Genomic DNA, 144,179 nt, shown 5'->3' with positions numbered 1-144,179 from the left:
TTAAAATTCAATATTTTCAGTGTTTTCAATTACATATATTTCCAAAAATCTAAATACATACAAAAATAATATTTCAGAATTATTTTAAACATTTTAAAAAAAACATTTATATTCAAGATTTTTAATTGAAATTCATCAAAAAAATTAATTAGTTTTTTTTAAATTATACAAAAACTCTTTTAAATAATTCAATTATTTTCGAAAAATGACATTAAAATATTTTTAAAAAGTAATAATTATAATTGTTTTATAATGATTACTTAAGATTCAATTATCTTCAAAAACAATTAAAATTGGTAAAAATCTTTTAAAAATAATAGAATTTGTAAAAAATATTAATAAAAATTATCAAATTTTTTGAGAATTTTTATTATACATTATACATTGTTCGAAGATAATTAAATCTTAAATAACTATTATAAAACAATTATACGAATTAGTTTAAAAAAAAATTTAATGCAATTTTTTGAAAATAGGATTGAATTTCTTAATAGATTTTTTGTATAATTTAAATAAACTAATTATTAAAAACTTATTAATTATTTGATGAATTTTAATTAAAAATTTTGAATATAAATGTGTTCTTCAAAATGTTAAAAATAATTCTAAAATATTATTTTCGTATGTATTTGGATTTTTGGAAATATGTAATTATAAATACTGAAAATTTTGCATTTTAAAAAATTAGATGCTAATTTTTATTAATTTGAAAGATTTGTTTATAAGTCGAAAAAAAGTCTCAATTTTCTTACTATGATGTTAATATAACAATATAATAATTAAAAAAAATAAAGTGTTTAATTAAATTATAGTGTTTATTTATTATTTTAACCACTTCACTGGCGGGGCGTTCCAAATGGCGTTCCACGCGCCGAGGCCCAGACTGGCAAAAACACCGAAATGGCGTTCCTAATAAAACTTTATTTTTAAAGAGTGTACACTACTTTTAACTTATACAAAGCAATATTTCTATAGTTTAGACATCAGGGAACAAGATTATCACAATGAAAATTTCAGTTTTTGGGATTTTCAATGTGTTTTCATACGTTGAAATAGTCCATTTTTACCACTTTTCACCAAATGGCGTTCCACTTTTTTTTAATTTTTACACAGTAAAACTAATATTTTTTATTTAAAAAATATATTTACATACAAAACATTATAATATAATAATGTAATAAGTAAAAAATAAATATAAATAATTAATAAATAAAATTTAATAATTATTAATAATAACAAAAGTGGAACGCCATTTGTTAAAAAGTGTTAAAAATCGACTATTTCAACGTTCGAAGAAACATTGAAAATCTCAAAAACTGAAATTTTCATTGTGATAATCTTGTTCCCTGATGTCTAAACTATAGAAATATTGCTTTGTAGTAGTAAAAAGTAGTGTACACTCTTTAAAAATAAAGTTTTATTAGGAACGCCATTTCGGTGTTTTTGCCAGTCTGGGCCTCGGCGCGTGGAACGCCATTTGGAACGCCCCGCCAGTGAAGTGGTTAATCGTTAATCATTTTCGTAATTTCGTGCTTTAAAATATGTTCAAAAATGAGCTTTATTACTTTTTAAAATGCAGGTGTAACATAAAAGAAAATACTTACATATTTTTCAAATGTGCATTGTTCACGTGGACAAGTGTAAAGGGGGAGGGGTTTTCCAAATGTTTACGATTGTCCACAACCGGAGGCGGGGGGGGTCAAAAATTGTCTATTTGGTTTATGGAATACCGATAAAATTTATACCCCTCACTCTTACCACGTTCTGCATCTCCCTCTCTTACACTCCTTAATCTATCTGTGAGTGAGAAAAGGAAAATAATTAGCCAATAAGGAAATAAGACGCCCTTTTCGTATTTTGGCTTGAAAGTGAAATTCCCCACTGTTCCTTCCCCTACCAATTTCTGTTCCTCTCTTTCTACCTAACACTGAGAATGGAGAAAACATTATGCTCTTCTGTAAACCAAAGTTACTATCTAACCTATTCGTCTCTCTTTCCTTCCTACACTAAACTAAAAGGACAGACAATACTGCCGTCCAGTTTAAAAAAGGCACTATCTACATATTTTATAAAAAATGAGTTTTTTATACCGTTGGATTCGTAATGAAAAGACGAATCTAATAGTCGTATTCGTAATTGAAAATTTTAATTAGATTAGAAGATAATTAGCGGTCAATTAAACTATCTACAGAGATTTTTGAGAAATATTTTTTAAAGTGTCACTATCTGCAGAAGGAGACGACCTATCTACAAAATTTTCAGGATTTTCAACCCACTTGACCCCTGAAATCCTGATTCACGAGCACTATGTACATATGTTAGTCAGTAAACTGGTCTCAAAAGTCACAAAAGTAGAGAACTATGTACATAGTGACGTTTTTCGTACATATTTTTTTGGAACTTTGGTTAACTTTCCGCGAGAGAGAGCACTATCTACAAGTTTAATTATGCAAACAAAATAAAAATAATACAATAATTTGCAAATAAAGCTTTTATTTTGTATTAACACATATATTTAATGCAAATTAAAAGCAATTTTAATTATTCTTTTTGTAAAGTTAACATTTAATTTAATAAAAATTTCATGCAGAACATAATAATCAAATAAAATGAAGTTATAACTTATAATGGTAAATAAAATTTATGTATTGAGGGGCTGATAGTAAAAATGGTTTAAAATAATAACGGGAGCAAAAGTAGAATAAGTGACTTAGAAGCAAAAACAGATTAAAATGATTGTGTAATTTCTTGATAAATTAATTATAATAATTACAAAATATTAATTCAAATAAAATAAGTTTTTTTATTATTGACAATATTTTTTAAGCATTAATATAATTAATTTATCAAGAAATTACATAATCATTTTCACCCGTTTTTGCTCTCAAGTCACTTATTCTACTTTTGCTTCCATTATTATTATTATAAACCATTTTTACTATCAGCCCCTCTATTGTTCGTCATTTTTCGTTTCATATTTTCAAAATTAAAAAATATAATATAATTATAAATAAAATAAAATATAAAATAATAATAAAAATATAACAGAAATAAAGGATATGGGTACACTCATTTACATAACACAACACATAATCACCTACACTATTAATTATCACATCCATATCGTTTTGTTTCTTTTTAGTTTTCATGGAAATGTGTGATGCGAAAAACAGTATACCCCAAGCAGGTACCCCGAAAGGGGGTAATCCTGTCGTCGACTCCGATCGAGTGAAAGCCTCGATGGTCGACGCAAGGCCCACGGATTTTGGGGGTGGCCAACAACACACTGGTCCAAGGGACCGTAACGGAGAAAAAAGAATGGAGACGGAGGTTGCAGAAACCTCTGCTCCTGCTAGACAGGAGGAGCCAGCACCTCCATGGTTTGAGGGTCGGAAGATCATGTCTCTACTAATGGATAGGCAGTGTGAAATGATGGTGGAATTGGTTAAGTCCCTCCGAATTATAAAGGAAGGGATCTTGAAAAATACCCCAAAACCAGTTAAGGACAGCGCTGTTGAGGCATTCCACTACGGTGAGAGCCTTCTCAGCATGGCAAACGACCTGAGGGAAGAGGGGGGAGAATTTTTTAAAAAAATTGATCTCCTGTCGACAAGGAAAAGTAGACGTGTAGGCGGAATTCCTGGAGTAACTCCCACTCCTGACAGTAAAAAGACGGGAGCCTCAACTACTCCTAAAGAGAGGAAGTCTAAGAAAGGGAAGGCGTCAGACTCTCCTCAGCAGATTGCTGCAGAGGCTTCTGTTGGGGAGGCAAGGACAGCCACTTAAACAGATGATGAGCCCTGGAATGAGGTCCAGAGCAAAAAGAAGAAAAGGAAAAAAAAGAAGAAAAAGTCGGGGGATGACCCAAAGGGAGAAATAAAAAAATCCTCCCGAAAGAAGAATAAAAGGGAGACAGACGCAATTACAATAAGCGTTGGTGAAGGAAAAGATGACCACAAGATATTGGATGACATGTTCGCGAAGGTCAGTCCTGAGGATAACAAAGTCGAGATCCTGTCGGTTCGTAGATCCAGGAAAAAAGAGATCCTCCTGGTTCTTAAAAAGGGACAGGATCTTACTGCATTTAGCAGTGCGCTGACCACTGCCCTTGATGGAAAAGCGGAGGTCAGGACAGTGGTCTCCACGAGGCCAATAGAGATCGTGGACCTTGACGAGACGGTGGTCGCTGGAAAAGTACAGAAGGCAGTACAGGGTTGCCTGGGCAAGCCAGAGTTGGAAGTGCCCTGCCAACTTGTTCCTCGGTACGGAGGTACGCAGATGGCGATACTGCGTCTGCCAGACGTAGACGCGGAATCGCTGATTAAGACCGGTCATGTTAGGATCGGCTGGGTCAACTGCAGAGTCCGAGCCAGAGTGGAGGTAGACAGATGCTTTAGATGCCTCTGCTACGGTCATCTGGCGCGGGGCTGCAGTGGCCCAGACAGGAGGAACGCTTGCTGGAAGTGTGGCGATCCAGAACACAAGAGCAAGGCATGCAAAGGCTCAGCTCGTTGCGTGACCTGCTTGGATAAGGGGTCACGGGATGTAAGCCACCTCCCAGGAAGCAGGGCTTGCCCAGTTTATTGGGAAATCCTATCGGGGCTAAAGTCCAAAATTCAGGGTGCTCCAGGTTAACCTCGGAAGAGGTAGAGCCGCGCAGGACCTCCTGATGCAGACTGCCAGGCAGAGGAAGGCCGATATACTTATCTTCAGTGAGCAGTATAGAAAGCCACAATTCTCTGTCTGGTTTCAGGACGCATCGGGCAGGTCCGGGATTCAAGTTTGCAACCCGGACATCGCTGTCAGCGATTTCCTCGAGACAAATAAGGGCTTCGTTTGGGTAGAGGTGGCGGGTGTTCGTATTTACAGCTGCTACTTCTCCCCAAACGATCCCCTTAAGAAGTTCGACACCGAGATTCGCTCTCTTGAGGAGAGCGTAAAAGCTTTCCGCGGGGATGTCCTCATTGCGGGAGATTTCAATAGTAAGTCGCCGGAATGGGGAGAGACCCGCCAGGACAGGAGAGGAATCTTGGTCACCGATATGGTCTCGGCGAATGACCTGGTGGTGATGAACCGGGGCAAACAGCTCACTTTTAGGCGAGGAGCGTCAGGGTCAATTCTTGACCTAACATTTGCATCTTCTCGCCTGGCCCGCAGAGTAGAGAATTGGAAGGTGCTGGATCAGGTGACCATGAGCGACCACCAGTACATTGAGTTTTCAGTCTCCGAGGAAGAGCCGGGAGGGTGCAATCGTCCACAAAAGGACAAAAAGAAACCTTCTTGGAACCTCAGGAGACTAGATAGGGAGAAGTTGGTAAAGTCCCTGTCCGAAGCTCGCCTTATCAAGAGGTCCAGCTGGCAGAAGGAGCCAACTTCTGTACAGGGTATAGCGAGAGAGGCGAGGCAGATTATAGCGGATGCTTGCAACTGCTCTATGCCTCGCCGGCGCCAAACAAAAGCAAGGAAGGGTGCTCTGTACTGGTGGAGCGATGAATTAGCCCGCTTAAGGAGAGAATGCAATGCAGCGAGGAGGAAATATACCCACTCGAAGGGAGACCTCACGCTGCAAGAAGATTGGCATAAAGCCAGGCGAATCTTCAAGCGGGCTATAAGGAGTAGCCAACGAAAGTGCTGGAAGGACCTAATCGGGAAGACCGAGAATGATCCATGGGGTTTAGCGTTTAAAGTTGTTACTAAGAAACTAGTTTCAAGACAAAAAACCCCGGGTCTAGGCAATCCGATTTGGGTCCACAAAATCATAAGAGCGCTGTTTCCCCATGTGGAACCGAGCCCCAGGGAGGACTATACTTGCGTAGTACAGATGGAGGAGCTCTTCACGCTTGAAGAACTAAAAAAGGCGGCAAGGGCGTTGAAGAACGGCAAGGCGCCAGGCAATGATGGAATACCAAGCGAGATTTTGAAAGAGGTCGTCGCGGTATACCCAGAGTTGCTTCTGAACGTCTTTAATGCGTGTTTAAAAGCTGGAGAGTTCCTCAGTGACTGGAAAGTGCAAAAGCTGGTCCTCCTTAGGAAAGGCGATAAACCCCTGGATAAAGTCTCATCGTTCAGACCAATTTGTTTATTGGATACTATGGGCAAACTTCTAGAGGGGATGGTTCTAGAAAGACTTCAGGGAATCCTGGTAGGCGATAATAGCCTATCAGAGAAACAGTTTGGCTTCCGGAAAGGCCGGTCAACGGTTGATGCAATACTCTCTGTTGTGAAACTGGCAAAGGAAGTCAATCAGGAGAAGAGGAAGGGTTTCTGTGCTCTTGTTTCCATCGACATCCGGAATGCGTTCAATTCCGCGAGATGGGACATCTGCATTGAGTCGATGAGACGCAAAGGAGTGCCGACTTATTTGTTGCGAATGATAGACAACTATCTTAGTGACAGATGGGTCGTGTACGATGGCAATGTGTTCCATCTCAAGGAAAAGATGACCTGCGGGGCACCACAGGGGTCTAAGGTGGGTCCATTCATATGGAACGTCATGTACGACGATCTCCTGAGACTGGAGCTGCCCGAAGACACAACTCTGAAAGCCTTTGCGGACGACGTACTCCTGGTGTGTAGAGCGCAGGAAGCCAAATTCCTCGAGATAAAACTTAATGAAGGTCTGCGGCGAGTAGAGCGTTGGTTGTCTCGTCATGGCCTGCAAATGGCTTTAGAGAAGACTGAAGCTCTGCTTGTTACAGTCCGGCGAGTTTTTGAAGCCCCAAAGGTGAAAATAGGCGGAACTGAAGTCTCATGGGAAAATCAACTTAAGTACCTGGGAGTGACGTTGGACCGAAGGTTAAGCTTCGGTCCTCACGTGAACATCACAGCACTCAAGGCCGCCGAATGTATGGGCAACCTATCTAGGTTAATGCCCAACATCGGTGGTCCCAGGGAAAAGAAGCGGCGCTTGGTGGCGACCGTGGGTCTAGCAAAGCAGCTTTATGCTGCCCCTGTATGGGCTGATGCCCTTAAGACCCACGCCATCTTGGACAGGTTGCTCTCTGTGCAGACAGGGAGCGCACGGAGAGTAATCTCAGCCTACAGGACGGTGTCTGATTGCGCTGCTCTAGTTCTTGCGAGTACACCGCCAACAGATCTGTTGGCAAGAGAAAGACAGGAAGTCTTTCAGCTCAATAAAGAACGAGTTGTCTCGCAGGAACAACAGAGCGGCGGTAGCCTAAAGATGGCTATCCGCAAATCGGCAAGAATCAGACTAGTCGATAGTTGGCAGGCAAGATGGGATGGGGAATCCAAAGGAAGGTGGACATACCGCCTGATTCCCCACCTCGCCACCTGGTTAGAAAGAAAGCACGGTGAGGTTGGCTATTACCTTACGCAAGCGATGACTGGTCACGGCTGCTTCGGTCAGTACCTTCATAGATTTAAGATCAGAGAAGAGGCGAAATGTGTGTATTGCGGCACTGAAATAGACGACGCGGAACACACTCTCTTCTCCTGCGGGCAATGGAGTGAGCTAAGACGGGCCATGTTTGACGCAGTGAAAACTCAATTCACCGCTGATGACATGGTCTCAACTATGCTCCAAAGCGCGGACTCTTGGCGCCACATCGAGTTCTTCATTACCTCAGTAATGAAGACAAAAGATGTGGACGGTAGAAGAGGTTGACCTGGAGTAATCGCTGGGGACGAGTCGCGGGAGGGGGAGGGGGACTAATTCTCGTCCCCCCTCCCACTCTCGCGGCTCCCCCCCGGTGGTTGATAGAAAGTTTGTTTTTAACAATGGACAGAGAGGAGTAAGAGAGAGGACTTCCACTTGCGAAGTAAAGCCATTAGGTAGTTCCGCAAGTGGAAATAGAGTCCTGGAAATAGGGAGTGGTTTTTAGTGGGTTGACCAGAACAAGAGCGGTCATCCCCACATAACCTGGAATTCATTAACCAGGTATCTGAATTCGCAGATTTTCCACTTCCGACTACAAAAAAAAAAAAAAAAAAAAATAATAATAATAATAATAATAATAATAATAATAATAATAATAATAATAATAGACAGAGGGTAATCCTGCCGTCGATTCCGATCGGGTGAAAGCCCCGGTGGTCGACGCAAGGCCCACGGATTTTGGGGGTGGCCAACAGCACACTGGTCCTTCTGACCATAACGGTGACTCAAAAATGGAGACAGAGGTTGTAGAAACCTTTGCCTCCATTACAAGGCAAACAAATACATCCCTGTTGATTGAGGGATTTAAGAAGATGCTTCTTCTTATGGAGAGGCAATGCAAAGTTTCGGAGGAAATGTCCAGGGCCCTTAAAGTTGTGAAGGAGGGCATCCTGAAGAACAACCCGAAGCCAGTGAAGGACAGTGCCGTGGAGGCCTTTCACCTTAGTGAAAGTGCCGCCGGCATTGCCAGGGATTTAAAAGAGGAGGGGGGAGAGCTTTTTAAAAAACTAGAAGCTGGCCCTCTCCTCCTAAAGGCAAGAAGAAATATCCCGAAGCATGCCAATAGTCCTATGGGGACTCTTCTCTCAAATAAAAAGAAGAGGGAGGCTTCAACGACACCCCAGGATAGGGTTTCGAAGAAAGGAAAGGGGTCCGAGTCACCTCGGCAGATTGATAGAGAGCCATCTGCTGATGAGGTTCGGGAAACCGCTGGGGATGATGGGGATACCTGGATTAAGGCCACAGGGAAAAGGAAAAAGAAAAAAAAGAAAAGTGGGAAAGAAAAAATTGGGGAAGACCCAGAGGGACCCAAAAAAAAGCCCGGGGAAAGAAAAAAAAAAGAGAAGGGACACAGATGCCATAAAAATAAGCGCCAAGAAAGAGGAAGATTATGGCAAGATCATGGATGATATGTTCGCAGGGGTCAGCCCTGTTGAAAACAACGTTGAGATCCTGTCAGTCCGTAGATCCAGAAAGAAGGAAGTTCTTCTGGTTCTTAAGAAGGGGCAGGATCTTACGCGGTTCAGCAGTGAGCTGGCTACTGTCCTCAAAGGTCAGGCGGAAGTCACGACTGTGGTCTCGACGAGGTCGGTAGAAATCGTTGACCTCGACGAAACCGTAGTCGAAGAAGGAGTACAAAAGGCAGTACGGAGTTGTCTGGGCAAGCCCGACTTGGAAGTGCCTTGCCAGCTAGTTGCTCGGTACGGCGGCACGCAGATGGCGATTCTGCGTCTGCCAGATGCGGACGCGGTGTCGCTTTTGAAGACCGGTCGCATTAAGATCGGCTGGGTTAACTGCAGAATCCGGGCTAGAGTGGAAGTAGATAGGTGCTTTAGATGCCTTTGCTACGGCCACTTGGCACGGGGCTGCGGTGGCCCAGATCGAAGGAACGCTTGTTGGAAGTGTGGTGGCCTGGATCACAAGAGCAGGTCCTGCAAGAGCCCAGCTAGTTGCATGACTTGCTCCGACAAGGGGTCCAAGGAGATAAGCCACCTTCCGGGAAGCAGGGCTTGCCCAGTTTATTGGGGAATCCTGTCTGGTTTGAAAGCCAAAGTTCGGGGTCCTCCAGGTTAACCTCGGAAGAGGAAGAGTCGCGCAGGACCTCCTGATGCAGACTGCCAGGCAGAGGAAGGCCGATATACTTATCTTCAGTGAGCAGTATAGAAAGCCACAATTCTCTGTCTGGTTTCAGGACGCATCAGGGAGGTCCGGGATACAAGTTTGCAACCCGGACATCGTTGTAGGCGATTTCCTCGAGACGGATAAGGGCTTCGTTTGGGTGGAGGTGGCGGGTGTTCGTATTTACAGCTGCTACTTCTCCCCAAACGATCCCCTTGAGAAGTTCGACACCGAGATTCGCTCTCTTGAGGAAAGCGTAAAAGCTTTCGGCGGGGATGTCCTCATTGCGGGAGATTTCAATAGTAAGTCGCCGGAATGGGGGGAGACCCGCCAGGACAGGAGAGGAATCTTGGTCACCGATATGGTCTCGGCGAATGACCTGGTGGTGATGAACCGGGGCAAACAGCTCACTTTTAGGCGAGGAGCGTCAGGGTCAATTCTCGACCTGACATTTGCATCTCCTCGCCTGGCCCGCAGAGTAAAGAACTGGAAGGTGCTGGATCAGGTGACCATGAGCGACCACCAGTACATTGAGTTTTCAGTCTCCGAGGAAGAGCCGGGAGGGTGCAATCGTCCACAAAAGAGCAAAAAGAAATCCTCTTGGAACCTCAGGAGACTAGATAGGGAGAAGTTGGTAAAGACCCTGGCCGAAGCTCGCCTCATCAAGAGGTCCGGCTGGCAGAAGGAGCCAACTTCTGCAAAGGGTATAGCGCAAGAGGCGAGGCAGATTATAGCGGATGCTTGCAACTGCTCCATGCCTCGCCGGCGACAAACAAAAGCTAGGAAGGGTGCTCTGTACTGGTGGAGCGATGAATTAGCCCGCTTAAGGAGAGAATGCAATGCAGCGAGGAGGAAATATACCCACTCGAAGGGAGACCTCACGCTGCAAGAAGATTGTCATAAAGCCAGGCGAATCTTCAAGCGGGCTATAAGGAGTAGCCAGCGAAAGTGCTGGAAGGACCTAATCGGGAAGACCGAGAATGATCCATGGGGTTTGGCGTTTAAAATTGTAACTAAGAAATTAGTTTCAAGACAAAAAACCCCTGGTCTAGGCGATCCGATTTGGGTCCAAAAAATCATAAGAGCGCTGTTTCCCCATGTGGAACCGAGCCCCAGGGAGGACTATACTTGCGTAGTACAGATGGAGGAGCTCTTCACGCTTGAAGAACTTAAAAAGGCGGCAAGGGCGTTGAAAAATGGCAAGGCGCCAGGCAGGGATGGAATACCAAGCGAGATCCTAAAAGAGGTCGTCGCGGTATACCCAGAGTTGCTTCTCAACGTCTTTAATGCGTGTTTAAAAGCCGGAGAGTTCCTCAGCGACTGGAAAGCGCAAAAGTTGGTTCTCCTTAGGAAAGGCGATAAACCTCTGGATAAAGTCTCATCGTTCAGACCAATTTGTTTATTGGACACGATGGGCAAACTTCTAGAGGGGATGGTTCTAGAAAGACTTCAGGGAATCCTGGTAGGCGAAAATAGCCTATCAGAGAACCAGTTTGGCTTCCGGAAAGGCCGGTCAACAGTTGATGCAATACTCTCTGTTGTGAAACTGGCAAAGGAAGTCAATCAGGGGAAGAGGAAGGGTTTCTGTGCTATTGTTTCCATCGACATCCGGAATGCGTTCAATTCCGCGAGATGGGACATCTGCATTGAGTCAATGAGACGCAAAGGAGTGCCGACTTATCTGTTGCGAATGATAGACAACTATCTCAGCGACAGATGGGTCGTGTACGAAGGCAATGTGTTCCATCTCAAGGAAGAGATGACCTGCGGGGCACCACAGGGGTCTAAGGTGGGTCCATTCATATGGAACGTCATGTACGACGATCTTCTGGGAATGGAGCTGCCCGAAGACACGATCCTGAAAGCCTTTGCAGATGACGTACTTCTGGTGTGTAGAGCGCAGGAAACCAAATTCCTCGAGATAAAACTCGATGAAAGTCTGCGACGAGTAGAGCGTTGGTTGTCTCTTCATGGCCTGCAAATGGCCTTAGAGAAGACCGAGGCTCTGCTTGTTACAGTCCGGCGAGTTTTTGAAGCTTCAAAGGTGAAAATAGGAGGAACTGAAGTCTCATGGGGAAATCAACTTAAGTACCTGGGAGTGACGTTGGACCGAAGGTTAAGCTTCGGTCCTCACGTGAACATCACAGCACTCAAGGCCGCCGAATGTATGGGTAACCTATCTAGGTTAATGCCCAACATCGGTGGTCCCAGGGAAAAGAAGCGGCGCTTGGTGGCGACCGTGGGTCTAGCAAAGCAGCTTTATGCTGCCCCTGTATGGGCTGATGCCCTTAAGACCCACGCCATCTTGGACAGGTTGCTCTCTGTGCAGACAGGGAGCGCACGGAGAGTAATCTCAGCCTACAGGACGGTGTCTGATTGCGCTGCTCTAGTTCTTGCGAGTACACCGCCAACAGATCTGTTGGCAAGAGAAAGACAGGAAGTCTTTCAGCTCAATAAAGAACGAGTTGTCTCGCAGGAACAACAGAGCGGCGGTAGCCTAAAGATGGCTATCCGCAAATCGGCAAGAATCAGACTAGTCGATAGTTGGCAGGCAAGATGGGATGGGGAATCCAAAGGAAGGTGGACATACCGCCTGATTCCCCACCTCGCCACCTGGTTAGAAAGAAAGCACGGTGAGGTTGGCTATTACCTTACGCAAGCGATGACTGGTCACGGCTGCTTCGGTCAGTACCTTCATAGATTTAAGATCAGAGAAGAGGCGAAATGTGTGTATTGCGGCACTGAAATAGACGACGCGGAACACACTCTCTTCTCCTGCGGGCAATGGAGTGAGCTAAGACGGGCCATGTTTGACGCGGTGAAAACTCAATTCACCGCTGATGACATGGTCTCAACTATGCTCCAAAGCGCAGACTCTTGGCGCCACATCGAGTTCTTCATTACCTCGGTAATGAAGACAAAAGATGTGGACGGAAGAAGAGGTTAACCTGGAGTAATCACTGGGGACGATTCGCGGGAGGGGGAGGAGGAACTAATTCTCGTTCCTCCTCCCACTCCCGCGACTCCCCCCCGGTGGTTAACGGAAAGATTGTTGTTAACAAGGGACAGAGAGGAGTAAGAGAGAGGACTTCCACTTGCGAAGTAAAGCCATTAGGTAGTTCCGCAAGTGGAAATAGAGTCCTGGTAATGGGGAGTTGGTTTTAGTGGGTCGACAGAGAGCCTTAGGCTAACTTGTTTTAGCTGAAGCTACACTTTGTAGTGGCTCGGAGTTCATCCTTACATAACCTCATGGTACGGGCCATGAGGTATCTGATAATGAACAGATTTCCAACTTCCCTCGTAAAACAAAAAAAAATAATAATAATAATAATAATAATAATAATAATAATAATAATTTATTAATTTATTAATTTTTTTTAATTTATTTTTTCTATTTTTTTATTACTTTTCTTCTTTGTCAAAAGATTGACACCGAGATTTATTGATAGTCATAATATAAACCGCGGTATAAGCTTAGGGGCCGTCTATAAACAACGAGGACAATTTTTTATCCCTCCCCTATCCAATATGAAACAAGAATTTTTACTTTATGCAATTGACCTTAATTTTGTCCCTCGGTGGTTTCTAGGGTCGCTGATTACGAATTTGATGTAAGTTTTTATAAATTTAAAATGGTAGAATTTTCTTTTTAATTTATGCAATCGACCTTAATTTTGTTACTCGGGAGTTCAAATACCAGTCAGGTTGGTGTAAATGTCCTAGGAACGCTCAATTGACTTCTGTTTTAACACTTGCGCCGACTCACAACCAGCGAGCGTGAATATGAAAGAAATGAAAAGAGCACACTCAATATATTAAAATATGATCCTTTTTATTCAGAAAAGTATAGGTTGAAATTGCGCAAAGAATTTTCCTTTTTCAGGCTTTAATGAGTTAATCATTAATATAATAAATAAACACTATAATTTGATTAAAATCTTTATTTTTTATAATTATTATAATATTATATTAACACTATAGTCAGGGAAATGTCAGGAAAATATTTTTTTTATGGAAATTAAGAAAATTGAGACAATTAATAAAAAAACCACAATTTTTAGTAAAAAAGTGCAAGTTATTTTGATTTTGATAATGCAAAAAGTAACTATAAACGAATCATTCAAAAATTGTATTTGAATTTTTTTTTAAGACATAATTCAATTTTTGAAATATATCTATAATAAAAATCTTTTTAGATAGTTGAAATTTTGTAAAATTTAATTGAAAAATAATTAATTTATTTGAAGTATTTTGTTACAATTTTTGAAAATCAGTTTTTGAAGAATAAAAAATCATTAAAGGCAAAATTAAAAATAAAAAATAATTGAAAATTAGCTTCTTATTTTTAAAATTCAATATTTTCAGTGTTTTCAATTACATATATTTCCAAAAATCTAAATACATACAAAAATAATATTTCAGAATTATTTTAAACATTTTAAAAAAAACATTTATATTCAAGATTTTTAATTGAAATTCATCAAAAAAATTAATTAGTTTTTTTTAAATTATACAAAAACTCTTTTAAATAATTCAATTATTTTCGAAAAATGACATTAAAATATTTTTAAAAAGTAATAATTATAATTGTTTTATAATGATTACTTAAGATTCAATTATCTTCAAAAACAATTAAAATTGGTAAAAATCTTTTAAAAATAATAGAATTTGTAAAAAATATTAATAAAAATTATCAAATTTTTTGAGAATTTTTATTATACATTATACATTGTTCGAAGATAATTAAATCTTAAATAACTATTATAAAACAATTATACGAATTAGTTTAAAAAAAAATTTAATGCAATTTTTTGAAAATAGGATTGAATTTCTTAATAGATTTTTTGTATAATTTAAATAAACTAATTATTAAAAACTTATTAATTATTTGATGAATTTTAATTAAAAATTTTGAATATAAATGTGTTCTTCAAAATGTTAAAAATAATTCTAAAATATTATTTTCGTATGTATTTGGATTTTTGGAAATATGTAATTATAAATACTGAAAATTTTGCATTTTAAAAAATTAGATGCTAATTTTTATTAATTTGAAAGATTTGTTTATAAGTCGAAAAAAAGTCTCAATTTTCTTACTATGATGTTAATATAACAATATAATAATTAAAAAAAATAAAGTGTTTAATTAAATTATAGTGTTTATTTATTATTTTAACCACTTCACTGGCGGGGCGTTCCAAATGGCGTTCCACGCGCCGAGGCCCAGACTGGCAAAAACACCGAAATGGCGTTCCTAATAAAACTTTATTTTTAAAGAGTGTACACTACTTTTAACTTATACAAAGCAATATTTCTATAGTTTAGACATCAGGGAACAAGATTATCACAATGAAAATTTCAGTTTTTGGGATTTTCAATGTGTTTTCATACGTTGAAATAGTCCATTTTTACCACTTTTCACCAAATGGCGTTCCACTTTTTTTTAATTTTTACACAGTAAAACTAATATTTTTTATTTAAAAAATATATTTACATACAAAACATTATAATATAATAATGTAATAAGTAAAAAATAAATATAAATAATTAATAAATAAAATTTAATAATTATTAATAATAACAAAAGTGGAACGCCATTTGTTAAAAAGTGTTAAAAATCGACTATTTCAACGTTCGAAGAAACATTGAAAATCTCAAAAACTGAAATTTTCATTGTGATAATCTTGTTCCCTGATGTCTAAACTATAGAAATATTGCTTTGTAGTAGTAAAAAGTAGTGTACACTCTTTAAAAATAAAGTTTTATTAGGAACGCCATTTCGGTGTTTTTGCCAGTCTGGGCCTCGGCGCGTGGAACGCCATTTGGAACGCCCCGCCAGTGAAGTGGTTAATCGTTAATCATTTTCGTAATTTCGTGCTTTAAAATATGTTCAAAAATGAGCTTTATTACTTTTTAAAATGCAGGTGTAACATAAAAGAAAATACTTACATATTTTTCAAATGTGCATTGTTCACGTGGACAAGTGTAAAGGGGGAGGGGTTTTCCAAATGTTTACGATTGTCCACAACCGGAGGCGGGGGGGGGTCAAAAATTGTCTATTTGGTTTATGGAATACCGATAAAATTTATACCCCTCACTCTTACCACGTTCTGCATCTCCCTCTCTTTCACTCCTTAATCTATCTGTGAGTGAGAAAAGGAAAATAATTAGCCAATAAGGAAATAAGACGCCCTTTTCGTATTTTGGCTTGAAAGTGAAATTCCCCACTGTTCCTTCCCCTACCAATTTCTGTTCCTCTCTTTCTACCTAACACTGAGAATGGAGAAAACATTATGCTCTTCTGTAAACCAAAGTTACTATCTAACCTATTCGTCTCTCTTTCCTTCCTACACTAAACTAAAAGGACAGACAATACTGCCGTCCAGTTTAAAAAAGGCACTATCTACATATTTTATAAAAAATGAGTTTTTTATACCGTTGGATTCGTAATGAAAAGACGAATCTAATAGTCGTATTCGTAATTGAAAATTTTAATTAGATTAGAAGATAATTAGCGGTCAATTAAACTATCTACAGAGATTTTTGAGAAATATTTTTAAAGTGTCACTATCTGCAGAAGGAGACGACCTATCTACAAAATTTTCAGGATTTTCAACCCACTTGACCCCTGAAATCCTGATTCACGAGCACTATGTACATATGTTAGTCAGTAAACTGGTCTCAAAAGTCACAAAAGTAGAGAACTATGTACATAGTGACGTTTTTCGTACATATTTTTTTGGAACTTTGGTTAACTTTCCGCGAGAGAGAGCACTATCTACAAGTTTAATTATGCAAACAAAATAAAAATAATACAATAATTTGCAAATAAAGCTTTTATTTTGTATTAACACATATATTTAATGCAAATTAAAAGCAATTTTAATTATTCTTTTTGTAAAGTTAACATTTAATTTAATAAAAATTTCATGCAGAACATAATAATCAAATAAAATGAAGTTATAACTTATAATGGTAAATAAAATTTATGTATTGAGGGGCTGATAGTAAAAATGGTTTAAAATAATAACGGGAGCAAAAGTAGAATAAGTGACTTAGAAGCAAAAACAGATTAAAATGATTGTGTAATTTCTTGATAAATTAATTATAATAATTACAAAATATTAATTCAAATAAAATAAGTTTTTTTATTATTGACAATATTTTTTAAGCATTAATATAATTAATTTATCAAGAAATTACATAATCATTTTCACCCGTTTTTGCTCTCAAGTCACTTATTCTACTTTTGCTTCCATTATTATTATTATAAACCATTTTTACTATCAGCCCCTCTATTGTTCGTCATTTTTCGTTTCATATTTTCAAAATTAAAAAATATAATATAATTATAAATAAAATAAAATATAAAATAATAATAAAAATATAACAGAAATAAAGGATTGTGTTAGAAAATAATGTAGATGGTGACGCTTTAAACAGGAAAGTGGACCGACAAAGCAATTTTAAACGTACTATCTACCACATAGTGCACTTTTCATGTATTCTCCATAATTTTTGGATAAAAAATGTGCACTATCTACAGTTTTATTAATAAATAGTTAAAATTAATAATTTTCTTTGCACCAATGAAAAGAGCGTGTCCGAATTAGTCAAGAACATAAGTTTGTTTACAAAATTTTTAATTTTATTAAAAGATCCAGATGCCCTGGTTAGCTCGTCCAGTCTGGACCAACGCGTGGTTCGATCGTCACTGGTCTGATTAGCCCATGGTCAGACAGTCTTTTCAGCGCCCAGTTAGAGAATAGACTGGCTTTCTGGCACCACACTAGAACCCAACAATTTTTCTACACGGGACAAATAAAATAATGTTATCATTATTTACTTTATTTAAAACTCATCTGTTTAAAATAATTCTTTATAAAAATTGATTTGATCAGTGATTAAAGTTATTTATATCTTCAATTAGAGTTTGTGTTTACACGTTGAACCGAACGGACGTGTTTTTGTTTCGCTCCGTCTTCTGGTCTCTTGAAAGTTAGAATTTTTTATTTGATTATTATTTCTTATTGTGTAATAATTGAAGGAATTAACTTTTTCGAATATCCTATTTTTTTCGACGATAATGTTGTGATTGTGAACAGTGCACATTTACGAATGTTTAACAATGGATAACGATCATGATATTAAGGCTTTGTTAATTTCTATACAAAGTGAAGTGAAGCAAACTAATGTGAAACTGGACACAATGGATGCAGATATTAAAGAGCTGAAGCTTTCAATGGATGAACTTAAGAGAGAAGTTAAGCACAACAAGGAAAAAATCATAATTCTTGAAAAAACCAATACATCTCTAAGAGAAAAAATTTTGGAAAACGAGAAGAAGATCGATTACTTGCTAAACAAAGATAGAGCTAACAACATCGTTTTATACAAGGTTCCTGACTCACCGAAAGAAAACAATGATCTACTCTAGAGGTGTGCAAAATTCGAATCGAAAGAAAATTCGAATCGAACTACCAATTCGAAGTTTCGAATTTCGAATGTGCAAAATTCGAATCGAAATACCAATTCGAAGTTTCGAATTTCGAATTGACCGATTCGAATCAAAAGAAAATTCGAATCGAACTACCAATTCGAATCGAAAGTAAATTCGAATCGAACTAGCCAATTCGAAAATTGGAGTTTCGAATTCTACAACTCAACTCAGTTACTTTATTCGCACAATTAATTATTCTATAATTTTAATATATAAATAACATACAAATACCAATAATGGGGCCATCCATAAACCACGTAGCCCCTTTTTTTGGTAATTTTGACCCCCCCCCTCCCCCCATGAAGTACGCTATTACATGTATTAGCGCCATTTTTTCCTCTTGTCGTAGTCAATTGCTTGACCCCCCCCTCCCCCTCAAGAGGCTACGTGGTTTATGGATGGCCCCTAATGTGTTGAAAGTGAAGAAAATATTTCGCTTATTGTTTGTTGTACATAAGGAAAAAAAATTATTTTGCAAATTTTTTGCTCAATTTTTAAAATAAATTTTTATTTATTTTAACAATTTAATAGCTAATATATAATTAAAAACCGCTGCTAAGTTGTATATTTTTTTATAATTTTGGTACTCATTTCATGAACACTGTACTTCCTCATAGAGATAAAAATAATAGAAATATATTAATTACTTTTTATAAATATGGTAAAAGTGATTGGATTTTGGATCAAGATAGTTTTTACAAGATAGTTACAATAATTTAATAGTTAAACAAAAAATTTTAAACACAAAAGTTGAGAAAATGTCATTTTCCAAAATTTTTGGCTTTTAAAATACCAACGATTTCGAAATTTATTATCGAATTAGGTTCAAAAATAGGTCAATAGAATCGTTTTTTAATGCTCTACAATTTGGTAACGATAATTTTAAAGTTACTTCTACGTTTTTCAACAAAATTTTCAAAAAAGTCTCCGGTTAATATGGACGAAAAATGTTCAATTAGGGACCAAAAGATGCATCTAAAAAAACTCTACAAAACTAAAGAAAAACATTTATAGGTGTCCTAACATTTTTTTAAAGTTATGGGCAAACAACGTTTTTTTGCAAAATTAAAAATCCAAAAAAAAAATTAGTTAAACTTTATTAATATATCATAAAGTACTTTCATATGTGGACGTCTACATGAAAAGGGCCCATATTGTCGGTTCTAGTTTTCGAGATAATCGCAATTTAGTAATTTTTGAGCAAAATCTTAATTTTTTTTTATTTTTTGTTATCAATCTACATGCTTTGGCAAGTCGAATCAAGCGGTTTTCATTAATTTATCGATAATTTAACTGTTTAATTTCATTTTTTCTTTAGAAAAATGAAAAGGGCCCATTTTGTCAGTCATTTGCAAAGGTAATCCGTATTTTAAAAATGGAGGTGCGGAAAAATTTAAAACCTCTTGATTTTTCTTCTCTAAGGTGTCCTGAACTGAAAACAATTCTTATCTGAATAACTTCCCAAAAGAACCAGAGATATTGATCTTAGAGTCTTTTTTTCGTAATTGTCGAAATGAAAATTTGGATATTGCGTCAATTTTTTCATAATAGAGACTGTAAAAATTTTTTTAATAAGTTTAATATATATTCTTTTTCTTCAAATGACACAATAAAATTGTACCTAATCATTAATCTTGTAAAGAAATGGTTTTTTAATAGAAAAACTGTCCTTTTTAGAAAAGGGCCCATATTGTCGGTTTTTAAATTAATTAGTTAATTAAGGGGGGGGGGGGTTCTAAAAATTTAAAACCTGTTGGTTTTTATCTTCAAGGTGCCCTGAACTGGAAACAATGCTTATCTGAATAACTTCCAAGAAGAACCAGAGATACAACAATTGGTTGGTATCGCAATCTTTAATTCCGTTTTTCTCGAAATGAGGTTTTTGGCGTTCTAAACTTTGAAATTCCGTAACTCAGCGAATTTTTGACCAAAAAAGTTCTGAGACTACTCAAAATTTAATTTCATTTCATTTAGTAACCAATAGTTACGGTTAATAAATACAATTTCCAATTCTAAGAATTATTTTTTTATATAAAAATTATAATTGAATGTTTCAAGAAAAATTGAAGAATTTTTGTATAATTTGAAAAAATTATTTTCTGTGGAATTTTAATTTATAAATAGGTATGATTATAATTCTTAAAAATTTTAATTGTTTTAATTAAAAGTTTTTAATTAGTTTGTGTATGTATTTGAATTTTCGGAAATATTGAAAATATTAAAAATAATTCAATTCTTTGCAACAATTCAATTATTTTCATAAATAATAACGATCTTCGTAAAAATTAAATTATTTTTAAACAAAATTTTAATAAAATTTTACGAATAAATACAATTATTTTCTAAAATTTTAATAAATACTTCAAAACAATTTAACTATTTTCTTAAATAGAAATAGATTTTAATCTTTGCAAAAATTCAATTCTTTTCAAAAAAATTTCAAGAATGATTTCAATTTTTTTCTCATTTCGTTACAAAATCTTTGCAAAAATTCAATTATTTTTAATACAATTTTAATAAAATTTTAAAAATTTTTAATTAAAATTCTTTAAGAATTAGGATTTCTGTCAAAATAATTGTGCGAATAAAATAACCGAGTTCAGTTGTACAATTCGAAATTCAAAACTTCGAATTGGTATTTCGATTCGAATTTTCTTTCGATTCGAATCAGCCAATTCGAAATTCGAAACTTCGAATTGCTATTTCAATTCGAATTTACTTTCGATTCGAATTTTCTGTTGTCGAGTCAAATTATTTTCGATTCGACTTGATTATATGCACACCTCTAATCTACTCGCTACAGTCAAAGATATATTCTCCAAGGCCAAAGATTATTAATGATAATAATATTCTGTCAGTTTCAAGACTTGGAAAACAGAAGGGAACAAGACCAATTTTAATTTCTTTTTCTGACTTTAAATCAAAGTCCGAAATTTTCAAAAATGCAAAAAATTTTGGAGCACTAAAGTTGGTATTCTCTAATGATTTGTCCAAAATTCAAAGAGAAGAGAAACGAAAGAATTATAAAATTCTTTTAAACTACAAACAAATTGTTAACAAATGTACTAAGGAGGATGGACAAAGTAAAATTAAACACTAAAGAAACGAAGACTTAAATTAAACAATCCTTTATTGTATTTAACAATATTACAAATTCACTTTTAATTTGAAATTTTAAGACAAATCTACTTTCCACGACGTCAAGCAAACAACTGAAGAAATTTCTGCCTCTTTTGTCCCTTTCTTCTTTTTCTTCCTTCTGTTCTCTCCCTCCTCCTTTCTCTTCTTCCTGGTTAAAGGTGTTTTTCCAAAATGTCTAGACTCTGTAACAAAACTGTGGGTGGAGCAAGGAAAAAGGACAATGGTTTTGGACATCAACTAAACGAGTGTTAGTTGGCTTATCTTCAACCATTTTGGCTGGCTATTGTTTTCATCAGCATGAGGCATTTTCCCTCTATTGCTGGCTCACTTCGACCCATTGTATTTGAGTCGGCTTATAATAATAACAACAGGCAATTATTAGAGTTTATTTAACAAGTTTAAACAAGTTTTTAAACTGAAAATTATTATAGAAAATTTCAAATTTTACAACTCTCAAACAATTTATTTGTTTTAAAACACAAAATGAACATTTGTTTTACTCAAACACAAAAACAAAAAATCTGTTAACAATTGTATTTAACAATATCTTCCCCCGTACAAGCCTATGAGCCTTGTACTTCTACAGATCTAGTAAATTTTATTAATTTGATAACGGGCTTTATAAAATTACCTTTTATGGAACGAACTTCCACTACCCGCACTCGGTTATCAGTCCCTGGAAATGTTTTTTCGATTATTCCTTTGAGCCACATATTTCTGGGTGATTGATTGTCGGCAATTAACACTATATCCCCTACTTTTAATGAATCAGACTCTGTTACCCATTTTTTTCTTGGAAGTAAAGAAGGAAGGTATTGTTTTAACCAGCGCTTCCAAAAATGGTCTGCAAAATATTGGGCTAATTCCCATTGTTTTCGTGGGCAATTTATTTGTTGCTCATGTCTGCGATAGGTTAAATTTCCAGAAGATGCACCAATTAGGAAATGATTTGGTGTCAATGCTTCGTCATCGCGGGGATCTAAGGACACATCAATGAGGGGCCTGGAATTAACCGAGTGTTCTACTTCAGTAAGGAGAGTTCGTAGTGTCTCGTCTCGAGGAGCTTGCTCCTTTAGAATCATTTTTAACGATACTTTTACTGAACGTATCAAGCGCTCCCAGGCACCTCCCATGTGAGGTGTTCCTGGTGGAATAAAACACCACTTGATTCCCTTTCTAGTAGCAGCTTCCTTTTGCGCTTCGAAATCAAGCAGGTGAAGGAATTGTCGCAATTCTTTGTCCGCTCCTCTAAAATTCGTACCGTTATCGGAGTGAATTTCAAGAGGTTTACCTCTCCGACTTGACATTCGAGAAAGAGCCATTATAGCAGAGTCCGCGCTTAAGTTATCTACTAATTCTAAATGAATTGCTCTAGTAGTCAGACAAGTGAACAATGCAACCCAACGTTTTTGCTTACTTTTTAAGTTTCTAGTACTTCTTCCTGCGGTAATCATTAGCGGGCCAAAGTAATCTAATCCACAGTAAGAGAACGGACGTATTTTATAAGCTAACCTTGCTGAAAGCAATTTCCCCATTATTGGTACTTTTGGTGTTTCTCTTATTAGTTTACAATATTGACAACGTGTCGTAATTGAGCGCAATGAATTTCTTAAATTCAATATCCAATATTTTTGACGAATCTCATTTATTACGGTATTAACACTTCCGTGTTTTTCTTTTATATGATAGTCATTTAGTATCAGTCTCGTAATCGGGTTTTTACCATCTAGTATTATTGGTTCGTTATTAAAGGTTGCATTGGTAACTTTTTCAATTCGACCTTGCACTTTTAGCAGACCATCAGGGGCAATAGTTGGTGTTAACAAGACTAGACGGCTAGATTTTTTAAAGGGGATTCAGCGTTGAATGTCACGAATTTCGTCTGAAAAACTTAGATTTTGCGATTCTTTTAATATCAACTTTTCTGCCATTTGTAAATGTTGCAGAGACAATGTTTGATTTTTGTGACCTTTCATTTTATCTATAGCTAACAATATCTGCGCAGTACTACCTAATAACCTTTTATAAGACGAAAATCGTAGAGCATCAGGAATACATGTATTATTGTGTCTAACTATTGCTGTAAACTGACAATTTTTCTTTTTGCAATTCACTGAATTAATAATATCGTCCGTGTTTACAACGGCTTGATCAGGCCATTCAAGTTTTTCTTTTTTCAAAAAAGATGGTCCAAAGAACCATCGTTGATTAGAATTTAAAGGGGTGTTGGTATACTTAGTCGCATCATCAGCAGGGTTTTCATTTGTAGGAACCCATCTCCATTCAGAAGGTGAGGTTAATTCAGAAATTTCCCCTAATCTATGGGCCACAAACGTATTGTAAAATCTAGGATTCGATTTTACCCATAATATTACTGTACGCGAATCTGACCACATGATTCGTTCATCAATTTTAAAATTATGCTCCTTTTCTATTGTTTGAGCAAGTCGACTACCTAATAACGCAGCTTGGAGCTCGAGCCTAGGAATTGAAAGTGGTTTTACAGGAGCTACCCTACTTTTGCTAGCGATTATATTTGTATAAATTCCTTCTTGCAATTCCAATCTCCAATAAGCTACAGCTGCGTACGCCCTTTTTCCCGCATCGCAAAACACATGTAGTTCGCATCGTTTTAAATTTTTGTTTGAATTTGTGTAACATCGCGGTACTGAACAAGTGTTTATTTGCATTAATTCTGTTAACCACGAGTTCCAAATTTCTTTTTCCTCTTTACGCAAGGGTGCATCCCAACTTATTCCACTTATCCAAACTTCTTGCATGAGAATTTTTGACTTAATTGTAAAGGGTGACAGGAAACCTAAAGGGTCAAAAATGGACATAATAATTTTTAAAAATTCTCGTTTTGTTGGGGCCTTAGATTCTTTAAGCAACTTTGAGGGAATTTTATCAAGTCCTAAATTGAAGGTGAACGTATCAGACTTCGTATCCCAGTGTAATCCAAGAACTTTTTCAGCCTTACTTTTAAGGTTATTTAAAGTAAGGTTAACGGTTTGTTCAGCGTTATTTTGTTTTATGAAGCTTAAAACTTTCGAACTATTACTAGACCACTCGTGCATTTGAAACCCAGCATTAGAATTAATTTCGGAAACTTGGTTAATTATGTTAATGGCTTCTGTGTCTGAGTCTACACTATGGATAAAGTCATCCATATAAGAATTATCTATTATTGCTGAGGCTGCACTAGGCATGACATCTACAAATTCTGTTGCGTTTTTGTTTTTTATATAAATAGCACTACAAGGTGCTAATTTAGACCCAAAAATCAAGGAAGACATCATATATTCTTTTGGAGGATTTTTCCTATCCATCTCACGCCACAAGAAACGTTGGGCATGCTGATCTTCCTCTCGGACCTTTATTCTAAGAAACATGTCAACAATATCGCCTTTAATACCAATGGGACGCTGTCTAAACCTCATTAAAACTCCCAATAATGATTTTAATAAATCTGGACCGGCTAACATTTGATCATTATAACTGATCCCTTGTGTTTTAGAAGCACAATCAAAAACTATTCTAAGATTTTTATCAGGTTTATTTGGATTTTTAATACCGAAATGTGGGACATACCAAACACGTTTTGCTTTTAACTTTGACGGCACGCTCTTAGCATAATTTGTAATTATTCTTTCCATTTGTTTACAATATTCAAGGGCGTATTGAGGATTGCTGTCTAATTTTCTTTCTAGAGTCTTTAATCGTATTTCAGCTACTATTTTTCCGTCGAAAGGTTGACTGTCATTGTTTTTCCAAAGAAGACCAGTTTCCCAAAAATTTCCGACGCGACGACTGGTCTTTTGCAATATTTGTTTAGCTTTCTCCTCGCCTTTATTTATTTTATTTATTGCAAGTACACCTAACGAATCAATTGAAAAATAATCCTTAATCATTTGCTCTATTACCTCTATTTCGCCAATTATTTTCTTTTCGGGCATGAGTGTGTTGGACTCCATTAAACATAAAGAAGAAGAATTTGGTTTGTTAATACAATTTGTGGGCCCGTGTAATACCCACCCCAATAAAGTACATGACGCTACTGGTAACTTTTGGTGCGAGCCGCGAATTTCACGTGTAATGATCAAATACCAGTAATCTTGACCAATAAGAATGGTCGGTTGGGCTTTATTCATGGCTTTAATATTCAAATCAGTTAAATGTGGACATTTAGAAATAAAAGTTTGTTTTATAGTTTGAGATGGTAAAGCTAAATTTGTTAATGTGTTTATATTTTGTAGTTGATACTGTCCGAACTGTCCTTCTATTTTTAAAGATACTTTTTTACTAATTGGCTCAGCTAACTAAATGTTTTGTACGCCTCCTACTTGTAATAAGCTTTGAGGACCATCCAGTCCTATACGCGATGCGATAGCTGCATCTATAAGCGTTATTGAGGAACCTTCATCGAGCATGGCATAAGTTTCAACATTGTCTTTTGGTCCTATTAATGTAATCGGTAATATTTTTAGTAAGGTTTTTTTTGGTAATAGTCAGGTTGAGTCGTCATTAAGGTCAGTATCGCGTTCTTTTTGTAAGTTTGATTCGTCCATACTTTTACTACTAGATTGAGGGTCTCGATGTAGTTTCGCGTGGTGGTTTCGAGTACAATTCGATTTTCCACAAGGTTTTTCTTTACAAGTCAGGGATCTGTGACCGAAAACTAGACATTTGAAACAGAGGCGATTTACTTTCACAACTTTCCACCTTTCTTGGAGGGACAATTTTTCAAAATTTCTACAGTTATGTAAATGGTGGCCCGCGCGATTGCAAAACAAACAATGCTGCTTTTGTCTGTTTGACTTAGATTTTTTATCTTCCTGATTTGCTGTCACAAATACTGGTCGCGAGTTTGATGTAGGGGGACGTTTTTGAGAAAACTTTTCTTTTGATTGATTACAATCCTTTTGTTTAATTGATACAGTTCCAGCTAAACTAGCTAGTTCAGCTTCCTTATACAAAAAGTCAGATAGAATTACTAAGTTTGGTTTACTACCTTTAGTTGTTTCTACAAATGAATTGTATTTAAATATTAAAGCAGATGGCATTTTTCCAATAATTTCTTTAATTAACTCGGGACTATATAGGTAACCGGTGTGATCTAACGTTTCAATAGCCGCTACACAATTTTTAATTTTTGCCGCAAAGGTGAGCAAATCAGATTTTCCTGAATACAATATTGGTAGTTTTTTAATTTCTGATATTATTTTTTGGATAATTTTATCCTTATTACCAAAACGCATTTCTAATGTGTCCATAATAACTTTGGCATTAGTAGCAGTTATTGTTAGAAATTCGACACTTTCTTTAGCCTCTCCAGTTAGAGCTTCATAGAGTCGCGCAACGTTTTCTTCTTCCGAGTACCCTCCCAATTTCGACGACAGATTATAAGTTTGTTTAAAGCGGAGCCACTCTAGTACGTCACCCGAAAACTTTGGTAAAGTATTAACTGACGTTAATCTGCTCATTAAATGTCTTGAATCATATTGGACATCTTTATCTTTTGTGCAATTTAATCCTGAACCTGAAGCCTGCCCTAAATTAATATTTGATTCTACTATAGATGTATCTTTATTTCCCTCATCATTTAACCACCGCAATATATTTGAATTTTTTGGAAATTCATTTACAGCTTTTCTAGATACCCCAGAAATAAAGGAACGAGTTTCCTCATCGACATCTTTGAGATTAGCAATTCGCTCGTTGCTATATTCAACTTCTAACTGATAGCTTTCGTCTAATAATCGCTCTTTTTCGGCTAAAATACATTTTTTTTGTTCTATATAAGCTATCTTGGCGTTTGTTTGATGCTCTATTTCTTCAAACATTCGCCTTTTTCTAGTTAAAATATTAGAAGCATTACTTGAAGTTGACTTACCCCCACTGCTTACATGAGAAGAGTGATTTGAATCATTCAATGGAATTGTATGGCTGCTTTTTGATCCAGTCCGACCATGTAATGATGATGATGTCGACATTTTCAATCCTTGATATTCACTTTTACTAAACACATAAACAATTCACTGTTCCGGCAAATAATTCCCGGGTTTCGGCACCATTATTGTTAACAAATGTACTAAGGAGGATGGACAAAGTAAAATTAAACACTAAAGAAACGAAGACTTAAATTAAACAATCCTTTATTGTATTTAACAATATTACAAATTCACTTTTAATTTGAAATTTTAAGACAAATCTACTTTCCACGACGTCAAGCAAACAACTGAAGAAATTTCTGCCTCTTTTGTCCCTTTCTTCTTTTTCTTCCTTCTGTTCTCTCCCTCCTCCTTTCTCTTCTTCCTGGTTAAAGGTGTTTTTCCAAAATGTCTAGACTCTGTAACAAAACTGTGGGTGGAGCAAGGAAAAAGGACAATGGTTTTGGACATCAACTAAACGAGTGTTAGTTGGCTTATCTTCAACCATTTTGGCTGGCTATTGTTTTCATCAGCATGAGGCATTTTCCCTCTATTGCTGGCTCACTTCGACCCATTGTATTTGAGTCGGCTTATAATAATAACAACAGGCAATTATTAGAGTTTATTTAACAAGTTTAAACAAGTTTTTAAACTGAAAATTATTATAGAAAATTTCAAATTTTACAACTCTCAAACAATTTATTTGTTTTAAAACACAAAATGAACATTTGTTTTACTCAAACACAAAAACAAAAAATCTGTTAACAATTGTATTTAACACAAATATTACAACAACAAGGAAAATACTCGACTATCAAAGGTTCAAAGATTTTAGTTGATAACACCTAAATCACCTTGGAAGAAGTTAAAATGAATTCAATTTTTATCGAAGTGACTGAGGTTGAAATTGAAACAGTTGATGATTCGGACAGCGATTGTTCTGATGTTTCCAAGGTCTCCACTGGTAGCCGTAAAAGAGGAAGGAAGGAAGGATCAAAGAACAGAATTGACAAAAAACAAGAAGTCCTGAAACAAACTTCATCAAAAAATACCCTGAGGAATTTTTTCATCCCCAAATCAACAGAAGAAGTGAAGAACGATTTTTTACCCCTGGAAACCAATTTTTAACCCCTGAAGAAAACATAGCAACTTAAGGGGTTACACCACTTTGAAATTTTCAAAAAATTGAAAAAAAAATTTTTTTCTTAAAATACTCTTTGTGGACACCAAAATGATATGTCATTAGTTATATATCGATATCTTAAGTAAAAAGACAATTTTCGAATTGTTCAAGCAGGGTCGCGCGCTAACGTTTCCATTGTTATGAAAACTTTAAACTCGTTTTTCTCAAAACTGTATTTTAAAAATCGGTGGACACTAGCTGCTACAATTTTCAATCGATTCTCTTAATTCTTTTTTTATTTTGTTTGTGATATAATTATCTAGCGAAATACGTACGGATTTTTCGAAATATTAATATTTAAATTTTCTAGACAACTTTAAATTATGAAATTTAGGCAAAAATACGGACTTTTTCCTTTAAATCGATGCCATTTTGCGAAAAATAAATTTTTTTTAAAACGGATACGTATTTCGCTAGATTTTGAGCTACCGAAAATAAAACATTTTTTCTTTTTGGTCTAGCTTAATTTTGGACCGAGTTATAGTGTCCACCGTATGGTGATACATTTTTAAAGCACTTTAACATATCATCTGTCAAACCGACAATTTAAAAAAAAGGAATTTATATATATTTTACTGTAATTTAATTTTCCTAAAAAAATTTCTATTCTTCAATAAAAATTGTTGAAAAAGCTTATGTTTTGAACGGGTCAAAGTGGTGTAACCCCTTAACCCCTTCAGTGTGTAGCTAAAATATAACAAAATGGTCCCAAAATGTGTAAGACCTTCTTGTAAATAAATTTTCATGACAATAGGTACTAAGGGGTTTTTGGGGTCGCTGATTACGATTCCGGTGTTAGTTTTCAAAAATTCAAAATGGCGGATCCAAAATGGCGGACATGATTTTGAAAAATTCATTGGATTCGCTTAAAAATCGTTACTCGGGAATTTTCGTGGTCGCTGATTACGAATCTGACATTAGTTTTTTAAAATTCAAAATGGCGGATCCAAAATGGCGGACACGATTTTGAAAACTTCAATGGATTCGCTTAAAATTCGTTACTCGGGGGTTTTCGTGGTCGCTGATTACGAATCTGACATTAGTTTTTTAAAATTCAAAATGGCGAATTCCAAATAGCGGTCACGATTTTGAAAAATTCATTCGATACGCTTAGAATTCGTTAATCGGGGGTTTTTGGGGTCGCTGATTACGAATCTGTTACTAGCTTTTCAAAGTTTAAATGGTAAGAATTATTAAAAGAATTTATCCACTTTTGAAATGTTTCAAAATTTTTGGCGGCCATTTTGGATGAAAAATTATTTGTTTTTAAAATCTTACTTCAGAATCGTGATCAGCGACCCCAAAAACCCCCGAGTAAAAATTTTTAAAAGAATTTATCAACTTTTGAAATTTTTCAAAATTTTTGGCAGCCATTTTGGATGAAAAATTATGTATTCTGAAAATATGACTTCAGAATCGTGATCAGCGACCCCAAAAATCCCCGAGTAAGAATTTTTAAAAGAATTTATCCACTTGTGAAATTTTTCAAAATTTTTGGCGGCCATTTTGGATGAAAAATTATTTATTTTGAAAATCTGACTTCAGAATCGTGATTAGCGACCCTAAAAACCCCCGAGTAAAAATTTTTGCGAATATACGTTAAGATGTTTTCTTGTTCGGGCCATGACGTGTATACACGTCATCCACTGTTTGGGCCAGTTTTTTCATGACGTGTATACACTTCATCCACAGTCAAGGGCAGGGTTGGGCGCGTAAAATACCTCAGGTAAATTACGTGGTTTTTTACGGTAAAATACAAGGTAAATTACTTGACTAGTTTTTGACACGAGGTAAATTACTGGAACATAACCTCCAAACTGTCAAACTAATTATTTAAAATTTAAATAAACCGATGAGCAAAGGTGGCAGGCATCGTTATATATCATTATACCTAACATTCTTTAATATTTTCTTGCAAATTAAGGAAGAATCCGACAAACAATGGGATATAATATAATTTTTTGTCAATAATAAACGATTTAAGTAACATAACCTAAAATTTAACAAATGTTTCTTATTGAGATCTGAAAAATTTGTCTTCTTATTTTAAATTACGAAATTATGACATTGGAATAACTTTTATTTTAACTGTACATCAGATTCTTCCTAAATGTAAGGTGATTCGTGATTTTGTTTAATTTTATGTTTCTGCAACATTGTTGACAACAAAATGTGAGGTTATAAACGATTTCATTTGAACCAGGTAATTTCAATGGAGTTGAAGAAAGCCGGTTTTTCTCAAAAATATCGTTTTTTCTTGCCTTAGACAATGTGTAATAAAACACTTTTTTGTAATAAAAGGTTTTTAAATCTTAAATAATTACAGTGTTATTTATTAAAAACATAAAAAAAATAGGACGTCAAACGGTCAAATTAAAAATAATAATAAGTCCGCCATATTGAACGTGTAATTTACAGTATTTTACAGTTTATTACGTAAAATACCTCGTTTGAGGTATTTTACGTAAAAAATCTAAAGTGACGCGTCACTTCCCATCACTGGTCAAGGGGTTAACACAACTGCAGAGCCCCGAGTATTGTTTTGGAATGTCAAAGGTTGGACGGATATAAAACCTTTATTAAATGATACAGACATTGTGTGCATTTCGGAAACCTGGCTTACTACTACACCGCGCATTGGTTCACCTTTCAACGAGGGTACGATATGCAGCCCTGCAGTAAAAACAGCTACGCGGGGAAGAGCCAGCGGAGGAATCCTTATCTGCTTTGATAATAGTAAATACAAGTCAGAAGTAATTAAAATTTCTATAGAATTTATTTTTGTTAGACTGAAAAATAAAAATTTTGACATTGTTTTGGGAGCTGTTTACATTACTCCAGATAAAAATATAGATATATTTGTAGATGAAATAGATGAAACTTTTACTTTAATTAATAACACTTATCCAAATTTGCCCTTAATTTGTGGAGGCGATTTTAATACTAGAATTGCAAATCTTAACCAAATTGAAAATGAAATGCTCCCAGAAGATGTCAATCTTTTCTGTAATAGGAAAAATAGAGATGAGTTCTTGAAAAGAAAAGGAAGTGTATTGGTTGACTGCATGGAGAAAAATGGATGTTTAGCCCTTAATGGAAGAACTTCTAAAGATTTCCCAGCAAATTACACATACACTAGTAACGATAGGAAAACTGTCATTGACTTAGCATGGGTTAATTAATCTGGAATTAGTGAAATACAAAATTTTGAAGTTTTTCATATAATTACAAAATCAGATCATTTTCCAATTCCTGTAACTTTTACTACTCTTGATAGAATAAATAAATTAACTAATAATAAAAGAAAAATAATTAAATGGAAAGACGAATTCTCAGAACAATTTATTGAAGTAATGAAATCAACTACATGCAGTTTCCCTGACTCTCTCTATCGATCAAATATCTGATAAATTAACTGAAATTATAAGTAATAATGCTGAAAAAATATGTATGATATCGCTTTGCAATTCGAAAAATGAATTGACAAAACCGTGGTTCGATCGGGAATGCTTGGTAATTAAAAAAGATCTTAATTTATTTCTTAGGAATTGTAAAAAGTGTAACTTTGAGGGAGACATGTCTTATAAATATAACGAAAAGAAAAAAACGTATTTTAGCATCTTAAAATCAAAGAAAGAGGCACATAGACTTTTCACGCTAGAAATACTCGCTTCAACTAAAGATACAGGAACATTTTGGAAAATTGTTAATAACTTTAGGCGAAAATATAATCATGTTGATAATATTAGTTTGCAAGAATAGTTTGAATATTTTCAAGATTTTTTTAAGCCGGTAAATGGTACTGCTGAATTAAATATATACGAAATTACAAACAAAGTAATTAATCCTATATTGGATGCTCCAATCAGTTGTCATGAGATTATATCAGTAATAAAAAAGCAAAAAATAATAAAACTCCTGGATCTGACGGAATTTCATATTAATTTTTTAAGAGTTTACCGGCTAATTAGATTGTGTGTGTGCTCCTTTTTTAATAAAATAATGGATAAGGAAACTTTCTCTGATTCCTGGGCCTATATTTATCTTAGAATGATTTATAAGGGAGATGAAAAGCCGGAACCTGGTAACTATCGCCCTATAGCTTTAATTAATAATACAACTAAAATATTCACAATGATTATTAATAGGAGAATGACAGAATGGGCAAATCAAATGAACTTATTACCGGAATTTCAAACGGGATTCAGGAGAAATCGAAGCTGCCTTGACAATATTTTTACGTTAAATGCAATGGCTCAAATTAGATTAAAAGAAAAAAAAGGTAAATTATTCGTTCTCTTTGTGGATTTCCGAAACGCGTTTCCATCAGTCCCTTACCATTTGCTTTGGGAGAAATTACACAAATTTGGTTTCGGTAATAAAGTAATTAATATATTGAGTGATTTTTACTCAAAAGCCAATATTTCTGTCAAGAGCAGCTTAGGAATCTCTGAATCGGTTGAAGTTACTAAGGGAGTGCTACAAGGGGAAGTTACTAGCCCTTACTGTTTTCCTTGTTTTTGGCTGATTTTGAAGATTTTCTAAAGGCCGAAGGTGTCAGGGGCGTTTCTTTAGATCACTTAACGGAAATAATATTATTAGCGTACGCCGACGATATCGCGTTGCTGGCTGACTCACCAATAGAAATGAAAAAAATTTTAATTGCTCTTCACAAGTATTCTAAAGCGAATAAATTAGAAGTGAATGTAAATAAAACAAAAATTTTAATTTTCCGAAAATGTGGTCACCAGCACAATAAAAAATATAAATCTTTCGTATATGGCGATTCTAAAATTAAAATAGAAGTGGTTAAATCTTAAAGTACTTAGGAGTTATCTTCTCACAATCTGCAACTTTTGCCAATGCTTCTGAAGCAGCTATTTCTAAAGCCAATTTTAGCATCTAATTCAACCCGTACTTTAATAAACAAAATTAATACTAACTCATACTATTAATACTCAACTGGTACTACTAGGTCTACTGTCTCTAAAACTTTTAATGCCTTTGCTACCAGCTCATTATTTTATGCCGTGAAAGTATGGGGTTTAAATTATTTAGACGAGATTGAAAAAGTACAAACCGATTTTTATAAAAAAGAATTACATGCACCACCGAATACCCCTAATTACGCTATTAGATTAGAAGTTGGCACTTATAAATTGGAATGTAATGTATTTAAATTAACAATTAATATGATAATTAGATTAATAAAAATGTCTGATAATAGATACACAAAAATGTGTTTTTATCGACTTATGTATTTATATAAAACAACCAAAACTATTGCTAAATTTAATTGGTTCAAACAATTAGAAATATTTTTTGAATTTATAGGTGAGAAAGTTATATTAACTAACTTAACTTGTAATTATGTAGAATTGAATAAAATTAGATTAATTAAAACATATCAAGCATTCTTGTACGCCGAAGACTTAAATAGACTCGAAGATTCACAGTCTCTGCAAATCTTACCTTATCTTAACTTGAGAGATGGTATTTAAAATTACTTAAGTCTGAAAATCCCTTTAATGCATCTTAGATTGATTGTACAAATTAGACTAATAAACAATTATAATTCGAGAATAATAACAAAAAATAAAATATACAAGGTTAATCCATCACAGAGTTGCACAGGCTGTGAGATGAGGTTAAAAGAAATTTTGTATCATATTTTAATCGAATGTCCGTCATATCAAGAAAGTAGAAAAAAATTAATTTGTGTAAATGAGGATCTTATGATTGTTACAAATACTTTACTTGATATCTTAAACTATCCTCAAAAGTGTTCTATCGAAAGAATAGTTAAATTTTTAATTTCCGCCCTCGAAGCTAGAAATCAACGGTAATTTCTCTTTTGTAAAATTAAATTTGTTAAAACACACAAACCTCTTTGTATAAACCGATAGGTTAAAGACAAATAAATAAAAATATCTTAAATTATATAATGATCTTATTCATTGATAGTATTATTAGTTTTACTTTTTACTTGTTTAAAAAATGGTTAATAACAATTAAATTTAATATTAATTGTGTTATTTTGCTTTCCAAAAGTTAATTTCGCTTAATTTTGAAAACTCAATATAGTGTTTTTGTTTTTAATGTCTCCGAAAGTATTAAAATTTTAAAAACTTTCAATATAGACAATTTGTTTTTCATTTAATATTTATAATCGTATTAATATTAATAATTATAAAATCGCTTTCACACTTTTTATTTGCATGTGTTCTGTGACAATTTCTCAAAGCATCATAGAAATCGAAGAACTACGGGACAACTTTGATTTTTTTGTCATGGACCTACCCAGATTAAAATTAAAAGTACGGGACACTGGGGTAAACCTGCTCACAGGTAAACCCGCTCACTAGAGATTTGACGCTTTGAACTCAACTTAAGATGGAGATATTGGTACTGTGAATAGTACTTAACATTCATCTTATATTAACGAACATTCGGTTAGTTTCATGAATTCAGCATAGAATAAAAAAAAATTGATAAAAAAAGTTTTTTGGATTTTTAAGTTTTTAGATAATTATTTTTGAGTCTTAATTTATTTGGCAACTTAAAAATATAAAAAATACAAAAATTTTTTTTTTCTAAAAAGAATTTTGTATATTTTTTATGATTCTACATAAAAAAATAAACAATTTATGTTCTAAAAAAATTTTTTTTTAAACGAACCGTTTTTGAGTTATTAACAATTGAAAAAATGGCTAATTATTTAAACAAATTATCGAAAAAAAAATTTTTTTAAATGCGTTTTAAAGGTGATAAAAGTAGCTCTAAAATGATATAAGTGCTTTACATGCGATAATTTTCTAGACAACTGCATCGCTTTAAAAAAATTGAAAAATTTTATGTTGCAATAACATATTTAAACATTAACAAATTAATTTTTTTAAACTTTGTTTTATACAGTGTTAGTTTAGGAAAAGAGCTTTAAAAAGAGACCGTTTTGAGCTTTCTATCTTTAATAATAAACAAAATACAAAACTTTTTGTAAAGTGTTTAATCGCTGTAGGATGGGCAAAAGTTATTGAGCGGCACTGTATAAACATTTTCTTAAAATCATTAAAATGCAACGTTTCGTGTAAAAATTTAAAATTTATGGTATCAAATGTATTGATATATGTGACTTGGTCTATGAAAAGGGACCTTACGTGTCAAAAAATCATTTTTTACTTTTTTGTTGACTCAAATAGAGTTTAAAACGCTCTTTAGATGGTGAAAACCAAAAAGTCATAAGTTGATTAGAAGTTTTTAAAAAAAATTTTTAATGTCAAAAGAAACAAGAGTAAAAATACGAAAAAACTGATTTTTTGTTATTATACAAATTAATATAACGAAGACGACAGTTTTTTATTATTTAGAAAAGTTGACAGTTTCTTTGACAACTGTCAACAGTTAAAATTCAAATTTGATATCTTATTCGTAATCAGCGACCTCAAAAACCTTATTACTGTCTTTTTTATAAAAAAGGATCACTTTTTAGAAAAGTTGACAGCTGTCAACTGTCAAATTGTCAGTTTAACATCATATTCGTAATCAGCGGCCGCAAAAACTCTTACAAACATGTGTCACTTATTTATACTTATGGTTGCTATTTAGAAAACTTAGATTATTTTTTCTATGTTTGGGGAGTTTGTTATTAATTTATATAAATAATTGTTAAAAAAATTTTTTATCACTTGTATGTTTTTATTTTGATACTGTGATCCACGGTGAAGAAAATATGCCTTACTTGATTGAAAAATATTAATATTTAAAAAAGTTACAATGGTTTTTATAAGTCAAAACTTTAACTGCTGTTTTCTCGAAAACTTGTTTTCGCACGTAAGGTCCAGGTCACATATATTTAGTTTTAAATAATTAATGCGTCAATTTATTGAAATACGCGCTTAACCCATTAAGTCCCATGAAGAAACCAGCCATTGTATTAAAAAACTAACAATAGGATTCATAGGCAAATGGAAAAAAAGATATACCTGTTTTTTTGTTTTTAATTTCTAGTTGTTTAACAACAATTGTTTAAACAAATTAATAAAAATTTTAAATTTTTTGAAAACTGTTAACTCCAGTTAGCAAATGCAATTCTGGTGGTGGTATAATGTCCAATATTTCCTTGTCACCTTTCCAATTTTTCAGTAGAGGTTCTTCAACACAACTTTTGAATAATTTTGCATTTTCTTTCTTACACCCACCACTTTTCTATTTAATATAATTTTTCCGAATACCTGCAATTGTTGGTAGAGGAGCTCGTTCGAATAAATTTTTTAATGGTGCTTCGCACCACGTACACGGATAGGAACTGGAATGTGTGCTTAGACCGAAAATCATATTAGCAACTTTCAAATCAATAGCTAGAAAGGCTTGCAAATTGTCTAATTTTAATAAGGCCCACAACTCTTTCAAACTATCATAATTTTCTTGTGCATTCTGGACCAATCCAATTACAAGTAGGCGTTTAACACTTGAATCTTTAAATTTCTTATCAAATTCGCCATTGCAGAAGCTTTTGTTAGGTGTTTCTAACTCAGGAACCAGATCTTCTTCCGACTGAATACTCAAACAAACTTTTAGAAATTTTCCTCCGCTATCGATGCCTAATTTTAACGTAGCTTCAGATACATCACGATGATCTATCACTTTTTTAATTAATGCTTCTACATCCTTACAATAAATTGCAATTCTTTGACATTCCGTTACCTGATTTTTTAATTTTAAAATTGTATTTATTGTTTTGACATCAAAATAACCATCTAAAACATGATTACCAACAGCAAGTTTTTCTTTTATTCCCGACTCGAAGAGTTTATTACTATTTGTGATTGCTCGAAATGCCCTTACAATACCAGTCATAGTGTTGTTGGAAAAATTAAACGCCATTTTGATCTTTTTTACACCATCTGCTGGAATTTGTACTGATTTTGTTTTGTTGCTTACACTGGGTTTTACAACAATGCCTAAATTTTGTCCACCTTTGGGCTGTTTAAGAGATAATTTGATGTTTTTTTCGTTGGAATCTAAATTTTGTTCAATAATTTTATCCTTTATTAATTCACTCATTATCATTTCTTTCTCTGGAGCTGTAAAATTTGACACAATGTATTTGGTTGCGCTGCTTACTCGTTGTCCACGAGAATTACGTTTAACTGGCATTGTCTTCATTTTCTCCTTGCTTTTTTTGCCTAAATTGTTTTTACTACTGTTAGTAGGGCTAAGAACAGGGGATAGATTCTTGTTAGGCAATGCAGTAGCAATTTGACAAATTTTGCAACAAAATTCTGAATTTTGCGATTTACCATTCGACCGCAAGTTTTTTGATTCGACGATCGCCAAAACATAATTAGGTAGCTTCATTTTATCTACGTTTTTCACCCTGCATGTTTTGGTATCAAATTTTTTTTTATTAAAGAGCTACGCGCGCTAAAGCGCGCGTAATATTTTGCTTTTGTCTTATGATGATACTTAAGACCTTATTTCATTAGTGTATATAAAAATGTGACTAAGACTTTAAGATGTTTTTTTCTTCTTTGGAAATATTAGAAAAAGATTACAAATTTTTTTGAAGAATATTAAAAAACATAAAACACGAAAACCAAAAATTAAATTTAACATACTGAGCAGTTTCACAATATAAATATAATAATATATTTTTATTTTTATAATTATTTCCTTAAATTTTTTAGTTTGCTGGAAAACTGTATTATTTCAAGAATTCGTTATAAGCGAAGAAAATTTGAAAGTCAGTTACAAAACATACTTTTTTAAACTCGTATAAACTATGCTATATTGCACACGGCGGTTTTCAAGCACTATTAGGTTTACCTAAAATGAGTCAAAATTGTGCTAACGCAGTTTTATCTGGAATCGGTCCAAGATTCCAAATTTTCATTTCCGAAAATCGTAGCTAATTCTTTTTTCGAAAAAAAAAACAAAAAACATATATATGGGTGATTTTCACGTAACTAATATTTGGCGGCGTCACAGAAAACACATTCAAAATAAAAAATTTTTACTTGGGTGTGGATACATTTCACAGGTATATATAAAACCTATTCGCAACCACAAATATGTACAAATATATCTTATAATTTTTGATAAATTGCAGAATTCCCTCCAAAATGCCAGCTCCGTGGCGTGTCTGTTTTTTAAAATTTTAAGTTAAAATTCAGAAATTTTACTGAAAACGTCAAAACTGGAAACGAGCATTTTTATAATATGAATTGTGTATATTACAGGTGAACAATTTGTGCATATAATGCATCTTCTAATACTTCTTATAAATTTATTTATTTATTTTAAAGTTATAAAATGTAAAATAGTTTTGTCCACAAATTTTTTCAATTTTGTAATAAGATATTTTTCCCTATAATTTAAGTGTTTATGGCACATTTTAATGTTATTTAAGAATTACAATCTAAAATAAGATCCATTAGCAACAAATATCTGTAAAAAAAGTTCTAAAATTGGAAGTTCTACAGTTAAAAACAATTTTTTTGTAAAAATGTGAAGTTCACAAAAGAAGTGGTCAGTACCGTGGTATTACTATTCTTTTAATCTAAACACTCTCTGTGATAATTATTACGATTTTTTCGAAGATTATATTAGAAACAAATTATCTGCCCAAAGAAAAGATTTATTTTGCAAAATTGTCGGAGTTAGGTTAGTTTAAATGTCAAATGTCAGCTCCGTGGTGTCACATAAAATGTCAGTTCCGTGGCGCCTGTGGCGTACAGTGTGAAGGTGCAAATTCATGGATCAACAGTTGCTACAACAACACATATTATAGAAGAGGACAGACATAGTTGTGTCCTTTTATATTTCAGTGCTTCGGCAACCGTTGACTCATTAAAAAATACCTTAATATTCGAGAAAAAGCCTTTACTTTTGGTGCTTAATTTAAAATGTCTTTATGTCAACCAAGCAGAAGCACACACACAGTATTACTGTTGATCGTAACGCTCTTATTGGTGAATACTTTTCTGAAATTATTTTTATGCGCTAATTTTATAATATTATGTAAATGAAATTCTCTCGTTATGTCAAGCTGATAATAAATATTTTTGCAGGGGCTATTTTGTGCATTAAAATGCTTTTTTAACTCAATGCTTTATTCAAATTCAGAATTAAAAGAAAATCAACTTTTGACATATGTTATGGACTTCCTTCTGAAGGTTTCCTATAAGTGAGGCAATGAAATAAATTTTTTTGTCGGAGTTGTAGTCATTAAAAGTTGTGCACAAAATAGACCCCGGGATGAAGCTACTTTGTGCATCGAACTTTGTCTTTTTATAATGTTACGTAAACATTTTTTTGATCCTATCTCCTTCATTAAATCTTTTGTGTAGATATTTCAGAGTAAATTAAAAAAAGAATGAGATATTAAAAAAATGTTGTAAATATTATACGGCAAAATGTAAAATAAAACACGAAGATTTTGCTAAAATCATGATTTATTAAAAATTAAGAACCTTTCTTCAAATTTTATATTACTCAGAAAATAAATAACACTTTTTCTTTTAAATATACATTTTACAATAATACATTATGATAATTATAAAACTATCATTTAAACACATGTAAATAACTTTGAATCATCATTTCAATAGGAGCTTTTTTAAACGTTTTGAATATTATATTTTTCAAAAACTTGAAATTAATTTTTTAAGGTTAAATGAATAACAATTTAATATCTAATACACTTTTCAAGTTATTAGAAAAACGAGAGAAATAGTTTTAAAACTAATTTGAAAAACTTGTAAATATTAATTTAAGTTAATTTTCTGCCGTTATGTTGCCCACCGGTTGAAGTTTTAAGGATTTTAATTAACTTATTTATGGTTTTTTGACAAAGAGGTTCTTTTTAATAATTTTATTTATTAAATACCTCGCGTACATAAAATAGCCCCAGTTGAGCAGTATGATTCAATGCATAGGGTGGTCAGCTCCGTGGCAGCCAATTTTCGAAAATTTGTTATAATTTTTTTATAATAATAATAATAATAATAATAATAATAATAATAATGGTTCCTGTTTCGATTAGTTTAGTTTAGCGATAGAAAAACTTTATATAAATTCATTACACATTAGAAGAATTATTTTATTGAAGTATTCTTCCTTCTTTGTCAAAAGATTGACACCGAGATTTATTGATAGTCATGATATAAGCCGCAATATAAGCTTAGGGCCCGTCCATAAACCACGAGGACAATTTTTCACCAATCTTTGACCACCCCCATCCAATTTGAAACAAAAATTTTTACTTTATGCAATTGACCTTAATTTTGTCACTTGGTGGTTTCTAGGGTCGCTGATTCTAAATTTGATGTAAGTTTTCATAAATTTAAAAAAGCGGAATTTTCTTTTTAATTTATGCAATTGACCTTAATTTTGTTACTCGGGAGTTCTAATACCAGTCAGGTAGGTGTAAATGTCCAAGGAGCTCTCACTGACAATTGACTTCTGTTTCAGCACTTGCACCGACTCACAACCAGCGAGCGTGCATAGAAATTTTTTTTTAAATTTCTCTTCCCCATATTATATTAGCCATTTTGAATTTTTGAAAGCAAACATCGTATTCGTAATCAGCGACCTTAAAAACCACCAAGTGACAAAATTAAGATCAATTGAATAAAGTAAAAATTTTGTTCCATATTGGATCCGCCATTTTGACTTATTGAAAACTAAAATCGAATTCGTAATCAGCGTAATCAAGATTTAAAAAGGCGATCGACAAATTTCAAAGTTTACTGATTTAAAATTTTTTTGTTGGCTATTTTGGAGCCGCTATTTAAAATTTTTAAATTTTGACTAAAGATTTGGATTTAGAAACCTTAAAATCCCCCGAATCAGCATTTTAAGTGACCCCAAAACTTTAGAATATTCATTGATATTCATATTTCATTTATTACCGAGATTTTCCTTTTAGATGCCACTATAGCGGTCATACACATGGGTGCCACGAATTATTTTTGCCTCTATAGACGTCATACACTGGGAAGGGGTTAAAGCGTAAAAAAATTATCAAACTTAAAAAAATGAAATTTTTTTGTGTTTTTGAAATTATAACCGCTATATTTAATGTTTGGGTTGAACGAAATTCTTTTTTTCACACTGGAATCGAAAAGAGCACACTTAATAAAATAAAATTTAATAAGAATTTTCTTTTTTCAGGCGTTAATGAGTTAATCTATGAGTTTAAAACTATAAACAAATTATTTGAAAATTGTTTTCAAATCATTTTTTAAGACTGTTAGAGTTTAATGAATTAATTTAGAAAAACTGAAAAATGAACGGACAAAATGAAAAAAAAGTTAAACTAACGACACACCATGCTGGACAACCCAGAGGGTTGTCTGAGAGGGGGGACAGCCCCGTGTACAAAGAAGGAAACGCGAACTAAATATAAAAAATGTGAAGAAAAACCAAACGAGAACACTTTATAACGAGAAAAAAAAGAGTGATAGAAATTTTAAATAAGTTTTCACAAGGCAGTTCACTGACTCCCGAATTTCAGAGAAGAACTCGAATAGAGGGGGAATCGCCTGGCCGGCCCCTTCCACAGTCGATAGACTTCAGGGCGCCAGCCCCCCAGGCGGCAGGACACCCGTGGTTCACTTCGAAACCCAAACATTCCCGCCCGCCTTGTCCGCAGGACAAATGACACTTTTTCCTGTTTAATGAGGTGGCGGTATTGGGCTAAGTCGCACGATAGGGCGACGATATGTTCCGTAAATTGTTTTCACTGTAGCCACTCGGACCATCCCGTCAGCCCCCGGATGAACCGCGATCACTCTTCCTAAAGGCCACTTCGCGGGGGGGTATCGATTGTCCTGGATGAGCACTAACTGATCGACACTGAAATTGTCCGAAGGTTGCTGCCATTTCCCTCTGACTTGCAGCGACTGTAGGTACTCCTGGGACCATCTTCTCCAAAAGTTGTTCCTTATTTTTTGAATAAGTTCGTAGCGCTTTAATAGGTTGTCAGGTACGTTCGGTGGTTCTTTGTCAGGAATCATTGCCAATGTGCTACCGATGAGAAAGTGTGCGGGGGTCAGAGCGTTAAGATCCTCTGGATCGGTTGACATGGCGCATAAAGGCCTTGAGTTCAAGCAGGCTTCTATTTCAGTAAGGAGGGTGCTAAACTCTTCGAAAGTAAATGTCCGCGAAATCATCAGTCGAGCCAGATGGTGCTTTGCCGATTTCACTCCGGCCTCCCAGAGTCCGCCGAAGTGAGGTGAGTTTGGGGGGATGAAGCTCCATGTCGCTCCGTCGTTTGCGAGAGCCGCTGTGGCTTCCATGTAGAATGTGGACCCCCTTTTAAACATGGATCTTAGTTCCCGATCGGCACCTTGGAATGTTGTTCCGTTGTCGCTGTACAATCGTCGACAAAGACCTCTTCGTCCTGTAAATCTGCGATAGGCTGCTAGAAAGGTTGAAGTCGTCATGTCGCTCACCGCTTCCAAATGAATCGCCTTCGTAGCGAAGCAAACGAAAACTACAATGTATCCTTTGTAGGATTTGATTCCACGGCCTTTAGTGGCCCGCAGTTGAAAAGGTCCAGCGTAGTCTAGTCCGCAATTCGTAAACGGACGAGCCGGTTCTATTCTTGCGGGTGGGAGATCACCCATGAGCTGCGTGGGAAAGCGAGGTTTAATTCGGTGACAGGGCACACACTTGCGGACCAGTTTTCTCACTAGTGAGGTTGCGCCGACAATCCACACTAAGTTTCGAAGGATGCTCAGGGTTAATTTTGGTCCTCCATGACCCGAGACCTTGTGCGCTAAGCTTACATACAAGGGTGTCAGTGGTGAATCTTTTGGTAGAATCGGTGCGGTGGATGCTTCGAGGAGAAGGCTAGTGAGGAATGTTTCAAACGTCCACCTACTCGAAGGATTCCCGCTTTATCCAAAAAGGGGTTGAGATTGCGGAGTTTGCTATGTTTAGGAATGCTTTTCGCGTTTTTGAGTAAGTCTATCTCCTCAGAGAATGTTTTCCTCTGCGCTATCGCTAAGACCGTCGATTTGGCGGAGTCCAATTCGGTCGAGGAGAGGACTGTATCCTTGAAAGAGTTTTCAGATCCCTTTGCTTTATAGTTCTTGAACACTCTCAAGCAGAATGCTACAACTCTAATAAGCCGTTGCAAAGAGGAGAATCTTGAGAGGATCTCAATTTCGACTTCATTCTTGACTGTGAGGAACGCTTTTACTTCCGCATTTTCGGTATCGGGACGTTGAAGTTGAGAGGGCCAATTAGCCGGTGATAGGGACAGCCATTGTGGACCATTCCACCAAAGTCTATTTTCTCGTAGGGTCTCTGGTTGAAGACCTCGTGTCGCTAGGTCAGCCGGATTTTCTTGGCTAGGCACGTGTCTCCATTTCACCGAAGGCAGTTCAGTCTGAATGTAGGAGACACGGTTCGCAATGAAGGTTTTCCATTTAGATGGATGTTGGTTGATCCAGGCTAGGGTGACTTGACTGTCACACCAAGCCGTCACAGGCACAGCATTTAGAAAGGTCAGCCGTCTAACGTATTTTAAGAGCTTTACTAGGAGAGCAGCTCCACAGAGTTCTAGCTTTGGTATTGTTGCAGTCTTAATAGGAGCGACTTTGGACTTCGCTGCAAGAAGTGTAACTTGACCGTCCTCTTTGTATTTAAGGACTCGCACGTAGACTACTGCTGCGTAGGCTCGAGTGGATGCGTCTGAGAATCCATGGAGCTCGATCAGCGAGTTCGAAAAGCTTCCTAGCCAGCGTGGTATCTTGATACCTGATAATCCAACTAGGGATTGATAATATTGCGTCCAGCGCTCTTGTACTTCGGTAGGGAGTTCAGCATCCCAGTCAATTCTGAGTATCCAGAGGTCCTGGAGCATGATCTTGGCGACCACTGTGATAGGTGCGAGCCAGCCCAAAGGGTCGTATAGCTGGGCAATGCTAGAGGAAATCATTCTTTTTGTCGCATCCCCTGAGATGTGTGTTTTTTGAGGGTTGTTGAAAGCAAAGTAATCGACTCTTGAAGCCCACAGTATCCCCAGAGTCTTAAAGACTGTGTTTTTGTCGATGATCTCCGAGGATAGTGGTGCGCTAGATGAAGGATGTAGATCGGGGTGGTTTACTGCCCATTTATCTAACTTAAGGTTCGCCTTCGCACAGAGATCTATCACTTGATCTCGTTTCTTCTCGGCGTGAAGGACGTCATCATCGCCGTCGAAGATATCGTCGACATAGGTGTTATCTAACAAACAGTCCGCTCCAAGTGGAAATTGAGCTCCTTCATCGATCGAAAGTTGTTTCAAGGTGCGGATGGCGAGATATGGCGCGCACGCCGTGCCATATGTGACAGTGCAGAGCCGATATTCTTCGATGGGTTTCTCCGGAGTTGATCGCCATAGAATCCGTTGTAGGTCGCGATCTTCCGGATGGACGAGGATCTGGCGGAACATTTTTACTATGTCCGCGGTGAAAACGACTCTGTGTCTGCGCCAGTTTAATAGTATGAGGCCAATGTCGTTCTGTAGAGCAGGTCCGGCATGCAGGAAATCATTAAGGCATTTTTTCTGAGAGGTTAACCTTGATGCGTTAAACACCACTCTTAATTTCCAGCCCAAGTTGTTTAATTGTTAGATTATTGCGTGGTGTGGTATGTACCAAGCCTTTGGGTTGTTTAATTCCTCCTCTGGAACTCTCTCCATGTGGCCGTCTGATTCGTAATTATCCATGAACTCGCAGTAGGCTTCGGATAACTTGATATCTTGTTTAAATCGTCGCTCTGTTCCAATTAGGCTGCTTGCAGCCATTTTTCTTGTTTCAGCCGCAGCCTCTGGAGGTTGACACTTAATGGGAAGACGGACCATGTACTGGCCTTCTGGGGTTCGTGTATGTGTATTGACGAAATGTTTTTCACAACGTTCGTCGTCTGGCTTGATAACTTTGTTATTTGGGATTGTTTCGAATTCCCAAAAGCGTTGTAGTTGATCTTGAATATTTTCTGACGGTAAGCAATGCATTGACGAAACTGTTATTGGTGAAGTTGGTTCCGCCCGCCGTTTAGACTCGGTTTGAACTGTTCCCGAAACAACCCAGCCCAGAGCTGTTTTTTGGGCTGTTGCTTTTGGGTTTTCAATCTGGTACAGCCCTGGTACTAATAACTGTCCATAGTAATCGGCACCGATTATAAGTTGGATTGTTCCAGGTTGGTAGTACAGAGGATCAGCCAACTTTTCTGCTCCGAGCCAATCTAGATCGATCTCCACTATTCTTCTTGTTGGAAGCCTTGATGTAAGTTTCGGGACCACATAAGCTTGGAATTCGAGATGGAAGTCGGGTTGGTGCACGGACCTTAGGGTCATCGTGGCAACTGTTTTTGCCTCCCCCACTTTGTGGTTTCCCAATCCCAGGATAGTGACATTTGCGGGGTAGCATGATAGTCCCAATTGCCTTACGACATCCTGTGAAATGAAGGATACCTCGGATCCTTGATCCAGCATGGCACGGGCCTTGATTTGGCCTTTTGGTCCCTCAAGAACAGCGCAGGCTGTTGCCAGAAGAATTGTCCGTTTGGATCTGCTGATGGACGTTGTATTCGTACGGACGGAGAATGCAGCACTAGCCGGTGGACTTTGTGTCTGGTGAGGGCCTTTTGCCTTCTTTTCGTGCTCGGATTTTTCGTCTCTAGATGGCCTGTGCAGAAGGCTGTGATGTTCCTTATGACATTCGAAGCAGCGTCCCTTGGAAGTGCAGTCCTTGATTTGGTGAAGGCCTAGACAATTAAAACAGAGTTTCATTCGTCGTGCTTCGTTAAGGCGCTCCAATGTGCTAAGTTGTTTAAAGGTCGGGCAGCGACCTATGTAGTGTTCTTCGGAACACTTTGGACATTTCCGGTTTGAAGGTCCGCTCTTTTCTGAGTTGTGAAAAGACCTCTTGATGTTTTTCTGTCCTTGTTTTTTTGAACTTGATGCGAGCGAGTTGGTGGTTGTCGTTGAGCGATGCGAGTCTGTCATGTTTAGGGTGATTATTCGATCGTCGATAAATTTTGCCAAAGCTTGGAATGTGGGATAATCATCGGGTTCCGTGTCGTTGCCTTCCGAATTGGGGGGTTTCGAACTCCGGGTGCTGAGGTAGTTTTCCCATTGAAGGCGCGACTCTGGATCCAGCCGTTCGCTCGTGTGGTAAAACCAGCCAATCACCGATGATTTCTCTTCCGATGTTTTTCAGAGAGCGGACAGCTTGTCTAGTTTTGTCGATGAGTATTTTGAGGTCTGCTACCGATTCGCTTTGTAGTTTGGGTAGATTGTAAAGGGTGTTGAAGTGAGTATGTATGAGCAGGCGTACGTTGCAGTATCTGCCCCTTAATGCCTCCCATGTGGGCTTGTAATTTACTTCCTCTACTTTGATGTCCTTCACAAAGTCGGCAGCCTCATCGGTTAAACATTGCTTCAAATATTGCAGTTTTACGACATTAGGCAGCGTTTTGTCCTCATCTATCATGGAGAGGAATAAATCTGAAAAGTTTCCCCAATCTTCGTACTTCCCAGAGAATTGCGGTAATGTAGACTTCGGCAGGCGCAACTTGCTTGAAATTGGTCCGCCTGTATGTAGATTGGAGGGCTCGTTATGTTGAGTGGATGTTGTTGAGTCGTGTAGTAGTGAAGCTAAATCATCGGTTTCGGCTTCATATTCGACCTCCATGTTTTCAAATTGTTGTTCAGTAACATAGGGCTCTTTTTCAGAGTCCGCAGTACTCACGATGTCTAGGTGAGCTTCTCGGGCCTCGTTCCAGTACATTTCTAACTGGTTCAACCTAGACTTAAGAAGAGGAATGGATAGGGTTCCTTCCTTCGATGCCTGTTTTCTACGTGTGATAGTTCTTTTTATTGTGTCGAGGCGAGTGGCCTGTTGCGACAATAGTTTTTTCAAGGTTGGAGCCATCTTGTTGCGAGACAACGGTGAGGATGTTTTCAGGAAAAGATAGGGTATCCTTTTTGCCTTTGCCCCTATCCCCCTCGTGTGTTCCTTCTCGTTCGGCGAAGGATAAGATACCCTTTTTTGCTTTTGCCCTTATCCTTCGACCTCACGATAGCAAATTAATAAGATACCCTTTTTTGCTTTTGCCCTTATTAATTTGCTCTTTAGTCCAAGACTAACGGGGGAATAGAGGCAAATTCCCGGCCGATGCACCAAAATTCTGTTAGAGTTTAATGAATTAATTTAGAAAAACTGAAAAATGAACGGACAAAATGAAAAAAAAGTTAAACTAACGACACACCATGCTGGACAACCCAGAGGGTTGTCTGAGAGGGGGGACAGCCCCGTGTACAAAGAAGGAAACGCGAACTAAATATAAAAAATGTGAAGAAAAACCAAACGAGAACACTTTATAACGAGAAAAAAAAAGAGTGATAGAAATTTTAAATAAGTTTTCACAAGATCTGCCCGAGCGTCCGTCTGAAGTGAGAAGACTAAGAGTAATGCCTCAGGCAGTTCACTGACTCCCGAATTTCAGAGAAGAACTCGAATAGAGGGGGAATCGCCTGGCCGGCCCCTTCCACAGTCGATAGACTTCAGGGCGCCAGCCCCCCGGGCGGCAGGACACCCGTGGTTCACTTCGAAACCCAAACAAAGACATAATTCAATTTTTGATCTATAATAAAAATCTTTTTGAATTGTTAAAATTTTGTAAAATTTAATTGAAAAATAATTAATTTATTTTAAGTATTTTGTTACATTTTTTGAAAATTGTTTAAATTAAATTTAAAAAATAAAATTGATGAAAATTGTCTTCTAATTTTTTAAAATTTAATATTTTCAGTATTTTCAATTACATACATATATTTCCAAAAATCTAAATACATACTACAAAAATAATATTTCAGAATTATTTTTAAAATTTTGAAAAAAACAATTATATTCAAGATTTTTAATTGAAATTCATCAAAAAAATCAATTAGTTTTTTTTAAATTATACAAAAACTCTTTTAAATAATTCAATTATTTTTTAAAAATGACATTAAAATATTTTTAAAAAGTAATTAGTATAATTGTTTTATAATGATTATTTAAGATTCAATTATCTTCAAAAACAATTAAAATTTGTAAAAATCTCTTAAAAATAATAGAATTTGTAAAAAATATTAATAAAAATTATCAAATTTTTTAAGAATTTTAATTATTAACAGGACCATAATTTGTCAAAAATTTCAATAAATCCAAAAAGTGAATATTCAAAAATTTTTATTTACATTGTTCGAAGATAATTAAATCTAAAATAATAATTATAAAACAATTATACGAATTAGTTTTTAAAAAAAATTTAATGCAATTTTTTGAAAATAGGATTGAATTTCTTAGGGGCCGTCCATAAACCACGTGGACAATTTTTCACCAATTTTTGACCCCCCCGCCCCCCGTTGTGGACAGTCGTGGACATTTGTCAAACCCCCTCCCCCCTATACAATTGTCCACGTGGATATTGCAAATTAAAAAAATAAGTTTTTTTTACTCCTGTATGTTAAAAAATAAAAAAGATTATTTTTGAACATATTTCAAAGCAAGAATGTCAGTAAAGTAAGGGAAATGTCAGGAAAAAATTTTTTGGGGAAATTAAGAAAATTGTGACTTTTTTCGACTCATTTAAAATAATTGCGACAAAATACCACAATTTTTAGTAAAAAAAAGTACAAGTTATTTTGATTTTTATAATGTGAAAAATAACTATAATCAGGGTGGCCGTTGGACCGGGAAACCGGGAAATGACAGTGAATTTTGAACTTGACCGGGATTTTGGATTTTTTTTTAAAAACACACATTATTTTGTGAGAAAAAATAAAAATATTTATTTCAAGACTTAGGTATTAACTATATTTCATTAAAAAAGATTGAACGATCTTCTATAAAATCTATTTATATTTTGTCAGAGAATTTTATAAAAAGTACTATAAAAATATTCAATTTCTAGAATTTATAAGAAAATTATGAATTTTGCTGTCCAACGTAACAGATTTAGAAAAAGAAAATATTAAATTTAATTTTAAATTCTTTCTATTTCTAACAATAATTAAACAAAATATAATTTTAATTAAACTTGTCAAAAAAATTTCAATGAGAAAAAATTTCACATCCTATAGAATAGTGAAAAATAAATCAATTTAAAAATTTTTTTGCAATAATATTATAACAAAACAAATAAGAATTATTAAAAATTTCAACTAATTAGAACAAAAGTGATACGAAATTTATAAAAATTAATTTTAGAATAATAAATAATGTATATAAAAATAAATAAAATTTCCTTTTTAAGAAAATTCTTTAAAAAATCGTATTTTGCATTAATATCAATTAGTTTTTTTTTGCAATTATTGATAAGCAAATTTTTCTATATTTTAGAATGTTAAATTAATAATTATTATAGATTGAATTTTAAAAAATTTCAAATTTAAGTTTTAGAAAAGTTGAATTTTAAAAGATTTTAATTACAAATTCTGAATAAGTCAGTTTTTAAAAATATTTTTATTCACATTTTTTCAAATTAGTTATGTTTTTAAATATGTACCTAATATTTAATTGAAAAATTTTTAAATTATTCAAAATTTCATGAAATTGTCTTGTAAACAAGTGGATTTTAGAAATATTTTAGTTATTTCTAGAATATAATTGAATTGAAATTTTGAAAATAATTGTTAATAAGTTACAGTAGCAATTCTTTAAAATTATTCAAATTTAAAGGATTTAAAATTTGAATTTTTTTTAAATTTGAATACCTACTATATGGAAAAATAATGGATAATAATTAAATATTTATTTCAAAAAATCTATTTAAGTTCAAAATTATTTTTAGAGTAAACTAAAATATTTTTAGGTTTTAGGAAAAAGGCAAAGTTTTGTCTAAAAATCAGGAAATTCTTTCAATCTTTCATGGAATAATTTATTTTCAGAGTTATTATTTATGACCGGGAAAAATAATTTATGACCGGGAAATGACCGTGAATTTTTTTTTACAAAAAAATGGCCACCCTGTATAAACAAATCTTTTTGAATAGTTGAAATTTTGTAAAATTTAATTGAAAATAATTAATTTATTTTAAGTCTTTCGTTACAATTTTTGTAGAATAAAAAATCTTTAAAGGTAAATTTAAAAATGAAAATTAATGAAAATTAGCTTCTAATTTTTTAATATTCAATATTCTCAATTACATATTTCCAAAAATTCAAATATATACAAAAAAATAACATTTTAAAATTATTTTTAACATTTTAGAGGAAACAATCATGTTAAAAATTTTTAATTAAAATTTATCAATCAAATTCAAAAAAAATTTTAAAATATAACAGAATTTTAGAAGAACTTTCGGAAAATTATTTAAATTAATTGATTCAAAGACGAAGGTTTAGTTGCCCAGTAAAAAAAAGTATTGGAAGAGAGCGAATAGTATTGGCGGTGAGTTTCTGCCAATATGTTTTCGCGTGAAAACCGTATTGGCAGAAACTCACCGACAATACTATTCGCTCTCTTCCAATACTTTTTTTTTACTGGGTGGAAATTGTAGAAAATAATTGAATTCAGGAAGGGTTATAATTGTCATTTTAAAAAATAATTAAAATCATAAATTTTACTCATTTTCCGTAAACATTCATATTTTCCTGTAAAAAGAATTTTGTCAGGGAAATTAATTTTAATATCAGTAAATTGTCAGGGAAATTGATTAACTGAAACTTATGATCATTCTGATTAAGCTTGAGATATCTTTTTTGGAAATATCTTTGATTATATGTCCACGTTGACATTTGCTTTAACACCCCCCCTCCCCTTCGTGGACAAACGTGGACTTTTGATTCACCCCCCCCGCCCCCCAAATGTGTCCACGTGGTTTATGGACGGCCCCTTAATAGATTTTTTGTATAATTTAAATAAACTAATTATTAAAAACTAATTAATTATTTGATGAGTTTTAATTAAAAATTTTAAAAATAAATGTTTTCTCCAAAATGTTAAAAATAATTCTAAAATGTTAGTTAAAAGATGTTTAGACTTTTTTGGATTGTTCTAATATAGTAAAAGATGTTTATTTGTTTTTTAAAAATTCAATCTACATTTATTCAAACAATTCTTTTTTGTCATATGTGAAGCTTTTCGTGCATCGACGATGGACCTCTTCAGACAATATATGGAAACTGCAAATTGTTTTTATTTTTTAAAGATAAGTTAACGGTTCATAAAAATAGAAAAACAATATTGTTATTATTTTCCATTATAGTAACATTATGTACATAACCTCAACTTACCAATTTTTGATATCTTTCCACACGTATTAAAGTTTTAACAAAACAATCTTCATATAAAAAATCCGTTTTTTGCAACTAAAACGTTGAGATTTTTGAAAGGGTCATATTAGCGGGTATTTTGACCCTTTAAGGTTCTAAACAGGGATCAACACGTGCCTTGATATGACAGATAATGAATAAATGTGGATTGAATTTTTAAAAAACTAATAAACATCTTTTACTATAATTCTAAAATATTATTTTTGTATGTATTTGGATTTTTGGAAATATGTAATTATAAATACTGAAATCGTTAAACATTTTCGAAATTTCGTGCTTTGAAATATGTTCAAAAATGAGCTTTATTACTTTTAAAAATGCAGGAGTAACATTAAAAAAATACTTACATACTTTTCAAATGTGCATTGTCCACGTGGAGAACTGTAAAGAGGAGAGGGTTTGCCAAATGTTCACGATTTGTCCACAACCGAAGACGGGAGGGGGGGGGGGTCAGAAATTTGTGAAAAAATTTTCACCAATTTTTGACCCCCCCATCAAATATGAAACAAAAATTTTTACTTTATGCAATTGACCTTAATTTTGTCACTCGGTGGTTTCTAGGGTCGCTGATTACGAATTTGATGTAAGTTTTCATAAATTTAAAATGGCGGAATTTTCTTTTTAATTTATGCAATTGACCTTAATTTTGTTACTCGGGAGTTCTAATACCAGTCAGGTAGGTATAAATGTCCTAGGAACGCTCACTGACAATTGACTTCTGTTTTAACACTTACGCCGACTCACAACCAGCGAGCATGAATAGAAAATTTTTTAAATTTCTCTTCCCCATATTATATTAGCCATTTTGAATTTTTGTCAGCAAACATCGTATTCGTAATCAGCGACCATAAAAACCACCGAGTGACAAAATTAAGATCAATTGCATTAAGAAAAATTTTTTTTCCATATTGGATCCGCCATTTTGACTTATTGTAAACTAAAATCGAATTCGTAATCAGCGTAATGAAAATTTAAAAATTCAAAATAGCGATCGAAAAATTTTAAAGTTTACGGATTTAAAATTTTTTTCGTTGGCTATTTTAGAGCCGCTATTTTGAATCTTTTAATTTTGACTAAAGATTTGGATTTAGAAACCTCAAAATCCCCCGAATCAGCATTTTCAGCGACCCTAAAATCTTAAGAATATTCATTGATATTCACATTTCATTTATTACAGTGATTTCCCTTTTAGATGCCACTATAGCGGTCATACACATTGGTGGCACGACATATTTTTGCCTCTATAGACGTCATACACTGGGAAGGGGTTAAAGGGTAAAAAAATTATCATACTTAAAAAAATGAAATTATTTTGTGTTTTTGAAATTATTACCGCCATATTTAATTTTTGGGTTTAACGAAATTCTTTTTTTACACTAGAATCGAAAAGAGCACAGTCAATAAAATAAAATATGATCCTTTTTATTTAGAAAGGTGTAGGTTGAAATTGCGCAAAGAATTTTCCTTTTTCATTCGTTAATGAGTTAATCATTAACATAATAAATAAACACTATAATTTGATTAAAATCTTTATTTTTTTATAATTATTATAATATTATATTAACACTATAGTCAGGGAAATGTCAGGAAAAAATTTTTTTTCATGGAAATTAAGAAAATTAAGACAATTAATAAAAAACCACAATTTTTAGTACAAAAATGCAAGTTATTTTGATTTTGATAATGCAAAAAGTAACTATAAACGAATCATTCAAAAATTGTTTTTGAATCATTTTTTAAGACATAATTAAATTTTTAAAATATATCTATAATAAAAATCTTTTTGAAGAGTTTAATTTTTGTAAAATTTAATTGAAAAATAATTAATTTATTTGAAGTATTTTGTTACAATTTTTGAAAATTGTTTAAATCAAATTTAAAAATAAAAATTAATGAAAATTGTCTTCTAATTTTTTAAAATTCAATATTTTCAGTGTTTTCAATTATATATATTTCCAAAAATCTAAATACACACAAAAATAATATTTCAGAATTATTTTTAAAATTTTGAAAAAAACATTTATATTCAAGATATTTAATTAAAATTCATCAAAAAATTAATTAGTTTTTTTAAATTATACACAAACTGTTTTAAATAATTCAATTATTTTTTAAAAATGACATTAAAATATTTTTTTAAACTAATTAGTATAATTGTTTTATAATGATTATTTAAGATTCAATTATCTTCAAAAAATTAAAATTTGGTAAAATCTTTCAAAAATAATAGAATTAGTAAAAAATATTAATAAAAATGATCAAATTTTTTAAGAATTTTAATTATTAACAGGACCATAATTTGTCAAAAATTTCAATAAGTCCAAAAAGTAAATATTCATAAAATTGTATTTACATTGTTCGAAGATAATTAAATCTTAAATAATTATTATAAAACAATTCTGGAATTAGTTTTAAAAAAAATTTAATTCAATTTTTTGAAAATAGGATTGAATTTCTTAATAGGTTTTTTGTATAATTTAAATAAAGTGATTAATTATTTGATGAATTTTAATTAAAAATTTTGAATATAAATGTTTTCTCCAAAATGTTAAAAATAATTCTGAAATATTATTTTCGTATACGTATTTAAATTTTTGGAAATATGTAATTATAAATACTGAAAATACTGCATTTTAAAAAATTAGATGCTAATTTTTATTGATTTGAAAGATTTGTTTATAAGTCGAAAAAAATTCTCAATTTTCTTACTTTCCCTGAAAAAAATTTTTTTTATTGACATTTCCCTGACTTTACTAAAAAAGTTTTGTTTCCCTGACTATGATGTTAATATAACAATATAATAATTAAAAAAAATAAAGTGCTTAATTTAATTATAGTGTTTATTTATTATTTTAATCGTTAATCATTTTCGTAATTTCGTGCTTTAAAATATGTTCAAAAATGAGCTTTATTACTTTTTAAAATGCAGGTGTAACATAAAAGAAAATACTTACATATTTTTCAAATGTGCATTGTCCACGTGGACAAGTGTAAAGGAGGGAGGGGTTTTCCAAATGTTCACGATTGTCCACAACCGGAGGCGGGGGGGTCAAAAATTGGTAAAATATTGTCCATTTGGTTTATGGAATACCGATAAAATCTTTCAATCCTTAATCTTTCTGTGAGTGAGAAAAGAAAAATAATTAGCCAATAAGGAAATAGACGCCCTTTTCGTATTTTGGCTTCAAAGTGAAATTCCCGACTGTTCCTTCCCCTACCAATTTCTGTTCCTCTCTTTCTACCTAACACGAAGAATGGAGAAAACATTATGCTCTTCTGTAAACCAAAGAAATAGGCGTTACTTCCTTACCTATTCTATCCTTACTACCTCTTTCCTCCCTACACTAAACTAAAAGGAGAGACAATACCTCCCTCTCTTTCTTTTTATCATGCTTTCTCTCTCATACTGTGACAGACAGAATGAGTATAAAGATTAATATAGTTAATTAATATAGTTAATTTGTTTAAACAATTGTTGTTAAACAATTGAAAATTAAAAACAAAAAAATAGGTATTTATTTTTTTTCCATTTGCCTATGAATCCAATTGTTAGTTTTTTAATACAATGGCTAGTTTCTTCATGGGAGTTAATGGGTTAATATGACCGCGCAATGTTTGTGCGCAGATAATTTCATTTTTTAGAACGCTATGGACGATGATCCATATATTTTAATTGCCTTTATCTTATAACTTTTTATGCTTAACAATAAATGTGAATTTGTTCATATACCTAAAGTGAATTCTTTCCGTTTATCTTAAGGTTAAAATTATAACAAAATACATATAAACTTTAAAATTAAAAACAAAAAAATATTTCAAAATTTTTCCGTATAATCAAAAATCTGGATAATGGGGTCTCTATTGTATATTCAAAAGAATAAATGAAAAATTATTTCTAAAAACAGAAACAATACCAAAAACTGGGGCTATTAGGAACAGATTTCAACTTTAAAGTCTTGCAACTTTTTTGTGTATTGAAATATTGCCTTAATTTTTTGTTTTTTTTCTTGATCTTGGCGAGCACATTAAAGGGTTAAATAATTGCCTTGATCAAAGCTGGAATTTTAAGCAAAAAAGACGGATTTTTTCGAAATTACAAAATAGGGCTATTAGGAACATGGCGGTAAAAACCATTGGAAAACGTATTTAAAGTTAAAGAAGTTATTTTTTATTGCTTGAAAGTAAACACAGAATATAACACAAATGTAAAAACAAAACTAAAAAAGCGAATGTGTGTTTTAAACGCTGCTGGTATCATCAGTTGAGGTCGATGATGGAATCACTGGTCGTTTTTTGACTTGTCTCTCCCAACACTCTTTTACATTTTTGATCTATCTTTGAACACTAAAAACCAAATAAGGTGATAAAAACAAAATAAATTACGAAAAACTTACGTTTTGACAACACACTTTAACAATTCGGAAGAAATAATTGTGTTCCTTATATATACCCGCCGTTTGTGAATTTTGGTTTTTGTCTCGTAAATCTTACTGTAAATACAAAATAAACGTATTTATTACTTAGTTAACTCTATAAAGTTTCCCATAAGAAATCCCATTAATAAAAAACAATCACTTTAAGAAGTTAAAAATGAAACAACTTACCTCAGCAATCAAATGTTTTCCACGTTTGAAACTTCACTAAAACACATTAAGTCACTTACAAGCTACTATTGTTCACAAAATAATTAATAATCACAATTATTGCATTGAAAAGTGTTGCCAGTTACCGCTGCAACAATTTTTCAAAAGCAAGTAACACAATTTATTGATAAACGGCGCCGATAGCATCAACTCCAACCGAAAACAGAATTTTGTTCCTAATAGCCCCAGTGTTCCTAATAGCCCTAGTTTACGGTATCTTTACAAAATTCAATTATTTTTCTTCCTCACAGAGGAAGGATTGTATTAGCAAAATTTTCGATTGTGATTTTTTGACATAGGTATTTATAAACTTATTTTCATTATACCTAATCTTTTAGTACTTTATGTACGAATAGGCACTGCCCGTATAAATGTTATAAATAAATAAAAATTTCGATGTAATTTGACCTCCAAAGTCTAAGAAACGGATTTTAAAAAAATGTCCTGATGTGTGTATGTGTGTACTAACATTACATTTGCCACAAGAATCGGTGACATACACACACACACATACATACATCCGGACATTTGTTCCTCTCGACGAATTATATATACTACACTTGAAAATTTGTAAAAATAATTGATTCTAAAAAATTCGAAAATCGACATCACTATAAGGCTTCCTTTATGAGGAAGCAAAACAAAAAAAATGGTTTAAAAAACATTAGAAAGAACATAGTACAAAAACGCCTGTCTCTACAGCCATCCACCACTGTAAATAAATGAAATAAAATATTGGTTCATTTTCTAAACAAAAATAGTTAAATAATGCGTTTTTATTCTCCTAAATGTATCAAATTTGTAAAATTTCTGCGTAATTGAAAAGAATATGCATTTCTTCCTTATACACAAGCGAAAAAAGTGGTGGCCAACTTAGGACCGCTATTTCTGAAATGTCCAAAATGCAGCTTTTCACTATTTATTGTATTAAGACTACAAAAGCTATTCTATAACGTTCTAGATGCCACAAAATTATAGCAAAACGATCTCTAAACACTAATATATACTTGCCGAAGTGATTAAATTTCATTTTGTTACTATTTTCGACCAATTTGCTTAGGCGGCCAACTTAGGACCACTCTCCCCTATCATTCGAAAGATTATTAAATTCTAAGATTAATGATACATAACTAAAAATTTTAATAAAATATACAAAGATTGCAGCAATTGACAAATTTGACAAAAAAATTAACAAAATGAAATTTTTTTGGAAATTTTTTCAACTCTTGCATATTTTTTAAAAATTGCAGAAAAAATTTAAAATTCACATAGGTGTGAGCGTAGAATTTAATAAGCTTTCGAATGGTATATATGTTAATTTTCTGACACTTGTATTTACAAAAAAATCGTGATTTAAAGATTGGTATGTTTGTGGACCGGACGCGTGCAGCCGTACCGATAATTTCCCGACGGTAGTGTAACTTTAGAAGTATCATTACCAACTTGTAGAGCATTAAAAAACGCTTCGACTGACCTATTTTTAAACCTGATTCGATCAGAAATGATCAAATTATTGGTATTTAAAAAATCAAAAATTGTGGAAAATATAATTTTTTCAACATTCTTGTTTAATAAACAAGTTAATTATGTGTAATTATTAAACTATTATAACCATCTTATAGAATATATAAAAACACATTTATTAGACCAAGATTTAATGATTTTTAACCCTTTTTATTAAAAGTAATTCTTATATTTCAATTATTACTATTTCTATGAGGAAGCAAAGTGTTCATGAAATGAAAACGAAAATTATAAAAATGTACAACTTGGCAGCGGTTTTAATAATTTATTTTCAAAAAGTTCTTTAAATATTTTCAAAAATAAAAAATCTAATTATTTTCAACATAATTTTATAAAATTTCAATTATTTTGAAATTTTTAAATTGTAGGTATATCTAAAAATTCTACTATTATTATCCACAAAAAAATTTGAATAAAATTTTGTCAGAATTTTCAAATAAAATTATTCAAAACTTTAATAATTTTTGAAGTAAATATTTAAAAATTATTCTTTATTTTTCCAAATCAATTCCAGATTGTATATAACTTTATTTACTCTCCCTGTAAATGTACAGGGTTCGAGGCTCAACAAATACATAATCCTTAAATCTACTTATCTATTTACCTTACACACTAACGCAACTTAATATCTAACCATACATCCCTACCTAAATTTACAAACTAAGCTTAACCTATTTTCAACCAGTGCCAGTGCCAGGGCTTCCGTTTCCAGTTCCATTATGCTCTTTTGGCATCGTCTTATTTACTTTAATTCCCCCCAACGTTTACGGTATTACAATAAACCCTCTTTCCTCTTTTCTCTCAAACATTCCAAACCATTCATCCATCTTACGCCTTGACCACTTTCATCCAATATCCATATAACCCTCTCCCCTATACTTCTCTCTTCATTCATTCCTCCATTACATCTTTCTAAAACATGTTCCCAGTCTTCCCTTTCATACTCACATACTCTGCATTTCCTTTCATCCTCTTCCATCCAATATTTACATTCTCTCATTCCTTCCCCCATTCTAAATCTACAAATCCTCCCCCACATTTCACTATTCATTCTTCTCCTCAAATATTTCGGTATTCCCTCACTTTTCACTACCCTATACCACTTATTGTACCTGGACTCTGCAATCTTTTTCCATCTTTCCTCCGAATCCTTTCTTCCCCACGCCTCCGACAAATACTTCCCTTTTCCTATATAATTTCTACCCTCTTGTATTGCTTCCTTCCTTTCTTTTTCCCATCTTTTGCACCCTCTCTCCCCCTCTTTAATTAACCCCCAAAATATCTGCGCGATTTTACTTCCTCTTCCTTGCTCCAGCTTTTCCTCAAACTTTTTCGCCCTCCTCCTCTGTTTTATTACCATCTTCTCCCTACCCAATTCCTCTCTCAACATGTACCCCGGGCAATTCCAGTCCACCCCCATCGTCCATCTTAAATATCTCTCATGCATACTTTCCAACTTTCCAATCTCACTCCATCCCCACACTTCCACTCCATAACTCACTATCGCCCACACTAATGCATCAAACAACCACACTCTCTTTTTCCAATCATCCTTAAATCTCCTTTTCCCAATTCCCCATACTTGCCCCAATGCCTTACCCCCCTTTTCCACCCTCTTCATCACATTCAAATCCTGTTTTCCATTACTCATAAACCAATACCCTAAATAACAAAACTCATTCACCTCTTCCACAATCCTTCCATTCATTTTCCATTCCACCTCATCATTATCTTTCTTCTTCCTGAACCTAAGCACCTTCGTTTTCTCCACATTCACACATAGATCTTTTTTTCTTATATATTTCTCAAATTCTTTCATTAACAGTTTCATTCCACTTTCATCCTCAGCCATCAATACCACGTCATCCGCATATGCCAAACTATATATTCTTCCATTCTTCAATATAACCCCTCCCTTCCCTCTTTTCCTCATTCTCTCTTCCAGATCCGCTATCAACATATTAAACAGTAATGGACTCAGGGGGCAGCCCTGCCTCAACCCTCTACCCAACCAAACGTTGTCACCATTTTTCCGTTAACCCTCCCCAAATTCCTATTCACTAAATAATTCAGGACAAATATATTGTCCATCGTCCCCATTTCCCTTCTGAAGCCAGTTTGGTTGTGCGGTATGCAGCCCAGCTCCTCTACTTTCTCCTCCAACCTCCTTCTTATGACTTCCGCATACACCTTATAACCAACTGGCATCAACGTCACCCCCCTATAGTCCTCCACCCTTCTTCCATCTCCCTTTTTCATAATCGGTGCTATCAATCCCGTTTTCCACGTTTCCGGCCATCCTTCCCCCTTCCACACCAAGTTCACTATCCTCCACATCTCTTCCCTCACCATTTCTCCCCCGTATTTTAAACTCTCTCCCTCCATTCCATCTTCCCCCGCCGCCTTACCCCTTTTCAATCTTTTAATCGCCTCATTTATTTCCTCCCTGCTTACTTCTGACTGCTCCACTTCTACATCTCTTCTTCTCCCCTCTCCTCTTATTTTACGCTCCATTCCTCCGCTTAATCCTTTAAAGTAATTCGTCCAATCCTCCATCCTGATGTCCCTATTAATCTCTTTTCCCCTTTTCCTTTCTCTATTAATCACCTCCCATTCCTTCCCCTCTTCTATTGCCTTCTCCACCTCCTTTAGGAATCTCTCTCTTCCTTCCTCTCTTTTCCTTCTGATCAATTTTCCGTGTTTCTTATGCCTTCGGTTGTACTCTTTTTTCTCCATTTTACCTCTTCTCCATTTCTTTATATCCTCTCTTAGCTTTTCCCTACTCTTTTCGCATTCTCTATCCCACCACCCCCTTCTGCTTCCTGCTTTTCCCTCTTCTTCATTTTCCATTTCCTTCTTCACTTCCCCAATTATCCTTTTCAACCTTTCCCATCGATAGTTTACTCCTTCTTTCTCCTGTAACTCGTGCTTCTTCTCTTTAAGTCTCTTTTCAAACTCCATCAATCTCTGTTCGTCCCATTTTCCCATTTTATCTTTCTTGGTTATTCTCCGCCCTGTTTTTTCCATTCTTTTCTTCCGCCCTTCAATTTCTACTATCAGTGGGAAGTGTCCTGAGTCCGATTCGTTTCCTACTTGCAACTTACTTATCACTTCTTTAGTTTTTTCGTCCGCTATAACATAGTCAATCACGGTCTGACCTCTTCCTACAAATGTTATTTCCCCATCCATATCCCTCCTCGTACACCCATTACAAATAGACCACCCTCCTTCCCCTATTATACCTAACATTTTTCTTCCTTCTTTGTCCACTTCCTTATGTTTTGAATTCCTTTGATACCTTTCCTTCTCCCCATTCCAACATCCCCCACCTAATTCTCCCGTCCATGCATTAAAGTCACCCCCTATTATTGTTAACTCCTCTTTACTTTTCTCTATCCATTCCTCCACTATTCTCCAACCCTTATTGTCCCCCCTTCTTCTATATATCCCAACCACGTTTAAATTTTGCTTTCCTATTCTGATTTTCCTAACCATACTATCTTGTCCCATCCATTCATCTCCACTTATCTCCTTTATGTTGTCCTTTACCCCTGAGATCATCCCCCCAGAACTCCTACCCTTTAAGTGATCTCTTTTAGCCTCCTGTATCTCCCACTTATATCCTTTCGGTAACTTTCTCTTTATCCCTTCCCAATCCTTCCCCTCTACCCAAGTTTCGCTCATAATTATTATATCCCATTTTCTCAAATCCCTCCAAAAGCCCTCCTCCTTATTACTCAACCCCGAGACATTCCAAAAAATTAATTTAATATTTTCTGTTTCCCGACCCCACTTTCCTCACCCTCCCTTATCTCCCTCCCAAACCCCCTCCCCTTTCTCTCCTCCACCACATCTTCTGTTCCTTCTTTAACAATCCATTTTGTTCCCTTAATCCATAGGCACTCCCTTCCCCAGTTTACTATATTGCCCTCTCTTCTTTCCTTCCATGCCTTCTCCAACAGCAATCTATTAATGGTTCTTTCCCTCCTTGTTCTATCATCCTCTATTCTTACTTCTGTTCCCCTTAATTTACTCTTTGCCCTCATCACTTCATGCTTTTCCTCCTCGCTCCCCAGTTCCACCAACCACAATCTTACTTTACCCTCCTCATCTTCCCCTCCTACCGCTTTCACTTCTCTAATATTCACTTCCACCCCTATGTCTTCCAATACCTTTTCTATCCTCTTTCTCCCATTTTCTCTATCCACCTTTATTCCTTTTATCACTATGATTTTCCTCTTACTTTCTCTTTCCATATACTCCATTCGGTTTCTTATCTCTCTTACCTCCGCCTTTAATTCTTGTATTCCTTCCGTGCTTTCCACCTCCTCTCTCTCTTCTAAATTTTTAATTCTTTTTTCCATTCCCTCTAAACTTTCTAACCTTTCCTCGATCCTTCCCACCTCCTCCTTCCTTTTTGCCTCTTTCTCTCTAACACCCTTCTCTAAGCTGCTTAGTTTTTTCCATACATTTTCTTTTTCCTTTCTCCAGTCCTCTTCATACTTGATCCACATTTCTCTTATTTTCGCCATTTCTCCCCATACCCCTTCCATCTTCTTATCTATTCGCATACACCTCTCCTCATCTTTTTTCCTAGTCTCTTTCAATTCTTTCCTCACATTTTCTAATCCTTTTCTCGACTCTTCTCCCATTCTCTTTAACATACCCCAATTCCAGATTGTAATTATTTTAATTTTTAAAAAACCCATTAAAAATTCTTCGTTTCTAAAAAATTACAACTGTAACTCTTTGAAAACTCAATTATTATTTTGAATTTTTAACTAAAGTTTCTCTATAAGTCAATTATTTTTAATCATTTTTCAGACTGTTTTTCAAAAGTTGGATTATTTTTAAAAACTCTTCTTCTTTAAAAATAATTCAATTATTATTTTCTATCCAATTTTATGAAATTCTAATTATTCGAAAAAATTTTAACCAAGTGTTTTAATAAATTAAACTATTAAAAAAATATTAGCAATTTTTTTCTAAATTTAATTTTGTCAGAATTGTTACTTAATTATTCAAAGATTAGTATTTTTTCCAACATCAAGTTATTTTCTAGAATTTTTAATTAAAAATCTTTGTTAAATCAATTATTTTATATAGTTATTTTGAGAAAGTTCTTCTTCAATTCAATTGCTCAACATGAAAAATAAATAAAAGTATGTTTGAAAAATTTAATTATTGATGAAAATTATTTTAAAAATTCAGAATTTTGTTTTAATATTCATAATTATTTTAAAGTTTTTTAAGAGGAAAAGTATTTCATGACAAAATTTAGTTCTTAAGATTTATAAAAATTGACACATCTGTGTCAATCCTAAATTAGAAATTCGAATTGAGAATGATTTTAGAAACAGTTTGTCGAAAAACACGAGCGCAGATAATTTTTTCTAATTTTTCAGACGAAATTACAGAAGAAGACAATGTAAATCAAACGAATTTCTCTCTCATCACTCTTGTCTTGGTCCATCACCTGTAATTTGAATTTAAAAATTTAATTATTTTTAACTAGCAATTTAAATATTTAATTATTTTTAACTAGCAATTTAAATATTTAATTACTTTTAACAAGCAATTTGAATATTTAATTATTTTTCATATTTATTTTAATATTCAATTTAATTTCTAATTATCAATAAAAGGGAAAAAAGTCAAGATAATATTTTCCAATTTCATAATGGAGGCAGTAAATGAAATTATAATATCAGTTAATTTAAATATTCAATATTATTTTAAGACATAAGAACTAGGTACTCTTAATTTGTTACCTTAATAAATATTCCAATGATGGAAAAAATTATTTTCGAAATATACAATTTAATATGAAAATATTTGGAATAAAAATGTATTTTCGAAATATTTGTAATTTCGTAAAAAAAATATTTGGAATTAAGTTTCTTTGTATGTTCTTATATTTTATGTATTCATCAAAATTACAAATAGTACCCATATTAAATATTACTTTTAATGTTTGTAAGATTTTGGAATCAAATCAGTGACTCATTTAATAATTTTCAAATGTCAAGGCTCGGATATGGGATAGTCTTTATTATTTCTGATCTGAATATTAATGTCAAAGGCGAACAAACTCAGTTTCCCTTTTTATACAAAGTGTTGAAAATAATATTAAATATGAAAAATCAAACAATAATGTTAAGGAGAATATATTTTTTGACAAATTAAAATTTTTATTTGCGATTATTATTCATTTTAAGTCATTTATTTATATTAATTTTATTTATCCATATTATTAATAATATTATTAATAATATCTCAGAGGTAGTTTCTCGAGCGCTCAGAATGCTGGGCTTTGTTATGAGAGGTGCCTCGGATTTTTGTAACAAAGTTGCAATTAAAGTTTTATATTTTACATTAGTGAGATCCATTTTGGAATATGCCTCTGTAGTCTGGGTACCACTCTATACTTTCAATATAATTAAAATAGAGCGTGTTCAAAACAAGTTTTTAAGATTTGCTGCTCGGCAACTCAATTTACCTTTTGACTGGAACACCCATGAATACGGTAACTTACGATCCACTTTACACATCCCATTGCTTACATCTAGGTTCTTATACAATGATATGCTTTTTTCTATAAGTTATTGAATGGATTTATTTACTGTCCTTCTTTGTCAAATCTCATAAGTTTGCGTGTTCCGACTAGATTCACTAGAAACAATCATTCGTTTTTTGTAACTTATTATAAAACTAATTTTGGTAACTTCTCAATACTTAATAGACTCCATAGAGAGACAAACAATGTATCTTGTAATATTAATTTTTTTGAAAATAATCTTTTGAAATTTACCTCTCAACTACGACAAAATCAATTGTACTTATATTTGTAACGCACGCCTAACTTTTATAATGCCAATTTTGTATAATTAGTTGCTAGTTGTAACTTAGATTTTAATTATAGGGCTTGACCCGTATGTAAATAAATAAATAAATATTATTAACAAGTTGTGAATCCAAATGTTCATTACATGAAAATTTTGTTTCCTCTTTACGATAAGCAAAAAAATTTGCCTCCTCGTTATAATTTTTAAATAATTTGAATACAATCTAACATTTATAAAATCAAGTTCATTCGTCTTAATGGAAAGAATAAAATTTTATTATGCAAAACATAATTTTAAAGAAAAAAATGAATATTTAATAAAAGTACGAATTTTTTGGCTATAATTGTGATTAATTCTATAAATTTAAATACAATATATGGGTGATTCTCCAAAAACCGGTCACTTTTAAGTTGATAAAATTTTTTTTTTAATGTTTAAAAATTGAACTTTCTTTTATTAATTACTATTCATTGGTATTTAAATAAACTATATCGACGCCCCCCGACTGTAAAATGTTTATTCGAATCTCCGTGCAATAAAATGTTAACTCAGAAATTCGTGCTGTATAATTGTTTTTAAAAATTTCATGCAATATAATGTTAACTCAAGTTGCATTCAATAAAATGTCAATTCAACCACCAGTGCAATACAATGTTATTTAAAATACTAAAATTTTTATTTCCACCCTTTAAATTGTATGAGGTTAAATTAGATTATTAATTTATTTATTAAATTACTTAAATAGATTGAAGTTGCAACTGTTGACAGCACAATAATATTCGTATAGTTCCTCATTTATGGGTTAAGTTTTTATAAAAAAAGTCAGTAATGCAGAATGTTGAATAAAAGATTATTTTTTTATGGTGAAATATCTGCATAGTTTTCCACTCTTTAGACAAACAGTTTGGTTTTTCTTCAGCAGACCAATTGGTTGAAAAAAAGAGTTATTATATATGTACAGCGTTAAAAACTGCTACAAAATGGAAAACTAAATTCAAAAAAGGGACTGTTAAAGTAATTTTAATATTTTTAAATATTTATAATTTTAATAAAAATAGTTTTCAAAGTTAGAATTAAATAAATTTTATTCTTTCATTTTCCTAATTAATTTAGTATAAGTAAAAAATATTTATAACATAACTTTTTCACTTTCGCAAGAAAAATTCACTAATTATGTTTTTCTTTAACCTCATATAATTTAAAGGCTAGAAATAAAACTTTTAGTATTTTCAATAACATTATATTGCACTGGTGGTTAAATTGACATTTTATTGAATGCAACTTGAGTTAACATTATATTGCATGAAATTTTTAAAAACAATTATACAGCACGAATTTCTGAGTTAACATTTTATTGCACGGAGATTTGAATAAACATTTTATAGTCGGGGGGCGTCGATATTTGAAGTAGGTACGCTACAAAACTATTTAAAGTTTAAAAATATTAAAATTATTTAAATTTGACCAGGATCATTTTGAATTTTTTCACGTCGCTCTTTTTCGACATTGGTTTTTTTCTGTTTGTTTAATTATTCTTTTATGTTAGACAATCCATATCAACTATATTTATTTTAAATTACATTTATTAATAAACATTAGTTTTCGTATAATTAGCACTTTTCGCGTAATTGAAATGAGATGTGCAAAATTAAACAGGCAAACTAACCTCATCAGAGGCGTAACATCGAGGGGCACTGAAATTCATATTTCTTCTATATAGGTATTATTAATTGAATTAAATGATTTATTTTTATTATTTTCAAAATTATATTTAAAAATATATGAACAGATTAGAAAAATTTTAACTTTATCACCTATTTTAAAAAAAGTTTTAGGCACGGGCACACTTTTTACTTGTTTCGCACCTACCACGTGCAAATGTTTTGACACGACAAAGGACTCCACGACAATGGAAATTTGTACAAAATCCATTAATACATATTTTAAACAAAAGTAAATAAAAAAATGGCTAGGTATACACTTTTGTCCTACTAAACTGTAAGCTTTCATCCGTTTTTTATTGATATTTATATTGAAATATTAAAGTTATGACAGCGCACGACAAAGGAATGAATAAAAATACGCAGTGTTTTTCTAGTGCTTTTTCTTAAAAATATGAAAAATATAATTTATTTTCCAATTTCTCTTGAAGATTTGAAAAGTGACATGTTTTTTCTTTAATTTCCAATTAATTTTGATATAAAAAGTGCACGTCTCATAGTTTATTTATACACGTTTATCCTTTGTCGTGCCAGCATGGAGATTTTTAAAGACACTTATATTTTAATAATTATCAATAACTATATTGATGTATTAAAAAATTTCATCGATAAAAATTGAAGCTTTTGAGTTAATCTTTCATAATATTTATTGAATAATTAAAGATAGTTCTTTTTTTATAAGTAATAGTACTTTAAAGTTTGGTACTCAGAGGTAAAGACATATTAAATTGCTGTTTTCCAGCTGTTAAATGTTGTTTTCCACTAAATTTGTGTTAAAAAATTATCGTTTTTTATAAAGGGTATAATAAGTGATGTTTAAATAATATGTTTGTCCAATGTTAATATTTAAATGTTAAGTTGTTTAGAAGATATAATTCAAAGACATGAAATTGCCCACTTTCAGGAGAATCACCCATATATACTTTATATACACCAATCAATCTGTCTTAATGCAAAGAATAAGATTTCTGAAAGAAAGGAGTAAGATAAGAAATCTTATATTTATATTTATAAAATAATATTATAAATATTATAATATTTATATATTATATTTATTTATATATTATATTATAATATAAAAAAATATTAGAATATTATAAAAATTTATATTTTATAAAATCTTATTCTTTGCATCAAGACGAATCGATTGGTCTATGTAAAGTATAAATTGCATGAGAATTTATAGAGTTAATCACAATTAAAGCCGAAAAATTCGCATTTTTATCAAAAAATCAGTTCTTTCAGCAAAATTATCTTGCTGAACAATAAAATGTTACTCCTTTCTTTCAAAAATCTTATTCTTTGCATCAAGACGGATCGATTGGTGTATATAAAGTATATGTATGGGGCATTCCACGCCAAGTGGGAAATCATTTTGTTTTTGCATCTCAAATTTTTTTTCTTTTAGTACTCTTTGAAATGAGAGCTACCTTCATTTTTTTCAAATTTTTTTATAAAGCGGTTTAGAAGATACAGATTTTTGAAAAATTACGTTTTTTACGTAATTTTTTTTTAAATGCTTATAACTCGGTCAGAAATTGATAAAATTGGATGTTTTTATAATGAAAAGTTTTGTTTTCACACGCCTCACACTGAAAAACTGTTGGTAGAGCTGTTTGCCCAATGCGGTGAACTGCTGCGTTAAAAAGAAACGCACAGCTCACTTTATTTTTGGGCGAGCAACTCTCCTTTTTGATAGAGCTGCTGACCTTTTTGTCAAGCAGCCGCTCGCCAACGCCATTGGTAGTCAAGTTTAGGAGAGCAACTCGCCTAATTTTGATAGAGCTGTGAGTTTAAAGTTAAGTAGCGCTGCACAACAGTCAATAGCGGAACTGCTCTACCAACAGTTTTTCAGTGCAGTAGCACGTAATATTACAGCAATATGAAGAACACTGCCTTAACATTACCAATATTGCCTCAATGTGCTACTGGGGCGTAGTTTTTAATAAAAATATTTTTAAAAAATGTTTAAATAATTTACGATAAGATTTTAAAATTTATAAAATAAAATTTCAATTTTAACAATGAATGTATCGATCAATTTTTTTCAAAAATTTTTGTAAGAAACTAGCACTAAATTAACAATTTTTAAGCCTTGTCCGATCGTGGGCAAACGATGGGATCTATTTATGTTGAAGTTTTTTATTTTTGTATACGCAGTGGTGGCCAAATGGCTAACTTGCCATTTGACAAAACCACAAATTTTTCACAGCAAATGTGTTTACAGACTGAGTCTCTTCAAACTTAACCTTCTTTCTGTGTAAAATTGTGATTTGGTCAAATAGCAAGTTAGGCTTACCGTTTTCACTGTGTATATAAAAATTAAAAATTTTTAAATAAATAGATCTCATCGTTTGCCCACAATCGGACAAGGCTTAAAAATTGTTAATTTAGTGCTAGTTTCTTACAAAAATTTTTGAAAAAAATTGATCGATAGATACATTGTTATAAAAGAAATTTTATTTTAAAAATTTTAAAATCTTATCGTTAATTATTTAAACATTTTTAAAAAATATTTTTATTAAAAACTACGTGTGAAAACAAAACTTTTCATTATAAAAACGTCCAATTTTATCAATTTTTGACCTAGTTATAAGCGTTAAAAAAAATTACGTAAAAAACGTCATTTTTAAAAAATCTGTATCTTCTGAACCGTTATATGAAAAAATTTTTAAAAAATGAAGGTAGCTCATTTGAAAGAGTACTAAAAGAAAAAAAATGTTTAAAAAAAATTTGAGATGCAAAAGCAAAATGATTTCCTACTTGGCCTGGAATGCCCCATATATTGTATTTAAATTTATAGAATTAATTAAATTAATTAAATTAATTAATTTTTTTGAGGATTTTTCGATCCATTTTGAGATATTTTTATGATAAATATACCTAGCAATTTTTAGCCGAATTCGTTAAAACCTCTTCGAGTTATCGTGTTCACAAAAAACTGGATCTACACATACATACATCCGGAAAAGAAGAAAATTTGTTTAAAGGATTTTTAAAAATTCTATAAATTAAATGACTATAAAGCTTCTTCTACGAGGAAGCAATAATATAAATATAAATAAATATTAGTATTAATAATAATAATAAATTATTATTATTGTGGCTTTTTTATAAACCAGTGTAAACTAAAATAACTAAATAAATTTTTATTATTTACTGATAATAATTTATGATATCCTAGGGTCAGAAATAAATTTTTATTAACGCTTCAAATAATAAAATTAAGTTCAAAAATAAACTTTATTGTACTTTTTAAGAAGTTAAAAGTAATTTACGATTATAAAGGATAAAATCAAATTAGATAATTTATAATTTAATAAGAAAAAGAACAATGTAACTTTACAGGCATACCGAAGAAGAAAGTAAAATACCAACAAATGCAATAAAGATTTGCCGAACTTTCCCTAAGGCACATAAATAATATAATAAGAGAAATGAGTAACTATTCGGTTGGGGAAAATAAATTCCAAGAAGAAAATATTATGTCTATGTGTTTGCTTGTGAAATTTAATTTTTGCGTGAAAAAAAATCTTATTGTCAAAATTCTCAACTCGTAACATTTCATTTAAAACTAAATACACTGAAAATAAATTTATTTGATTCAAATAACCGATTACTTATCTGTCATCTAATAAATATTTATACTTGAATCAAATAATTTTTATTTGAGTCAAATACATTTTTTATGAAACTAAAGTTACCAACGTTGATTCAACGAAAAAATTTTTATAAAAATTTTATCTAAAATGTTCTGGATATAAATGTGAATTTTAATATTTTAGAATTTTTTCGCTAAATTTGCAAATACTTTAAATTTGATATGGAATTTACATCAGGGCGCTTTAAACGTTGTTCTCATTAAATTTAATTGATTAACTAGAAAAGCAAGCATCTCAAACTTTTTTTTGATAGATTTAACCCGTTGCCTGTTTCCGACCCACGGGTGGGTCGTGAAAAAGTATGGCCATAACTGTTTCCGACCCACCCGTGGGTCGTGTTCACTATCACTCGAAATAAATATAATTTGTATATAAATTGATAGATATTTTTCTTTATATCAATATTATAAGAAATTATAAGAGTCGTTAATGATATTTTAGAAAATAATTGAATAATTAGTTATAATTTAAATATATTATACTATTAGAAAAAGTATCAGATTCCGCTGGGCAGTTTGGGACAATCATGTTGTATTTTCCTCAAACAGTTAAGGGGTTAAATAACAACTGATTAAAAGTCCGTATTTAAGGGGAGTGTCTGGTGAAATTTCAACTTTTCTATATTTACATTGTTTTGGTGCGTCAATGTTTTTTAAAACATTATTTAGGATTCAGATTTATATTCTATGTTATTCAAATTAAGAAACAGATAATTATTTGACAATTTATAAAATAATGCTATACAGCCGATTGTATATACAGTTGGACTCTGCACAAATATCTTTTGACTAGTTTTATATGAAACTGTATACATTTGAACCGTATACAATTAAATTATATTTATTTGAATTATTAGTTATATATTCGATTCTATACAGTTGGACTCAACACTAGTTGATTTCAAATAATTTAATTATTAAACCCTACACGGTTGGATTCTATACAACAAATCTGTATATAGTAAAATTATTTTCATTTGCAAAATTGCATACAGGTGTTCTCTACACAAGTGATATTAAAAATATTTATCTTTAAATTCTATACAGGGAAAAAAGTACGTGAATCTTTCCTTGAAAGTGATTGATTTTTGGATAGGACTAAATTTCTAGACTATATCATATACTTTTTATTAGAAAATATAACCCATGTAGAAATTAAGATTGGAGTTTGATATGAACTACTTTCATAACGGTCGTCAGATCGGGTACTAGTATAGAATTTCTAGTCGGGAACTAGCAAGTAAAACTAGCTATGCTACCCCACAAGTGTAAAATAAACGGAATATTTTAGAGATTTGTTATTAGTATTGGGAAAGAAAATTACCACCGCGGGCTCGGTGTCGCTAGTGCTTTACACCAAAAATGGACGACAAGGTAGTGCAAATTTAAAAAAATATAAACTTATATTGTGACTTTTCGGTTTTAATTTTAAGTAGTTTTTCAATAAAAAGGTAAATAATGACCAATAATCTTAACAAATATTTCTTAAACATTTGAATACATCAAATATTAACAGTTTTTGCAACCTTGCACTCCCGAAGCAGCCATTTTTTTTAGTTCACTTTACGGTCACTATGTGTCGCATTGCAATTTTAAATCCCCAATTAATTGAGGGCTCGGATCGAAGAACCGACGCTTGTAAACGCACAGAACATTGCGAAGCGTCGGTTCTTCGATCCGAGCCCTCAATTATAACTATATGTATATAAATTAAAATTATATTAGTTTTAAATATATCTCGTGTAGAAAATTTGTTCGCTCGCTTGTATACCTATCCTATCATTAATCTAACACGCACGCATGCACGACACACTGCATTACTGACGCGATACCACACGCATTCCGAACCGCTCTTATATACTAACTTCTCACTTTTTTCTGCGCTTGTGAGAATTGTTATAAATTAATATTCTATATTAATTAATCATTTTTTGTCAAAATTTCATCTTTAATTATTACCTACTATTTCCGTGTATTTAAGGTCAATTTTTAAATTAATAAAGAATGCTATAATTTAATTAAAAAATCAGAACAAAAAAGATTAAAAAACTCTGAAAAATAATCTAAGTATAATCAGTGATTTCTAATCTGAATTACCTCTCTAAATCTTATGCGTAATCTAGCTAGATATTTCTAGTCCGAATTTTCTCACAAGAATCTAAACCCCAGGCGCGAGCTGACAGTGAGTTCAGGCTTTACGAAGCTTGATTGAGGGTTGGTCAGTATTCGTTAAAGCTTGGTGGGACAGCGAAAGCAAGGCTGCTTGAGTCCGGAATAGTAACACCGATGTAAACCTGACGCTCAGTCTTTGTTGAAGACTAGCGTTCAATCTTCAATCAATGCTGCGGAAGCCGAAAGCAGGACTGAACAAGACTGCTTCCACTGTTCCCAAATTTACACGCTTCTCACGCGTTCATTCAATATAACGTAAATGTATTAATTATTATTATTAATTATAAACAGTATTGTTATTAATATATATGTATTTACATATTTAATGACAATAAGTTATTATTAAAATAATTATATTATTTTCATATAAATATTATATTACTAACAATAAATGTCATTTAACATAATAATATTGAAAAATAATATTAGCAAAAAAAGACAATTTGTGATAATTTGTACATTTTTTAACTTCATTTTTAACAGACTTTTAATATTATTTACAAACAAGTTCACAAGTTTTTATTCACAACACTTATTAATTATACATATTAAATAGTAATTTTATTATTTTATGTAAACGCTTATAAATGAAATAATCCGCTCGCATGTGGGATCGAACTCACGTCCCCCCGCCCCAGACGCATTCCGGAAGTCCTTGACGCAACCACTTAAACCGCACGGCCACTGAGTCTCGATGAGACCTCGGACTAATCAAATATATTAATGCCAGTGCCGTATACTTTGTTACTTATAAGGGCAAAGTGAAAACTATGACTAAAAATTTTACACATACTAATCCTGAATTATTTTAATTATTAAAAATGAATATTAAATAATTCATAATAAAATTGTAATCATTACAAAATTCAACTTTTAAAACATTTTACAATTAAAAATATTTAATGGATAATTTAATAAACATCGATAAATAATTGATATTTTTTATTATTCAGTAACAAAATTTTTAACATTTATTATTAGATATATTAATAATATATTATTTAAATAAATATAATTTGGAATAATAATGAATTATAATGTTAAATATTATAATTATTATTAATTATAATAATATTTATTAATTGAACAATAATTATTAATAATTATAATAATTAATTAATAAATAAATAATAATTAATTAAATTAATATTAAAAGTTAACATAATTAATAAAATTATTAAACATGATGCAGTGTTAGGAATATTTATTGCACATTTTAATTATTATTTATTAATTATCTATAGTAATTTTGAAAACATTTATAAACAAAATTTTCCATTTAACTTTCTTTAAATATGAATGTTACAAATAATAATATATTTATACTAAATAAATATAAATATTTATTTATCAATTGATAACTTAATGTTAATTATTATTATTATTTGAAACAATTATTATAATTATAATTATTATAATATTATTTAATTAAGTGAACACGGTTATAAATAAAGATAAACTGAATATTGTGTAAAGATTGATTCAAGCTTGAATCAAGATTAGATGTTCGAACTTCACTCATAAAGATTGACCGAATCTTGAATCGAGCATGGGACGAGCATTGGGTCCAATGTTGAACCAATATTGAACTAATATTGATTGACAGTGATGTAAAGACTGTTTCTACTGTGAGTTACCCACACTGAGCGTTCAAGACTCAATCAACCTTTAATCTATTCGTTAGCATTGGTCTTTCGCGCCTGGGACAGGTTCTAGTCAGGTATTTCCAAACTAGATTTTCTAGCGTGATTCTAATCAGAATCCAACACGGAGAAAAATAAATAGTAATAATTATACTATTTTCGATGAAAAATTACTACTTTCAAGTAATAATTTTGAAACTGCTCAAGAAATAGTAACTTTTGCTTCGTCTTCAAACGATTTTTACTTTTTTAAAAAAGTATAATTTACTTCAAGGAATCTAAATTTTATTAAAAGCCGAGTAATATTTAAAATGTCCCGAGCAATAATTAATACTCTGAGCGAAGCAACTTTTATTAGGAATCAGAGCAATTATTACTATTTCGTAAGGATTTTTACTCGGAAAAGTAGAAATCCGTACCCACACAATGACGTGCCTCACACCGACAGGTGAAACGAATGCCTGCGCGTCTGTCCACGTCGTGACGAAAAAAATGCTGATGTAGAGAGCTATAATGTGTTGTTTTATTTTAATAAATTAAAATAAAATAATCAATGCGTTCAAAAAATATTTTTTCAAGTAACTAACACTTTACATGTGTATTATTATTCATTATTTATAAGCTTCACTCTTTTATTATATTCATACTTACAATTAACAACTTAACATATCGGAATGGCTATGGAAAAAAATTTCGGTTACTTGCATATATCCCTTTCTCATGTAGCACGTAACATTACAGTAATATTATGCGGTAATATTTCTGTAACATTACTGTTATATTGCATACTTAAGAAAAAATTGAAAAAAAGTTTATTTTTTAACGATAAAAAAAAAATTTCTTGTTAATTCATTAGATAGGGTATTTAAATTGTTACAAACAATATTAATTAACAAATAGTTCACTTATGATCTTGTCCAACAAAAAATTTTTTTTACAAATTTTCTTTTTTACTTAGGTTCATTTTAAGAATATATATGTCTTCTTTGTTTATAATATAACTTTTATTTAAATATTTAATATTAGGTCTAGTCACTGTCTAGGTAGGCCATACGCGATTTTTTGGATAATTCACTAGCGCCACCTACGCGCTTACTTGTTTTAGTGGAACCTAACTTTTTGTTCAATTACATTTTCGGAGAATCGAAAATTGTATTTTCTGTGACGTCGGTACAAAAAAAGCTCAAAAAAGTTTTGTGCATCATGTGAAAAACCATTAATAAAAGATAAAAAAAATTGCATCGTCAAGGCAAGCATGCAGAAATTTTCTGGGACTTACAGTTGAAAGAAAAACAAAGTGAAAAATCGAATCCCGAAACGTATTTCTTTATAGTTACAACAATTCGGTAATGTTACTTTCTGTCAAGGTCGGCCACTTTCCTTTCTAAAAAAATGCAAAGCAGAAAAAGCTCGAATTGAAAAAAGTCGAACTCGAAAAGTATCGAAGCAAGAAATAAGCATAGAGAATAAAAAAGAACATAGAAAGCGCACCTCACACTCTAAATGTAAACGAAATAGATGGAGCTGTCTTGGGTTTGTCTGGTTTATCTCAAGAAAAATTTATAAATAAAATGATTTTATTTATAAATAAAATGAAATCATAAATAAAAAAAAGAAGGATATCAAATAATAAAAATATAATAATTAAAAATATAAAATAGAATTTAATTAAAAATTAAAATAGAATTAAGAATAAAGCAGCAACAAAGTCGTCCGCCAAGCGGTCGACGAGGGCTCTGGTTTTATATAAAAAATTATTAAATTAAAAAACTGAACATTAGAACTTTTAAAAATTGAACAAAAATGAAGAAGGAATAGAAGCAACGAAGACGGCCGAAGGCCGTCTGAGGCGCTAGTGTGTTTAAAATGCGCAAAGATGAGGACGAGCTACTTCATTTGCAAAAACTGCAATTCTGAATAACTCATAATATAATTGATAATCTTATTAATATTTTTATTTAATTTTATTAATATTTCAGTGCAAAATTTTTTTTTATATTGTTTATTTTTATTATTTTATTATTTCATTAATTTACAAGCATTAAACAATAAAGAATCAATTTTCCGTAACTCCAAACATGTTATTTTATTTTTTAACGATTAATGCCCATTGAATTTTAAACATGGACCGACCTTGACTGTAAGGACCAACCTGGACTGCAAATTTTTTTTTTTTTTGAATATTTATAACTTTTTCATTTTAAAACCAATCAATTTACTTTGTACAGAAAAAAAGTTCCTATTAAACAGGACTTTCCAACAATATACTTCAATTGTCCAAAATCATTTTAAAAAAAAGTTATAAACAAAAGTCAAAAAGTGGACCGACCTCGACTATGTTCCCCATATATCCGTGGTCTTTTAACATTATCTAAATAAAAAAGTAAACGTGAAAAAAAATTTTTGGTGGAAAGGAACAAAAATTAACTATTTGTTAATTATTATTATTTGTAACAATTTAAATAAGTTATTTTTTAAACAAAAAGGACACTTTATAAATGAACTTAAATTAAAAAGTAAACGTGAAAATTTTTTTTTTGTGGATAGGAACATAAGTTACATAACTATTTGTTTTTTAATATTGTTTATAACAATTTCAATTAGTTATTTTTTATTCAAAAAGGACAAATATTCTTTAAATGGACTTAAATTAAAAAGAAAATGTGAAAAAAAATTTTTTAGTGGAAATAGGAATCAATGTTAACTATTTGTTAATTAATACTGTTTATAACAATTTAAATAAGTTATTTTATAATCAAAAAGGACAAATATTCTTTAAATGAACTTAAATTAAAAATAAAAGGTGAAAAAAACATTTTTTAGTGGAGAGAAATCAAAGTTAACTATTTGTTAATTAATATTGTTTATAACAATTAATATAAATTACTTTCTGTTTTATTAATTAGGTGGTGGTCATATTGTATTAATTTGAACTGATTCAGATCATATGCAGCAAGGGAATAAGAAAATAAGCCTCCTTTTTAAAAAAATTGTATTAATTTGTTAACGTTGATTGAAAATAAAAATTATAAACAATTAAAAACTAAAAAATTGGCCGTGAGGGATGTCTTAAGAATTTATTCGCATTTAATTTAAAATAAAGAATACTCAAACCGGTTAAAAATTGTAGGCTGTAGACAGTCTTGAACAGTAAATTGTAAAAAAATCCCATTGTGCGCTGTTTGTAGATCCTTGGGCAAACCTGGCCTGGTCCTGGTCGGGGCCACGAAGTCGGGGCCAGATCAGAAAACCTGACCGGGGACAGGGCAGTAATCGGGAACAAAAGTAGCGATTTCTGCACAGGATGTGAAATAACTTCAATTATATATGTGAAGCATTATTTCTCAAACGCCCCAGCCCAAAAAAAAGTCTTGGGATTGGCTTCATATTTTGGGAAATTGTTATCCTATATGAAAGTAATAAATTTGCAAAATATTAGTTCTTTTAAAAAAATTCTAGAAAGTAGAGGGGGTTGAAGTTTTGACATTTTCAGTAACACTGTGATTTTCAAAACCATATAACTTTTATAATACTTTACCGATTTTAATGTTTCTATAATGCATTTAACCACTTGAGCGGCAGGGCGTCAGAATTGGCGTCAGCGTGCAAGTGACAGAAGCGGCAAAAATGCGAAAAAGGCGTCAAAATTTGACTACTATTTTCTCATTCTGTAAGGAGATTTATAATATCACAACAATGTATTATATAATATCAAACAAAGTATTTTTCTTTCTTAAAGTGAAAGAACAGACCTGTAAGCAAAAAAAATGTTTTTTAAAATATTTAAATAAGTTTTCAAGGATCAAAGCTAACAATATTTAAAAATTTGATATTAGTGGCGTTTCAATTTCTACCACAAAAAGTCCAATTTTTCTTCACGAAATCGAAATATTTAAAAAAGCATTTTTTTGTTTAAAGATCTGCTCATTTACTTTAAAAAAGAAAAATACTTTGTTGTGATATTATAAATCTCCTTACAGAATGAGAAAATAGTAGTCAAATTTTGACGCCTTTTACGCATTTTTGCCGCTTCTGTCACTTGCACGCTGACGCCAATTCTGACGCACTGCCGCTCAAGTGGTTAAATCATTTTTCATGTACTTTCTAAAAATTTTACAAAAAAATTTTTAAAAAAACTTTCAACTTTCCTTTTTTAAAAAATAAAGTTTATTTTTTAATTTTGACCCACATGGGTATTTTAAAAAAAATTTTTTAAATTTTTATTGAAAAGCTGACATTTTTTCCAAAAAAAAACATATATGTTTTATAGTGGGATGGCCATAAGTTTAGAAGATATTTAAAAACAAACTAAGCGGCGCGCCCGCGTCACTGTACGTTACACTGTCGCTGCGCCGTTGAACGACACAAATATTACTGTTTCCTCTTCATCTGCTTCAGTAAAAGCTCTCTGCATTCTACAGGGTTGAGACTGTCATAAAAATAATGCCTTTAAAAAAATTTTAAATAATTAATTTTGAAAACAGAAGGGTAAAGCTTAAAAAATTTTTGACTGAACAATTTTGAATAAATAATAAAATTATAATTATAAATTTAATTTACGAGATAATAAACCATTTTTTTTATTTTTTACTCGGTTTTTTAGAAACTCCTGGAGTAATTCTTTTTACTTTTTTTAGGAAAATTATCAAATTCAAAAATTCCATAGTCTTCAATATTCTCCAAATAATCGAATTTTGACTACAAAAGTTCTTTTTGACTAGACGCAAAAATATTGTAAAGAAACCCAAACATTTTACAGTGGCAAAGACATCTGCGTTGAGACAGCAAAAAATATTAAAGAACAAATTTGATAATGCTCAAACTATACAAGGGATTTGATAATTTTCCTAAAAAGAGTAAAAAAATTACACCACGAGTTTCTCAACAACAAGAACCGAGTAAAAAATAAAAAAAATTATGTACTATCTCGTCAATTAAATTTAAAAAAACTCTTTTAACTTTAAACCCAAGTTAACAATAATACTAACGCAGGCTTTTCAAAATTACATATACATATAAATCTTTATTTCGATTGAATCAGAAAAATATTTGATTTTTAAGCATTAAGCTTTCTTTTTCAAAATTAATATATTTATTAAAAATAATTTTCTTTGTAATTATAATTTTATTATTTATTCAAAATTGTTCAGTCAAAAATTTTTTAAGCTTTACCCTTCTGTTTTCAAAATTAATTATTTAAAATTTTTTTAGTAACAGTAATGCAGGCATTATTTTTATGACAGTCTCAACCCTGTAGAATGCAGAGAGCTTTTACTGAAGCAGATGAAGAGGAAACAGCAATATTTGTGTCGTTCAACGGCGCAGCGACAGCGTAACGCAACGTACAGTGACGCGGGCGCGCCGCTTAGTTTGTTTTTAAATATCTTCTGAACTTATGGCCATCCCACTATGAAACATATATGTTTTTTTTGGAAAAAATGTCAGCTTTGTCAATAAAAATAAAAAATTTTTTTTTTTAAAATACCCATTTGGGTCAAAATTAAAAAATAAACTTTATTTTTTAAAAAAAGAGGGTTAAAAGTTTTTTTAAAAATTTTTTTGTAAAATTTTTAGAAAGTACATGAAAAATACTTTAAATGCATTATAGAAACATTAAAATCGATAAAGTATTATAAAAGTTATATGCTTTTGAAAATCACAGTGTTAATGAAAATTTCAAAACTTCAACCCTCACTACTTTCTAGAATTTTTTTTAAAAGAACTAATATTTTGCAAATTTATTACTTTCATATAGGATAACAATTTCCCAAAATATGAAGCCAATCCCAAGACTTTTTTTTGGGCTGGGACGTTTGAGAAATAATGCCTCATGTTTGAGAAATATTGTAAATTTACAAATTTTTCAAACAAAAGTGTTTGAAATTTTCAAAAAATTTTGTATAGAATAACTTCAAATACATAGGTTTAAAAAATATGTAAATTTGTAAATTTTGTAAAAAAGTGTTTAAAAACGTATAGCTGAAACAGCAATACTGTATTTCTGTTCTTAAAATACAGTATTCGTGTTCTTCACATACAAATGGCTGTTCTACACTGCATATAACTGAAACAGCAATACTGTACGGCAGTCCTATATCCACCAATATAATATGTGAGAATTGGCTATATTTATGGCAGTACCATAAATATATTTTTTCAGTGCACTTATTAAGAAATACATCATTCCCTCACAAGGATCATTCCCTCATCAAAAAATATAATGAGGAAATGATGATGAGGGAATGACGAAACGAAACAAAATGACCATAATCTCAAAAACATAACCTTACTTTCTTATGTACGAAGAAAAGTACGATATTACTACTTGAACCACATGCAAAGATACTATGATTATTAAATAAAAAAGTGCTTAGCGTTATAGAACGCAAATGAGGGAATGACGTTAAAAAATGTAACATTTAACAAACTTATTGACAAATTAGTTTTAACAAAAATCCTTTCTACAACCATTCACTCTAGTGTATGTTGTCAATCACAATGTTGACAACTTTGAAAAAAATTAAAGCAGGGCTTCGTAGGTCTTCAAAATTTGGTCCAATCACACTGTTTTAAAACGGTGAGGGAATGATAAGTTTTTCAAGGACAAATTTTGAAGTATAATTAAAAATATTTCCATTGGCTTTTTTAAAATTACAAACTTATGTAGTTACAGTCAATACTATCTTATATAAGTAAAAAATAAGATAACCAACAATTTGTAAGGAATTCTACGTTTTGAGTTAATAATTCTCTTCAAATTTAGCAATTGGGACATAGTGAGGGAATGATTTTCAGGGTAATTTCTTGGACATATCTTTTTTGATAATCATATAAAAAATAAATTTGTTCCATAAATTCGAACATCTAGTACAGTAGTTTTATTAAAAAAATAACTTTTCGTAATTGACGATCCTGATTTACAGAAATCATTAAGGACATCAATTTCGATTTTTTCGTAGAATCAGCCAATTATAGAGTCAAAATTTGTAAAGTGAGCCGTCATTTTTGGATAGGTGAGTATTTTCTATAATTTTAACTTTTTTCTACTCTATACGAAAAAACAAAAATACAAGTTGAACAGTTTTGCAAAATTTTAATTTTTACAATAGTTATTGTTAATAACATTTTTTTGTATGAATTTCGAAATTATTAATTATCTATCGTTCTATAAAAGGAATCTATTTGAATTTTGGGATAGATAATAAAGAATAATACTAATTTTGATTAATATTTGTCATTATATAAAATTTTTAAAATTGTGAAAATTATAAACAATTTACTTAAACAATTAAAAATATTTTCATGTTCTTCCAACATTTTAAAAAACTTTTTTATTGAATATTATTCCTTACTTAATCACGAATAATTAAAAAAAAGAAAAGTGGGTATTATTAAGGTAAAAAGTTATTCAGGTTTTTCCCTGAGCGCGCCACGCGCCATACGTGACAGGCGTAAACGTCGTCCCGGGACGCACAGTGGGATTTTTTTTACAATTTACTGTTCAAAAATGTCTACAGCCTACAATTTTTGAACGATTTGAGTGAAAAAAACTTTTTTTGGTGAAGAGGAATCAAAGTTATCTATTTGTTAATTAATATTGTTTACAACAATTTAAATAAATTATTTTACGTTTTATTAATTGCCTGGTGGTCTTATTAGATTAATTTGAACTAATTCAGATCATGTGCAGTAGCAGAATAAGAAAATAAACGCCCTTTTTTAAAAAATTGTATTAATTTGTTAACTTTAATGGAACTAAAAAATTATAAACAATTAAAATTTTGAAAATCGGCCTTGAGGGGTGTCTAAAGAATTTATTCCCCTTTAATTTAAGTCAAAGAACACTCAAATCGTTCTGTAGACATTTTTGAACAGTAAATTGTAAAAAAAAATCCCACTTTGCGTCCCGGGACGACGTTTACGCCTGTCACGTATGGCGCGTGGCGCGCTCAGAGAAAAACCTGAATAACTTTTTACCTAATTAAGAATACTCACTTTTCTTTTTTTTAATTATTCGTGATTAAATAAGGAGTAATATTCAATAGAAAAGTTTTTTAAAATGTTGGAAGAACATGAAAATATTTTTAATTGTTTAAATAAATTGTTTATAATTTTCACAATTTTTAAAATTTTATATAATGACAAATATTAATCAAAATTAGTATTATTCCTTATTATCCATTCCAAAATTCAAATAGATTCCTTTTATAGAACGATAGATAATTAATAATTTCGAAATTCATACAAAAAATGTTATTAACAATACTCTAATCTAATCAAATCTGACACCAAGATCGAGCTGGATTTTCCTCAAGAGGGGAAAGTAAGCACCTAGGTTATATAACCCATTGTACCAGACTCCAGCTCGCTCGTTTATAGCAACCCCTTAGAGTCATGTTCTTCTCCAGAAGTCCAGTATCTCTTCTATCGATAGGTTGCTCACCTGCTTAGGGTCAATGATTGCTTGACCCCAGCTAGATAGCCTGATCCTAGCTAACGCTGGGCATTCAGATAATATGTAAGTCGAAGTTTCGTTACTTGCCCCACACAGTCTGCACATAGGTGAAACTCGTCTGCCTATTTTATACTGATGGTAGTTTAATAGTCCATGACCTGTAAGTAGACGAACTACGGTTCTAACTCTGATCATATCGAGTTTTAGGAGATCGCTTGATCGCCTCTTATTGAGTGCTAGCCCCAACAGAGTTTTTGCTTGCCTTCCCACCCCAACGTTCGCCCAATACTTCTCATGTTCCTTTTGACCCCATCTTTCTATGGCTCCCTTAACCAAGCACGGCATTATTGCCACTGCTGGTTCAGGACCTATAAAATTCGTCCCGGAACCGGTTTTCGCCAAGACGTCTACTCTTTCATTACCCTTGATTCCCGAGTGACCCGGTACCCAAATCAATGAAAGTTTATTTGCTGAACCCAACTCATCTAGTACGCTGCGGCATTCCCAGACGAGTTTTGATTCTATTGTGGAATTTTTCAGAGCCCCTAAGGCTGCTTGACTATCCACACAAATACTAATCCTCTTGCCCTTTGTTCCATTTCGAATGGATATTTGGGCGCAAGTTAAAATCGCACAGACCTCTGTCTGCCAGACCGTGGCATGTTGTCCTAATGACTCAGCCACTTTAATGCAGCCAGTTTTTCGATAAATTCCGAAGCCTGCACCGCAGTCCATCTTGGAGCCGTCTGTATACCAGACTTCGTCCCCAAGTGACAAACCCTTCTTCCAGTCCATTCTGGAAGGTGTCATGATCTTAAAGCGGGGTTTAAATTTCACCCTCTTGATCATTTTATCTTGCACCATACTTAATTATGGGATTGATAGAATTGAGCGTGGAAGCTTGGTGTTTAAACCACCAGACCTCCATCTTCCCTGCGCAGTTAACCTGCTCATAGCAAGAGCCGCCTTCTTCACCGCGGCAATATGCAGAGGTACCTCGGCTAGCATGAATCCCAACGCAGCTGTTGGCGTGGTCCTCATTGCCCCCGTAATACCCCTGAAAATCATTGCCTGCAGTTGGTCCAGTTTCTCTTTAACCGTTATCAGTTGAGTCCTAGACCACCAGACAACCACCGCGTGAAGAAACCTTGGTTTTAAGATCATCTGATAGAGCCAGTTGACCATATTAGGCCTTAGTCCCCATGATGACTTCCAAATCAGCTTTTTATCCAGGATTACTCCCAAATACTTAGCCGATTCAGAAAAGGAAATTTCTTTTCCATAAAATATCGGTTTCTTCAAACTCGGTACTTTATATTATCTTGTGAAAACTACTATATTCGTTTACTCTGGGTTTACGCAAAGTCCAGTCAGATTGCACCAATCCTTGACAATCTTAAGTGCACGTTCCGTAAGTTCTAAGAGGGTCTCAATTGCGTGCCCTCTTATAATTATAAGTAAATCATCCGCAGAACTTTGCGTATAATATCCCTGGCTATTGAGGTTTCTAATTAACTCATCTGCTACTAAGCACCACAATAAAGGAGAGAGGACTCCTCCCTGTGGGCACCCTTTTGAGACAAGATCTGTTACTTTAGCCTCACCATACTCCGCTTCCAGGGCCCTTTCGCGAAGCATGCTGTCGATCCACTTAACTAGCGGCTCGGGCACACCTCGCATCCTGGCTATCCTACAGATAGCTTTGCTAGAGGTAACCCTATTATCAAAGGAAGCCCTCTCCTTTGGCAGTAATCTACCAACCTCTCCACCTCTCTTGGTGGTGCAGGTTCATCCCCTGTTCCCGGAAAGTAAGCGGACGCTATTACCACCTCCCTTTTATTTCTGTTCTTTTCCAGATACTTAGCTTTAACTACAGCTAAGTCCCTAGTAGTTAATTCCAAAAGAGGGAAAGCGTCTAGACCTTTATAGATCAGACACGCCCTTGGAACTGGTTCCTGTGGTAAACTAACCATCTCGCCACAGCCGTTCAGACCTGTAATTCTTCCCTTGAAAACCCAAGGTTCTTGAATAAAGGCTAAAGCTGTCTGCATCTTTGTCAAGCTCTTGGCTAAAATCGCCGAAGCGCACTTACAATGATGCAAATTAATCTGCGTACAATGAATCCCGGAAGCAGCCATTTTTTTAAGGCTGATTTACGATCTCCTCAGTCGCTTCCCCCCCCTGGGTACCCTGCCCAGCAGATGTGTCAGTACCTTGCCACCCTACTCTTAGAGTGATTTGACCTAGCCCAAAACACAGTTTCAACTGCCGGACTTGGAGATCTTCAATGTCGCTCTCTAGTACTGAAAGCACGAGAGTCCAGCCCACAGCCGCAGCTTGGTCTGCTCTCCCCTCGCCTCCCGAATACACCCTCCACGCCGATGTATCCACCCCGGTATTTTGTCTACCGAGGTTTTTAAGTATTGAAGCCTGGTTCACCCTAGGACCGGGTACCTAAGCCACAATCCTTACCAGCTTGATCAGCTCAGCCGGATCAACCACCTTGATGAGAGGACCCCCTAACGACTGACTGAACCTAGGTATACGGCTATTTAGCTATTCCCTAGATTCTGAGTCCAGGCACTCTACTAAGATCGCTCCCCTAGTGAGGCGAACCTCTCTGAAATGAGGATAGGGTCCAACTTCGTCCCCCCCAATCTCATCATGAATTGCTACCCTTAATTGGTCCAGATTAGCCAACGTCATCTGGACCCTCGGATAGCCTTCCGCTACGATCGCCCCGGCTAATGACGATCTAGTGATCTCCGCAAACGATAAGGTTCCCCCTTGTGGGTCCCTTATCTTTTTTGACGGCATTCTAGTGTTAGGGGAAGCCTCATCCGAGTCCTGCCGTCTTTTTCCCGGCCCGGCCCCCGACGCCTTCTCTTCCTCATTGTGCAACCCCACTTGGTCTCTTGCCCTCAAGGACAAGGTTACCCAAGTGTTGCTGAACCCTATCTACTTGTTGCAAGGTTTGGTCCCCTGTGGTCCCCACCCTCGCGCTCAGAGAAAAACCTGAATAACTTTTTACCTAATTAAGAATACTCACTTTTTTTTTAATTATTCGTGATTAAATAAGGAGTAATATGCAATACAAAAGTTTTTTAAAATGTTGGAAGAACATGAAAATATTTTTAATTGTTTAAATAAATTGTTTATAATTTTCACAATTTTAAAAATTTTATATAATGACAAATATTAGTCAAAATTAGTATTATTCCTTATTATCCATTCCAAAATTCAAATAGATTCCTTTTATAGAACGATAGATAATTAATAATTTCGAAATTCATACAAAAAAATGTTATTAACAATAACTATTGTAAAAATTAAAATTTTGCAAAACTGTTCAACTAGTATTTTTGTTTTATCGTATAGAGTAGAAAAAAGTTAAAATCATAGAAAATACTCACCTATCCAAAAATGACGGTTTACTTTACAAATTTTGATACTACAATTAGTTTCATTTTACTTATTACAATTTAAAAACTGCTAAATTAAATAGAAAAATATTTTTCACAAAAAATTTTCTATGTATAAAGTATTCCTTAAATATTTCTCAAACATCTTAACTTCACAGTAAAAAAAAGTATTGGAAGAGAGCGAATAGTATTGGCGGTGAGTTTCTACCAATACGTTTTCGCGTAAAAAACCGTATTGGGGATATTCTGCCAATCCTGCTTTTTCACCGTCAATACTGTCCTCTTGAATCTTTCATTGACTCGACTTGAGTGTGTACTGTTGATTTATTACCACATGATTTAAGGAGCTTTCGACGTTCGCACTAGGGGCGCTGTGAGTATAAGTCACAGCGCTTATCTAGAAAATACCCTAAATCATATGGTAATAGACAATCAGTACACAGTCTGCTGTCAAATTTTATTTACTTACATTTTAACAAAGTTTTATATTTCCTGTTCGTTATCAGCATTTTTACACATTAAATCAATCAGTCTTTTTGATTAAAATGCCAAATCGAGTCAAAGAACGTGAAATCGAAAGATTTAAGAGGACAGTTATTACATATCATAAATTTAACAGAAACGTGAAGAGAAAAAAAGTAAAGATTACTATGAATCGGTTGGTAAAGAATTTTAAAGATATTGAATCTTTAGAAATTTAGACGAAGTCAAAAAAATGGTATGGTCCACATGTTTCTTACTACTTATACTTTGCATGAGATTTTCATAGCCTCCCTTGGTCGAGCGCGTCTAGGCGCAGCTCCCAAGGTTGATGGCTCCACACAAGATACACTATACACGGACAACACTATATACGACTAAGGGTTCAAATCGTGGTGTCGCATTTCCGTAAAAATGCTAATGAAACTTTTTTTTTAATTAATTTATATTTATTATAACATATGAAAACACAATATAAACAGTTTTGATTTTTTATTTAAATATTTAAATCATTAGGGTATTTCAAACAAAATTATTTGAAATTTCATTCAAATACTTTATTAATTTTCAAAAAAATAGTTTGAAAATTTTAAAGAAATGTGTTTTAAAATTTAATAAGAAAATTTGTATTAAATTTAAGAATGTGTGTTGTAGTTTTCAAAATTGTATATGATAGGGGAGAGTTGTTAGAGTTGGGCATAGTTTTGACTTTTCTTCATAATTACCCCAGTAGAACGAATTTCGCGATTTTGCGAATATTTTTGGATAGATCAACTTAAATGCAATGTTTTTGCTGAACATTGTAAAAAAAAAATCGGACCAAATGTTTCAGAATTATAAGCAATTTTAAAAAAATGTTGCTAGAGTTGATCATGGTTGCCAGAGTTGGGACACTGTAGAAAATCAATGAAATATTTAGGTAAATGATTAAAAATAACCTTCAAATGATATAATGACACTTGGGAATGAGGAAAGGAACCATGAAATTAAAATAAAATCCCATATTATGCATTTCCATATAACTTTAGATAATTTATTCCTCATGAAGGAAATCCAAAATTAAAAAATTGAAAAAATGAAAAAAGGTTATCAAACATTTTTTTTCTCTCTTTCTAATAAAAATGGAGTTTTTTAACACCTCTTTAAGTAAAAAACTGAATTTCTGTTGCAAGTACGCTTTGTAATTGCAAAATTTCCTTCATAGTCCAACTCTGACTCACGCGTCGTTTTGCGTCATAGGGGCACAAAACACAAACGCGTGACACAAACACCAAAGTACTTTACACATTTTCACATATCATCTTAATGAACAATTTCTGTAAACTTATTTTGTCTTTGCCACATTTCTTCTACATTTAGTTCTCTTCTTTTGACACCACAAAAAAGTTTTTGCTAAGCCTATATCACAAATTGGTACGATAGTCAAGTTGTTATCAATAATCTATAAAAATAGATTATCTATTAAATTAAACATTGAAGTTAAAAAGTTTTAATATTCTTACTCTTGCGAAATGGAAAGAAAGAAATTTTTTGCACGGCGCCCCGACCTTGGTACGCACCTGAGTTGAGACGAGACCTCCCGCGAACACGCGACGCCCCTGCGGCGGGCCTCTCTTTGACGTACGTACGTGCGCACCTCAGGGGGTCTCATCCATGGCAAAATCACTTATTCTCTTATGAGATTACCGCGATAGACGCGTGCCACCGTGACGAATAATACCGTTTTGTTCTTTTACTAAAAGTTTTTTGCGAATCCTTTCTTTGTAAAGAAAAATTCTCTCTATTTACAGTAAATAAAAGCGAAGTGATTAATACTTTGATTTTCTTGTTTTATTTGTGGTTATCCTCTGAAATTAAATACGGGAGTTTTTTCTTTTCTTTGCGGTAACTATCGAATTGGAATTTTGGAATTGACCGAATTTATGGGGAGAATTCGACTCAGCTTCGCCTTTCATCTCAAATCGTTCGATTTATTCATCGATCCTACGGCAGAATTTCAACGAGATAGTGAGTATACTGTTCTTCGAAGCTTGTTCGTCGTTTGAAGTTTCCGGGTCAGTTCTCTTGGCTGGTGTATGGTACGGCTTGCGGGGGCTTGCTCTTGAGCAGTCGCGACCAGTCGAAGGCTAACTTCGGTTCTTCCGGCAGATGAACAGGTTTCGCGGCCCACCACGGAAATCGGGACGATAATCGGCGGGTGGTTTCATTCGTAGCTGGGAAAGCGTTTCAATCGACGTCAACGGAGGAGAAATCGAAAGGAGAAGAACGCGGAGGAGGTCTCCAGTGCTTTGTTCGGAGACGCCCAGAAGGCCATCCAGGACGAGGGATTCACCGACGAGAACGGTCCCACTTTTAACGAAGTTCAATTTCCCGGGTTTCGGAAAGTCGTTGATAATCGCGAGCTTCATTTTCACCGCGAATTAAGTGCCTTGTCGAAGGCATACGAGAGCAAGTTATTGCTCCAAGAAGCCGAGTTTCGTGCCAAGTACGAGGCCCTGGAACGACGACACCGCATCGAAGTTGTTCGACTCTTAAAACGGGAAATAGACCTGCCGAAAACCGACGCAAAGGGAACACAAACAGAAATTGATGATTTTCCTCGGCCCCTCGTGGAAACGGAGGGAGGAAATTTTTCGGGAAGAGTGAATTTGGAAGGTGGCGAATTTGTTTCGGGAAGTGGTCCTTCAATCGTTCTCCAACCGGGGGAAAACGTATCGTCCCTTACTCCTAAAGAATCCTCAGCGTCTGAGGACAGAGCACACCCGATCGAAGGGGAGGATTATATAGATCTCGCGACTTCCCCATTGCCCCCCACTATACGATTATCGCCTCGAGTGGAGAAACCAGGGATCAGGATCCACCCGGGACCCCCTCCGAAGAAGAGTAGGGCGTGACGGACTCTCTTCAAGACTCGTGTTCCCTCGCCAAAAAAATCAATAGTGAGAGTTCATCAACTCCTACGAAAGGGAGATGATAAAGAAAACGTTTTCGGTCGTGTAAGCGGATGCAGAATCACGTCCCAGGTCGTCCTTACTCCCACCAAAATCTTCGATATTAGGCGATTCAAGAAGGTGTAATGCGAGGGCGCGCGAAAGTTCTGATATTTTTTATCGTCATTATTCTCTTTTCCTTCATTTGGATTTTTTGGGCATCAGTGATTTTTAGTGGCTTATATGTTGTCAGCGGTCTGCGTCGAAGTTCAAACAAAGGACTGGTTAGAAACTTAATCTGAGAAATTTTTATTTCATTTTAGTTTCGTATTTTCTCTCTGATTCGAGCCTGTTAAATCGGACCAAATTTGTAAAAATTACTTTTAATTTTAACAAAGTATAGGTTCATATACTTAACTGCGACTCATATGAAAAGATGGCTGACACTTAGTAGCAAGAATTTACGTAAAAAGATAGATGGCGCTAGTGCGATAAAACGAAATAAACGCGGTGGCTCAACCTTAAACCCTGTCCAACTCTGACGACTCTCCCCTAATTTCTTCAAATATTTTTGTATAAAATTTGGAACAAAAATTTTTAACAGTATTTATTTACTAAGTTTTGCGCCTACTGAGCGACTTGTAAATTAGGAGTACTCGCATTTTCCTGGACCAGCCGTCTAATGTGTTTTCTCGACAGTGGAGAGGGAAACTGTAGAAAACCTCCTGAGTACAACCGGTTTATCGACAGTCGAGTTCTAATGGTGTGTACCGGACAATAATCGACGGTGCACATCATTATACCTCGACGTCAAACCTCCCGCTCAGATTATCTCGCGTGCCGGAAAAATACCAAGCCAAATGGGCGCGAACCAAGGGTACTTACCCTTGGTCCTTAAACGACCGCCAAGCGAGGCATCTATCCGACTGAGCTAATCTGTCGGTAATACTAGTATGGGCTACAGTGTTTCTTGAATGTTAACCAAAAGTCATTTGTTCAGTTTTATAAAGTACGTGAAAGATTAGTTGACTACGCTCGAAAATTCTGTAAAGCATGCGCAGTGTGCGTTGCGCGTTTCTACCCAAGGTGAGTTCCGTTTCGGACAGGGAGTAGACGTGAGACGTAGTTCATACGTTTCCTTTTTTTTAATTTTCTATTAAATTCTGTGCGTGACTGTGAAAGTTTTATTTTCCCATTAAAAAAAGTATTGAGTGGAGCCGTTAGGAATCATATGAGTAGAGTACACAGACGCGACTGCATTTACCATATGAATCAATGAAAAACATATGTTTAAATGGATTAATGGGAATCTACTGTACCGACTTCACTGATTCTTATGATAAAGTAGTCACTTTGTGATCTTAATTTCAATTCTGAAAAAGGACCGTATTCAGTGGACGAAAAAAAGATTGAGTCAAACGTCCCAATACGGTTTTACACAAATCCGTATTAGCTCAGAGCTACTGCCAATTCCTAATGGCTACACTCAATACTTTTTTTACTGGGTTGTATTTAATATAGTACACTACAAGAATTTTTGTTATATTCTAAACTCGAGAAAATATAAAATAAATAGTTTGTTCACGAACATAACTTCAACCGAAAGAAAGCGTCCCAGATTCAGATGAAGTAAACCACATTATTAAAAGAGTGTAAAGAAGGAGATACTGATCCCAATCCTGACTCAAATCACGGAAAATCACCTCCTCCTACACCGAGGCTTTCAAAGGCAAAACACTGCCTCCTCCAGAAAATAAGAAGCAGATCGTAACCCCGAAATATGACAATAATTGCAAACAAAATTGTTCACTTTTCATTCAACGTGATGCAAAATCTACAGACGCATCAAAAGGTTTAAATAACATGTTTATTGGCAAGCTTTTTTACAATCTCCATCCTGGAAAAGTAGTAGAGATTAGTTCATGCAGTCGAGGTAAGGTTAGAGTAATGATGAACTCGGGAAGAGCAGCAATCATGCTTGCTGCTGACCCAACACTAAAATCCAAGGGCCTTGTTGCCATTATTCCCAGTAGTTTCGTTTCATGTAAGGGCATCATTAGTAATGTCCCTGCAGATATCTCAAATTCAGAAATCCTTGAAAATAAAGAAGTTTTAGACTCCCATGATAGGGAAACAAAGATAATTGACGCGCTTCGCTTTAACCGTAAAACGACCAATGAGAAAGGAGAAGTAGTATATGTCCCTTCTACTAGAGTCCTCCTCACCTTCAAAGGAACAACACTTCCTGAACGTGTCGAAATTTTCAAAGGCTCAAATCTAGTGCGCCCTTATATTCCTAAGCCAAAAATGTGTTTAAACTGTTTCTGATTCGGCCATATTGCAAAACATTGCCGATCCAAGCCTCGATGCCCAACATGTGATGATCTTGCAACACATTCCGATGCAAATAAATGTCCAAAAGGGTCTAAAACTCAAGAAAATCTTATTTGCCTAAATTGCAATGGTCCCCATAAAACAACATCAAAATAATGTAGCGAATTCTTACTCCAAAAAAACATTGGGGTACTTGCTACCAATAAAAAACTATCGTTCAATGAAGCGAAAGCCATTCTAAAACCAAGAAATAATCACTTTAACACTAAAGATTTCTCTAATTTTCCAGAATTAGGTGACGTTTCTGTACCCTTTTCCAAATCTGATGACGAACAATGCTCCAAACAACGTTCTTACTCTTCAGCTTAATCGCAACCGCAATCGCAGAGATCAAATAATAAAACAGTTCCATCACACAAAACACCTCGTACACCAAATGCAAACTTTTTCGCAACCCATTGGAATAATAGCAGATCTCCAAGTCATCTCCCAGATAGTTTTGCCCTCTTACACTCATCTGAACAATCACAGGCTAATTAACTCATTAACTACAAACAATAGCCATCACAAACTTACTCTGCATACTGCAGTGGAATGCCCATAGCGTCTAAAACACGTCGCATGACATCCAAAGGCTCGCTAGCCACAACATTCTTTTCCTAAGCGAAACTTTTTTAAAACCGCTAAAAAAAGACAATCTCCCTAATCTTAAGCACATTAATATAATTAGAAAAGGCAGAATATTAAATAAGGGAGGCGGTTTAATTGTTAATGTTATCTTTTCTGTAATTAAAACAATTCCGTCTGTTGAAAATAAATTCAAAACACTTGCAATCTCGATCGATTCATCTAAAGCTAAACTCCTCATAGTGTCAGTCTATAGAGTTCCAGGTAGACAAACCCCTCTTAATTTATGGAATAATCTATTTAATGCAATTACCCAAACTGACCACTCCTCCATATTCGTTGGGGAAGATTTTAATTGCCATCATATTCTGTGGAACAATGTACATACATACATGCAATAATGGAAGAAAATTATGTTCTGTACTAGATAATACAGACCTTATCATTATCCAGTCCTAACAAAAATGAGTATTACAGTTTCTATTGTCAAGTTCTCCTCTTATAAATATAATTTAAAAGATGTTTCTTGGCCAGCCTTAACAGAAAAATTAAATTTATTACTAACACAGAACAAAGAAGAACTTATATCACCAGACATCAATGCTAATATATCGGTATATCCTACAACCAATTTACAGAATTAATCGACTCCGCCATCATTGCAGCCTGTCCTCCTCGAAAAATTCCTCAAATATTAATAATAATACACATACAATTAGTAAACAACAATTTATCCCAGTTTCTTGGTGGGACAACTCATGCGAGGAAATAGTTAAGGGGGCGTAAGGTTTGACAACTTTTTTTCCATTTTTAGGGTTCCGTACCCGGTAGGAACCCTATTGGAACGGTTACAAAAATGACCATGTACCCCCCCCCTAGAACTAACAGTTTTACACCTAGAGAGCTAAAAATTGGTACACGTATGTATTTTCACGCGTAGATTACAGGAAAAATATAGCGAACGTTATTGGGATTGATCTTCATAGAGTTTTCGACGAAAAACATCAAATTTTGGCCATTTTTCGCAAAAAAAGGCATGTACCCCCCCCCCTAGCGCTCACAGTTTTTTACCTAGTAAGTTGAAAATTGGTATGCATATGTATTTTCAAAAATGGATTAAAGGAAAAATATAGCGAACACATTTAGTATTCATCTTCATGCTGTTTTTATCGAAAAAGTCAAAAATTTTGAAAATTTCGAAAAAAATCCATGTACCCCCCCCCCTGGCGCCTACATTTTTTTACCTGGAAAGCTGAAAATTGGCATACTTATTCGTTTTTACGCATAGATTACAGGAAAAATATAGCGGAAGTGATTAGAATTTATTTTCATGGTGTTTTCATCGAAAAACTAAAATCTCTTTTTGCAAGCTCGAAAATACTTTAACCCTTGCTGGTTCTCTCAATTCTTAATCTAGAGGACTGGCGTTATACATTTTTATTTGCTTTTTCGTGCAGATTCCAACAAACATACAAAAAAAATTATTGGAATTCATCTTCATATTTTTTTTTGCAAAAAACTAAAAAAAATTTTCGTTTTAAAAAAAAAGTGTGTACCCCCCCCTTGGTTTTCAAAATTTTTTGCCTATTTGACTGCAGTTTTGCTTATTTTATGTATTTTCGTGTGTAAATTTCAGGAAAAATATAGCGAACATGATTGGATTTGATCTTCATATTTTTTTCAGCGAAAAACTCAAAGTTTTTAAAAATTTCGTCAAAAAAGCGTGTACACTCGATTCTCGTTATAACGACGATCTCGGGACTTCAAAATCTCGATATTACGACGGAAGGAGGAATCCTACTTCACGTTCTATTAAAACACATGAATTTATCTGTGATTAACAGAACAAAACGTCAAATACGTGTAAAAAATTTCGTAAAGTATGTTTATTTATATTAAAAGTTTCTGCATTATGGAATCAGTTTAAAGAAAAAGTAAAAATTTTTAATAATAATCAGATCACTAGATTCTTTAGGTTAAATAAAGTTAAGGTTTGATTAACTTAGTCGTTTTTTTTAAGTTAACCAAAATTTTGGTTAAATTAAATTCTTAAATTCGTTCGTGTTTTTTTTGTCGTTGTATCGAGAGTTTTAATGTTCGTTGTAACGAGAGAACGTTGTAACGAGATTCGTTATAACAAGATTCGAGTGTATTTCACTCTAGCGCTCACAGTTTTTTACCTAGAGAGCTGAAAATTGGTACACTTTTGTATTTTCACGTGTAGATTACAGGAAAAATATAGTGGAAATGATTAGAATTGATCTTCATTGCGTTTTGAGCGAAAACCTAAATTTTTTTTTTCAATTTTCGATAATAATTATACCTGTGCTAGTTCTCTTAATTCTTAGTCTAGTGGACAGGCGTTATACATTTTTATTTATTTTTTCGTGTAGATTTCAACAAACATACAGAAAAAATTATCAGAGTTCATCTTCATATTTTTTTTTGCGAGAAACTAAAAATTTTTTTCGTTTTGGAAAAAAAAGTGTGTACCCTCCCCTTGGTTTTCACAATTCTTGGCCTATTGGACTACAGTTTTGCTTATATTATGTATTTTCATGTGTAGATTTCAGGAAAAAAAACACCGAACATGATTGGATTTTATCTTCATATTTTTTTTAGCGAGAAACTCAAAGTTTTTAAAAATTTCGTCAAAAATGCGTGTTTTTTACCCTAGCGCCCTAGTGCCTATGCTAGTTCTCTCAATTCTTAGTCTAGTGGACTGGCGTTATACATTTTTATTTATTTTTTCGTGTAGATTTCAACAAACATACAGAAAAAATTATTGGAGTTCATCTTCATATTTTTTTGCGAAAAACTAAAATTTTTTAAAAATTTCGTCAAAAAAGCGTGTTTTTTACCCTAGCGCCAAAAGTTTTTTATCTGAAGAGATGAAAATTAGTTATTTATTTATTTTCACCTGTAGATTACAGAAAAAATACAGCGAAAAATATTGAAGTTGATCTTTATATTTTTTTCAGCAAAAAAGTAGAAGTTTTAAACGAAGGTACGGAACCCTCGGTTTTAGTACGAGTTCTACTCGCACTTGTCCGGTTTTTTTAAATTTTTTTTACTGAAACTACAATATCTGAAGAATATTGTATTAATTTTTAGACCATTCAGAGCAAAACTAACGAAGTTACAGTAGGTTATGACCGTACCTCTAACTTAGTTTGGCGCGCCTTTTTTGATCCAGTGATGCTGTAGGCTGGTCACCGCACAAACACTTTTTTTCAAGGCACCTGCGGAGATCTGCAATAACTTCGTTATTTCTATCTATTTTTTAACAAAATTTTTTTTAAATATTCTTCAAATGTTACACTATCATATAATAATATGTAAAATAAATCGACAGCAATAATTTCTTCTAAAAAAATTCATGAAAAAAGGTCTTTTTTAGACGAAACAAACCTTACCCCCCCTTAAAGAAAGGATTACTCCAGTTTTTAACTTCATTGAACCAAAACAAAATAATATTTTGACAAGAGGTTAGAATAGAACGTTATAAACACTTTGAATTTAATTTTTTGATAAATAATTTTATTAGCGCCAGGATATTTTACTTGAAAATATCCAAAAGATTAATTTAGTTAATTTTAATTAATTTACCAGACTAATTCAGAAATTATTAGGAAAATTCCTAATAAACCGCGGAGAGGGGAGGAGTAATGAGATCAACACAATAATTACTGTCACTGAATTTAGATTTTACACAGAATAATTTTTATTCAATAAATTTTTACTTTAAATTCAAATTTTACTTTTAAAAATTATTATATTCGGCAAAAGGCCGAATTTTCAAATTAATTTACTGCATGACAAAGGCGGTGACAAGCATCACTTTTCACAATTTTCGAAATATTTTAATTATTGCCAATCTGGCGAGAAAATGACAATTTGAGATTACTGGGACTCACTGTCAATGCGCCTACGACCCCACATCGCACCAAACTTTCAACTTTAATTTTGTTTAAGAAATTTTTATTACGGGCGTGATGCGCCTTTGAGTACTATAAAAACGAGAATGAATAAAAATGGCCGTGTGTCTGGCTACGAGAGCGTCGCTACACACGCGCTTCTTTTTAGTTTTAAGGTAAGTCCTCGGCGTACTATTTTTTAACTTCACTCTCTACTCTTATCCGCTCGAGGTAAGATATCCGCCGCCGATAATGCAGAGCGCCTACTTATTAGTCGCTATCGTTTACTCCGCGTCGCCCTTTAATCCAATATGGCCGCAGTCAGTGTTTTGACAGGACCAAAACCATGGATAATTTTCTTCTTCCTAGTGCACTAAATATTAATTTAAAAAAAATAAAAAAATACGTATCTAATTTTTTTCAATTTGTGACAAAATGAGACCCGGAAATGGACAAAATTCCAAAATGTCGTTTTTAACGGCCACCCCAGTGTTGACAGACCAGCAGATTTCCAGTGAACATTTTCTCGATGACTATGAAAATAATAAAATACGAACGGCAGAAAATGTTCTAATTTCAAGTTTTATACCTATTGTTGATCTGACGAGCTGGCAGGTTTTATTTCATTGAATTTCATTTAATCCAATAATTTAATTTATAAGGTATAATTTGTATTTGTTTAATTAATAGTTTATTTTTTTATTTTAGAAAGGGAAAGATTCTCGTTTTGATAGATTATCTTTTTAAATCCAATTCAAAACAAGAAAAAATCAAGAAAATTTTGTGCGTGGCAAAATGCCGTGTCACATCTTACAGAAAACTCGTGCCAAAGCAAAAGATATTAAAAAATATAAATATTAAAAGATATTAAAGTGATCGAAAAACTGTACTCAATGTCAGAAGAGCTTTGTCCTCCAACAGTCTTTCACAAAAACTTTCCTGATAATTTCAATTCAAATAATCAAAATGGTTCTTTTCCCTGCACTTGGAATAATTTCTTGATTTTCTTTATACCTAAGTCCACAACAGGGAAATTTTGTCCAATCTCGCTAGCATCATGCTTATTTATACTCATGGAAAAACTAATTTACAATCGTCTGACTTGGTTTGTCGAACGCAACTCCATATTGTCCCCTTCTCAATACGGCTTCAGCAAAGGCAGATCTTGCAATCATATCAACAGAGAGCCTAATAAACTTTTTGATATATACCAGGAAACTGCATACAGTTGTACCTAAGAATTGTGTTCTAATCGAATTTGCGGATGACATTGTCATTCTATGCCGTTCTGGCGATGTTAGACTTATTTTTAATTCTCTTTAAACTTTTCACAACAATATGTATACTTACATTATATGTAATATACTTTCTTACAGAAAGTGGTCTTGATATTTGCCCAGAAAAAACCCAGCTGGTTTTGTTTACAAATAAGAAAATTAACCGCAACGATCCTCTGAATACTCTATTTTTGAACGGTAGTGTTGTAAGTCCTATGGCAACAGCCAAATTTCACCAATTTCCAATTTCAATGGTGAAGGAGTTCACCTTCACCAATATGCCTCAACGGACACCCACTTTGAATTTCTTCTGAATAAATGTAGAAATATAATCAACATTATTTAATTTCTACGTGGTACCTGGTGGGGAGCACACCCAGACATACTTTTGCGTATTTTCAATGCTCTATTCCGTTTTAGTGTAGATTATTGTTGTCACTCCTATAATATTAAAACACGCACTAAAATTAGACAGTTAGAAAAACTTCGTAATCGTGCTATTCGACTTGCTATGGGGTACAGATATAGCACCCCAATAAATGTCATGCTGGCTGAAACACATCAACCACCTATGAGAATACGATTTAGTTACCTATCAAAAAAATATCTACTCAGAACGTCATCGAATCCGTCACACCCAATATTCAATAATCATTTTATATTGACAGACTTGACCAACAAAATGAACTCAAAAAAAGATATCCTCTTCTTTCTTTTTTTCTTTTGCTTTTGGACAGATTCAAACATACAATGCACACATCTACAAATCATGTCTCCAACCATACTTTCAATTTCCATATGAAGACCATTTATATTACCCTAACATTATTTTTGAAATTAGCAAACAAATCCAGGTATCACCCTCACCAAAAAACCTTTTCTCTGACCTAATAAATAAAAACTTTAGCAGCTACACATTCATCTACACTGATGGTTCGTAATAAAATTCTGATCATACAGCAGGTTGGGCTTGGGTTTGCCCCACCTTACAATTTTCATACTCCCATAAATATATCATTTTGCATCAATTTTTTCGATAGAAGCTTTCGCAATCTTGCACGCCTTGGATCATAATATTGTCAATTCAACCCGGTCAAATGTCGTTATATTTACCGACTCCTATGCGTTCTAAAAGCTTTAAACAAAACTACTCTATATTTCATTAAATTATATTTGATACTTACAATTAGAAACAGACTAAAGGTCTTACACAACATTGGTCGACCGGTAATACTGGCTTGGATACCAAGCCACCTGGGAATTCCAGGTAATGAACAAGCCGACACTTATGCAAAACATGCATCCATTAATGCCGACCTTTTAGATTTCAAGCTCCCGTCATCAAACTTCTTTACAAATGTCCGACAAAATCAAGAAGATAGTTTTCAAGATTTCATTAAAGAAATTGGCAGATACAAAGGATCACTCTTTACGGAGCGATTTTACAGTCCAAGCAGGAAACATTGGTTTATAAAACTTAGTGCTCGTTGAGAATGGATCGTAACGATATATCGCTTAAGAAGCAACCACTATAACTTAAAGGCCACTCTCCAGAGCGCTTAAATGTCCGCCATCGTACTGCAGCTCGCAATTTTTGTGCAATCCCTCCCTACATGTGATTTCACACATATTTCGCTTTTTAAAAGGAACTAAACTACAAATCTAAGTTTTTGAAATTTCAAATTTCGCGCGCATAAGAAGTGCGTGAAATATATATGTTACCGGCAAAGTATCAAATCCAGGCATTTTATAAAATGCCTAGGAAGGTAGTATATAAAAAGCCTGCTCATTTCAGGCAATGCACTGTAAAAAATTCTGGTGTAAATTAACTACGTCCGACGTAGGAAAATTAAATCACTACGTCAAGCGTGTAATTTTACAAATGGCTGATCATTTGACATAACCTGCATGTTATTTTACATGCCCAATTTTAAAATGGGTTGCTTCAGATAGCGTTCTGTTCAAAAACATGCCGCATGTAATTTAACTAATGCGTGCAATTTAACCTAAAAATTTGGTATTATTGCAATTTGCTTGTAAACTTGTCTATATTCTTTGTAAATTTAAATTCTACTTATTTGGGGGTTTTTGTGAAACAAAATTATTATATATATATGTATTAAATTTTTAAAAAAGCGTATAAGTACGTAATAATTGGTTTAAAAATATTTTTTTTTCATATCTTTATAAATAAGATCAGACTTTTGTCTGTACATTGCATAGAATTTAAAAATTCATGTTTAGTTTTTCTATTCGAGTAGTAAGAATTCCAAAAATGACAATAAAAAAAATTATGTATGTATGTATGTCTGTGTGTATGTATGTATGTATGTATGTCTGTACGCAATATTTTGTCCGGGATAAACACAAAGACTACTTGACCGATTAAAACGAAACTTTACAGGCTCTTAGGTATTAGTCTAACTTAAATTTATAGCCATATCCGATTGAAAAATATTAAGCTGAACGAAAGTTATAGCTTTTTTCACAAATTTCAAAAAATAAAAAAAATGCAAATTTTTAAATTTTTTGTCAAATTGATGTGACACTTTCTGTAGCTACTTTTTAATATAAATACAACTAATTTTCACTATAAAAATGAAATATAAAAAATATATCCGAATTTTTAAGCCAAAATCATATTTTTGATTTTCGACAAAATTTTTAATTAATTTTTTTTGTTGAATATTGTTTAATTTTTTATGAAATTGGTATGGATATCGGTTGCTATTTTTAAATTTTAAATTACATTCATTACATTTATTTTATTAACAAGTTTAGAGTCATGAATTTGATGTCTATTACAAATTTTCTAAAATCAATGAACGTGAGTTTGCAAACAATTTCTATATTGATATTTTCAGGTTTTAAGTTTGAAAATTTCATAGTATGTATTGTCATATTTAATGTAGAAAATAATATATATATATGTTCAATATAAAGGGTGCAGTAAAAGTATCAATAAAACTGAAATTTGACTTCAGCGGGCACTGGGACATAGAAAGTCCTTAAGACGCCATTAGAGCAAATTGGGATTTATGAATCAAAATTTTTGAATTCTAGACATGTTTTAGAAATGACTTTAAAAATAAATATCAAATTCCTATTTATAAATTAAAATTTTTCTGCTTAACTTTTAGAAATGTTTGGGGTATGTTGTTGCTTTCCAAAATTCTTTCCGGGCATTACGCAAAAACGGGTAAAATGTAAAATCCCATGTGGAAATTTTCAATAGGGATATGGAAAAATTATAAAAGTGGATCCCATGTGGGAATCGAAAACGTGTTATGGTTTCTACTAATACATTTAACAGAGTGTCTATTAACCGCGAAGGAAACCCGACAAATAGCCGGGAATTTAATTCGACCAAGAAAAATCGGGAATTTTCTTATCTAATTAAAAAAAGTTTTATTATATTAATTCGTTTGTAAAAAATTGCTTTTTGATTTAATTTCTATTGATGTAATATTTTTATTTGTCAAAATTTAAGACCTACACTACCGTCGGGAATTATCGGTACGGCTGTACGCGCACGGCCCAAAAACATACCAATCTTTAAATCACGATTTTTTTGTAAATACAAATGTCAGAAAATTAACAAATATACCATTCGAAAGATTATTAAATTCTACGATTAATGGTACATAACTGAAAATTTTAACAATTTATACAAAGATTGCAGCAATTGACAAATTTGACAAAAAAATTTTAAAACACAATTTTTTTTGGAAATTTTTTCAACCCCTGCACATTTTTTAAAAATTGCAGAAAAAATTTGAAACTTATATAGGTGTGATCATTGAAGTCTCATCTTTAATTTAAGACCTAAAAAATTTAAAAGTCTTAATCGGTTAGCGAGATATCATTATAAACGGACGAGCATTTTCAGCCAAAAACCGTTCAAAATCGACTAATTCAATGCATTTGTCAAAAACATGCTCTGACGTTTATAATGATATCTCACGAACCGAATAAAATTTTTAAACTCTTTTGGTCTTAAATTAAAGATAAGACTTGAATGATCACACTTATGTAAGTTTCAAATTTTTTCTACAATTTTTAAAAAATGTGCAGGGGTTGAAAAAATTCCAAAAAAAATTGTATTTTTAAATTTTTTTTGTCAAATTTGGCGATTGCTGCAATCTTTGTATAAATTATTAAAATTTTCAGTTATGTATGTAATATTTAATAATCTTTCGAATGGTATATTTGTTAATTTTCTGACATTTGTATTTACAAAAAAATCGTGATTTAAAGATTGGTATGTTTTTGGGCCGTGCGTGTGCCGCCGTACCGATAATTCCCGACGGTAGTGTACTTTCAGATTACAATATAGGTCTTATTTTAGATTTTAGCAGTCGTAACGTGGGGCCTATTTGCGATACAATTAGTTCGAATTAGACTCTACATAACTCCAAAAGCTGGTGGAAAATTAGTATTAATTATTAATACATTAATTGAAATACTACAAACGCATAAAGCACTACAAATTGACAAATACTGTTCTGTAAATCTGAATTACTTAAAAATAGTATTTGATAGAAAAAGTCCTTTACTGATTCAAATAGTAATATTTTCCTAATGAAATAGTTAATGGTAACTAATTATTAGTTTTTCCCAATCAAATTAAATTCCCGATTGGTAGACATCTGTTCAAATATATTAGTAGAAACTAAAACCCGTCGAAGACGGGTACGACAGCTAGTATATATATATATATATATATGGGTCAAAATTCCTCAACTGTCCAGGTGAAAAAATGAATTTTCTCTAAACTTTGCTAAAATGTTACTATTATTAGTAGAAGTGTAAATATAAATTTTTTTTGAATTTGATAAAATATTTTTTGAGTTATGGAGTTTCAAATTTGGATTTTTTTTAAAATATCTTTTTTCAATTTAATTTAATGATAAGTAAAATTAATCAAATTTAAAGTATGAATAGTGATTTTTAAAGAGGTTTTCACGGGCTTTAAGCTGGTGATAGAAAAAAGTTGTTTTCTTTCAATTTGACCTTGAAATTCAAGGTCAAATTCTTAATTTTAATATATCTCAAAATCGATGTTTTTTATTTTTTTCTAACCTATTCCAATCAAAAGCTTACCTTTTTTTCTATAAGCCATGTAAAAATCAGAGTGAGACCATGGAAATTTTTTAGGAAAATAATAATTTATCATTATTTTACATAGAAAATGATGATTTATAATTAATTTCTTCAAAAAATTTTATGGTATCACTCTGATTTTTACATGGCTCATAGAAAAAAAAGGTAAGCTTTCGATTGGGATAGGTTAGAAAAAAATAAAAAACATCGATTTTGAGATATATTGAAATTAAGAACTTGACCTTGAATTTCAAGGTCAAATTGAAAGAAAACAATTTTTTTTCATCACCAGCTTATAGCCCGTGAAAACCCCTTTAAAAATCACTATTCATACTTTAAATTTGATTAATTTTACTTATCAATATATTAAATTGAAAAAAAGATATTTTCAAAAAATCAAAATTTTGAAACTCCATATCTCAAAAAATATTTTATCAAATTCAAAAAAAATTTATATTTACACTTCTAATAATAATAGTAACATTTCAGCAAAGTTTAGAGAAAATTCATTTTTTGACCTGGACAGTTGAGGAATTTTGCCCCATATATATATATATATATATATATAATAAAAAATAAAAAAACCTTCTTCTTCAGGATTCTTCTTCTTCTGTTCTTTATATGTAATAAACAAAATTGTTTTTCGTATATTCTCTGTAAAAAAATTCACATTTTAAAAATTTTATTATATATAAAAAATAATTAATAAAACGATGATAAATAATTGTTTTAAACAGTAGGGAGATTATTCAAAATTAAACACATTTTCTTTTTATTTTATTTTATAAATTTATTATATTTTTTAATTGAACGTTACAAATTCGTTACCGAATCACGATTAATACTGCCGCTTTTCTTCAATTTGTCTCCAGTCTTCCTTTCCCCCACTGCTCGTGTCTGTATTTCCTGAAATAAAAGTCTGGAACCTTTACAGGTCAATGTTTGACTCGCTGCCCAATTTATATTTCGAAAATATAATCGTACAATTTACATTTAGAAAGACATATACTTATGTATACATATATTTTTTATTTTTTTATTTAACAGTATTGTAACAATTAAACCATACAAATTTTAAACTTTTATTTACAATTATTTCTCAAAATTTTTTTTTTTTTTTTTTTTTAAATTAATTAATAGAACTTATTTTTAATTTTGTTTTTAACAATCCTCCCCCCGTACAAGAATTAAGATTCTTGTACCTCCTGTTCTTTAACGAGTGGAATTAATTTACTTACAGGTCGTATTATTATTCCTTTTTTTGTTCTGAGTGATACCACTCGAATGCGTCCATCAGGTCCTGGATGTACCTTTTCAATTATTCCCCTTGGCCAGGAATTTCTGGCTTCTAATCGATTTTCAATTAGTACGACATCACCTACTTGCATTGGTGCACTTTCTTTTGTCCATTTCGTTCTAGGTATTAACGTTGGTATATATTCACGAAGCCACCGTTTCCAAAAAGAATCAGCGAGATTTTGGGCCATTTTCCATTGTGAGCGGTTGCACTCCGTGATTCCTTAAAATCTTGCACATAATCTACTTCCAGACGATGCACCGATTAAAAAATGATTAGGCGTTAAAGCCTCTCCATCCATCGGATCCAATGATACGTGTGTAAGTGGACGTGAATTTACACAATGTTCCACCTCAGCAAATAGGGTTTGAAGGACTTCCTCTCGTGGAGCTTGTTCTTTTAGAACTATCATTAGCGATACCTTTACTGCTCTTATCAACCTCTCCCATGCTCCCCCCATATGTGGAGCGTCTGGAGGATTGAAGTGCCATTCAATTTTATTTTCTGCAGCAAACCGTTTTTGATTTTCTGCATCCATAGCTAATATTTCTTTTCTTAATTCATTGTTTGATCCCCTAAAGTTGGTCCCATTGTCGGAGTAAATACAGTATCGTCCGAAATTGTCAGTCCACCCATTTTCAAAGGAATGACAAAATTTTTTTAAAATAAAATTCATAAAAAGTAAAATTTTTTTTGGTTTATATTTTGAAAGACGATAAAATTTTGAAAAGAATAAGACCTTACAGAAGTCATTTGGCCAAAATTTGTAGAAGATATTCTTAAAAATCGTCATTTTTAATGTTTTACAAAAATTTGAATAACTTCTAAAATAATGAACGCTTTTTAATAATCTTAGGCTTATTTTAAAGACCATTTTCTACAGAATAAGAATTTCTTATAGGCATTAACCTGTCATTTTTAACTTGGAATAAGCATGACGTCAAAGTTGGACAAAAAAATTCAAAAAATTTGAAATAATATTATGAAAAGAAAAATAATTTTTGAAATTCAAACATATATTTTTATTAAATTTTCTTGAAAAATCTACACCATATCATGTTTTATATATGTTCTAGAATAGTTTTTAGTACAAAAAATTGATTTTAAATTTTTCCAATTTTTTTGTCCAATTTTGACGTCATGCTTATTCCAAGTTAAAAATGACAGGTTAATGCCTATAAGTAATTCTTATTCCGTAGAAAAAGACCTTTAAAATAAGCCTAAGATTATTAAAAAGCGTTCATTATTTTAGAAGTTATTTAAATTTTTGTAAAACATTGAAAATGACGATTTTTAGGAATATCTTCTACAAATTTTGGCCAAATGACTTCTGTAAGGTCTTATTCTTTTCAAAATTTTATCGTCTTTCAAAATATAAACCAAAAAAAATTTTAGTTTTCATGAATTATATGTTAAAAAATTTTTGTCATTCCTTTAAAAATAGGTGGACTGACAATTGCGGACGGTACTGTAACCTTCGGCTGTCCTCGTCGAGACATCATTCTTCGAAGTGCCATTATCGCGGAATTGGTTGTCAGTGAATGAGCTATTTCTAAATGGATAGCTCTTGTTAACAAACAAGTGAACAGAACTCCCCATCTTTTTTCACGCCTTCGACCTATCGTTATTTGCATTGGACCAAAGTAGTCGATCCCACAGTGCGTAAAAGGTCTCTGGTGATAAGACGTTCTTCCTTCGGGTAACTCACCCATCACTGGTGTTTTAGGTTTCGAACGTCGTAATTTACAAATTCCACACTTTGTCACTATAGATTTCAATGTAGTTCTCAATTTAGTAACCCAAAATCGTTGCCGGACTTCGTTTAAAACAGCATTATGATTTCCATGCATCATATTTTTGTGATAATCTTCTAATAAAAGTTTTGTTATTGCATGATTTCCATCTAAAATTACCGGTTGACTTTCAATGATTTCTTTTGGCATATGTTTGGTACGTCCATTTGCCCTTAGTAGTCCATCACTGTCGATTATTGGCGTAAGATGTTTTATTTTGCTACCACTTTTCACTCAACATTCACTTCACATTCACTTCACTTTCACTTCACATTCACTTTCACTTCACTTTCACTTCACTTTCACTTCACTTTCACTTCACTTTCACTTCACTTTCACTTCACATTCACTTTCACTTCACATTCACTTCACATTCACTTTCACTTCACATTCACTTCGCATTCACTTCACATTCACTCAACATTCACTTCACATTCACTTCACTTTCACTCCACAATCACTCAACATTCACTTCACAATCACTTCACAATCACTTCACATTCACTTCACATTCACTTCACATTCACTCCCCATTAACTTCACATTCACTTCACATTCACTTCACATTCACTTCACATTCACTCAACATTCACTTCACTTTCACTTCACATTCACTCAACATTCACTTCACTTTCACTTCACATTCACAATCACTTCACAATCACTTCACAATCACTTCACATTCACTTAACATTTACTCCACATTCACTTCACATTCACTTTAAGGGGCCGGGGGAGGTCAGCAAAATATCACATACCATGTTAACTGTTAATGGAAAAAGCATCATGAGGGGGGAGAGGGTCTAGATTACCGAAAATATGTATCACATGCTTTATGGACGACCCCTTTCTTGTTGTAATTGAAGTAAATAAAAAACTTAAAAATTTTGTAACACGTTTAGAAAAATTTATTCTTAGATAGTTGAATTTTCGCTAATTCATTAATGAGAGTTGGTTTTAGCATTAAAGAAAACTTTTTAATATTCTTTTTCAATTTCAACCTGTGAAAATGAACCTTTTGAAACCCTCAGTTTTTAAAGTAATCGCCCTAATTGATTTACTTAACCTTTCTAAATTTATTTTTGAGAAACTTTAATTGTAATTATACTGAAATTTGTAATTTAACTATATTCTATGTATATATTTTTTTCTAGCAGAAGGAAATTGTCTTTTTTTAATTTTGTAGCAGGTATGAGGACCATGTAGATTTCTTTGATTTAATTTTGCATTGTAGAAGAATATAGGACCAATAAACAATAAAAATAGATGAAAGTTTATCAATTAATTATTGTTTTTTTATATTTTTTAAATTAAATACAGTTTATAGTAATAAATTTAAAGTTTTATTATTTTTGAACATTACGTTAATATCTGTAGTAAATTAAACTAAATAGATTATTGAAACTATAAGAGAAAATAATTAAACCATATAAATGTCGCTTTCCATATACTACTTCGGCTGTTCCAGCTTTTGAGCAATTTGTTTTAAGAGATCAATTTTCCTTTGATTTGTTTGTTCCAAGTTTTCAAGAATTCCTTGACTTGTTTTCAATTTCTCGGTCAAGATTTTTAGTTTACACTTTTGATAGGCTGTCATATCATTATTGAACGATGTCTTCTGTTTCAAGAACTCTTCATATTTTAAAAAAGTTAAATAAATTTTTGTTAAATTTAAGAGTTTAAAATTTTTTAGTCAAAAAATTGTATTATTATACAAAATTTTATATAAAATTGATTTCAAGTGTTTATTTTTAATAACTTAAAAAAATTCTTTAAAAAATTGTAAGTTAAAAATTTTGTTTATAAATTAAATTAAAATAAATTAAAAATTCATAATTAAAAAAACTTGCACATTGCATTTTATTTTGTAAATCTATTAAGAAATTTTTAATTATCAAATTAAAAAGTAATTAAATATTGTTATTTAAATTTTGTTCTTACTAGGTTGCGGTTGAAGTATGTTTTCTGCATGGGTCATTTTTAACTTATTACCATCGGACAGTTTTGGTTGTATATCATTCAGTTTCGGATTTTCAACGATCATCAAATCTGTTGTTTTAATTTTTTATTATTATATAAAATTTATATGAATTTTACCAACTAGCATTAGTAAACTCAAAATATAATGACACATTCAGTTAGGGAAGAGTGGGGCAAACCGGCCATAGTAACGGTTTTTTTTACTCTTGTGACTAAACGAATCAACCGATATCTAAATATAAAATATATATAGATATCTTAATATCTTTTTTAATAAAAAAATAAAAATGTTTGTCATTATCAGAGAAACAATATTAAAGGGTCCAATTCTCATTGGAAGACAATTATTTTTCATTGTAAGTAAATATTTTAATGAAAGAAACATTTTATTTAAAAATAATTTTTATGAAACTTTAATTCAATGGAAATATCCTATGGCTGGTTTGCCCCACAGGCCCATTTTGAGAATAAATGTTTGTCAAAAAGAAACGCTTTGCAAATTCATCAAAGTTTTTGGTGGTAAATATTCCGGAGGTGTGTACCTTCAAACCCAAGACCTAATATTTGAAAACATTACACGATTTCCTCAGAATTTCCTTAAGAAAAAATTCGTAAAAGTGTAGAAAAAAACTAAAAAAAAACTTTTGCTCCCAGCGTTGCACAAACAAAAGTAAAAATTGTCAAATTGAAAAAATAAGGTATACTACACATGGTTGTTTCAAATTTCTAAATAGCACTTTGGACAATTTCGCCATTTCGGAGATATTGACCCCTGGCCGGTTTACCCACCGGGCCGGTTTGCCCCACTCTCCCCTACTAAAAGGTGAATTTACCATCCGAGTCTGATGAGTCCGTTTCAGAAGTGGTTAATTTTCTCTTCCTCTGTTTCACCTGCCGCGATTCAATCTAAAAGATATGAATTATTTTTATTTAAATATAAATTAATTTTTATTTAGAACAGAGTTGCTACAAATCAGGAAAATGTCATGGAAAATTTTGAAATTAAATAAAATAAAAAATAAAAAAAATTAAAATTTTTTAAAAATTGAACAATTTTTTTTATAAAATAAATTTAGGAATATTTTTGGAACTTTATAACATTAAATTTTTGTTAAAATTCATTATCTATAATAAAAATGATCTTTCAGGGAAATTTATTTTAATGTCAGGGAAAAGTCAGGAAAAATTCAAGGAAATATCAGGAAGATTTAAAAACAGATTCTTGTGACAATTCTGTTAATAATAATTGACGAATGTTTTTTAAATCTATACATAATAATGTTGAGTAATAATAACAAAATTATATTAATGGTCATTGAAAAGAAACTGCCATCAAGCGATATTGTACTAGAAAGTATTTAAAAGTTTTTAATTTATTGAATTAATAATGGTTTCTTTATATTCCTTGTCTGCAAAAAATTTTTGTTTCAGAAATTGTTTTGTGTCAGAAAAATTAAAAATTGAATTTTCGTGGCAACCCTGATTAACAAATAATTATAAACTTATATTAATTATTTACTTGAATAATTATATTATTATAATAAATAAATTATTAATTAATTACGATTAACCTCTAAAGTTGGCAATGTTTATCATAAATATTACAAAACGTTATGGTATTTAAAATGCAAAGGGAAAATTATAAAAAAAGTTTCATAAGTTTAATAATTCTAAAGCAATTTTTTAAAATTTACCATTTGTTTTTCGAAAATGGGTTTAATTTTTTATTTTCAAAATATTTTTCCCATTATAATTCGAAGTGAAATTATATTTAAATTTTTTTACTTATTTCGGAATTTTAATTTATTAATAAGTCCACCCATGTGGAAGAGTTACGGAAAATTTACGGAAGAGACTTCTGGAAACTTTTTGGAAATCTTCCGGCAATTGATTTTTTTTAACGGATATCATTTCGGTAAAGCTTAAGAGTCCTCCACGTTATTCAGTCTTCTACTTGGGCCAGGTTCCAGCTGCGCATTAATTGTAGAAGAATAATAATTTATCCATACCCTCAATTTCGATATAACTTTCAAAAACAATCACAACAGAGTTTTCTTTGCGTAATTAAAAATTGATTTTAAACACATAGCAAAATTCTATTTTACCAGCAGTTATTGGGTCATAATGTAATGCTCTTTCCTTCTTCAAACACCTCCATCTGGATTTTAAGATGCCAATTGTACGTTCTACAATTGATCTACATGTTACAAATGCAATGTTGAAACGTTCGGACGGAGATCCTCTTTCAGGATGATGAAATGGTGTGATCAGTGTTGGACTTAAGGTATAACCTGAATCACCTATCAAAGTAAGTATATTTTTAAGTTTCCAGCTTCTTTATGCCCATGTTGGCTTCGTATCACTTCACCCACCCCTTTTTATTTTAACTTTAACCCCTATTTCCACTCCAGTTTTACATATCTTTCAACCGTCCTGTCTATTATTCATCCATAACCCAACCAATCACTCCACTGGTATCTTCTCTCACAACAAACTTTAGACCATCCACCCAAATACAATCTTTACCCATTCTTACCTCCTTCCCATTCACTCTCTCCAACCACGCTCTTTGTCTCAGTAACCACATAATCCTTCGCTCTCTTCAAGTTCTATCCTCATCTATTCTTCTAACACTTTCTTTCAGTCTTCCTTTTACCCTCATCACATCCATTTTCTCTTCCTCACCACCAAACTCCACCAACCATAATTTTGGTATACCATTCTCGCCTATTTCTATCGCTTGTACCGTTTTAACCATTACACTTGCCCCTACCCACGCAAAGACTTTTTGCAACTCTCTTTTACCCTCCAACACACCTACATTCGTTCATTTGACCATACCATTCTTTTTCCTTTTCCACTACATCCACTCGCCTTGCCAAATCACCCATTTTCTACTTCATTCTTTCATATTCACTTCCCTCAACTTTCACTCCCCCCTCGTTCACTTCTTTTAAACATTTTTCTAAACCATCCATTCTTCTCCACATGCTTTTCTTTTTCCACTTAATATCCCATTCATTCCGCATTTCCTGTAATTTCTACAATCTCTCTTCAATTTCCTCTATCTCTCTGTCTCTTTGCTCCTCATCTTCACACATATCCATTAAATTTCAAACTAATTCTAACAAATCCACACAATCCTTTTTCCATTCTTACCTATTCTTTCAAACACTTGCGCCTTTTTCTCACTCTCGCATTCACTACTTGAGTCAGATTCAGCCATTCTATAAAATTACCTTATCACTCAATTTGTCACTATCTCTCTCTCCACTCTCTCACTTCAATCAACCTAACCTCACAATACCCTATTCTCCTTTTTACCTTTCTTATCACTCACACATTCACTACTCTGTACAGCTGTTTGAGCTAATATTTAGCTATCGTAATTTAAAATTAACTGTTTATATATATATATTGATAAAGAAAATTACCATTACAGGCTCGGTGGCGCTAGTGTTTTACACAAAAAATGGACGAAATGAGTGTCCAAATTAAAAAAAAATATTTACTTATATACTTCTCCGCGTTAATATTTAGTAAATTTTCGATAAAAAGGTAAATAATGACCAACATTCTATCAAACACTTTAAACACATAAAAAATAATTAAAATTTTTGATTTGTTCGTGTTATTAGAGTCTTCGATTATCCGACGCACATAGATCTGATCCGGTGATTATAAAATTAATCTTAATTATTTAATTATTTAAGTTTCAAAACCTAACATCCAGAAATTTCTCACTCCTTCATTATATCTTCGTTCCATAAAATTTCTTACTGCTGAATTTCTATATACTCGTTGATCGTGTGCTCTACCTCCATACCTTGCATTTACAGCTGTAATTTCATTATCTGCATTGCACACCTAATGATTGTCAGTTGCAGATAAAGTTTCCATAATTTACGCTTAAATTACTTATGAAAATATCAGTTAAAATTAATTATATATTAATTTTAATTATATCTGGCCCTTTCAGCTTAATGCTCTCGACGCGAGTCCCCGAAAAATACTTTTTTTATATGTGATGCATAACCTTTGAAAATAGATTTTATTAACTACTGCGCCTGCAGTGTGACTTTTGAAGATAGTAGTATTTGTATTTGCTTGGCCACCTATTTGGTATTCTTGACAGTAGATATTAGTTAAACTACAGTAAATCCCTTTAGAGTACAACCGGTTTATCGACAGTCGAGTTACGGCGGTGTGCATTGGACAGTAATCGACAATGCACACCTTTGTATTTCAACGTCAAATCTCCCGCTTGATATATCTTAATCGCCGTGAAAAATCACTGGGCTATAGCGATGCCCAAAGGGTCACCCGTCTGAATACTGACTATACGGAACCGTGTTCAACTCTGGTGATTGCAAGCTACGGCGCCTCATAGCTCAAGCTATACCATTGCTCTCATTATTTGTATATTATTATATACTAAATTAAAATTTGAAAAAACAGATCTTCATAACATATAAACGTACGATCATTGCATTCAATGAGTAGTATCCCTTCCTATTAAAGAAAGCTTCTTCTATTTCATTTCTTGGTGAAACTATCGCTACATGTGTTCCATCGACCACTCCAACAACGTTTGGGAAATTGAATCTATTAAAAAATCTATTCAGAGAAAAAAATATGAAGAAAATAGTAATGAAATTAAATATTGACTAATTAATAGATAATAATAAAACAGTGACCATAATTTGAATTACCAGTCACATTGTAACATTGCATACAGTCACTATTACATTATATTTTTTATACTGTTTTATCAAGTACGTGTCATACAATGTACGCTTTTTTAACTCAAGAAAATTTAAATTAACAGATACCTTTCTTGAGTAGTTGCTATTTGCTCTTGTGTTTGTGGAAATTGTATCCAATTGTGTGCTACATGTTCACATGCGGTTATTGCGTTGTGAATACTTCTACTTATTGATGTCTGTGACATGCAATTTTTAAAAGAACTTCCAATTACTCGTTGATATGTCCCAGATGCGAAAAAATTGATGGCAGATAATATCTAAATCGTAAGAAAGTAAAACTGTACAGCAATATACAATTTCACGTCAAAATATTTCCGAGTTTTCCGGAAGTCAACTCCCAGAAAATTCAAAGCTTTGCCCGGTTTACTTCAAAAAAATTTCACCCAGACATAATTTTCAAGTTTACATATATAAATGCTTTTCGTATAATATGTAATATTGTAAAGATATTATTGAGGTTAGGTTTGTCAGACAGGTAAATAAAACTCTGGGACAGATTATTTATCTTTCAGGTCAACTGAACCTCATAACTTCTATTTTTAAACCCCGTTTCTCAGGAACAAAATCAGAGGCTTCGAGCATAAAAAATCGTATACACCACGGGTGGATTTCCATACTGACGAGCACAATGTTCGAAGAACGAAACGGAGCAAGAGCACGCCGAAGACGTGCATATGCGAAGTTCTTAGTCTTCTAAATTTCGTTTCTGTCTTATTCTTTCAAATTTTTTTGTTGAGTCCGAAAAAAATTAATTCCTTTCAATATCGTTTTAATATTTTTCGCAAAAAAAATTGTCGGTCCGAAGATTTGAACCCTTGATTTCCAGCTTCGGAGCCGAATACTCTCTTCGCTCAGCTGTATCAATTGCACATATAGATACATACACGGAGAAAAATGGAAAAATGATTTATGCAGTCAGTGTAGTACTCCTGTATACAATAATATGTGACAGGTACACACTATAGTATTAGATGTTTCATAGCTGAACACTTTGGGACTCAATACAAGTTATCCTATTCATCAGCTTAAAAAATACTGTTTATATAGTCTCAGAGGGAATAAGAGTATAAAAAATTGGAATGAGAAATTACTTTCTCATGTAATTGTTGAAAGAACGCGGCAGTGTACAAAACACAAGTCAATAATAGAAGCGAATATTGAACAACTAGTACTCAGTCCAGTTCTTTCGATGAATGAACGCCGTGCACATAAAGTAGATACCTACTCGAAAACCACAAGTTATTCTCTCTCTCTCACACTAATGGTCGTTCACTTATCTTACCGTTTCACTTACTCTTACTACTCTCAACTATTATGCAGTGCAGTTAAGTCAATTAAATTATTAAATATTGCTGTGAGAATAATTAATTATACATTTCATTCAAGGTCAATTAACTATTTTGTACACGGAAAAAAAGAATTATCAAATTTACCATAAGGAGTGTCAAACTTGAAAAAGGTTAAGAAAAAATTAATGTTTTTTATTTATTTATTATTAAATTCTAATAACCGTATCAAATTTAAACTAGTTGACAATATTATTTATTCAATATTATGAATATTGTTGACATCCATACTTACATTATTTACAAAGTAAAATTCACTTATGATCTAATTTATTTCATTGGTAAGGGATGTTTCTTAAATAGGAAATTTCCCCCATCGATTGCGTGGCCGAGAGGCTTAATGTAAAAGCGTGCGATTTATAATTAGGCGTATATTTAGTTGTATGGTTAGGTAGGTGTTCAATCCCGTATGATTGTAAGATTTTCCGATGTATTTAGTTGTTAATTGTAAGTATGAAGATGTGGGAAGAATAAAACTTGTGAATCAATGAATATGAATATATAAAGAGTGCATTTAACATATTTTTCTTTTTTTTAATGATTGGTTATTGTTTTTTTTATATAAAATTGACGAAGTGAATAAAAGGAAACACTCGTTTCGCGTCGCGTCGGCCATTTATTTTGACAGGTTCCGCGCCTGCGTTCCCTTATTGTGAAAATTTCGAAGTAGAGGACTGAGTCCAGTTTCTCTACTATGCACACTGCAGCGCGCCTTATATTCTTCGCCTGTGTTTCAATGCTGATTACAGTAACATTTGGAATTAAGGCCCTCTATACACTATACGCAATACCCTAAGATGCTTGATGGAAATGAATTAATGTACTTTTACTGGACTGAGTCCTGTTTTTTCAATATTGACTCCCAGTTTCTCAAACTCCATTTTTCTCCGTGTAGTTCTAAAAGTACTTACCGTAGAGTTAAACGGAATTGACAGGTATTGCATTTACCGGAAAGTATTTTGGAATTCAAAAGAATTGAAAAATTAGGGAAATACTAAAACGGAATTGATTGAAATTCACTTTCAAGAAATTTGATCCCGATTAAAGAATACATAGGGATAGGACACAAACAGAACTCAAAAGAATTAATAATTTAGCCTTTCTTGTGGAAAGTTAAAATTTTTCAATTATTTTTAATTTTTCACTTCATACTACTGTGTACTTATCACTGGTTTAAATTAAGATAAAATGTATAAAATTTCTCAAACAATATGTGATATCATGAATATATTAGGTTCTCTCTAAATCTGAATTAGTGCGGATTCGTTTACTAATTTGAATTAATAACATTTTTTACTAATTTTTAGTAGTTTTTTACTAATTGCTAGTAGAAAATTACTAATTCAATTAGTAGAACGTATTTTTTACTATTTCAAATTAGTAAATTTTCTGCTAATAATTAGTAAAAAACTACTAAAAATTAGTAAAAACAGTTACTAATTCAATTGGTAAACGAATCCGCACTATTTCATTAGTAGAAAACTACTAATTCAGGTTTAGAGAGTATGTAATATGAAACAAGAAATAAAAAATATGTTATTTAAGCTCATAATAGGGACTGTGCACATAATATGTATGATGAATCCTGACAAAATTGAACTGAATACAATATTTTTATAATTATGTTGTATTTTTTTGTATAGTTATTTGTGGCCGTCCACATGAAAAGGGCCTATTTTGGCACTATTGGAGTTATCTATTTTATGAGCGTATTCCTGGCAAAATTTGGAAAATTTTAAGTGGTCTTAGAACTTTTTTGGTTAAAAATTCGTTGAGTTCCGGAATTTCAAAGTTTAGAACGCCAGAAACCTCATTTCGAGAAAAACGGAATTAAAAATTGCGATACCAACTAACTGTTGTATCTCTGGTTCTTCTTGGAAGTTATTCGGATAAGAATTGTTTACAGTTTAGGGCACCTTGAAGATAAAAAATCAACAGGTTTTAAATTTTTAAAACCATCCCCCCTTTTAATTTGGAAAATACGAAAAATCGACAATATGGGCCCTATTTCCTAAATAGGACAGTTTTTCTATTAAAAAACCATTTTTATACAAGATTAATGATTAGGTACAATTTTATTGTGTCATTTAAAGAAAAAGAATAGATATTAAACTTATTTAAAATTTTTTGACAGTCTCTATTATGAAAAAATTGACGCAATATCCAAATTTTCATTTCGACAATTACGAAAAAAAGACTCTAACATAAATATCTCTGGTTCTTCTGGGAAGTTATTCAGACAAGATTTGTTTACAGTCCAGGACACCTTAGGGATGAAAAATCAAGAGGTTTTAAATTTTTCCACACCTCCATTTTTAAAATACGTATTACTTTTGTAAATTACCGACAAAATGGGCCCTTTTAATTTTTTTAAAGAACCAATGAAATCCAACAGTTAAATTATTGATAAATTAATGAAAACCGCATGATTCTACTTGTCAAAATATGTAGATTGATAATAAAAAATAAAAAAAAATTAATATTTTGCTCAAAAATTACTAAATTGCGATTATATCGAAAACTAGAACCGACAATATGGACCCTTTTCATGTGGACGTCCACATATAATTTTTATACTTAAATTTGTACTAATAATAAAAAAATAAATGATATACCTGAATTTCGGAAGAAATCGCAGTAACTCTTTGCGTTTCTGGCATAAATGGATGCAATTCATCAACAAAATCTCTTGCGGCCATTTTAGGCAATCTAAAATATTAATATGTGATATTTTCAACCCACATATATCAATTAATCCTTTTAATTAAAGCTATACTACATATTTTTACCCACGTAAAATGATTCGTACAAACAGTCCAACCAAATTCTGTATAGAATTTTCTAAAAAAAATTTCTAAAATATTTTTAAAAAATTCGTTAGTATTTCGCTGGAATTTCGTTCGGAAATTTGACCGAAAATTTTTGTAAAAAAATTTTAGCTGACATTTCATGCGGAATTTTATACGAATTTCCGTGTAGAAGTTTTCAAAAATATTTCCTAAAAAATTTATTAGTAATTCGGTCGAATTTCGTTCTGAAATTAGACCTAAAATTTTGTTAAAAAAGTTTTTTGATCATATTTCATGCGGAATTTCCGTGCAGAATTATTTTAAATTTTCCAAAATTAATTCGTTAGTAATTTGCTAGAATTTCGTTCGGAAATTTGACCGAAAATTTTTAAAAAATAGTCAAAAGAATTTCCGTGCAATCATTTTTACTTGAGAATTAAAAGTAAATTTCAAGAAAAATATGTTGACAACCTTATGATTGAAATTAACTTAATAGTTTTATATTCGAATCATTAAATTGTTAAAAAAGGATGCTATAGTAACAAAAGTTTTTTAATCTGAAAATTAAACATTTGTTCTACAATTATTAAAAAAAATTTTATTTCACAAATTTTTATTTAATACATTATTGCAATTTATAACCTTTAAGATACCTGTAAATTTTTCGAAATTCATTTTCTCGTAAATCAAAGGGATCTTGTGTATCTCGTAAGCTTCTCCTAGTTGCTCTAAGTTCTCTGTTTGCATTATTATTTATTCGTTCAACCTCTTGCAGTAAAAAATAATCATTCATTTTGAATGTTATTTCAACTATTGAATTTATTATTTCTACGTAAATTACGGTAAGGATCGAACAAATTTAAAAACAACAATAAGGAATTCCTAACTTCTAAATAAACAATATTTAAGGCAAACTATTTTACTTATGAATATTTATCTAACAGATAAGATTATTTTAATTAATATTTAAACGATTGCACTACGAAAAACTTTTAAAAACAAATTATACATATTTTTTAACCAATAAAAGACTGTTATGTAATAATGTTCACTCCATTAACAAAAGAGCTGTCATTACAAATTTGACTTTCAAAATGTCAAAGGTAAAAAAACAGTGTACTTATGAACAAAAAAGGTTACTTGTCAATTTTATGTTGTCACATAAAAAACTTGCAACTGGGAAATTATCTGGAAACAATTACAGGACAAAAGTGGTAAAATTTTAGTTGCATTGCGATAAATTTTTTATGATTTTATTTTGACAGACAATTATATTATAAACATGCTTTTAGCAAAATAATTAAAAAAAATTTTGCTAAGTTGCATTTTGCATCTGTCTTTTATAAAAATATATTTAAAAAAATTTACAGAATAAACTTTATGATCGTCTGACATTGTCTTTAAACGCTGCACGGAGAGAGAATATATATTAAATTTTGTAAAAATATTTTCAAATTGGGGAAAAAGTGCGACAAAGCGAAATTTTGATATAAAAAAATACTAAACTTTAAAAAAACTTATGTGAAATTTAGTATAATTATATCAAATATCAAGAATATTAATTAAAGTCTAATATAACTTTACTAAATTTCATATAAGTTTTTTTAAAGTTTAGTATTTTTTGATATCAAAATTTCGCTTTGTCGCACTTTTTCCCCAATTTGAAAATATTTTTACAAAATTTAATATATATTCTCTCTCCGTGTGTCAAAAACGGTGCAGTAAAAAATGAAGAAAACTGGAAAAGGGTGAGAATAATCTACTTTATTTATATTTTTTATTTATAGGGGAGAGTCTCCAGTTGTGAGACACCTCCAGTTGTGAGACAGTTAATTTTTTTTAACATGCAATATTAAAAAGCCGATTGGTTTATATAAAAACATTTCTTTTTATATGAGCCAACTTTTTCGTGTACGCCGAAGCGGATATATAAACTGTTTTTGTTAAATACCAACACTGTGTGTGATAATCGACTAAAAAGCGTTTTTTCAATAAATACAAAGTACTTTTTTCCAAGTTAATTAATTGGAAAAGGTAAATGTAATGCATTTTCTTTTAGTGTTTTCCTTATATTTTGTGATGCAATATTGCATTGTTCCAATCTACGGTTGAAAATAATTTAATTTTCCTTTTTCAAAATAGCGCCAATTTCTGGGTGTGAGACACAGCATATCACCAGTTGTGAGACGGTGTCAACACCCATCTGGGCAGCATAAAAAATACTACTTTGCAGGCATACTATTTAAATGTTGTTTTGATTTTTTTTCTAGTATTTTTGGGCATGTCAAGTGGAAAAAAGTCAATTGATTCAGAAGAAATCAATTTTAATGCTCTTGTTCAAGCTATTAAATTGTGTTTATTTGATAGTCATATTTTGGCGAATAAATATTATTATTTAGTATATAATAATATATATTATTAATATATTTAATTATTTCTACTAAACATAACGTTTTATGTCAAACTTATTAAATTTTAGCAATTTTTAATGAGTGTCTCACAACTGGAGACATTTTTTTTTTTTAAAAAAGCGATGTGCTCGGAAAATGTATCGTAAAATTTTTTGAGTTCATCGAAACACTATACTTTCTTTTAATAAAAGTTGCGTATTTCTGTTACCTTTCGAACGGTGTATTTTATTAACAATTTCGTTTACCCGTTTACAATTTACGGGTCAAAAATGAAACCCGTCTCACAACTGGAGACTCTCCCCTACAAAATATAAATTATCTTTTAATTTAATGTATACTTATATTCAAATATTTTATATGTTTATATTTTTGTATTACATGTAATTTGTAGAATAATAATGTAATTTAAAATAAAAAGTTAATACATTATTTTATTTATTTCTTATTATTTATATTAAAAATAAATTCATTATAATTATAAATCGTTATAAATTATAGACTTGGGCCGACTTGAAAAGAAATACAAGAGAAAAGGAAGAAAAAAGAAGAGCACAAATTGCAAAAGAAGAAAAAGTTACAGTGAAGTTTAATGACATTGAAGAATTGATTATAAAGAACATATTACCTGAGGAAGGCTTTGGATTGGAAGAAGTGCCAGAATTAGGATTCGGAAAGAATGAAACAAAGAATAAACAAGTTAACAAGGTAACAATTAAAAATTAATAACAATAAAAATAAAATAATAATAATAAATTTATTATTATTGTATTTTTATTATTTTGATTAAAATCAATTTCAGATTTCTGTGGAAGTTAAAACTGACGAAGAAATGAACGTAAAAAGAAAAAAGTTCTAAATGTGGAAAGATTGGAAAAGGAGGATGTCAAAGAGGAAAAGGAAAGCGAGGATGAGGAGAATGAGGGGGAAGAATACAGTGAAGAAGGTGACGGCGAATTGCATGACAGTGAGGGAGAATTGCATGATGAAGATGATGTAGAGATGAAGAAAATTTTTAGAGAAATTGATAATGAAGGTATTCTTTTTAATTTATTATTTTACAGAAAATTAGAAATAAATATTTTAAGTAAAATGGCTTTAAATTGACATTTATAAAAATAAGTTAATTTGGTTATTATTGTTATAAGTTATAATAAGTTAATTTGGTTATTATCATTATTTTTTTATTATTTGGTTATTTATTTATTCAACTAAATTGTGTGCTATAAATCTATTGCTATTTATAAATTAAAAAAAATATTTTTAAAATTCAGGTAAAAAACCTATTAAATTTAATAATTTTTTCAGTAAATTTCAAATATTATTTACCAGAAATCCAATGTTTTCTACAAAGCTGTTACAAAAATTACTGTTTAATTTTATTTATAAATTAATTGAATACAATATTGAAGAATATAACTGTACTGTAAAAGAAATTTTAATTCACTTATATTTCTTTGATCTTTAATTTTATAGTGTTGCCTACAACAACAGCCGTGAAAATGGAAACTGAAAAACGCAAAAGAATAAAATCCGGTGCTTGTGAAAAAAAGATCAAATTGGAAGGTGATGTTTGATTTCCAAAACAGACAATAACTTTTATTTCATGTCCTCCAATTGATACATTAGACACTGGATACTAGCTCGTACCACTCACACACATATATGAGCGATTCCACGTCAAATGATCAAGGGGTCTTACGCTGCAATGTTTATTTTGATAATTTTTTACTCTTAAACAATTAAACGTAAAAATTTAGCCAAGTATGGTTTCGAAAGGTTTTTTCATGCTCTTTCGATTGGAAATAAGCATTTTGAAAAAAAAATCAGAGCGCTCGTTGGGTCTGTCGAGCCGGCCACAAAAGTCGCTATTCCTGGAGCCAAATCAGACCGGGAAGACAGTACTTTCGGCAAAGGGATACAGAAAAATAAATTTTATTTTTTGGGGGGAAAGATACGATTTTTTTAGGGTTCCGTACCCGGTAGGAACCCTATTAAAACGGTTACGGAAAATGACCATGTAGCCCCCCCTAGCACTCACTCGGAAAATATTGGACTAGGTAAAAAAATAATTTCACCAAAAATCACTATCCACTAGTACTACAAAAGCCCCAAGTTTAGGCACGATTGGAGAAAAATTTTTTCCCACCTTGATCACTTGACATGGAATCGCTCATATATATATATATTTTTTAAACTAGCTAAAAAATTTGTAATTTAATAATAAACTTTTTACTTATTTCAAAGATCTCCTAGTTAGTTTTAAAATCTAACATTTTATTTTTAAAAATAAGAATAAAAATTTTAACCAAATATTATCAATTTATATATTTTTGTAGATCCAACAAGCAGCGTCACTAAACAAGTAAAATACCAAGAACAGCAGAATTTTTCAGTGAAAGGTAGGTTTTGAAATCAGAACAGGTGTCAATTTTATAAATCCAAATTATTACTAACAGAATGTCTAGCGAAACTGAAGAAAAAATTTTGATTTTTTTATAAAAACTATTTTATATTAAAAGAAAAGTGTTTCAATAATAAATTATTTTTAAGATAATAAAAAACATTTTCTTTATTATTATAAATTTTATTTTAAATTTGATCAATGAAGGAAAATATTTAAATTCGTAAAAAGAAATTATATTGGGACATTTTAAAAAAGTTTCCCGACTTTTGCTCAAATTCCCTGTTTTTCTGATTTTTCACTGACTAAAAAATTCCCTTAATTCCTTGACTCCTGGTCACCCTGACTATAACATCAATATTTTAAATATTTTATTATTTCTTGTTGAATTATTAAACATATTAAAAGATTGTTATTTCACTACAGATAAAACAGCATTACAAATAATGCAAATGAAATTAGACCTCAAACGCCAAGACATTGAATTGAGAAAGAGGAAGTTTGAATTTAAAAAAAAGCAGCACGAAGAACAATCAACAATTTTGAAAGAAATTTCGGGCTCTTTGAAAGTTCTTGCAAACAGAAAGGACTCCATTATTTAATTCTTTTTTCCGATTAGTTATAATAATCTATAATTATAAATAGATTTGTATTTTAATCATATTTCTATTATTATTGCATTTTTCAAAATAAATAAAATATTAAAACCCTTTTTTTAATACAAAAACCAACTCTCTTTAATGATTTAGCGAAAATTCACTGATTTTCTATTCGAATCAGCTAAATGCTTTAGAAAAGTCACATTACAACAATTAATTCAATTATCTAAGATTTAATTTTTCAGAAAGTGTTAAAACAGTTTTAAGTTTTTCATTTGCTTTAATGAGAACGAGCAACGCACCAACAATTAAAGCATCATAAATGACGTGTTTTTAAAATTCACATCATTTACGACGCTGTAATTAGAGAGCAGAAACTCATTAATTCCTGTAATAATAGATAATTTTTATCTAATTGATAATCCATTAAATTTGATTAATCAACCTATCATTTAAGAGATATACTTCAATTTAAAGAATTCCAAGGTATGTGCAAACGTATTTAATAAAATTGGGGTGAAAGCGGAGTGAATGTGAAGTGAACGAGAAGTGAGATTGAAGTGATTGTGAAGTGAATGTGAAGTGAATGTGGAGTGAATGTAAAGTGAATGTAAAGTAAATGTGAAGTTAATGTGAAGTGAATGTGAAGTGAATGTGAAGTTAATGGGGAGTGAATGTGAAGTGAATGTGATGTGAAAGTGAAGTTAATGTGTAGTTAATGTGAAGTGAATGTGAAGTGAATGTGAAGTGAATGTGAAGTTAATGGGGAGTGAATGTGAAGTGAATGTGATGTGAAAGTGAAGTTAATGTGTAGTTAATGTGAAGTGAATGTGAAGTGAATGTGAAGTGAATGTGAAGTGAATGTGAAGTGAATGTGAAGTGAGTGTGAAGTTAATGCGAAGTTAATGTGAAGTGAAAGTGAAGTGAAAGTGAAGTGAATGTGAAGTTAATGGGGAGTGAAAGCGAAAGTTAAGTGAATGTGAAGTGAATGTGAAGTTAATGGGGAGTGAAAGTGAAGTGAGAGTGAAGTGAATGTGAAGTAAATGTGAAGTGAAAGTGAAGTGAAAGTGAAGTGAATGTGAAGTGAATGTGAAGTGAATGTGAAGTGAATGTGAAGTGAATGTGAAGTGAATATGAAGTGAATGTGAATGTGAAGTGAATGTGAAGTTAATGTGAAGTGAATGTGAAGTGAATGTGAATGTGAAGTTAATGGGGAGTGAAAGTGAAGTGAAATGAATGTGAAGTGAATGTGAAGTTAATGGGGAGTGAATGTGAAGTGAATGTGAAGTGAATGTTGAGTGATTGTGGAGTGAAAGTGAAGTGAATGTGAAGTGAATGTTGAGTGATTGTGGAGTGAAAGTGAAGTGAATGTGAAGTGAATGTTGAGTGAATGTGAAGTGAAAGTGAAGTGAAGTTACAGAATAGCACCCCAGGACTGCGTTTGTATCTGTTTAAGTAAGGCAGTCTCTGCTTTCTTATAGTATTCTTTTATAGGACCCATTAAACATTTGTTTTTCCATTTACTTATTACTATCAATACTCGAGCAGTGCTTCCGAGAAGTCTTTTCCATGATGAAAATCGTATTGATGATGGTATCCATGACTCCCCTACATGCGTCATTGCAACAGTGCATTTAAGCTTTTCGGTATTCATATTTGCGACGTCATCCTTTTGAAGAATATAGATTTGATCGGGCCACTCTGACTCTTTTAATTTTAGAAATGCTGGTCCACCAAACCATTCATTGCTTAATCGAGATAATTTTTGAAGCGGTCGAGTCGCATGATCAGCAGGGTTCATTTCTGACGGAACCCATCTCCATTCCAATGGATCTGTTAATTCTCCTATTTCACCTAAACGATGAGCTACAAATATTTGATATGACCGAGCATTCGATTTTATCCATGATAGTACAATACGGGAATCACTCCAAAACACGCGTTTATTTACCTCTATTGTATGCTCTTGTTCTATAGTTTTACCAAGTCGACTCCCAATCAACGCGGCCTGCAGTTCAAGTCTCGGGATCGTTGTTGGTTTCATGGGTGTGATTCTACTTTTGCTCGCAATGATGCTTGTTTCAATTGATCCATCCTCAAAAAGAATTCTCCAGTATGCTACTGTAGCATATGCTTTGGTACTGGCATCACAAAAAATATGAAGTTCTTGGCTAATTTTATTTCCACGCCCGGTTACATAACATCTTGGTATCGAATAATTTGTTACATCGAGTATAGTCCTCAACCATTCTTTCCACGATTTAAATTCTTCATCACCTATTTGCGAATCCCATGCTATACCACTTGCCCATATATTTTGCATAATCAATTTTGATTTGATTAATAGTGGCGATATAAATCCTAAAGGATCATACACGGACATAATGGTTCTTAAAAATTCCCTTTTTGTCGGCTTTACATTTCCCGTTAATATATTGTTATCAATCTTATTAAATGACACGTTAAATTTGAATGCATCCGCGTTAATATCTCATTTTAATCCTAATGCACGTTCTGATTTTGCATTTGATGTGTTAACTAAATTTAAATCTATATCCTTTTCTGTCCCTTCTAAAGTCGATTTCACCGAGTTCGATACTCGTGTATCATTGCTGATCCATGTATGCATATGAAACCCCCCTTGTCGATTTATTTCTGTTACTTCTTTAATAATTTTTATTGCCTCTTCTGGAGACTCAAAACTGTCAAGAAAATCATCTACATAACTACTATTTTGAATAGCCCACGCTGCCTTTAACCTATTACCCTTCTTTTCTTCTGCATTTTTATCTTTAACATATATAGCGCTGGTAGCAGATGATTTGGACCCAAATATAAGTGAATTCATTACATATTCGCTGGGTGGTCCCTTTCTATCTTTACCCCTCCATAAAAATCTTTGAGCGTTTGTGTCTTTTTTTACTAAATTAATTCTTAAGAACATATCTTGGATATCGCCTTTTATACCTATACGATTTTGCCGAAATCTCATTAATATTCCTATAAGAGACATAAGTAACGTGGGCCCTTGAAGTAAACAATCATTTAAGCTTATTCCTCTACTCTTTGCTGCTGCATCAAATACAATCCTTATTTTGTATCCTTTTTCGCCTTTAGTCAATATTCCAAAGTGAGGAATATACCAAACATTATTTGTTCCGGCTTCACTATCTAATTTTTTGGCGTATCCTTTCTCTATAAACCTCTCCATTTCTTTGTAATATAATAACGCGAATTGTTCATCTTTATCTAGTCGTCTTTCTATACTACTTAACCTTTTCTCTGCCATCGTTCTACTTTCTGGTAAATTGATCTCTTTTTGTTTCCATAATAATCCCGTTTCCCATTTACAATTGCTTATGCGTTTAGTCGTATTTTCTAATATTTCAGTTGCCCTAATTTCTTCAACGTTGTCTTTAACGATTGTTTTTATTCCTATTGATTCAATCTCGAAATATTCTTTTACAGTTTCATGTAACTCCCTATCTATACATTCTTTTCGGTTTTGATTTGAATCGATTATATCTGCAGATTCAATCATGCAGGCGTTTATATCCCGACCTTTTCTCATTTTGTATCGACCGTGTATTACCCATCCCAATAATGTTTTTTTTGCAATTATTGATTTTGAATCGTTCATTTTTATTTCGTGAGGTATTAATAACTCCCAATTATCTTGCCCAATTAAAACGGATGGAACTGCATTAGTATACGCCGGAATATTAATCTCTTTCAGATTTATAGATTCTTTTATTAACTTTTTATTTATCGTTTGACTCGGAAGACATAAATTTTGTACTGTATTTACATTATTTAGTTTATATTTAGCAAATTCCCCTTCTATTATAACGGACACCTTTGAACATGTTGTTTTCAAACAAACAGAATCACCTATTCCTTTTATATCTAATTGTTATGGTATACCTTTAGCACCGACGTTTTTTGCTAGTTTTGAATCTAATAATGTTATTGTTGAACCGTCATCTAGTAGTGCAAATGTTTTAATACTTTTAGACGGACCAATTATTTTCACGGGGATGATTTTTAATATTCCGATTTCATCGTTTAGTCATAATGCCCTTCTTTCGTTATTTACATTTTCATTTGATGTATTTTGACCTTCTGTTGCCTGACATTCTTTTTCATTTACGTTCGCTTTATTATCGTTTTTACGCGTAGGTTTTGAACGATGTAGAAGTCGATTATGTTGTTTATCACATCCGTCTATATTACAATTTTTACCCCAACAACTACTCTTATTGTGACCGACATTTAAACATTTAAAGCAAACTTTACTCTTTTCGGCCCATTTCCATCGTTCATGATTTGGCAACTTTTTTAAGCCGAGACATCTACTTGTATAATGTCCTTTCTTATCACAGAAATAACATTGCTTGCTATGATCATTTGACTTTCTAGCTACCCTATCCGATTTATCATTTTCATCTGTCGTTGATATTAATATTGGACGTGACTTAGACGTCGTTGCTGTCGATCGCTTTTGAGCTAATTGATCCCCACTTTGTATATTCTTTTGTAACTTGTTTGTTCCCGCCGCGCATGCCATTTTTGCCTCATTATACAAATAATTCGATAATTTAATTAACTTAGGTTCATCATTTTTATTTAAACTTATATAATGATTGTAACCGTGTATTAATGTATGAGGTAATTTTGTTATTATTTCGTTAATTAATTCAGGACTATGTAAATGCCCAACTTGATCTATGGCCTGCAGAGCGGCAACCACATTTCGAACTTTCGTAGCAAATGTAACGAGATCTATTTTCCCACTCTGAATTTTAGGTAGTTTTTTAATTTCTTGTATGACTTTTTGAACAATATTTTCTGGGTTACCGAATCGCAATTCTAGAGCTTCCATAATATTACTAGCACTACTTGCTGAAACCATTAATGCATCTACCGCCTCTCTAGCCTCACCATTTAATGATGAATATAAACGTGATACATTTTTCTGATCTGAATATTTTCCTAACTCTGAGGACATTTCGAACGCCTGTTTAAATTGTAACCATCCTAAATCATCACCTGAGAATTTTGGTAATTCTTTGGCTAATGTCAGACGACTCGCCAACATTTGTGAATCATTTCCTCTTTTAGATGATTCTCTTACAACATCTAAGGTTTTTATTATCGCGTTCATTATTTGAGCATCAACACCCGAGTTACTACCCTTTTCGTTCAACATATTTGTCTCGTAATTTTGCCTATTCCTATCATTTAAATATTCGTTTTCTCTTCGATGCAATAATCCTCTTTCTACCCATTCATCTACAGAATCTAAACGATCTACTGTTATCAGCGAATTACGTTCGCTTTCATTTATAGTTGGCGAGGATTCCTCTGCCAGTTCTGCAGTCAATCGATCGGAAATAAGCTCTAACTCTACCTTTTCCCTTTTCTCGATCATACGTCTTTTTAAATTAGCCTTTTGCTCTGCCGCTTCTAACAATAAACGTCTCTTTCTTAATGAAGATGTACTTACCTGTATACTTTCCCCGTTTGCTGACGAATGTCTTCCTGCCTCCGAGACTGAATGATGTGACATGGTTGTATTTGTATCAGACGGCAAAGGTTCTCCACCTTCGGGAGCTGCAGCACCTTTATCGGGAGGATTCACAGGTTTCTCCATTTCCTCCTTTCTTTTTGCACCTTTCGACACATTTCGCGGACGCCCTTTCCGTTTGGGAGCCATTTTAACTAATTTCACTTTACAAAACAACAAATAAGTTTAACCAATTCAATTAATTCACATTTCACAAACACTAAGTAACTTTAATCATCCTTTTTAAATAGTTAGTATCTCTCCACTGTTATATATTTTTACCGGTCTTTAATTCCCGGGTTTCGGCACCATTTTGTTTTAAACAGTAGGGAGATTATTCAAAATTAAACACATTTTCTTTTTATTTTATTTTATAAATTTATTATATTTTTCAATTGAACGTTACAAATAATATTCTTCGACCGAATCACGATTAATACTGCCGCTTTTCTTCAATTTGTCTCCAGTCTTCCTTTCCCCCACTGCTCGTGTCTGTATTTCCTGAAATAAAAGTCTGGAACCTTTACAGGTCAATGTTTTGACTCGCTGCCCTTTTATTATTTGAGATAATTCTCTTTTGTTGTAGGCTATTGCCTTTCCATGGGACCTCCGTCCCATGCTACCTGAGAGTATTGTCTCTCTTTGTTTTTCTTTAAAGGTTATTCCTTTTTTCGTCAAATTTGAAATGACGACTATTTTCCGAAAATGTCCTCCGACAATTTTTCTTTATTAATTTTTAACAATTTATATTTCGAAAATATAATCGTACAATTTACATTTAGAAAGACATATACTTATGTATACATATATTTTTTATTTTTTTATTTATTAGTATTGTAACAATTAAACCATACAAATTTTAAACTTTTATTTACAATTATTTCTCAAAAATTTTTTTTTTTTTTTTTTTTTTTAAATTAATTAATAGAACTTATTTTTAATTTTGTTTTTAACAATAATATTACAAATACCTCGTGTGACAATTTTATAAAAAGTTTGTCTTTCTTTTAATTCTAACCTAAATACTGGCATGTTTGTTAAATATACTTTTAAATATTATTTTAATGAAAAACAAGAACTTTCGCTTAAATCGAATGGAAAATTAACACTTATGGTAAAATAATAAATAATTATCAAGTAATCTATTAAATTATATAAATTGAAAAAACTAAAATATATACTAATAAAAACACAAAAACTTTCGAATGAGAACAAAGGCGAAATGTCGGTGTCGGCAGTTCAGTTTATTTTGAGAATGCGAAAAATACACGCGGCATGTAATTTTACATGCAATACAACGTAAATTTACGTATCCGTGGTAACTTTACAGACCATTGTAAATTCACAGAATAAAGTATAAAAACAGACGAGTGTAATATCACATGCTGGACATAGTGATCAAATTTTCCTACGTCGGACGTACACTGTAAAAAATTTCGGAATTTTTTCCGATAAAAAACTAGGATATTTTTCCGAAATTAGGTGGAAATTACGGTTTTCCGAATATTTAGTAGGAAATATTTCCGAAATCAGTAGGAGAAATACTTTTTCCACAGAAAAATGGAAATTCTTCCTCAATATTCGGAAAATGTTCCGAAAATGATGGATTTTTTTCCAATATTTGTCGGAAATATTTCCGAGGAAAGATGGAAAAATGTTTCTTCCACAGTAAAACGGAAATTATTCCTCAATATTTGGAGAATTTTCCGGACCTTACGGATTTCTTTCCAATATTTACTGGAAATATTTTCGAGGAAAGTAGGAAAAATATTTCTTCCATAGTAAAACTATATATAAAGTATATCAATAAATTATTTTTTTCACATTTAATTTATAATTATTAGTTAACGTTTTTTTCACTAATTACTAAAGAAAAAAATCCGATATGTGTATTTATATACTACTCTTTAAATCTAAAAAAGTGAAAATTCACTTAGAATACATCAGTATTCCACGTAAGATAATAAGTATGTATATATATTTAAAAATAAATGAAAAATTATTCATAAATAAGTCTACATACACGTACTTTTTTGCGTGAAAGACTTGACGTAACTTTTCTAAGCGAATTTTAACTTACTTAAATTTAAAGAGTAATAATTAGTTTATTTTTACTGCTTTAAATTTAAAAACTGATAAATTAGAAAAATAATTTTTCTACAAATTTGTCTCTGTGTATGCAGTAAGTAGTTCTTAAATATTCCTCATCAAAAATCTAAATATATATATCATAAATTTAACGGAAATGTGAAAAGAAAAAAGTTAACAATACTATGAATCGGTTGGTCAACAGTTTTAAAGAGATTGAATCTTTCGAAATTCCATAGAAGTTAGAAAGAACAGATTTTACTCCACATGTTTCTTAAAACTGATACTTTGCAGCAGATTCTCATAGCCTCCCTTGGTCGAGCGCGTCTAAGCGTGCGCTCCCAATGGTTGAAGGCTCCATTAAAAAAAACCCTACGCACAGACAGCACTATAAGGCTGGCAGTTCAAATCGTGGTAGATAGATAAATAGATACTTCCGTAAAAATGTAAATAATAATTTTTTTTTAATTAATTTACATTTATTTTGATATATCAGAATACAATATAAACAGTTTTGATTTTTTACATAAATATTCAAATGATTTATGTAGAATTTCCGAATAAATAGTAGGAAATATTTCCGAAATTCATGGGAGATAATTCCTTTTATTTATTCGGAAAAATTTCCACCGGTTGGAGTTCCGTGCTGTCCGTATTTTTTCGGAAAAATTTCCGAAAAATTTTTTACAGTGTAGTAAATTTACACAAAACTATTAAATTACATAGTCTTATAATGTAATTTTTTTATTTAATTATAATTTATTTATAATATTATATTATATTATATTATATTTATTATTATTATTATTATTATTATTATATTTATTATTATAATATTATATTATATTTATATTTATAATTTTATTTAATTATAATTTATTAAAAATAGTAAAACTACTTTGGAACTTAGTAAATATACTACGTCCAGCCTATAATATTGCTGTGTAAAATTACATTCAGTATGTTTTAATACGCCAGAATTTTTTACAGTGTGTAGATAATTAAATTATTTTTTCATACATTGCCTAGGCATTTTATAAAATTCCTAGGTATTTTATAAAATGTCCATCGAGCATAAGGTAAAGTATATAATAGCCTCAGCAGCTTGAAACGTCTACCTTTTTCTCTAAACACTTTCCATGATTTTTCTATTACAAATAGAAAATAATAAGTATATAACAATAAGTATTTTAGCTATGTTTACATAGCCGCATGTTAGCAGTGAGTAATGTTATACAATAAAGTTCAATATTTCTCACTTTTAAGAATAATACTTAATTAACAGAAAATATAAATTTTGTCAGTCAATTCTTACATTTTGAGGTAATCAGTCGCAGAGACATAAATTTTAACTTAAAATGAGTGCGGAAATAGGAAATGTTTCGGTGACAAGGGATAGATTTTATTCCGAATTTTCTAAAATTAAAAATGCAATGGCAAAAAACAGTATATTTTTATCAGACGAACGGTATAAGCAGTTGATAAGTGATGTTAATAATGTTATAGCTACCGGGAAAAAAGAAAAGGCCAAGGTTTTGTAAAATGTTCTTGTAAAAAAATGTCAAAGTAACAAATGTTTATGCGTCAAAAATAAGGTCCAGTGTCAGTCCAAATGTCATTCAAGTATGCCATGTTGTAACAAATAAATTACTAAAGAAAGTTAATATTTTTATACCAGAAAAATGTAAAATTATGAAAATTATACACATTGCCTGAAATGGACAGGCATTTTATATACTGCCTAGGTATTTTATAAAATGCCTGATTACATACTTTGCCGGTAACATATACAAATGAAACATTGTAAAAATACATTAAGTGATACCCGTGAACTATACTTAAACCTATATGCAAGTGAGGGTGCGATCCCATGTGAGCAAAATACGTCGACCGAAAGCAGAAAATCATGATAGTGAAAAGAACAATAATGTCTACCTATCTCTTTTGCACTCATGATTTTCTGCTTCCGGTCGACGTATTCTGCTGACATGGGATCGCACCCTGAAACATTTTTAAAAATACATTAATAAAAAAAATAAATAAAAAAATACATTAAAAATAAATACATTAATACATTACCTGGTCATGGCTATATGTATAAGGCTGTAATAGCAGTACGAAGCCAACGAAGAATTGTGAATTGAATTGAATCTACCCAAGGTAAATGCCAGCTGATCGTCTGTTTCCATTTGAGTTTGTTTCAGATGAGAATATACTATTATTTTATGAAAAACAAATAGTGTTAATATATATTTGTCTTCAAGAATTGACTTTCAGAAAAATATTTTTTATTTTGTGTTTCTCACAAGACAGAATGTTATATATTACTGATTTTTCAGAGAAATAGCATATCTCACAAGTCGTGAAAAATTTCACCATGCGGTATATAAGAACAATTATTGATACGTACTTTTAATTGTTAAGTGTGTGTTTATATTTAAGTTATACGTGAATATATGTGTTATAGATTAGTTTGTAAGTGTTGATAAACGTCGAAAAGTGGTACAACAATTGTTCTTTGTTTGTGTGATCAATTATACAAATATGTGAATGAATGAGTGAATTTCAGAAAAACTGTTGTGAACAAGTGGAAATTATTTTTTTCATTTTACAGAAATATACAATTTTTTTGAAAGTCAATGAAATTCTCAAGCAAACTGCTAGATATTTTCATTGACTGCTTTTGAAACTCTCATACAAAAGTGCTAGAATGTTTCAAGTACTTTGTGTCGTATCCAAAAGTCAAGCAATGAGTCAATGGGTAAGTGGAAATATTATTTTCGAATTATCTATTTATTTATACACGGGTTTATGAAGAAAAAGAATTAAATTGTAGTGTTTTATTAGAGGTGGTTCAATGTGTTTGTAACGTGTGTATTAACTAAAGGAGTACTTCAGTTTTATTTTCATACAAAAACCTGATCAAAATTTGTAAAATTTAATTAGTTCTTGGACTTTATACAAAACCTGGTTCAATATAGCTTACTCTCCCCTATCGTTAAGTTCAAAATCCAACATCGAAGAATCAAAGTTAGTAAGTGGGTGAGAATTCGTGAAGTGGGCAACGGATTTTCCAAAGTTTGCAATTTGTATAATAAATTTTATAAAAATAAAGTACTAATAGAGAGACAAACAGTCACTAAGCTTTATTTAAAAATATTCATTCGTTTATTTTTTATAAACAATTTAATTTTAATCTAACATTCTTTTAAAACTTTTATATCTCAGACCTGGATTGTCGGATTTTTATGAAAATTTTTGGACTCAATTAATGAAGATTTGAGCTTTTTAAGAAAAATTATTTCATTGTATAGAATTTTCGGTGCGGTTCGGATTCTGCACATATGAACTGTATATTGGTAACTGTATACTGTCTATTGTATACGGGTCATTTCATTTAAATTGTCATAATCGTGTCCTTTGCCAATAAAAACTTTTTGTTATTTGGTAAAATGTATTTTTCAATGTCGTGAAATGCAATTTCTTTTAACATTTTTTTAACTTGCAAGCATGTAAAGGGGCCGTTCAAAAAATACGTAACGCTATTTTTCGGAAATTTGGACCCCCCCCCCTCCCCCATGTAACGCAATGTTGTATACATTGGCGCTATTTTTTCTGCTTACCGTAACAAATAGCTTGACCCCTCCTCCCCCCTAAAGCGTTACGTATTTTTTGAACGGCCCCAAAGATGCTATGTATAATAATGGCAAAACAAAAATTGAGGCTCCGGATCTTAAAAGGGCACACGCGCGAACACACGGCAAATAATTTGGCCCCTGGAGATAAAATTTTGAAGTTGTTCAAAATGAATTTTAAATTATTGTTTCTTGTACAGAATTTCAAGGCGAAACTTTTTTTTTAATAAAAATTTTTTATATAATTTCTCGTTTTCACGTAAATTGAAAAAAACGTGATTTTTTAAGTTAAGAAATTTTAATTAATTTTTGACTTCAACTCGTGACTTCTTCGTTAAATATTAATATTTTTCCACGAAATTTACACACAATATTCTTCAAACTATTCCAAGAGTGAAACAATATTTGGAAATTTAAAAAAAATTGTATGTCAAAGTTAAATAATTATTTAAATAATTTTGTCGGAAAAATGATTCTCCTATTTTCAATTGAAAAAGTTGAGTGACGAATTTTCGTTTTCGGAAAACTTTCAGCGACAAAAATGTTCATTAATATGTTAGGAAGTATTTTGGAAAATATCTCGCCATTTGATAATAAATTAAAGTTAATAGAGCAATTTTAACATTGTCGCGCTCTGCTGTAAACGTAAACAATGTCTAACTATATGCATTGGTCTTGTAATGGCGGCCATGCTACACGTGCGCCGCCACGCCGCAATTTTACAGCAGAGCGCGACGATGTTAAAATTGCTCTATTGTCTTTAATTTATTATCAAATGGCGAGATATTTTCCAAAAAACTTCCTAACATATTAATGAACATTTTTGTCGCTGAAAGTTTTCCGAAAACGAAAATTCGTCACTCAACTTTTTCAATTGAAAATAGGAGAATCATTTTTCCGACAAAATTATTTAAATAATTATTTACCTTGACATACAATTTTTTTTAAAATTTCCAAATATTGTTTCACTCTTGGAATAGTTTGAAGAATATTCTGTGTAAATTTCGTGGAAAAATATTAATATTTAACGAAGTAGTCACGAGTTGAAGTCAAAAATTCATTAAAATTTCTTAACTTAAAAAATCACGTTTTTTTTCAATTTACGTGAAAACGAGAAATTATATAAAAAAATTTTATTAGAAAAAAAGTTTCGCCTTAAAATTCTGTACAAGAAACAATAATTTAAAATTCATTTTGAACAACTTCAAAATTTTATCTCCAGGGGCCAACTTATTTGCCGTGTGTTCGCGCGTGTGCCCTTTTAAGATCCGGAGCCTCAATTAGGCAAAATGTCATGATGGTTCCATGTCCAGGAATGAATTATTAGTTTTCAAGTGAATGTATTTTCGTAATTTTAAATCATTACAAGTAAAACAAAATTTTGCAGTGAACTGTAACTTCCATAAGGGTCAGAGTTTGTGAAATTTTCACAGAAAATAGAAAGTATTTTTTTTAAATCGAAATGTTGAAAAAACATTTCATTTGTCCTCAAGAATGTGTCCACCAAAAAACAGAAAAAAAAATTATTTTTTATAAAAGTTATTGCAAAATTAATTTTTTGCAACTTTTTAAACAAAATTTTAATTCTCCTAAATAAATGAACCGGTTTAAATGAACCAAGCGGAAATATAAACGGGATAATAAACGGGATATACTTTCGTTTAGAATTAGAAAATTTTTATAAAGTTTATTTTTTAATAATTACACTGGTTTACAGTGAAATTGTCAATCGAACAAAACAATTTTTTTTCGAATAGTAAGTATTTTTTGAGTAAGAAAATCATAGTTTTAATTTTTTTCCCTCGTGCAGTTTTTCTGTAGCTTCAAATTTTGCATTTTCGAGGTGCGACGCCACTTAAACTTACCTGTAAGAAAATTAGCTTGTCAAAACATAATAAATGAGGTATCATTGGAAAGGTTTTTAAATTACCTTTCGATCCATAGGTCACAGAATGAAATTCTAGAAAAATTGAGAGAGTTACAGTCGATTAAAGATGAAATTTCATGACAATTTTGATGATTTTCAGACATTTGAGTACCTTCTATTTTTTTCTACATCAAACAGGAAAGAATGTTTAGGTTTCAATTTTTTTATTGATAGACTATATTATTACACAAATTTTGAGCCCTTGTGGACCTCGATTGGATTAAAAATGACAATTCTACACTAAATTTAGTGAACAAAACTACATTCTTCATTTTTAGTATCCCTTAAACATTTGCAGCAAAAATTGAAGTAATAAAATTTAGTTAGATGAAATTTTATTTGTGGATTCTTAATATATTAATTTAAATAATTTGTAGGCCAGTTTTTCCACAATTGTTTGTTTATTAACTTATGTTATTAAAACAACGTTTCGGTAGTAACCACTACCCTTATCAAGTTTAAATTAAAAGCAATAAAGCATTGTCAAGAAAATAATTAAGTTTTTGTAAAATAAAGTATTTTAAATATTATATCATTTTCGTTCAATTAATAAATTTTTTTTTTTTTTTGTGTTATATAATTAAAATTTAAAAGGATGATTTTTTATCCCTATATTGTATAATAATATAGATAATATATAATATATATATTGTATTATCCCCTATATTGTTGTTAATAAACAAACAATTGTGGAAAAACTGGCCTACAAATTATTTAAATTGTAATAAAATTTAGTTAAGCTCTAAAGTTACTAAAATCACTAATAAAGGATTTCTGAAATCGTAGATTTCGAATCCAATGTTAGTTTTCTAAATTTCAAAATGGCGGATCTAATATGGCGGACAAGTTTTTAAAAATCGATTACATTCGTCTTAAATTCGTTACTCGGGGGTTTTTGGGGTCGCTGATTACGAATCCGATGTCAGATTTCAAAAATTAAAAATGGCGGATCCAATAGGTGCGAATTTGATGGATTTTAAAAAACTCGTTCACCATTATGAATCCATCCTTTTCAATTTTCGAAATCTGACATCAGATTCGTAATCAGCGACCCCGAAAACCCCCGAGTAACGAATTTAAGACGAATGTAATCGATTTTTAAAAACTTGTCCGCCATATTGGATCCGCCATTTTGAAATTTAGAAAACTAACATTGGATTCGAAATCTACAATTTCAGAAATCCTTTATTAGTGATTTTAGTAACTTTAGAGCTTAACTAAATTTTATTACTTCAATTTTTGCTGCAAATGTTTAAGGGATACTAAAAATGAAGAATGTAGTTTCGTTCACTAAATTTAGTGTAGAATTGTCATTTTTAATCCAATCGGGGTCCACAAGGGCTCAAAATTTGTGTAATGATATAGTCTATCAATAAAAAAATTAAAACCTAAACATTCTTTCCTGTTTGATGTAGAAAAAAATAGTAGAAGTTACTCAAATGTCTAAAAATCATCAAAATTGTCATGAAATTTCATCTTTAATCGACTGTAACCCTCTCAATTTTTGTTGAATTTTATTCTGTGACCTATGGATCGAAAGGTAATTTAATAACCTTTCCAATGATACCTCATTTATTATATTTTGACAAGCTAATTTTCCTACAGGTAAGTTTAAGTGGCTTCGCACCTCGAAAATGGAAAATTTGAAGCTACAGAAAAACTGCACGAGGGAAAAAAATTAAAACTATGATTTTCTTACTCAAAAAACACCTACTATTCGAAAAAAGATTGTTTTGTTCGATTGGCAAAAAAAAGTTTTTAATTTGTAAACCTGTGTTATTTAATAAATTTTTTATAAACAATTAATTTTTTTTAATATTCTGCGCCTTTTAAAATTTTTTTAAAAATATTAACATACACTTAAAACTATAAGAAATCAAAATCCATTGATAAAATTTAGGAGCGACAATTATTTTAAAAGTTATAATGAAAATTATATTAGCGCGGTGTAGTGCATCAACGCTGAACTTAGTTTTTGATCATTTTTATGGTCATATAATTGAATAAAAATGTTAATTTGACAGTGTTTTGTTCATTTCGTAGTTAAAAATAATGTTTTAATTTTTAAAATCATCAAAATCGCATCTCCGTTCAATATAATTTTCATTATAACTTTTAAAATAATTGTCGCTCCTAAATTCCCAGGTGAAAATGTCCCCGGGAATTTCCCGGGAGTAAAAAAAACAAAGAAAATTTTTTTTTGTTCATTTGTTTTTTGTCACTCCCGGGAATTTTTTTACGTGGGTAACTTTCTTTCCGTGTCGTTGTAAATGTAAATAAATCTTTTACTTCTTGTGCGTAAATGAAAGAACAAAAATTCAGGATATCTAGTATTTTTTCGGATTTTACAATAACTGTCCAAATTGGGAGAAAAATCATTTTTAAATTACGTTTACATTTAAGCAGACCTTTTTAAAAGGCGATCACTCTCTGCAATTGCTCAACATCGTAAAAATTGTAAATTTTTCAGAAATTTTCGGTAAATGGTGAAACTAACAAATCCCGTAAATGTATTTCTATGTAATACACGTAGAAAAATGATTTATACAATCAGGTACTTCTTTATAGAATACTGAATAATATGTGACAAGTTCCCAGTAAAAAAAGCAGTATTGGAAGAGAGCGAATAGTATTGGCGGTGAATTTCTGACAATACGTTTTCGCGTAAAACCGTATTGGGGGCATTCTGCCAATCCTGCTTTTTCACCGTCAATTCTGTCCTCTTGAATCTTTCGATTTCACGTTTATTGACTCGATTTGGCATTTTAATCAAAAAGATTGATTGATTTAATGTGTAAAAATGCTGATAACGAACAAGAAATATAAAATTTTGTTAAAATGTAAATAAATGAAATTTGACAAACTGTTGGTCTATTACCATATGATTAAGGGTATTTTATAGATTAGCGCTGTAACTTATACTTACAGCGCCCCTAGCGCGAACGTCGAAAGCTCCCTAAATCATGTGGTAAGAGATCAACTAACAGTACACACTCAAGTCGAGTCAATGAACGTGAAATCGAAAAATTCAAGAGGAAAGTATTGACGTTAAAAAAGCAGGATTGGCAGAATGCCCCCAATAAGGTTTTCACGCAAAAACGTATTGGCAGAAACTCACTGCCAATACTATTCGTTCTCTTCCAATACTGTTTTTTTACTGGGGTAGTATTAGGAGTTTCATAGCTGAACACTTTGGGACTCAACACAAGTTATCCCATTCATCAGCTTAAATAAAACTGTTTAATAGTCTATGGTCAATTGATCCGCCCTAGGATAAAGTGTCTGTTAGTTAACTGACAGAATAAATTTATCAGGAGGTTAAATTTAGTTAAACTGCTGGTTAGCATTTTTGGGTTGATTTACGTAAATACAAGTGCCAGATAACTATCTAGCAGATAAATAACGAAAAGTAGGGAATTCTAGTACTTTTTTGTATTAGAATTGACGCTCTGGCAGCACTGACGCTAAAAAGCTGATGCTTAGATTGCCCGAGTTGATGCACATAATTATATAGATTTGTTTATTTGATAAAATAATTCTTTCACTTCATACTATTTTTATTACTACTTAAATAAATACATTGAAATCCACATAATTATTATTTTTATATTATTTTGTAAAAATGATTGGAAAATCATTTTTAATGAATAATAATTATTCATTATTTTATTCATTATTTGGTTACAATACAATTATTGTATTGTAACAACCAAATAAATACATTGCAAATGAAATAAATATTTACTTTATTTAATTTTTATTGCTTTTTCCTTCTTTCTCTTTTTTTTCTTAAAAAATTTGTTGTAAATAAATAAATTCATTGAAATGTATGTATTTATTTATATAGCTTTTATTTGCTTTTTCTTATAATAATTAATTTCATAATGTTCTTAAAATGTATTGGTTCATTTGTTTTTTGTAAATAAATTAATTGTAATTCAAATAATTAATTATTTTTATATTATTTTTGATAGTTTTTATTGTTGTTTTCATAATTAATTTCAAAACATGCATAAAATATTTTTAAATAAATGTATTTATTGTAAATAAATTGAAATTCAAATAAGTTAAAATCTTTATATTATCATTCTTCTTCACGGTGGTCAGGAACAGATTTTAAATGAAGTGAAAATGTAGAGAATATCTGTTTACATAGATTTATTGTATACATAACTACAAATCAGAACCACTTTAATTCACATCTTTATTAGTGTTACGAACCAAAAAATAATTATTTATTTTATTATTAAAATCCGAAGAAAAATCCAGAAGTCAAAAATTTGTAATATAAAAATTTACTTGTTGAGCGATGAAAAGAAATTCTACCGCGCGCCTGCGGAGGTTCGCTGGAGAAAACCAAGCTGCCAGGGTCGGATAACCCTGTTTTTATTGTATGGGATCGTTTTTCTCTTTTAAAAGAGTTTACAAAGCAACCCTTTTCGATTTTAATTTTATTAAAATTTAAATAATTAAAGGAAAATTATTTGTCAATAAAAGACATAAAAGAATTTTAATTTTATTAAAATTTAAATAATTAAAGGAAAATTATTTGGCAATAAAAGACATAAAAGAATTTTAATTTTATTAAAATTTAAATAATTAGAGGAAAATTATTAGGCAATAAAAGACAGAAAAAAATTTTTAGTAAGAGATTACAATTTATTTTTAAAAAATTTTAAGTAGGAGAAATTACAAAAATATAAGAAAGATAATTAAGAAAAATTAAAACGATACAAAATTCTTACTCACTCACTCTCTCCTTAAAATAATTTTCTTATTTCCTACCGTCGGAACTTGATTGTTCGGCGGGCGAAGATATCTTTTATTGTTTTTTTTACTTTACTCTTGCCAGGCTTCTCAAATTTGGGCGGCCTAAGCACTACACACACGCACAAAACAGTTCACAATTTGAGGGACAAAGAAAATATAAAATAGGCAAGCACTTACGCACTGAATTTAATATTTTAATTTTACTCAAATTTTTAGTCTGTGATTAAAAAAAAATAAAAAAAAATTTATTATCTTTAATTATTAACTTGAATAAAAAAAATGAATGATGAAAATAAATAAATTTGGTCGGACTTCACTAAGTGAAGTTTTTTTCCTTTTTATTTATTTTCGTCTGTCCTAAATTTGGACACTATCTCGTAGTGGTCCGTCAAATTAGGGACCATTGAGTAGAAGTAGGGTTGGAACTTAAGGCCCATTGGTCAAGAAGATTTTTGCTGACTTGCGAATCTCACGCTTAGCGTGAGATCGAAAAGCTGTCAAGAAAAATCTGATACTTTTCTGGAATTATTATTTTCAATAATTCCAAAAAGTAAAAAAATTTTTAAAAAAATTGTTTATTATTGTTGTTATTATTAAAAAAAATATAATTATTTATAACTATAATTAATAAAAATGATTCATAATCTCAGAAACACCTCATAATTTTGAATGGGGAAAATAATTTTGAATAAACAATTTTCCTCTATTTTGTTGAGTTTAAAAGGAAATAATGTTTAGTTCGAATCATTGCACGTGCGTTTGTTTGAAAGCACATAGGGCCTAGGGAAAGAAGGAAGGATAGAACGAAGGAGAAGAAGCAACGAGTAGAGACCAACCATGTGTGAGTGGCCCGTGCTATACATAGTATGCCTGTGTGCGTGCCACTATGAGGTTGGTTCCAGAATGGACTCGACGCAAACGCAGACGCGTCGCGTCTTCGTTACGTTTTGGCTCATTCTGGAACGACCCTGATAGTACTGTCCCAGAGAGTTGTATGTGTGCGTATGCATTGCCGCAGCCACCCAAATATGTATAGGTGCAAGGCAATATACGTACAGGCGATTATTTCTTTCTCATATAATTATAATTCTATTTCAAAATTAATAAAAGGTTCCCTTTTTTAACCCTTTAACACCCGAGAAAAACATAGAAAAGATATAAACTAATGAGAAGCCATTCCTAAGGTTTTCAGGGGCGCTGATTACGAATTTGATGTCAAATTGACATTTTGACAGTTGACAGCTGTCATAAATACTGTCAACTTTTACATTACTGATTTAATTTTTATAAAAAAGACTTCAAAAGAGTTTTTGGGGTCGCTGATTACGAATTTGATGTCAGATTGACATTTTGACAGTTGACAGCTGTCAAAACAACTGTCAACTTTTGTAAAACTGATATATTTTTTATAAAAAAGACTTCAAAAGAGTTTTTGGGGTCGCTCATTACGAATTTGATGTCAAATTGACAGTAGACAGCTGTCAAACCAACTGTCAACTTTTGTAAATCTGGTTTACTTTTTATAATAAAGACTCCAAAATTGTTTTCGAGGTCGCTGATTACGAATTTGACGTATAATTAACAATTTGACAGTTGGAAGCTGTCAAACCAACTGTCAATTTTTAAAAGAAGTAATTTTGTTTATGCAAAAGTGTCTATAAAATGAGCAAAAATTGTACGAGTTATAATTATTACAAGAGTTGTGTTAAAATAGGGCTACAGGCGAAGATTTACCAAAAAAATCTATCGCATCTTTATCGGAACCTCGATGGTGATGTGGATTACTGTTCACAAACGAAATTATTATTTTTTTCTTTTTTATTATGCCAGTATTGTATGCGTATTGTCAATTGGATATCAAACTCGTAATCAGCAATGTAAAAACCCTTTTACGGACATTTTTAAATAAACCAAATTACTTCTTATAAAATTGACAATTATATCAAATGCCAACTGTTAAATCATTAATTTGAGATCAAATTCGAAATCTGAGACCCTAAAAACCTTTTTCCCTCACTTTTATTAAAGAGAAATCAGTCTTATAAAAGCTGACAGTTGGGTTAACAGCTGTCAAATTGTCAATCTGACATGAAATTCGTTATCAACGACCCCGAAAACTCTTTTGGAATCTTTTTTATACAAAATAAATCTGTTTTACAAAATTTGACAGTTGTTTTGACAGCTGTCAACTGTCAAAATGTCAATCTGACATCAAATTCGTAATCAGCGACCCCGAAAACTCTTTTGAAGTCTTTTTTATAAAAATTAAAACAGTAATGTAAAAGTTGACAGTTTTTCTGACAGCTGTCAACTGTCAAAATGTCAATTTGACATCATATTCGTAATCAGCGACCCCAAAAACTCTTTTGTAGTCTTTTTTATACAAAATAAATCAATTATTTTGCAGATCAAAAAGGACCTGATTATAAAAATAGGTGACTGCATCGAATTGCTGAAGCAATTGGAGGGACAGTGGAACCCTTTAAGGTAAAATGTTCTTATTTAATAGTTGCTATGTTGCTTATTAAAAATGCCTATGTCAGACTTCGCACTCTACTACCAAACGCCATTATTTGTTACTTTTAATACGAGGTTATGTTTTTTTTGAACAAATAGTCAAATTATATTTTTAGTTTCACATTTCTGTTTTCCTTCTTTAAAAAAAACGTGTTAAAGGCTCGACAATATATAAATAAATTAATCAGACGCTTACAACAATACACGGAGAAAATGGATTATAAGTGATATAATCCAAATTATACTTCTCACACTGTAAAATGTCAGAGTAATCTTACACCGTCCTAGGCTTCACAGTCTGTCCTCTATTTCCCTAAAAGTCCATTTTTTAAAATTTTGTCGCAAAGAAGGAATTATTTTCAATAATTTTCAAGTGATTCTGCAAAAGAATTCTCCCCATAAAATCAATTATTTTAAGGATATTTAATGAAATTCTTTTCCAAAGTTCAATCATTTTGATAAATATCAAAATTCCTCTCAAGAATTCAATTATTTTCGAAAATTTTAATTATATTCTTGGCAAAACTTCGATTATTTAAACAAATTTAATAAAATACTTTGCACGAATTCAATTATTTTTATAAATTTTGATGAATATCTCGTCAAAAATTCAATTATTTTTATAAATAGCACTATTTTTCGCTAAAAATTTAATTACTCTCAAAAATTCAAATAAACTTCTTTGTAACATTTCAATTATTTTAAAAAGTTTTTCGCAATTCAATGTTTTTCAATATTTACTATTTTCATAGAATCCATCAACAGATTTAATTTTAGAGGGAAAAAAAACTTGCTGATACAATTCTACGAAAGGATTGAAGTATTTTCATAAATAACAAAATTTTATTTAGGAATTTGATTATTTTTAATTGAATCATCGCAGAATTTTAAATATTTTAAATATAATTTTAAGTAAATTCCCTGGGAAATGCAATTATTACTTCATATCCAATATGACGGAATTTTTTTAAAAATTTATTCAATTTGTTTGAAATTGGTTACTTGGGGGTTTATAGGGTGGCTGATTACGAATCTGAAATCAGTATGATAATTTTTGGTAAAGTCAAATTTAGTTAAATATCCTGACATTCGCTGGTAAATTTAATTTTTATAGTTTAACAGTCAACGGGTTAATAAAGAAAGTGTTTCTGTTGACAAATGTTTGCTCTTCCTTTTCGCGTTGACATATTGCTGACAGCAGAAATGACGGGATCGGACTTTACGAACTTTTCACTTTTAGGAAATTTTCTTCGTTTTTTGTAATTCGTGTTTGTTCACATTCAAGTGTGTGTCTATCTTATCTTGGCAGGTCTTGGCAACTACTATTCACACACATTTTAAATAAGCGTATAACGAACATTTTTGTATATCAGACTTGGCAATACTCCGCAAAACTTTCAACTTATAAATCTTTATTGCAAAACTTTGCGTATCTCAATTGATTATTTTATGTAATTTTGATGTTTCCAATTGTCCGAAACTTTTTATCATTAATTATAAACAAATACTTCTCTGAAAATACTTACTTTTTTAAGATGAATTCATTTTAGGCTTTTAAAATTAGTCAATCGGCCATTTGAATACTGTGCACTAACAAAGAAAACTGCTTTTTTCGCAAAAAGTGCAATTATCGTGCGCGATCTAAATAAACGAATCAGAAAGGCATTATGACTATAAAAAGGAACTCTAGGGGTACTACTACAACTATTTAAACAATACAAATTATGAAATTAAATTTTGACTTTTGGCCAACTTTTTAGATTTCTGGACCAGTGTGTGGTGGGAGAAAAAGCTAATTGTGTTGAAGAGGAGGAAATGTATGTGAATTCCTTTTTTCGCATGAGTTTTAGCTCTATTGACAAGGTCTCTCTTTTTTTTAGTTTCTTGCAGGATCTTTTGCCCCGTGCCCCACCGCGTTTTGGGGCCTATGCTGTACGGGAGGAATATTTTC

General features: G+C 31.9%; 6 protein-coding genes across 6 annotated transcripts; all 6 read right to left on the bottom strand.

The window, feature by feature from the left end:
- Positions 1–23,014: 23,014 nt before the first annotated feature.
- LOC122508900 lies at positions 23,015–25,309 on the bottom strand. Its single transcript, XM_043622567.1, has one exon. It carries the CDS (start codon positions 25,307–25,309, stop codon positions 23,015–23,017), a length of 2,295 nt encoding a protein of 764 aa, XP_043478502.1.
- A 16,638-nt stretch (positions 25,310–41,947) lies between these two features.
- On the bottom strand, positions 41,948–42,901 carry LOC122508898. Its single transcript, XM_043622566.1, has one exon. The coding sequence runs from the start codon at positions 42,899–42,901 to the stop codon at positions 41,948–41,950; it is 954 nt and encodes a 317-aa protein (XP_043478501.1).
- A 173-nt stretch (positions 42,902–43,074) lies between these two features.
- Positions 43,075–44,715, bottom strand: LOC122508897. Its single transcript, XM_043622565.1, has one exon. It carries the CDS (start codon positions 44,713–44,715, stop codon positions 43,075–43,077), a length of 1,641 nt encoding a protein of 546 aa, XP_043478500.1.
- A 177-nt stretch (positions 44,716–44,892) lies between these two features.
- Positions 44,893–46,272, bottom strand: LOC122508896. Its single transcript, XM_043622564.1, has one exon. It carries the CDS (start codon positions 46,270–46,272, stop codon positions 44,893–44,895), a length of 1,380 nt encoding a protein of 459 aa, XP_043478499.1.
- A 13,479-nt stretch (positions 46,273–59,751) lies between these two features.
- Positions 59,752–61,440, bottom strand: LOC122508895. Its single transcript, XM_043622563.1, has one exon. The coding sequence runs from the start codon at positions 61,438–61,440 to the stop codon at positions 59,752–59,754; it is 1,689 nt and encodes a 562-aa protein (XP_043478498.1).
- A 20,750-nt stretch (positions 61,441–82,190) lies between these two features.
- On the bottom strand, positions 82,191–83,117 carry LOC122508894. The gene has a single exon (XM_043622562.1). It carries the CDS (start codon positions 83,115–83,117, stop codon positions 82,191–82,193), a length of 927 nt encoding a protein of 308 aa, XP_043478497.1.
- Between the last annotated feature and the right edge of the window lie 61,062 nt (positions 83,118–144,179).

This window comes from Leptopilina heterotoma, unplaced genomic scaffold (genome assembly GCF_015476425.1).
Source record: "Leptopilina heterotoma isolate Lh14 unplaced genomic scaffold, ASM1547642v1 Lhet_58, whole genome shotgun sequence".
Classification (NCBI taxonomy): Eukaryota; Metazoa; Arthropoda; class Insecta; order Hymenoptera; family Figitidae; genus Leptopilina; species Leptopilina heterotoma.
The sequence above is the reverse complement of the archived record's forward strand: the minus strand, read 5'-3'. Positions and strand labels throughout refer to the sequence as shown.

Excerpts from the sequence above, each read along its gene's own strand:
- LOC122508894 (XM_043622562.1), bottom strand. The coding sequence starts at position 83,117 with ATGGTGCAAGATAAAATGATCAAGAGGGTGAAATTTAAACCCCGCTTT.
- LOC122508897 (XM_043622565.1), bottom strand. The coding sequence starts at position 44,715 with ATGTTCCGCCAGATCCTCGTCCATCCGGAAGATCGCGACCTACAACGG.
- LOC122508895 (XM_043622563.1), bottom strand. The coding sequence starts at position 61,440 with ATGAGCGAAACTTGGGTAGAGGGGAAGGATTGGGAAGGGATAAAGAGA.
- LOC122508900 (XM_043622567.1), bottom strand. The coding sequence starts at position 25,309 with ATGAATAAAGCCCAACCGACCATTCTTATTGGTCAAGATTACTGGTAT.
- LOC122508896 (XM_043622564.1), bottom strand. The coding sequence starts at position 46,272 with ATGACAGACTCGCATCGCTCAACGACAACCACCAACTCGCTCGCATCA.
- LOC122508898 (XM_043622566.1), bottom strand. The coding sequence starts at position 42,901 with ATGGGTGATCTCCCACCCGCAAGAATAGAACCGGCTCGTCCGTTTACG.